Source organism: Saccopteryx leptura, chromosome 3 (assembly GCF_036850995.1).
Source record: "Saccopteryx leptura isolate mSacLep1 chromosome 3, mSacLep1_pri_phased_curated, whole genome shotgun sequence".
NCBI lineage: Eukaryota > Metazoa > Chordata > Mammalia > Chiroptera > Emballonuridae > Saccopteryx > Saccopteryx leptura.
Window position 1 is genome coordinate 211,592,234 of NC_089505.1, and position 140,637 is coordinate 211,732,870.

General features: G+C 42.5%; 3 protein-coding genes, 1 non-coding gene and 2 pseudogenes across 10 annotated transcripts; 2 read left to right on the forward strand and 4 right to left on the reverse strand.

The window, feature by feature from the left end:
* Positions 1-1,238: 1,238 nt before the first annotated feature.
* Positions 1,239-6,651, reverse strand: SF3B4 (splicing factor 3b subunit 4). Of its 2 annotated transcripts, none has more exons than XM_066377334.1 (6): positions 6,530-6,651; positions 5,950-6,078; positions 5,170-5,712; positions 4,667-4,855; positions 1,804-1,977; positions 1,239-1,629 (listed from the first exon to the last, which is right to left on the reverse strand). In XM_066377334.1, the coding sequence occupies exons 1-6, from the start codon at positions 6,561-6,563 to the stop codon at positions 1,442-1,444; spliced, it is 1,257 nt and encodes a 418-aa protein (XP_066233431.1). In that variant the 5' UTR covers positions 6,564-6,651; the 3' UTR covers positions 1,239-1,441. The 2 variants fall into 2 exon arrangements, with proteins under 2 accessions (XP_066233431.1, XP_066233430.1); XM_066377333.1 differs by having other exon boundaries at positions 4,649-4,855.
* Positions 6,652-7,424: 773 nt separating this feature from the next.
* Positions 7,425-18,479, reverse strand: MTMR11 (myotubularin related protein 11). Of its 2 annotated transcripts, XM_066377331.1 has the most exons (17): positions 18,237-18,479; positions 17,796-17,886; positions 16,884-17,005; positions 16,244-16,304; positions 15,931-16,073; positions 15,322-15,400; positions 15,065-15,200; positions 13,465-13,552; positions 13,229-13,317; positions 13,020-13,144; positions 12,506-12,572; positions 11,857-11,927; positions 10,762-10,928; positions 10,283-10,456; positions 9,825-10,007; positions 8,482-8,775; positions 7,425-8,156 (listed from the first exon to the last, which is right to left on the reverse strand). In XM_066377331.1, exons 1-17 carry the CDS (start codon positions 18,300-18,302, stop codon positions 8,019-8,021), a joined length of 2,094 nt encoding a protein of 697 aa, XP_066233428.1. In that variant the 5' UTR covers positions 18,303-18,479; the 3' UTR covers positions 7,425-8,018. The 2 variants fall into 2 exon arrangements, with proteins under 2 accessions (XP_066233428.1, XP_066233429.1); XM_066377332.1 differs by lacking the exon at positions 16,884-17,005.
* Positions 18,480-19,426: 947 nt separating this feature from the next.
* On the reverse strand, positions 19,427-82,386 carry OTUD7B (OTU deubiquitinase 7B). 5 transcript variants are annotated; one of them, XM_066377336.1, is made up of 12 exons: positions 82,099-82,386; positions 48,088-48,233; positions 42,045-42,233; positions 39,679-39,906; positions 37,745-37,846; positions 36,123-36,250; positions 31,419-31,531; positions 29,241-29,368; positions 28,800-28,949; positions 28,077-28,191; positions 26,711-26,795; positions 19,427-25,798 (listed from the first exon to the last, which is right to left on the reverse strand). In XM_066377336.1, exons 2-12 carry the CDS (start codon positions 48,170-48,172, stop codon positions 24,590-24,592), a joined length of 2,532 nt encoding a protein of 843 aa, XP_066233433.1. In that variant the 5' UTR covers positions 48,173-48,233; positions 82,099-82,386; the 3' UTR covers positions 19,427-24,589. The 5 variants fall into 5 exon arrangements, with proteins under 5 accessions (XP_066233433.1, XP_066233432.1, XP_066233434.1 ...); XM_066377335.1 differs by having other exon boundaries at positions 48,088-48,237; XM_066377337.1 differs by lacking the exon at positions 42,045-42,233 and having other exon boundaries at positions 48,088-48,237.
* LOC136401782 (U2 spliceosomal RNA) lies at positions 21,016-21,153 on the forward strand (annotated as a pseudogene).
* Positions 44,115-44,239, forward strand: LOC136401831 (U4 spliceosomal RNA; annotated as a pseudogene).
* A 3,120-nt stretch (positions 82,387-85,506) lies between the features above and the next one.
* Positions 85,507-85,582, reverse strand: TRNAS-AGA (transfer RNA serine (anticodon AGA)). The gene has a single exon. It is a non-coding gene; the product is annotated as a tRNA-Ser (tRNA).
* Positions 85,583-140,637: the final 55,055 nt, after the last annotated feature.

Here is a 140,637-nt window from a genome sequence, read left to right on the forward strand (position 1 = left end):
ATATAATGAGATTAAATACAGAAAAGAACAGGGAAAATGGCCACTGGATTTAGTCTAGTTATTGAGTCTTTGAGGACAGATTCAAATGTGATGTAAGTCACATTTAAAGGACCAAGAATGAGAAACAATAGGAAGATACAAATTCATTATCCAAGATGTCTGGTAAAGAACAGAGGACTGACATTTTACTGACTTCCTCCTGTCTCAATTCCAACTTTGTTTTGCAGTTTAAGAAAACGACATTAAGGTAGATAGTATGCTGAGAAATCTAGCTTTCCTCCATCTCTCCTCCCTCCCCCTGGATGTTATCAGTTTCCACTAGTTATTGGTTTATCCTTACATTTTTTAAATATAAACGTATACATTATGTACCACCCCTTCAATAAGTAAGGTGGCACACTATACCTTGTTCTGCATGTTACTTTCTCCACTTAACACATCAAGTAACCGTTCAAAATCCTGGGCTTACTTGGTCAAGGCACATATGGGAGTTGATACTTCCTGCTCCCCTCCCCTTCTTGCTCCCCTTTCTCCAAAATGAGTAAATTTAAAAAAAAAATTTTTTTTTTTAAATACACCCTGAGATGTCTTCACAACAGTATGTAGTTAGTGTCTTCCTCATTACTTCCTACTGTGGCTCCATACTCTATTGTGTGGATTTGCCAATTTATCCATCCAGTCCCTCCCTGGTGGGTATGAGTTGTTTTCAATCTGGTTATCACAAATAGTACTACAATGAATAGCTCTGTACACATTACTTCATGGTTTTGCAAGCATATCTCCAGGAATGTTACTTCTGTTCTCAACACTACAACAACCTCATGCCATCAGTACTAAATCTCCATCTTATAAACTAACTGTATAAGTTTGATATAAGCAAAGTCCACCAACTGCAGCAACACATTATAGATCAAGTCTTTAAAACATGAATAAACAAACAAACAAAAAAACATGAATAAACACCCTTACTTCTACACTACCATTCTTTTTATTTTTTAATGTTTATTTTATTGATTTTAGAGAGAGAAAGAAAGAGAGAGAGACAGGAGCATCAATAAGTTCCTGTATGTGCCCTGACTGGGGATCAAACTGGCAACCTCTATGCTTTGGGACAATGCTCTAACCAACTGAGCTATCCAGCCAGGACTCCTATACTACCATTCTTTTCTCAATATACAGACATCTCTTCTTACAGAAAAATAGAACTGTTACTTTGCCAAGGAAAACACCACAAAGAATAAACAAGGAATTTAGTTTTATTTTCTCCGTCCATTTACAAAACACTTAGTATCAACATAGTAAAAACAACCTCCTATGAAAAAAATTACACTTGAAAAAAAAAAGGCCTAAGGGATCAGTACCTTTACTACAGCAACTCTGATTGGTCCAAGGAACTGAAAAGATATTGGAAAGATATAACAAGAGGAAAGAGAATACGAAATTACTGAGGGAGAGGGCCTCGAAGTGGGCCACGAGGAGGAACTGGAGGCCGGGGAGTGGGTCTGGGTGGAGGGAGTGGTCCCCTCTGGTAGCCATAGGGTGGGGGTCGTGGAGGGCCAGTGTATCCATGAGGGGGCATCAGTGGAGGAGGTCCACGCATACCATGGGGAGGCAGAGGACCTGGGTGACCTATAGTAAGAGAAAGAAAAGTTAGTAAAAACAAGAAATAGGAGATGGTTTATATTAGGAACATGTAGGGAAAGAATAGGGAGACAGAAGAAAGAGCAAGGGAAAAGGGGTCTGACAAAGGAAGCTGCAAGAGTATAATATATGAGGGTAAGAAGCTGGCTAGAGCCTACTCACCCATAGGAGATCCAAACGGAGGCCCGCGGGGGGGCATGCCCATGGGAGGAGGTCCGGGATGAGGCATTCCAGGTGGTGGTCGGGGTGGTGGCTGCCCCCCAGATCCTGGGGGCCCGGCATGGGGATGTCCTAAACCATGAGGGCCGTGGTGGGCCAGCTGCATCTGAGACATCCCTATGAGAACAGACACACAAGAAAAAGGGCAAAGAAAATGAAGAAAACACAATGGAGAAAGGAGTGACATCAGTGCCCTTACCTTTGACCCCAATCCAACAATACAAACCAACCACTACCCAACCAGTCCCTCCACCACTTCACTTGCCCCTCTTATGACTTAGGCATGGCAACAGTGCTGCAGAAGTATATAACAAATGGAGTGCTTTATTCTATAGACCAGATTTGGGAAGGTAGCAGAGATACTGCCTAGGCAAAGAGCTATTTTTAAAGGATGAATAAAATTTTTTCAGGTGTATGGAGTAGAAATAGAACACTGAAGACAGAAAAGATTAGAATCATAGGTGTGTCAAGTGCATAGTATGTTTCAGGAAAGCCAGTAACATGGTAATCAGGGACCAGATCATAAAAAGCCTAGAATGCTATGGTAATGAGTTTGAGATTTATTCTGTAGATAAAAAGGAACAGAAAAATTCTGAACAAGGGTATTTTAGAAAACTTAATAATTTAGAAAAATTACTCTGTGAAAGTGGATCAAAGGTACAGAAAGCTGGAGTCTAAGTATAAGTTAGGAAGTTCCTACAATAAAATAAAGGTGTGAGAGCCTGAACTAGAGCACTTAACAGTGGGGGCTGATGCCAAAGGTACTACTAAGAGTTGGTATCAAGAGTGGGGTGAGGCCCTGGCCGGTTGGCTCAGTGGTAGAACATCGGCCTGGCGTGCAGGAGTCCCAGGTTTGATTCTCAGCCAGGGCACACAGGAGAAGCGCCCATCTGCTTCTCCACCTCTCCCCCTCTCCTTCCTCTCTGTCTCTCTCTTCCCCTCCTGCAGCCAAGGCTCCATTGGAGCAAAGTTTGCCTGGGCGCTGAGGATGGCTCTGTGGCCTCTGCCTCAGGCGCTAGAATGGCTCTGGTTGCAACAGAGCGATGCCCCAGATGGGCAGAGCATCACCCCCTGGTAGGCGTGCTGGGTGGATCTTGGCCGGGCGCATGCGGGAGTCTGTCTGACTGCCTCCCCGTTTCCAACTTCAGAAAAATACAAAAAAAAAAAAAAAGTGGGGTGATAAGAAATAGTCAAACAAAGCTCCCATATTTCTGAATTAAACACCTGAAAAAGAACACTAGAGGGAGAAGAGGGTTGAAGGGAAGGGGCAAAAAGTTGGAGTTGCCCATTCAGTAGTAGGATTAAGGGTAATGTTAATAAGCATGAATCAGATATAGATGTAGGAGGAATCAGTGTCCAAGTAATAGAACTATACAGGTACAAACAGAAAAAAAGGAGCTTATTAAGGGCTGAGATTGATGAGACAGAAAGATAAAGGGAGGATTCAGAAAAATCAAGAGATAAGATTTTCAAACACAAAAACATAGCCAAAGCCAACTCACAGAGACAGACAAGACAGACAACAGTATGGTGATTACCAGAATGAAAGAGGAGTGAAGAGAGGCAGAAGAGGGTAAAGGGGGAATAAATGTTGGCAGAATATAGTACAGAATTGTACACTTGAAACCCATATAATTTTATTTTTTTCCATATAATTTTATTAATCAATATTACTCCAACACATTCAATAAAAATTTAAAAAAAAAAATGGCTAGTTTCAAGTAAGAGCAAGGTCAAACCAGATAAGGAGTGGAAGTGTTCCCTAGATCTGGCAATTAAGTCACTGCTTTGGGGTGAAAGTCAGGTCAGGGTGGAAGTAAAAATTAAGGAAACAAAAAACAGCAAGGACAGTTATACCCTTTGGAAAAACCCCAATTAAAAGTATTTTGTGCTTGCCATGGCCGGTTGGCTCAGTGGTAGAGCGTCGGCCTGGCGTGTAGAAGTCCCGGGTTCGATTCCCGGCCAGGGCACACAGGAGAAGCACCCATTTGCTTCTCCACCCCTCCCCCTCTCCTTCCTCTCTGTCTCTCTCTTCCCCTCCTGCAGCCGAGGCTCCATTGGAGCAAAGATGGCCCGGGCGCTGGGGATGGCTCCTTGGCCTCTGCCCCAGGTGCTAGAGTGGCTCTGGTCTCGGCAGAGCGAGCCCCGGAGGGGGCAGAGCGTCGCCCCCTGGTGGGCATGCCGGGTGGATCCCGGTCGGGCGCATGCGGGAGTCTGTCTGACTGTCTCTCCCGGTTTCTAGCTTCAGAAAAATACAAAAAAAAAAAAAAAAGTATTTTGTGCTTGCCATGGCCGGTTGGCTCAGTGTTAGAGCACTGGCCTGGAGTGTGGATGTCCCAGGTTCGATTCCCAGCCAGGGCACACAGGAGAAGTGCTCATCTGTTTCTCCACCCCTCCCCCTCTCCTTCCTCTCTATCTCTCTCTTCCCCTCCCGCAGCCAAGGCTCCATTGGAGCAAAGTTGGCCCAGGCACACTGAGGATGGCTCCATCCATGGCTTCCAACTCAAGCACTAGAATGGCTCCAGTTGCAACAGAGCAATGCCCCAAATGGGCAGAGTATCGCCTCCTAATGGGCATGCCGGGTGGATCCCAATTAGGTGCATGCAGGAGTCTATCTCTCTGCCTCCCCGCTTCTCACTTCAGAAAAATACAAAAAAAAAAAAGTATTTTGTGCTTATTTTTATAAAAGAATAGCAGAAGGAAAGAACAACCCTGGAACTATCATTGCTAAGGGAAAAGAGCAGCAGCATAAGTAACAGAGGTCCCTTCCCCAGCAAAGAATACCGACCTGGATGGGGCATCCCACCTGGTGGAAATGGGTGAGGATGTGAGTGTCCATGTGCAGGATGTCCAGCCCCTGGGGTTCCTGCTGTAGGAGGACCATGTCCTCCAGCTCCAGGAGGCATAGGTGGTGGGGGCATGGCTGGAGGTATCCCAGGTGGAAGGGCTCCAGGAGGCGGCACTGGGGGTGGAAAGGAGCCAGGAGGAGGCATTCCTATAGGAAATGGAAGAATAATTAATGATAGTGAGGAGAGAATATCTTTAAAGAGACTGTTCCAATATGGCCTCTCCAAGCAGGATGAGATCTATTCTCCTCCTCCCAGCTCTTAAAAGTCAAAATAAATGTTGGCCAACACAAACAACTTCAACTTCCTGGAGAAACTTGGCAACTTTCCTCCCCACCACAACCATTACAGTTCAATCCTCTTCTCATCACCCAAGAATAACTCAACATCCTCCTATAATGGTTGTTTTTCCTGCCTTACCCCTCAAAATCAAGACAAACATAACTTGAATCAAAAGCTTTACCTGGTGGAGGAAGCCCAGACCCCAAAGATGATACAACAGGATTGGGGGCAGAGGGTGGAGGGGGTGCATCTGCAAACAGCTGATGAGGGCGATCAGCCTGGGAGAGTGGGTTCTGGGCTGCCAGAAGTCGTTCGGCTGCTGAGCCATGGCGCTCACCCTTGGAGTCCTTCTTGAAGGCATAGGACACAGTGATAGGGCGGTTACAGAGATACTGCCCATTCATAGCTTCAATTGCTGCATCCGAAGCATCAAACGAAGCAAAATTAATAAAGGCATAACCTTTGGAGTTGCCTGTGTCAGGGTCCCGCATAATCTTGGGGGTTTGCAAAATGACCCCAAAGGCGCTGAAAGTATCATAAAGCAACTTTTCATCAATCTCTGGGTCCAGGTTCCCAATGAAAATGTTGGCACCCACATCCAGGTTTTTGTTGTGAGCTGATGCCTTGTTCACCCGGATTGGCTTCCCATAGAGTTTGATCATGTTCATGATCTTAATGGCATAGTCAGCATCCTCCTCACTCAAGAATTCCACAAAGCCATAGCCTGGAGAAGTGAAAGAGTTTAACTTAAGCAAAGTGGTTTAAAATGGGGTATAACTCATCTACCTTTGAAAGCACAAAGAGTAAGAAAAACCTCAATTCAATTGAGACGGGTTCCAGAAATAAACTGTTAGCAAGAAATGTTTACGTTGCTTATTCCAAAAAAGTTACGAATACTGCTGGGATCCTGCGGGAGCTGTCTGTCCCTCAGAACATAAATGCACCTCTTCCACGTACTCACCTTGGTGCTGACCAGTGACTCTATCCTTCGGCATGTGGGTGTTAACCACTGGTCCGGCCTGGAGAAACAGCTCCCACAGCAGCGGTTCGCTAACCTTCTCGTCCAGGCCTCCCACATACACAGTGGCATCTGGATGGCGGGAGCAGGAGATTAGGGCGGAGATAAGAATGATAGAAAAGGCGATGACAAGAACAAGAATATAAAACCCAGGCGGGGAAATTGGGGGTTGAGACACGATATAGGAAAAATAAAAAGAGGCGTTAGATTAAGCCCTTACATCTCCATGTTTACAGGAACTAGAAAATATTTTTAATTATAACTTAAGAGTTCTACTGCAAATTCTCTTTACACATTTCTTTTTTGGGTGGGAAGGCAGGAGACTGGACTTGGAAAGTATCACACCTACAAGCCTTAGCTTGAACCCAGCCCTCCCCCCCCCCCCCCAGTACCCTCTCCCGCGCCCGGCCCAAGCAAGCACCGCGGGGTGGCCCGTTCTCCCATCCCTGCGGAAACACTGGTGGTCGCAGTCCAGGTCTCCCAGCCCCCCTGAGCGCATTCCTGACTCATTCCCTCCAATCACCCTGGTTCCGCTCGGAGATCGGCCCAGCCGCCATGCCGAAAGAGATCCCACCGTCTCTAGGCAGCGACTCGGGACCCTGAACCTCGGTCACTCCTTCCGCTTCCGGGTCTGTGGTCGACGTGAGGGCGGTGGGCGGGCCGTGGCGGTGGGCGGATCCGGATCCGGAAGCGGCCGCGGCCATCTTGGAAGCCACCGAGACGTTGTGGTGTGGTAGGTCGGTTCTTGTGTCGTTGGTCCTACCCCGAGGTGTCACAGCGAGCTACCGGGGCGGAGGGCTGAACGGAAACGCCCAGACTCTCTCAAGGCTGAGACGTTTCAGTGTCCCACTGTTCCCAAAACGTAAATTGAAAACTAAAGAAACAATTTTTCCTCTATTTTCTGCCCCAGAGAAGGGTATGCTAAGGAACGGAACGCCCTTCTCCCTCCGAACCCAATGACTCATCTACCGTGGCCTGCCCGGTCCGGAGTCCCAGCCTGAGCTTGAGTTAATACTTCATTTCCTTCAAGGGAAAAATTGCGAGTGTCAGAGCTGAAGTCACGTGCTAGCTTGCCTCGTGGTTATTGCTTAGGAAGTTAAGGGGAACCTGAGGTTTACAGAGGGAGTGTGACCGAAGCTGAGGGGTGGTTGACATTGAAGCCCACAGGCTTCAACCTCCAGAACATTCCTGGCCCAAGCAACCACTTCCTTGTTTGCTTTTGTCCCATCTGTCCCTAAATAGGAGAAAAGAATCCTTTTTACCAAATTGCTTATGAATTCTGTAGAGCCTCACCTGACCCATCCCCTTATTTCCTTACCAATAATGTGAATGTCACCCTCCCTCGGGTCACATCCACCCTCCACCCACTCCTCTCACCTGGGTCCTTTATTCAGACACAAGAAATAATGCCAGCAACATGTATAAATACTGTGATTTAATGAACTCCTTAAATAGAAATGTCACTACAAAAATACACAATTGGAAGAGACAAAATGTCTCCCATATCCACTTCATACCCATAAAAAGCAATAAGGGAAGAAATAGAAATTGGAATTAAAAAAGTAGCAAGAGGAGGTAAGAATAAGGTCTGTAAGCCATCTTGTTGGGACTGATGAACAGCGTCTGTGATCTCACAATTAATGGCTGGATATCCAAAAGGGATGAAATTGCCCTGATAAATGAGGTGATCATATTCTGGGTTTGTTTCTTAATCCTTCAAGTCAAAGAAACCATATATATCATAGGCATCTCTATAGATAGAGAGAGGTGTCTATGATATATATGTAATATAAAAATATAAAACCTTGAGGAACCAAACAGGACAGAGCAAGAGTTGGCAGATAGCATCACTCATCTGCAACAGAAACTCAAGTCGGGTCTTTTTTAAGGGCTGTAATGTGAAAGCTGAGACAGCCAGATCAGATAAGAAAAATGGGAAGGATTAGACAAGCCTTCCTCACCCCGGGCCACATTTTGCCATGTGCATAAGAAAGACAGCAATTTCAACCATGTTAGGAGAGAGCGGAATTTGGATCTTTTTTCTTGGAGTGATCCTCAGGAGATAATCTTGGTGTCCATTGCCTTAATAGCTCCTGAAGATGGGCTAGCTCATCCTGGAGGCCCGTGATTGTGGGAGCTGAGAGGCCCATCTAAGAACACAGTGAAGAGAGGCAAAGGAGGAGAATTACAGCTCTAGCTCTCTGCTTCCAAAATCTGTCCACACTTCTGGCCTCTTTAATTCACTTTCCCCTTCCAGCTATGCCCTAAATTCCACTTGATCTGAGCCACAAGCAGTCCCTGCCCCCATCCAAACTCCCAAACCTATCCAATTTTGATACCATGAATGGTACTTCACTTCCCAATTTCCCCAGCCCCTTGCTTTTCCAGCTCCTGGAAACATCTGGTTGCTCCTAGAACATCTGGGTCAGCAATCAAGCCTTTCTCCCACTCCCAATCCCTGTCTTCCATTCTCACCTGGACCTCGGGCCTTCCCCTTAGGTAGCAGCGTTTCCAGAGCCTGATCTGGGGTCCCAAATATCCAGGCAGCAGCAGCCCCATGGGTAAAGGGCTAGCTCCCCAATGTGGAGGGAGCCCCCACTCCTGATCAGCCAGGCTTTCCGAGGAGATAGCAGGTCGAGGAAGCCAACGAGAAGGGACTGCCAGCAGGGAGGGACTGTCCCGCCAAGGGCAGAGCTGATTCAGGGGAGTCAAGGCTCCTCTAGAGAAGAGCCACACAGAACTGGGGGGGCCAGGAACCAAGAAGCTTGGCTAAAGGGGAAAGGAAAATCAACTGGTGACCTAGAAACCTGATGACCCCAGTTTCCCCAAATTGGGTCGGGAAGGAATGTCCAGCTGCTACCCACTCACAATGCACTAGCACTGAAACTATAAGCCTCCCACTGAGAACTCTATCTTTCCTCTTCATCAGACTTCAGAGTAGTCCTCAGACAGTGGTGGGATTCAAATAATTTAACAACTGGTTCTCTGCTCTAATGACTGTTCTAAGTATAAAAAAAATGATATACTGAAAGGTAGTTCATTTATGCATTTAATAGTTAAATAAGAACAATAAAAGAGACACACAAAACAAGAATATGTTATAAGAGTTTTAAAATATTAATGAAAAAATATTAAATAATACCTGACAAAAAACAATATAAGTTGTCACCCCCTGGTTGTTTGGCACTTTTTCTCTTTATGTTTGTTTACTGAAGTAACAAACGTGAGGGAATTAAAATGTAGCATTTCATCAAAGGTATAATGAGTTTTATGAAATGAATAAAAAAATATTACAAGCATAGTTCTGTCAAATTTTTTTCACCTATAAACGAAATGAACATTACTACAGGCACTCAGAATACACTGTTGTGCTGATACAGTAAATGTTAAAAAATAGCAAGGAATGTAAATTTGTGATTTCCACATTGGGTGGCTGCCCAGGTGTCCACCATACAGAGAACCCTGATTACAAGTGCCCCTTTAACAACCGGTTCACTGAACTCAACAAAATTTAGGTATTGGTTCTGCATAACCGGTGCGAACCAGCTGAATCCCACCACTGGGCTCAGGACTGATTAAAGTCAATTTTAGGGAAAGTTGTAAAAGGTGTACATGAGACAAAAGATGAGGACCAAAAGGATGCCCACTCCTAATCTAGGGTTCCTATCTTCCCAGCGACAGGGACAATAAGTGATAGCTACATTAGAGAAGCAGGGTAGCTTTACATGGGGAACTCAAACACTATCTTTACATTACTCCCCATCTAAGGATGAGCCTGTGAGAAAGTCAAGGGAGTTTAGGGAATTCAGACACCTTACCTGCTGTCTAGGGAGCCAGGAGTCTGGGCAGTGTTCTGGGTCATAGCCAGGATTATGGAATTGTAGTATCTGTTCATTGCTGTAGCGTAAATCCCAGTCCCAGACAGACAGTTGTGAGTTAATAGAGTTCCCAACAGGGAGCTGGGAATACCCTGGGGTATAGATTTGTGTATAGGAGTTGAACTGGACAGAGGAAAAGAAGAAAAATAATGGTTAAACAAACAAAAATATATGTATAAAATCTTTCTCACAGGTCTAGAGAAAAATTATGAAAGTCTCATTTCTTACTCCAGGAATCAGATGGAGGGTGAAAGTCCAGTCCTGAGAGAGAGCACCAGCCTCCACTGTTCCCCACCCACAGACCTCAGTTTTCATAAATCAAGGCTAAATTTCAAAAAGGACTTGTCAGTAGGGATTGGAGGGGTATGGAAGACAAGTCAAAAGTGGAAGTCACTGACCTGTCCACTCTGCTTTCCACGCTCCCAGGGAGTGTCTTTCAAGAATGTAAGGGTGTCAGGAACCCTGACACTGTCATGAAGAGCAAGAAGGAAAAACTCAGAGAATTCAAACTCAGCTGGAAATTGCTGGAGGAGCTGCCAGACGCAGTCAAGGAAGAGGAGAAACACGGGGGCCTGAGAAGAGGGAAATCAAGAGGATGGAAGGGACTATGGGAACCTAAAGGGGGGTGATGACAACCTGTGTGGGGGTGGGGGGACAGGGAACAAGGGCCACTAAGGTGGTCCAGAAATAGAAATCCAAATTGAGCATAGTAGGGGGGGTGGTCACTCACTCATCTGGGTCTCCCTTCAAACTCAGCCTAACTTCAGGAGCCCTTCAGATCTGATTAATCTCCAGTGGATTATACTGTATAATTTTCTGATCCTCTTACTTCTGAATAACTGCCCCCCATCCCAATACTTTCCCAAAATGTTCTCACCTTTTCACTGACCCCAGTTCCCCCAAGTCGTGTCAGGAAGGGATGTCCAGCTGCCACCCACTCTCGTTGCACTAGTGATTGGAAGCCAAGCAGTGTTCGGGCTTCAGGGGCTGAAAGCAGCTGGACCAGTGAAGAGAGCAGGCCATTGAAATCACGATCGCCGCGCTCTGGGTAATAAAGAGGAAGAAGGGACAAAGAAGGAGGGGCCAAGAAACTAGGGCAGAAGAGAAAGAAAAGGAAACATGGCAAGAAGTGAGAAACACAGAGGGGGAAAGTTTTGAGTTGGTAAGATTGAGAGGGCACATAGAAGTGAAAAGAAAACAAAGACCTTGAATGATTCACTTCATAGACTCCACCTGGATAGAAATATCCAGCCTCACATGTAGGAGGCAGCAGTATAAATCTCAAACCAACTTCCACATTGTCCTTTCCATCCCAACCCCAATCCCCATCCACTGATGAAAGGATGGGAACAGAGGGCAGAGAACCCTTCTGTTAGCCATATCAAGCTGTGGTGAGGAGGCAGAGGTAATGCTGAAAGATGAGTTAGAGCTCACAAAGGAGGATGCCAGCTCTAGAAGGGTAAAAGAAATCTTATGGGTCTCCCTCTGAGCAGAATCCAGTCAGGTGGGTAAAGGAAAAAGTCAACTAGGCCCTGGCCGGTTGGCTCAGTGGTAGAGCGTCGGCCTGGCGTGCAGAAGCCCCGGGTTCGATTCCCGGCCAGGGCACACAGGAGAAGCGCCCATCTGCTTCTCCACCCCTCCCCCTCTCCTTCCTCTCTGTCTCTCTCTTCCCCTCCCGCAGCCGAGGCTCCATTGGAGCATAGATGGCCTGGGCACTGGGGATGGCTCCTTGGCCTCTGCCCCAGGCGCTAGAGTGGCTCTGGTCTCGGCAGAGCAACCCCTCGGAGGGGCAGAGCATTGCTCCCTGGTGGGCAGAGCGTTGCCCCCTGGTGGGCGTGCCGGGTGGATCCCGGTGGGGCGCATGCAGGAGTCTGTCTGACTGTCTCTCCCCATTTCTAGCTTCGGAAAAATACAAAAAAAAAAAAAAAAGGAAAAAGTCAACTAATGGAGTGACTTGACCCAAGAAACTCACCTTGAAGTATTACAGAGCGAACTCTAGATGTCACTAAGACTGAGATGTCACTAGCCTTTCGAAGACAAGACCTGGAGGGGCAGACAAGGAAAAAGAGGGAAGAATGATAAGTCTGGAAGAGGGGAGTGATGGGTCATGGAATAGAACAGAGGCAGCCTCCAAAATCCTGCCTCTTCTCTTCCTAAGGAGCAGAAAATAAGTCTTTTTTTTTTTTTTAACAGAGACAGAGTAAGAGAGAGGGATAGATAGGGACAGACAGGAATGGAGAGAGATGAGAAGCATCAATCATCAGTTTTTCGTTGCGACACCTTAGTTGTTCATTGATTGCTTTCTCATATGTGCCTTGACCGTGGACCTTCAGCAGACAGAGTAACCCCTTGCTCAAGCCAGCGACCTTGGGTCCAAGCTAGTGAGCCTTGCTCAAACCAGATGAGCCGCGCTCAAGCTGGCAACCTCAGGGACTCAAACCTGGGTCCTCCGCATCCCAGTTTGACGCTCTATTCACTGCGCCACTGCCTGGTCAGGCGAAAATAACAGTCTTCTTGGGAGACCAAAGAGAAGAGTTAATGGAAGGCACCTTAGGAGTGAGTCCAAGTTAACAGAAGTTTGGGGAGGGTTGAATTATAAGACATGGCTATAAAAAGAATACCTGACGTAGTCCAACCATCGTGTTCCTTCCAGGGCTGAGAGCCATTTATCCTCGGCTACAGATGAATCTGATAAAGAGTAGAGGGGTCAGAAGGGAAAAGAGATTAGGAGAACTCGAGATTTGGGACCCAGGGTCTCTAGTCTGAAGAGTTGAGAATAAGTTGGGTAGCTGTTGCCTTGAGATAGGAATAGGAATGAAAAGTAACTGTAAATGACCATGGGGTTTCTAAAGGTTAACTGTGGTGATATTTGTACAACATTATAAATTCTTTGAATTGTACACTTAAGATGGGTGAAGGAAGAATTTTATGGTATGTAAATTATATCTCAATAAAGCTGTTTTGGGGTTTTTTTTTTAAGAATACACTGGGGTCTGGAAGACAGGAAATCAGTATGTGGAAGATGGGAGAGTTGAGTAAAAAACTAAGGTTCATTGGGCTGAAGAAGCAAATGGTAAACCAGGTTGGAATCAGCAGACTTAGGGGTAGGGATAAGAGGTCAAAGGCTATTCTCACCAGGCAGGCAGAGAGCCCTCAGCCTCAAGTGGGCAAGTTGGACATCTGCAAGACTAGGCAGCTCATCCACAGTGTCTACCAGGACAACATCAGCATGCCCAGCCTGGAGCATGGACTCCACTGCTCTGCAGGGGACAGAATCGGAAGGTAAGGGAAGAAGTCTGTCCTGAACACTTAACCTTTGATTCTTCTCATCACACTTCCCTCACCTGATAGCCTCCTTGTTAGGGTCACTGGCTGTGTAGAAACCTCCACAGCGGAGAAGATCACTCCCTCCAGGGTGATGCCAGGATAGGCGCTTCAAATGGGTGAGAGGAGAATCATTGTGACAGAAACTTCTAGTCCCATCTGACCCTTGCCCCCACACTGACCTCATAAGGATCCCTTCCCTCCATAATGATCCCCGACATCCCATAACTCTCAAATCCCCAAACCTCACACTGACCGGTCCACGGCCCTGATGAAAGTGGCCAAATGCTCTCCTGACCTCACTGTCCAGAGTTCTGTTAGGGACCCAGAAGTAACGGGGGAGGCTGTGAAATTGAGAGTTATGTTACATCTTGGCTCAGTAACCTCATAATGCAAAGCTGTGATTACAATGAAGCTACTTAGGAACAGATCATTCCAAGTGACCTCAGGTTTAAAGATCTATGTCCTAGGATGCTGGAGTGTGTAGGAAGCATAGCTATAGAGCAGGAGTCCCCAAACTTTTTACACAGGGGGCCAGTTCACTGTCCCTCAGACCATTGGAGGGCTGGACTATAAAAAAAACTATGAACAAGGCCCTGGCCAGTTGGCTCAGTGATAGAGCGTCGGCCTGGCGTGCAGAAGTCCTGGGTTCGATTCCCGGCCAGGGCACACAGGAGAGGTACCCATCTGCTTCTCCACCCCTCCCCCTCTCCTTCCTCTCTGTCTCACTCTTCCCCTCCCACAGCCAGGGCTCCATTGGAGCAAAGATGGCCCAGGCGCTGGGGATGGCTCTACAGCCTCTGCCTCAGGCGCTAGAGTGGCTCTGGTCGCAACAGAGCGACGCCCTGGATGGGCAGAGCATCACCCCCTGGTGGGCATGCCGGGTGGATCCCGGTCGGGCGCATGCGGGAGTCTGTCTGACTGCCTCCCTGTTTCCAGCTTCAGAAAAATAAAAAAAATAAAAAACTATGAACAAATCCCTATGCACCTATCTTAAAGTAAAAAAAAAAACCCAAAACGGGAACAAATACAATATTTAAAATAAAGAACAAGGCCCTGGCTGGTTGGCTCAGCGGTAGAGCGTCGGCCTGGCGTGCGGGGGACCCGGGTTCGATTCCTGGCCAGGGCACATAGGAGAAGCGCCCATTTGCTTCTCCACCCCCCACCCCCCTCCTTCCTCTCTGTCTCTCTCTTCCCCTTCCACAGCCGCAGCCGAGGCTCCATTGGAGCAAGGATGGCCCGGGTGCTGGGGATGGCTCCTTGGCCTCTGCCCCAGGCGCTAGAGTGGCTCTGGTCGCGGCAGAGCGATGCCCCAGAGGGGCAGAGCATCGCCCCTGGTGGGAGTGCCGGGTGGATCCCGGTTGGGCGCATGCGGGAGTCTGTCTGACTGTCTCTCCCCGTTTCCAGCTTCAGAAAAATACAAAAAAAAAAAAATAATAAATAATAATAATAAAGAACAAGTAAATTTAAATCAACAAACTGACCAGTATTTCAATGGGAACTATGGGCCTGCTTTTGGCTAATGAGATGGTCAATGTCCGGTTCCATATTTGTCACTGCTAGCTGTAACAAGTGATATGACGCGATTCCGTAGCCCTGACGCGTGCGTCCCACGTCACCGTAGTACTGTACGTGAGCGACGCCACGCTTTGCGGCATCCGCATCCTATGCTCCTCTCACTGACCACCAATGAAAGAAGTGCCCCTTCCGGAAGTGCAGTGGGGGCCGGATAAATGGCCTCAGGGGGCCGCATGCGGCCTGCAGGCCATAGTTTGGGGACCCCTGCTGTAGAGTCAGAAAACTGTGGGAATATTGGGATGGCTGCAGGGGTTGAGGTGCGCTGGAGAATCGATCACCTGGTGGCTATGTCGAATCTCTCATTGACGAGACTGACCCGCCAGCCACTTGCCCCCTGCTTTTTCTTCTCAGTTTCCCAGTCTTCTGATGTTTCCATGAGGGAAATAGGTGGTTTTCTGGAACTAGGACTCTGGCCTGGGGCAGGAGAGAGACACAGAGGAAGAGAAAAAGGACAGCTTCTCAGCTCTTTTGCCTTCAGCAAGCCTCTGTTTTTTCAGACTCTACCCATTACTTACCTCAAAGTACCCTTACTCACCAGACTTGCTCAGAGTTATCCCTGTATATTGTTGGGCTTCACTGCTCTGAGCTCTGGCTTGGACAATGGCCATGGTCACCTGTGGAGGAAAGGACATCCCATCCCTTTGGCTCAGACTGAAGTGAAAAGAAAGAAATAGGGTGTGTTGCTTCACTGGCTTGCCACAAATAGAGAGCAGCAAAGACAGCCCATAACAAAGAGAACTTCCAAAGGTCATAGGGACTGGGGCAGGAGAATGGGGCTAGAACCACAGAATCACAGAATGTTAATTCTGGAAGGAATTAGGAATAATATCCTCTGGAGCTCCAGTGGTGCAATTGGTTAGCACGCAGTACTTAACAGGAATAATATCCTCCAAACCTCCTTGTTTTTTCAAGGAATATGCTTGCCCACAATCATGCACCTGATATCGGTAGAGGCAAGCTAGAATTCAGGCCCTTTATGCTCCTTATACTATCATTTATCCCAGCCTTTTCCCCACTCCTTGAGGAAAGAAGCAGTGAGAATGATAAGAGGGATCCTGGGAAATAAGGGAGTATATGGAATTGCCAGGGAAAGGATCACAAGGTTCTAAGGGAAGGTGGGGTCCTTGGTTTGGGAGCATCTTACCTGAAAGGCCTGAGGCTCTAGTCCTCCAGCCTCAAAACCAACTCTCAGCAGCCGGAAGTCTCGGCCGTGAATCAGGATCTCCTCAGGGATAAATTTAAGCAGGGACCCTGGATGGTGGAGTTGGACTCGGGACAGGCTACTCACTGAAGTCAAGAATTAGAGAGCAATGTAGCCATGGATCAGGGTCCCTCTAGGAAGAACTCTTCCTACCCACCCCACTGCATCCCTGGCTGTCCTCTAAACATAGAGGAAGGGTGGAGGAGGGGATCCAACAACCCCACCAATGAGCCCTTTCACCAAACCCCACGCTTACCGGCCTCTAATCGCCCAATGTTGACCAGGGAAAAATCATATTCACTGCTCAGGGGAGTCTCCTAGGGAGCACATGACATGCTAGAGACATCTGAAATCTCACATCTGCTCTCAGAAGACCTTCACCTTCCTACAGATTGATCCTATTGACTATCTCTAATACATTCAAAAGACAGCCCTTACGAACAACTCTATCTCACTTCCTATAATGTTTGTCTAAATCAGGGGTAGTCAACCTTTTTATACCTACCGCCTATTTTTGTATCTCGGTTAGTAGTAAAATTTTCTAACTGCCCACCAGTTCCACAGTAATGGTGATTTATAAAGTATGGAAGTCACTCTACTTTATAAAATTTATAAAGCAGAGCTACAGCAAGTTAAAGCATATAATAATTACTTACCAAGTACCTTATGTCAGATTTTTGCTAAGTTTGGCAGAATAAATCTTTATAAAACAACTTACTATAGTTAAATCTATCTTTTTATTTATACTTTGGTTGCTCTGCTACTGCCCACCATGAAAGCTGGAATGCCCACTAGTGGACGGTAGGGGCCAGGTTGACCAGCACTGGTCTAAATCATCCTAGACTCCCCAACCCATTTCCCACTAGCTGTTCTTACCCTTGGCCCAAACATCTCACCTGACTCCGCTGCCATCCACAGGGCTGGAAGGTGACCCTCAAGTTGGTGCAGATCAGATTTCCAGGCAATTCAGGTTCCAGCCCCTTCCGCACCCCTGGGGCCCATGCTAGGATCTGTTCCCCTACAGGAGAAGCCAGGTTATGACTATCCCCAGGGCTGATCACATAAGTACACCCATTCCTCCAAGACAGGAAGATCTACAGAGGGAATATTAACATCCTCCTCTAACTCCTAAGAATGAAAGCTTTGAAGGAGAGAATTTGTAATATTTTACTCTAGAGCAGTGGTAGTCAACCTGGTCCCTACCGCCCACTAGTGGGCGTTCTAGCTTTTATGGTGGGCAGTAGCGGAGCAACCAAAGTATAAATAAAAAGATAGATTTAACTATAGTAAGTTGTTTTATAAAGATTTATTTTGCCAAACTTAGCAAAAATCCGACATAATGTATTTGGTAAGTAATTATTATTATATGCTTTAACTTGCTGTAAATCTGCTTTATAAATTTTATAAAGTAAAGTGACTTCCCTACTTTATAAATCACCATTACTGTGGAACTGGTGGGCGGTTAGAAAATTTTACTACTAACAGAGATACAAAAGTGGGCGGTAGGTATAAAAAGGTTGACTACCCCTGCTCTAGAGCCTAGAACAGTGCCTAACATATAGCAGGCACTTAAATATTTATTGAATAAGTAAATGAGAAAAGGGGTAACAGGATCAAGAAAGCAAAGGGATCATCAAGGTCCAGGCTCCCAGACAGCTCTGGACAGGGAAGAGAACAAGTGTCAAGAAGCACTTTGAGCCAGGAAAGGGATAGGGAGGTATCATTGGTGACGGTATGAAACAAAGTTTCAGTAGGATGAAATTTGAAGGCATTTCTGAAGATCAGAAGTACTGGAAGGGCATTATCACCTGGGAGGCATCCAGAGGCCAGGAAACTGCCAAGTTGATGACTTCTGGGCTCCGGCATTGCAATCCCCTGGACAGACTTAGGTCCTGAGAGCTGTGAAGGGTATAGGGTTAGCTCAGGCCTCTCCAACCCTGAGGGTCAGGGATTCCCTCAGCAGCCACCTTTGGAGCCCTACACTCAGACTCCAGGGGAAACTGAGATCACTGGCTGTGGGAAGCTCAGGACCGGAGTTGGCAGACTGTAAAGGGAGGGGCTGGTTAATGGATAATGACACGATGAACTTGAGACTGAAAAAGACAGACCAAGCTTCATCAACCAGAGTTGATATGAGACACACCCTCCTCTTGCTCTAGGTCCTTTTCTTCTTTTATCTCCCCATCATCCCCACTCACACCCTCTTGTCGTCCAACCGCTCCCCGCAAGCCCAACTTTCTTCTCCTTACCCCCATCTCTGGTTCCTCCTTCTGGGGGGCGATGTTGAAACTCTGGCCCCTGCCCCCCCACCACATTTCTCTGGCTCCATCCGGGGATGAAGCAGTTAAGTGTGGGAAGCCTCAAGGATGCTCTAGCCCCTCAGGGAGAGGCTGGATCTGGTAGTTGAGAGGAGGGAAGTTAGGGATGGGGCAGGGGAAAGGAGTGTTTGAGGTGCAGGGAGCATGACTTGGGGTCTTTGAAAGGTGTGTCCAGTCAGCCCCGCCAGAGGAGTCTCCTCGGAAATTTTAGTCGACTCTGGAGAGGGCGGGAGAGAGGCCCAGCCCCTTAAAGGAGCATGCACACAATTTTGGGAAAGTGGAAAGGAAGTGGAGGAGTCTGGGAAAGGTGAGGGAAAAATGGGGAACTGAGGAAAAAAATACACCCAGATTCCCTACTCCCAGCTCCTATTCACTTCCTGGCCATGAGCATTGGAGACTGTTTGAGGGGAGTAGTAATACCCAGTATTAAACTAGAACAATTTGGGCCACTTCTCTAGACTCTAGAGTGACGGTTTCCCTAAGAAGCTGAGGTGTTTTCTTTTTTATATCTTTTTTTTTCTCTTTTTTATATCTTAAAAGGGGCAGGAGTGAAGGAAATGAGAGGAACACAAAAGTAGTTATGGTCTCCTTACTTCCTCCCCTGAAAGACCTAACAAAAAGGTTGAGAAGTAAATTTGACCTCAAGGGAGTTTTGCCTGGGGATACCCAAGAATTGCAGAGGGGGTCAAGTTAGTGTTTTTGTACATCCTTCTCCAGAGAGCTTGCAACATACCTTGCGTGCAGGGTGCAGTGGGAAAGGTACAGGTATGTTTATGTGCAAGTTCTGGGGTGGGGGGTGAGAGACCCAAGGAAAAGATCTCATCACTTAATCAAACACACACACACACACAATTAGAAACTGGAGCGCAGTCCTGGTATATGACCCCTCCCTCCAGCCCAGACACCAGATCTCCAAATTAATAATTCATGTTCAGGACTTTGAAAGCTGAGGGCTGGAAACCTCTGTTCAGTTCAATAATTCCATTCTTCCCCCCACGCCACTCCCTGCAACCCAAGAAGCAAAGGGGGGTGGGCACTAGGAGGAAAGAAAAGGAACTGCTAGTGAGAGGACTGAGGTAAGAATGTAAAATCTATATTTAGACAGGAAATAAAATACAAAGTAAGAGTTAATGAGCTGCTGTTTATTGATTTTGAGTCTGTACAGAGGCAGCAATCCTTAGGTCGGGGCCCCAGTTTTCCAAAGTGTCACTATTTTCTCCAAGCCCCAGCACACACACCCTTCCGGCCTCAGCTTTTAAAGTTCCCTGGCTTGGCTGCAACTGTGGAAATAGTGAAAATGCACATTGTGAGACAGGGAGTCAATCTGGAACAAAGAGGCGTACACCTACTACAAAGGTGGCCCATGAGCCAGATTCTTGAGGTCCTACTAAGCACCCCCACCTCCACCCCTACCTGCATTCCACGGGTCTCAATCTCTGGGTAAGAAAATACTTCCCAAGGTCTGTTGCCATTGGAAGAGGTGTATCAGTTTAAAAATCTCACTATCCACCTTCCTTCTCCCCACCACACTTCATTAAAGAGCCTCATTCTGTTTTTTTGGGTTTTTTTTTTAATACTTTGAGGTAAGGAACAGCAGAGGAATATAGAGAAAAACATCAGGGGATTTGGAGGAAGTCAGAGGAAGAAAAGAAATGGGTGACTTGGATTAGTACCCATCCAGGACTGCAATGGAGGCAGTAGCTGAAGGTCCTGCACCAGCAGGGCTACCGCGCACCACCCCACGCATCCCAGTGGAGGCTCGGTGTCTGAAAGGAAGAGTGGAAAGGCAAGGGCCTGTATCAGATTTTTCCATTTTCAGAATCCTGATCTGGTTGCAGGTTTGTGCCAGGAGTGAAGGCTGCCAGGAGGCGCAGCTGGAGGAGGTGGAGCAGCTGAGTGACTCACAAGATGAGTCACAGATCCAGTTATAAGCACAGGAAGAGGCTAAAGTCCTCCCCCCCACCCCACTCCCATTAGTTCCTACTGTCAGCCAGCTTTCCGCCCCATTCCTAAGGCCCTTACCTACGAGGCTGTGAAGGGGTGTCTCTACCTGGGAGACTTCATAATAAATATTCTGTTAATCAACTTAAGTACATGGGGCAAAACACCCTGTGATTTGCAGGCTGTCTGCAAAGTGAAAGAGACAGAGTGTCTGTATGACTCACTGCATCTGCAGTAGAAGGGTCTGGAGGGAAAAGGCAATTAGAAAAATTTGGGCTGCAGGATTCCAGGCCAGGAGGGGGCTTCTAATTCCGTCTCCTCACCTGTGGCTATGTGTCTAGGGCACAAACTATTGGAAAAGGAAGAGGACACAGTCCAAAGCTGTCGAGTAGCTCAGGGACAATTATCTCTGAAGCTCCTTTATTGGGAAAAGAAAAAACCATGCCTGCAACCTTGGACATGAAGCTATTTAGAAAGGAGAAAATGGTGAAAGCTAGGTTCTTAGAAGTCATTCAGAACCAGCTCCATTCTTTCTGGCTCAGTATCGCCTCCCAGATATACAATACAAAGTCATTGCTAATTTTTGTTTCATTGGTCTGTGAGCTTTAGTTTTGCCTGAGAAGAAACTGAGCCAACAGAAGAGAGTACTTCCCTCCTGGCCCTGGATAGCAGTGTTTCCCACCAACCCCAGTCCAGAAAGACTGAATCTTTAAAAAGAAATTACATATATATATAAGAGACCTTTTTATTTTGATGACAGAATCTAGTAATCACTTCTCGGCCTTTTGGCTAAGATCAAGTGTAGAATCTAGTAAGAGAGAAAAACTTTTGGTTAAATCTTGTAACCCTCAATAATACCAGCATAGATTGAGAGGATTTTGGAGGCTTATCTTACAGTATAGTTGTCCCATCAGGGCTGGGGTGAATTAGGTGGAGGGATAGCTCTGTCTTAAAAGGGGAAAATCTCTTCTCTCCCAATAAAAACCCAGTACATACCTCAACACCCTGGATTAAAGGAACTAAGTGCACTTATTTAAGCCTGAGACATTATCATCCCTCGGTAAGGGTTATGAGGTCTGCCTCCTGCCTTCATCCACAGACCTCTCCTTAACTAAGTAATTTTTGCTCATTTTGAGTGCATACCATGTACTACTCTTCCTTTCTCCCAACACAGTAATCGCAAGGGCTTGCCTCTTCCACCCCATCTTCCCAAAATACCACACACCCACCCGTTCATTTTCCAGGCATTATTAGTTCATCCCCGCATCCCACACAACCCCCTGAAAGAATAAAGCAAAATAACCCTTACTCATCCCTACAGAAAAACATCCATTGACTCAGGGTCCCTCATCCTTAGAATGGAAAGGTTTTTAATGCCTCAATAAATAGTTACCTTCCCAAATTAAGAAAAATATTAATTTATTTCTTAATAAAAAGCCAAAGGGCCTAAATGAAGCCCTATTTTACCGTACTCACCCCTAGGCCACCCCCCAGAATTTTCATCTTTTTTTATTTGAAAAGGTAAGAAAATGGAATTGGTTCATTTATAAATCAAAACAAAAACAAACATGACACAAGTTTTCCGATTTTTTTCATTTGTCCTCACTTTTTAAAAACAAAGTATCACCTAGAACTAATAACAGAGCAAATCCAAACACAGCAATCCAGTGGGAATCGAAACTTCCCTTTTATTCTCTGGGGAAACCCCTGACCTGTTTCCACGCCTATTGGTCCAGGCCTGCAGTACAAACGGATACCTATGAGAAAGCTAGGTGAGCTGTGCACATCCAGGGTGTATGAGCCAGCTGTTCAGCTGCATGGCAGTGGATGGAAGCCTATGAGGTGGTGGTCTCACTAGTTGTTGTTCTAACCCCAGAAACAGGATGAGGTGAACACGGCACTCATTTTGGGCACAAAACTTAAGTGGTACCCAACAACCCAGTAATCAAGATACTATTTTAATGCAGTATTATATATATTTTTTGAAAATCAAAACTATCCTTAAAAGAAAAACCCACAATGAACAAAGTATGAGAATTTCAAATTAAGACAGGACTCAACTTGGTACTTGCTCCTCTCTGCCTGACTTCCCCTCACCCTAATCTATCCTGGTGAATCCTGTCTTTAAAATTTTGATACTTTATTCATTATGAATTTTTTGGAATTCTTTTTAATATTGCATTAAATCTTTATCTTGATTACTGAGTTTTTTGATACCCTCTCAAGCTTTGTACCTGATTGGAGTGCCTGCCTATCTCAAACTAGCCCTGGTCCTGCCCAGAATATACATATACCCTCCTTTGGAACCTAACTCCTTTGAACTCATTGCTTCCTTAAAACTGGTTTATTTTAAAATAAAAGCCTAAGAATTCAGAGTCTCAAAAAATGAGTCAATCAACAAACTATCAGGTTTGGAAAACAAGTGACTTTCAAGTTTGTTAAGAAAGGAACCTTTCTAAAACGTGTGTAGTTCCAATAGAGGACAGTCTTGGTGGCTTTGTTACCAAGAGGGAAACAGGATGACAACTTTCCTGTTTGGATAGAAGCACATATGGCAAACGCCCAGCTCATGTCTGTCTCAGATCAAATGTGGGGATTACATTCCACGGGGTAGGTAATGAGTACATACCTCCGAAGAGAAATTCAAATACAGAAAAATAGCCCCAGTGAACACCTGGACCCTTAAGTACACTTATTCCCCTTTGTATGTGCCCAGGAGTATATACAATTGCATAGTTTATTTTTTCCCAGGGGGAAAAAAAGTAAAAAGGAAAACTGGCCCAGGATAGGTCAACTGGTTTAAAGCTCTTAAAAATGGTGCTGGCCACAGCGTTGGCTGTCCAGACTTGTGCTTTGTGCAAAATGCAAAGGAGCTCCCCCACTGTGTCCACCAGCCACTCCCACCCCCTGGGGAAAACGCTCAGGCCAGGGAAAGGGGGAATCCCAATGACAGATCAGCTCATTGGGAGTCATCTGTGATCTGTGGTTACAGTTCACTAAAACAGATTTCGGTAACTACCTTTTTATAAATTGCCCCAGCCCTTACCCCATGTTTCAACATCAGTCCTTTTATCAAAAATATCTCTTCTTACAAAGTACTTTTTATTATTTTAATAAACTAACCACAGATTAAGTTCAGCTATGGCTTAACAAAAGAAGCCGGATGTTAAGTTCATTCTCCAAAAGTAGACAGGAAGGAGAAAGAATCACTTAAATAGGAAAAAAGAAATTATTATTTTTTAATGTTTTTGCTTGCTGGGGTGTGTTTTCCTTTAAAAAATATTTTCAAAAAAATAAGTTGCTTTCTACAGAAATGCAGCAGCAGAGAATGGTAGTGCTCTATTTAGGTTTTTGGTTTTGCTTGGAAGTCTGGCCAAAGGTCTGCCCTCCCACCCCTCCCAGGCGCACTCACACCCCAACATACGGTTATTGCTAAGTAGTTTAAAAAAGATGACCTCTGCACGGATTCACCTAGAGAAAATTCAATACACACAAGCTGCTCTTCTCATCCCTTTCTTCCCTCCCTCAGAAGGGCCTTTTTTAAAAAATAAAAGTCTTTTTAAAAATCACAATCTTCTTAATTTAGCTTAGCTCAGGCCTCAAAAAGAATGAGGAAAAGATAGGGAGCAGGCCACCTCCTCTCGAACTAGAACAGATGACAGATGGTGTTTAGAAGGAAATAAAACATAAGATGAAAAGGATTCTCCTTTTAAGTTCTTCCCTTTCCCATCTCAGTAAACCGACTGAAACTACCTCCCTACTAGGCACCCATGAGCACATATTACTGCCCTGTCTTTTCAATCCTTCAGGAGGAAGAATTTACCCAACCCTAATTTCTATCTTAATTCAAATCAATAGCAAATTTACCTAATTTCCCAGCTTCTCTCCAACTCCCAACTCCACCACTATGTGCTTTTTTCCAATCTAAAAGAACTTTGGTCTGTTTTTTTCCTTTTATTGACTGAGAACCGCCTTTCCTGTTCCTTACCCAGACAGCTACACACCTCCCCACCCCCACACACCAAACCTGCTCCTACTACTCCCCCTTAGGTACTGGGGTGGACCCAAGGGTCAGGAGATAGAATCACTATCTTTCCCCCTTGAATCTCCTCAGTCCCATCAAGTCAAGATCTGCAAAGGACTAGTGCAGCCTTCGAGGCACCGTCCAGCCCTGACGTGTTCTTGCCAGCCTGGCAGTCTCATGGGCATATGTCAAGTTTCTAGCCAGGCTCCCCCCAGCATTACTGCATTTGCCCCGTCAATATGGGGGCTGGGTCTTGATGAGCCAATGAGTTGAGCTTCGCTTTCTTTGTTTAGCCCCCTTGCCCTCCAGGGCCCCCCATTCAGAACCTGTGCACCAGCAGCTCCCCACCTGGTTCCCGTTCCCGCCTCCTCAGTTCTTCCCTGTAACAGTAGGAGCAGAAGTTGTTTGTTTCAGGGTGTCCATAGAAGCTGCAGTTCGGCTGTTTACATTTGGTCTGGGTTGGGGGAAGCCCCCTGGGCCCTCCAGCCCATCCATCTGGCTCAGGGGGCTCTCGGTAGCCGTTGCTATAGGAATCAGCTACCCGGAAGTGGGGTGGTAATAATGCACCCCTGTGAACTCCATCCTTGGAGTGATTGCGGGGCTCCAGAGAAAGGCTGCTGTCCTGGTGGGGGTAGGGTCGCCCAGGAGGACACTGTCTAGGGAAGGTGGCATATGGTGGTAGGCCCCCCGCCCACGGACCCCCTGCCAACTGCCGCCGGGGTTCCTGGCAGTGAACTCCACCCCCAGAAGGCCGAGGGATTGTAAAACCCCCAGGGTAGCCAGTAGAGAACACCAGTGCCTTGGACTCTGTTTGGGGGGCAGTGAGCAGCTCCTCTCCACCATCTGGCTCTGGTTTTTTGGCAGGAGGAGGCCCGCCCCCGACCCCTCCATTCATGATCTTCCTCTCTGCCTCCTTCTGTTTCTGCTCCGCCAGGAATCTCTCCTCAGCATCAGCCATGTAGCGCTGGATCATCTCCTCCTGATACTGGTGCCGGTGACCCATCTTCAGGGTTCCAACAAAAATAAACTTCCCCTCCCCTTGCATTGCATTCCTCAGGATGCTCAGGCTCTGCATCACCTCCTGGCTATACCTGCCCCCTCCGTTACCCCCGGACTCAGGTGCGGGCTTCTCAGACACAGGCCCGTCCCCAGCGGCCTCCTCTTTGCCACCCTTCCAGCTCTTGAGAGAGTTTTTCTTCTTCCTCTCCAGTGTCTCGGTGCCACTGCTTGCCCCTGAGCCCATTCCCACCCCTCCAGGCTTAGAGCCCTTGCTGTGCATCAGGCCTCCCATGTTCTTCTTGAGCTTGCTGCCCAAGGTTTTGCCAAAACTGCCCAGTTTGTTGGCCACAGAATCTGTCCTCTTCTTATCCTTCTCCCGATCTCGTTTTGACTTCTCTTTCCACTTGCTGCCCTCATTGCTGGTAGAACTGCTGCCAACTGACTCCTTGTCTGACTCCCCAGACTCAGGGGTAGAACGGGGCTCATCTCCAGCTGAGGCTGTGGGGGACTCAGGCTGGGCCAGGGGAGCCTGGGAGAGACAAAAACACCACTGTCAGTTATCCCATTGGTCCCCAGGGACTCCTAGCTCATCCATCTGGCTAAGGTGCTCTCTATAGCCACTGCTATGGGAATTAGCAAAGTGGAGGAGGGAGTAACACCCGTGTACTCCATCCTCAGACTGACTGCCTAATTTCAGAGAAGGGCTGCTGTCATGATGGGGGAGGGTCACCTGTGAGGGCACCATCCTGCCCCAGCTCTGGTGGCTCTCCCATGGATAAGGGAAAGATGTCAATAATATCTAACTTTCATCAACCCCTGCAGTGACTTGCTTCTGTAATAAGGAGATATTACAATGAAGCCTGACTACTCTTCTAGAGCAATCGGTAACTATATAATATCTGGGTAAGAAGGGAGAATATTCTGTAGACACCAGAATGTCCTTTATTATAAATTTCTGTATGCCAAATTCTTTCCAAAATTAAAAAAAAGTTTTGACTAACCACATCCAACCAACTCCAACCTTATGTAGCCCCTCAACTTGCCCTTGCTCCTGTGTTCCTGTTCTACGGGCACTAATGACGTCTTCAGAACCTACTGGATCAGCTCTTTAAGCTGTTCTGTCTCCTCTGGTGCCAGAGGTCTATGTATGGAGAACTTGGGACAAAGTAATGACAACTTCAAGTTCACCCAAAAAGTCCAGAAAACTTTTCTTGGAGAATGTATTTAGCAGAGACAGGTTGGAGAGGAGATGTGGGAAAAGGGCACTAACAGACAGAAAGGCAGGAAAAATGTCTTTGGGAAGTTAACCAATATTTTCCACCTACTCTTAATAAGGAATCACAGCCACTACTGATGAGAGGTTCAGAAGGAGAGCACAGCAGCTCGCCTGGCTCTGTCATTGAAAACGAGGCGTGACAGGGCAAGGTGCAAATGTCCTCACCTGTGCATCAGAGGACACAGGGACCCACTGCACATTCATGTAGCTATGCAACAGGTGCAATTTGACCTCCAGGGATAGGATTACACTGTGCAAAGAAGAAAAAAGGAATTAGAAATGTACTGCTACCTTTAGAAAACAAAGCAGAATGGCCTGACCAGGCAGGCATTGACGCAGTGCATAGAGTGTTGGACTGGGACATGGAGGACCCCGGTTCGAGGCCCTGAGGTCACCAGTTTGAGTGCAGGCTCATCTGGTTTAAGCAAGGCTCACCAGCTTGAGCCCAAGGTCACTGGCTCGAGTAAGGGATCACTCGGTCTGCTGTAGCCCCCCAGTCAAGGCACATATGAGAAAGCAATCAATGAGCAACTAAGGTGCCACAACAAAGAATTGAATTGATGTTTCTCATCTCTCTTCCGTCCAGTCTGTTTGTTTCTCTCTGTCTCAAAACAAACAAACAAACAAACAAAAAAAAACCGCAGAATGATCAGTTGGGGGGGGTAGAGTGGGTAAGAACCACATGCATGGCTTGGGACTCAGACAGGGTTGGGTTTGAACCGTAGCTCCACCAATTACTAAGCTGGATGACCTTGAGCAAGTCACTCGACCTCTCTGAAACTCAGATGGGCTCAATAACGGGTACAGATAATCGTATGTCCTCTAGGGTTGTTATGAAGATGACAATGGCATTTAGAAAGGGCACAGCGCAGTGTCTAGAAAACAGCAATTTCTTACTAAACAGTAGCCATTGTTATCATGGTTGTTGTAAATATTATTTAGAAGGAGCTTTTGAAAGTTAGGTAAGAACTTATTTAAAAAACCATAAACTCTGGGTTTTTTCATCAAACCCTCTCGCTTGGGTCTCAGTTTCAGGAGCCCTAAGAAGAAAGCACTGGGTGAGAGGTAAAGGAGGAGCTTCTACATTCATACGCTCGTCATGGGAAAATGTGGTGGGAAGCACTAGGAAGCTAACCCAGCTTCCAGGAGGCAGAGCAAGGGGTGGCGGAGAACACCCAAAGCAAATTATTTTGGTCAACTATTTAAAACCCCTGTCACTTGGTCTGGGAGAAAAACTGTGAATTGAGTATCTTAATTTTCTGGTCACTGCTTTGGGGATTCTGGGAGATATCAGTGCAAGAACACCCTTCATATTGTAAGGAAAGAACAAGCTGAGAGCCCAGGATTCCCATCTTTCACAGCGAGAAAAAGCAGTTTCACTCTGTCCTCCACCTGTCTACCTTCCCAAAGACACGGAAGCTAGGATATGACTGTCTTGCCTCTGAGCTAAGGAAAATTCCCCAGGAGACAGATGCTGCATGCAGAAGAGATCACAGCTACAAAGCAGATGGAAGGGCTAGGCCGGCCTTACCTGGCCAGTCGGACATTGTCATTGTCATCTTTGCCCCACTCCCAGCTCTTTCCAGGGTCCACAGCAAAGTGCAAGGGCAGCAGCTTATGCTCTGAATCTGTAAGGGGGATCACAGCTGGAGGGGGAAAAAACATGTTATCAAGGAGTCTCTTCCAGGAGAGAGGAAGGCAGCTGAACACAGGCTGACTTCACTAGAAAGGAGCTGAATTATAGCACAGGAATAGGCTGACAACTGCAGTCACTTCTCAGCTCTTGCATGTCAATTACCCTGGCGTCAGAAACTAACAGGCTGGTTTTCCCTTACTACCCAGAATACAATTTAGGCTACTGATCTCCATGACTCCCCACCAGTCAGTCAACTAACACTCTTGATATTCTTGCCAGTAAATGTGTATTCAGGGAACTGAAAGTCATTAAGACAAATAGAGGAAAGCATCATTTGAAAGGTTCTATGACCTTAACACTTGAGTTCTTTACTTCAGAACACGGAGCAGGGAATACAGGCTTCTGTGTTTTTCCCCAAACCTTTGTTTCTTTGTTTGCTTAATTTTAAAACCCTGGTATAACTTGTAGCTTTAGTAGAACAGTATCAACATGCGCTAACTGGGCTTGCATATGACTTAATTCTTTTGTCCTATATTCTCTCTCATTTCAGTTTTTCCAAGTGAAAATAAAGCAGAACAGACCAAAAACCACCAGAGACATAGACACTGCATTCAGTACCTTGTTCCTTGCTATTCTCCTTCTGCTCCATGGACACAAGCGCAGAAAAGTGGGCCTGATCGTAGGCGAGCACCAGAGGGGAGCGGTGACATTGGCTGGCTGGGACCTCCAAAGGTAGATAGATTCCCCCAAAGGGAATAGGGGCAAATGCTGCAGGAAACCACGAAGATTACTGTTAAGGCTACGTTCTGGCCTAGTTTACAGTCCCTCTACCCCACTCTGCCATGTGAGTTCCCCTTTCATTCCAACCCTCATTAATAATCCTTTCCTAAGAAGCCCCATCGATTAACCTAAACTGCTTTACTCTGAATCTTTTTAAGAATTTTGCATCTTTCTAATTTACACCTTGTTTTTCTCCAAAAGGTCTACAATACCCCCTTTCCTGCATCCTCCCAGCGCTTAGGCCAAGGCTCTGCCAACAGTGAGGATTGACTGACTCACCTTCTCCCCCAGAGTCCCTCAGCATGGTGTCTGCCACGACAACGATGGGCCTCCTAAGCACGTGGGCAAGGACAAAGACGTGGAATTCTTCTAGACTCTCATACACAGGCTCCTCTGAACTCTCCACCCTAGAGTGCAGGAGAGGAGAGGGGTAGCAGTGCAATGCGAGGGAGAGGGAAGAAAACAAGAGACCCCTGAAGTCCAGCTCTGCAAAGAGAAAAAGGAGAAATCCCCTTCCATGGTTTTCTAATCCTGAAGCTGCCACGGACATGGATGTTTACTTATGCCACCATCGCTGTTTCTACTTCCATTTCACAGATGGAGAAATCCAAGAAGGTGCGAGGGCTAAAGTAGTGTTAGGAATCTGAAGGCAATTCCTCTCTTTTTTATATATATTTTTTTAATTTTTTTGTATTTTTCTGAAGGTAGAAACGGGGAGAGACAGTCAGACAGACTCCTGCATGCACCCGACCGGGATCCACCCGGCATGCCCACCAGGGGGCGATGCTCTGCCCATCCAGGGCATCGCTCTGTTGCGACCAGAGCCACTCTAGCGCCTGGGGCAGAGGCCAAGCAGCCATCCCCAGTGCCCGGGCCATCTTTGCTCCAATGGAGCCTCGGCTGCGGGAGGGGAAGAGAGAGAGAGGAAGGAGAGGGGGAGGGGTGGAGAAGCAGATGGGCGCTTCTCCTGTGTGCCCTGGCCAGGAATCGAACCCGGGACTTCTACACGCCAGGCCGACGCTCTACCACTGAGCCAACCAGCCAGGGCCGGCAATTCCTCTCTTAACACTTGTCTTTTTCAACAACCCTCCCCAACTCTCTTTATAAAGTAGTTAAACAGACAACTGAGTAGCCACATCTGCTGACTTCACCACCACAACCACCCAGACATCAAACTGTGTCTAACAAAAACAAAAACAAAATTTCCCCCTCCTATGTCCTCTCACTTGGAAAACAGCCTCACTACCTACCTAGTAGCCTAATCAGAAATCTGTGAAACATTTACTGTTCTTTATCTCTCCCATCCAATTAATTACCTGGCCTGGCCAATGCCATCTCCTAAGTGCCTCTTGTATTTGTCTCCTCTGGTGTATCTGCAATCCACCACTCCTCCCTGGATTACTACAGCTGCCTCTGCCCTCACCCCTGCATCATCCGCTCTGCTGTCAGTGTGTTTAAACACACAAATTTGCTCCTGTCATTTGCATACTCACAGCTCAGTGGTTTCCATTCCCTGAAGCAATGTTATTCAACAGTGGGTACTTACTACAAATGCAGATTTCTGGGCCTGACCTCAGTTCAACTCAAGGAGGGAAGTCCTGAAATCTGCATTTTAAACAAACTTCCCAGACTATTTTTATTAATTATAAAGTTTGGATCGGTTATAACATTTAACTTTTTATTATGGAAAATTCCAAAAATTTTAACATACCGAAAACTAAAAAGAACATTATACTAAACTCTCATGTGTCCATCGCCCAGCCTCAACAATTAAAAGCACATGCACAATTTTATTTCACCTATACCCTGATCTATTTCGCTATCAGCTGCCATGCCCACCCCACTTGATTATTCTGAAGCAAATCCTAGATGTAACATTTTATTCATAAATATTTCAGTTTCTATCTATCTCTAAATAAAGAACTCCTTTTAAATATACCCTCAATACCACACTTTATTAATATCACACTTAATTAATATCACACTTTAAAAAGTTAACAATAATCAAACATGTAGAACTGGTTCACATTTCCCCAACTGTCTTATCTATGTCCACACATTCCAACTAGTTGATGTGTCTCTTAAGTGCCTTTAAACATACATTCCCTCTCCCCTACTATGTTCCTTGCAATTCACTTATTGAGGAGATTGGGTCATTTGTCCTGCAGTTTCCCAAAGTCTGAACAGGATACAATTTTGTTTGCTTAGCGTAGGACAAGAGAAGCCTCAGCATGCACACCAATCTGGGCTGCCCACTTTATCATTCTGCACACATACACTATATTCCAGCAGCAGTGAATTACCTAAGGTTTCTAGAACATACCATGCTGCTGTTACACATTTCTGTGCCCTTGCCATGTCCCCTCTTTCCTCCTAACATTCTCTCAGCACAGAGCTCGTTAGACTCTGGGGATGCAGTTAAAATTATGTCCCGCTCCCCCACTTTCTCATACTCACCCACCACAGTTGGCTCCGTTGGTACCTATATGCATGCGGGGTTCACTTGAGGCCAGCTTAATCAGCTCGTTCCATTCCTTCTGCCACTCATCCTCTGTGTACACCAGCCCTGACTGTGTGAAAGACAGGCAGGGATATCAGGCAATCAGAGGGTAGGTTCAGGAGGCAACAGCCATTCCAACTCACTCACAGTAACTCACTCCCTAGTCTCTTATCACCTGTATTAGAAAGTCAAATCTCTCCTCCCTTTTAAAACCAAGATTCACAAAAGAAGTCTTTAATTTCTCTCACATTTTCTTCCATTCTTTACAACCCATTGCAATCTAGCTTCTGTTTCTGCCCTCCAGCCTATGCCCTTCACCCTCCACATACCACTTCACCTAACCAACTCTGGGCAAAGAACAGTGACCTTCTAACTGCTAAATTCAGTGGACTCTCCAGTTCTCATCTTTTCAGTCTTCATGTGGCACTTGATCGTCTCTTTAAACTCCCTTCTTCTTTAGTTTCCACACATGATTTTCTCCTATCTCTGTGAACTCTGCTACCCCAGAACTACTGTTGTTGTGTCAATGACTTTAGCCTTGGTTACTCCTAGGTGGTCCCCTCTACTGCCACAATCTCATCGACTAGCATCTATATGCCCAAGACTCTTAAATTCTCCCTCTCCAGCTGCAGGAAACCACAAAGATTACCGTTAAGGCTATGTTCTTGCCTAGTGGGCAGTCCCTTTACCCTGCTCTACTAATTAAGTCCTCCCTTTCATTCCAACCCTCATTAAATAATTCTTTCCTAAGAAGCCTCATCAATTAACCCCAATTGCTTTACTCTGAATCTTTTGAGAATTTTGCACTGTTCTAATTTACACCTTGTTTTTCCCCTAAGGGTCTAAAATCACCTTTCCTGCACTCCTCTTGGTGCTTGGCCCAAGGCTCGGCAAATAATGACTATAATTCCTATACTCACATTCAGCTGCCTACTGAAGATCACTTCCACTGTACCTCAAACCCTACACAATCAAAACTGAACTCCTACCTACCTCTTCCAAATCCACTCTTCTTTCTATATTCCTACCTTAGTGAATAGCACTAATTAGCATTCAAACACCCAAGCCAGAAGCCAAAGAGTTATCAGACTCCTCTCCTTCCACCTACCCACACCCAGATCCCTTTAGCCAACCATCTTCAAGCATGAACTACTGCAATGGACCCATAATTGGTTTTACTATTTCCAGTCATACATTCTTCTGATCCACTTTCTACAGCTTCACCAGAATGATTTTTTTAAATGAAAATCTAATGATGTTTGCTTACTGCTATAAATTACTTTAAGAATCATCATTATCTATTAGATATAGTATAAACTCCTTAAGCATAAAATACAAAGTCCACTTCCTGGACTCTACCACCTCTCTAACCTATCTCATTTAATTACCTATAGTTTCTTTTAAGATTTTATTTATTGATTTTAAAAAGAGGAAGTAGGAGAGGGGAACAGGAAGCATCAACTGGTAGTTGTTTCCCATACGTGCATTGACCAGGCAAGCCCAGGGTTTTGAACTGGCGACCTCAGCATTCCATGTCAATGCCTTATCCACTGCGCCACCATGGGTCAGACTCATTGTAGTTTCTTGAATGCACCATGTTGTTTTATATTTCTGAGGTTTTGTGTAAGTTGTTACTTCTGCCTGGAGCATCCCACTCACTATCCATCTGGAGAATGCTTTATCAACTGTCAGAGGAGACTTAAGTATACTCTGCTGTGACCCTTTCCTAAATCTCCCTGGTAAATCAACTACTCCTTCGTTTGGGCCTTCCCTCAAATGCTCTCACAAACTCCTACTGCAGAAGTCATAACCGATTTCTCTGTAATTATGTATTTACATGTCTATCTCTTACTGCTGCCCTTAAGGGCCTGGACCAAGTTTTTTACAAAATGTTTAGTGCCCACTATGTGATCAGTAATCATTAAGCACACATGCTGAGTTAAACTATTATTTTCATCAAAGGAGCAGGAGAGGTGGTAGAAACCATTTAAGAATATCATATAAGCTTTAGGATAATATATGATGATTTGGGAGATGAGTTTACCTCATTATAATTGGCTTACTCATTTGGTATTAAAATGAGCTTGTACTGCTTAAACACACACTGACAGAGTGAAAAAAGTCCCAGCGGAAATATGAGGGGCACAGGAACAAATTTAACAGGAATTAAAAGAATTTCTGTGAGCATATTCTACTTTAATTTTAAAAATGACAAAGCTATTTTCAGTGTGCAAAAAGTATATCACAATTTTTTTCAACTAAAGATAACAAGAACAATGCACAGGTTATATATGGGGTTTTCGTGTCACTGTGATATATGGTCAGTGATTCACATCCAGGAGGATCTCCCTTTCACCTAGTTCTGCTTGCTGTTCTTATACACACAGCCACTAGGTGGTGTACCCCTCTAGCCTGAAAATATCTTTTTTTTCTTTCTTTCCTTTTTTTTTTACCGAAGTAACACTGGTTACTAAAATTATACAGGGCCTGAAAATGTTCTTACTGGGTTTTACCACTAATTTCAACACAACTAGAGAAGGTCTGGGAAATCAGAACCATTTTAGTTTGTTCAATGTTTGGTACTGGTCAACAGAAGCTCCCCAACCCATTGCCACTCTCCTCCCACTCCCACTCCCAAGGTCTGAATCATCTAGTTGAGCTAAAACAATTATCTAGACCATATTGCTAGTATGTAACTTTAAATTAAATGTGTCCAGTAAAAGGGGTAAAAGAATGTTCCTTTGGTAGTGTTCTTTTGATAGCCGCTACTCTCTAGGAATGTATTTTCACTGGCGACTTTGAGGGAATATGTGGCTGACCAAAGGACAGAAATTGGGTATTTCTGGGTTTCCTCTCTAAATAACACCATAATCTAACCCCACATTTAAAATAATAACTATAATAGCTCAAAAGCTGGAATTGGGCACACCTATTCTGATTGTTACTGTCACTTCTACTTAATAATTAGCGCTCTCGTTTTGCCTTTCCTCGTCTCCGGAGGGTCAAATCTAAGGTTCAGGTTGTGTGAAGAAGGCAAACTCTGGGCTGGCTCTAGCTCAGGCAAGTGAAGGTCTCCACAAGGCCCAGGCTAGCTCACCAGGGTGCCGGGGTGGGTGGGACACAGCACTTGCTGTTTACTTGTCCTTGTCCTGTGCATCTCCTTTCCTGAGGAATCTTTGAGGGCAGATGCTGATCAAAGATAGGATTCAGATCTTAATATCATCATAAGTTAACAATGGCTTCTTTTTTTTTGAGAAAGAAATAGAACATATTCTACTTACATATTTTAAATGTTCAGGATATATAAAATTCTAATGACTAAAACCAAGAAATCTTAGTTCTATATATGGCCAGCTCTGATAGAACAAGAAAAGAAAGAAGATGGAAAGAAAAAGGTAAGTTTCTGAGAAGATATTTCCACATTAATGCCATAAACATCCAGCCACACACATGGCAAAAAATAGATACACCCAAAGAGCAGGAGATAACGCAGAAGATAGAACTAGGGGAAAAGGAAATAGGGAGACCCATTGTCTTTATATAAATGTTATTGTAAGTATTAAAGGAAAGGGATGGGTAAGCTTTTTCTATCAAGATGCAGATAGATAGTAACCCTGTTAGTCTCTGTAGGTCATACCCAGCTACTCTGTCCTGCTGCTGCAGCAGGAAAGTGCTTACATAAACATACCCATGTAAATGAATGGGCGGGGCTGTGTTCCAATAAAATTTATTTGTTGTTTGTTTGTTTGTTTTTCACAAAAACAGTTGGTGGGATTTGGCTCATGGGCCATTGTTTGCCCCACCCCTGCTATAGGGATGGAAAGTACAAGCAGTCCATTTTTACTTTCTGTAAAAAAGCAGCTATAACATTTGCTAAACCCCTGAGAAATACCATTCAAACTCAATTTAACAGGCATGCTTTTCAATTTTTAAGACAGACTAAGTATTTGAAAAATAAATGGTACATATCAGTGGTCCCCAACCTTTTTTGGGCCACGGACCAGTTTAATGTCAAAAATATTTTCACGGACCGGCCTTTAGGGTGGGATGGATAAATGTATCACATGACCGAGACAAGCGTCAAGAGTGAGTCTTAGATGGATGTAACAGAGGGAATCTGGTCATTTTTTAAAAATAAAACATCGTTCAGACAAATATAAATAAAACGGAAATAATGTAAGTTATTTATTCTTTCTCTGCAGACCGGTACCAAATGGCCCACTGACTGGTACCGGTCTGTGGCCCGGGGGTTGGGGACCACTGGTATATATGGCCAAAAATATTTTTTAAGCATTTTTTTTTCTACACAGTTTGAAAACACAGGTCCTTAAAGACTGGTCTAGTCTTATTATAAGCAATAAAATCAAAACAATACAGAAATCCTATGGACTTGTCATATCTCATTTTGCAAAAGATTGCCACTGAAGACTTATTGAGTGTTTATCAGGTAAAAACCAGTTAGACATTCCCTCGATAGGTCTCGGCTTCCCCACACCAGTACTCAGGGCTATAGTGAAAGGCATTCATACCCTATGGTGTTATCTGCATTGTCTACAATTTCCAGGAACATAGGAGGACCTAAGTAAGCACCAGGAGATACTTCCTATGGAAGGCACTGGGCATTTCCCTGCTAAACTTTGGAAAACAAGGGGCTCCCTCACCTCTTTATTCTGCTGTGTTTGCTGCCACCTCCAGCGTCGTTTTAGTGCTTCCTTCTCAGCTCCCTTTTCCATCAGCGCATACAAAGCTTTCCGCAGCATCAAGTCCCGATCATGGAAACCCCACATCCCTGCGGCAAGGAAACCTAATGGTAAGACATCTTACCATGACTCACCTACACTTATTAATATTGATACACAGACTCTGGCATGAAGGAACTCAGGGTGAAGCCCAAGTTCAAAGAAACCCATCTGTGACTTCGAGGAAAGGTTCTTTTGAAATAAAAGATGTTCCTACTCTGGAGGTTCAGAAACTTGAAAGTGGAGGATATACTACATCCTACAAATTCCTGACAGGAAGCCCTTACTCCTGATGCAAGTGTAACAAACTAAACAGGGTAGTAGCAGATAAGACAGGCCGGGCACATGACAAGCAGCATCAGAGCTTGAGGGATGGTTGAAGAATGGGGACATTTTTTTTCTTTTTTTACAGAGACAGAGAGAGAGTCAGAGAGAGGGATAGATAGGGACAGACAGGAACAGAGAGAGACGAGAAGCATCAATCATCAATTCTTTATTGTGGCACCTTAGTTGTTCATTGACTGTTCTCTGATATGTGCCTTGACCGGGGGCTACAGCAGACCGAGTAAACTCTTGCTCAAGCCAGCGACCTTGGGTCCAAGCTGGTGAGCTTTGCTCAAACCAGATGAGCCTGTACTCAAGCCAGAGACCTCGGGGTCTTGAACCTGGGTCCTCTGCATCCCAGTTCAATGCTCTATTCACTGCGCCACCGCCTGGTCAGGCGAATGGGGACATTTTTTAAGCTAAGGTAAATAATATACTGAATTATAAATTATAAAGGACTGATGAAAACATCCTTTTAATATACCAAAAAGAAAAGTAATATTAAGTAGAATTATACAACACACACACACACAACTATGTATTGCTTGCTTTCTGCTGCTTATTACTTCTGAGGGCTGTCAGAATGGGACCCATGATAATTCTGTGTTCTCCATGTGATTTTTTTTTTTAAAAGAAGAACATTTTACATCTTTTTTTATTTTTTACAGAGACAGAGAGTGAGTCAGAGAGAGGGATAGACAGGGACAGACAGACAGGAATGGAGAGATGAGAAGCATCAATCATTAGTTTTTCATTGCGCGTTACAACACCTTAGCTGTTCATTGATTGCTTTCTCATATGTGCCTTGACCGCGGGCCTCCAGCAGACCGAGTAACCCCTTGCTGGAGCCAGAGACCTTGGGTCCAAGCTGGTGAGCTTTTGCTCAAACCAGATGAGCCCGCACTCAAGCTGGCAACCTCGGGGCCTTGAACCTGGGTCCTCTGCATCCCAGTCTGACGCTCTATCCACTGCGCCACCGCCTGGTCAGGCTCCATGTGATTTCTGAGTAAGACTAAAAACCTTCTCCTCCTGTACCAACACACACATACACACACGCACACACACACACACACACACACACGCACGCACGTACACACATCCTTGCTCTGAACCATCACTTCTGCCTATGATCACAGTTAGTTGGATTAAGTCCTGCATATGACATTTACCTCTACTGATTCCTTTCTATGAGGGAGTGGACAGCCACTTCCAAGACTCACCAAGAGAGGCTGCATGCAGGAGACAGTTTCCATCTCCAGTAGTTGCCAAGGGAAGCAGCCTCTGACAAGTGGGGTCTACACTCACCCACCAGTTCAAACGCCCTATAGAAACAGGAAGAAAAGAAGAACAGATTACCCATAAGCTTTTCCCACTTCTCTATTTTTAAAACCGATTCCAAATTTGCCCTTCTCGGAAGCTTACCAGAATAAAACCATCATGTTATTACTCTTTATATCTTCTTCACTTATAACTAGTTGATTAGAATCTGGTGAGCACAACCAGTAAGATCGGTGGTTCTTAAAGTGAGGACAACTTTGTCCCCAAGGAGACATTTGGCAATATCTGAAAATATGTCTGGCTGTCACAACTGATAGAGGGATCCTACTGGCATCTAATGGGTAGAGGCTAGAGAGGCTGCTAAACACAATACAATGCACAAGGCAGCTCACACAAGAAAAAACGATCTGGTCCTAAATGTCAACAGTGCTAAGGCTGAGCAACCCTGGGTTAGATGATGAGGCCAAGGTCATTGGCTGAAATCTGTATTGGCTACTTGGTCTGATTCCTTTGCTCTGGCCAGATGTTAGTAAATATTGCAGCAACAGAACTCAGCACAAATCCATCATCAATAAAAGAAAAACAACCCCAAGCACATGTTCAAAAGTGTCATGCAAGTATCATCTGCATATATGACAGTCCACATGTCAGCATATATATGGTATGACTTTAAAGACATGAACAATAAGACAAAGTACATAGAACACCCAATTCTGTAGTTATCCTATAATTGCCAATCCATTATTTACACGAGGAACATATTTTATGAATGATGCTTAAAAGTTTTCTTTAATTACTGAAGAGTCTACAGAAAGAAACACTGGCCTATAATCTCACCAGATAACTTGTTAACTTTTAAAAAAAAGAACAATAAACCAATGCATACAATTAGTACAGAAGGGTACAAAATGAAAAAGATTTCTTTCCATGCCTGCACCCTTCACACTCAATCCTTCCATGGGAGGTTTTTAATACCTAACTAGCTTTCCCAGAACTCCAGCTATCTCACCCCATCATATGAACTAATTTTAACAATAATTTAAGATAAACACAATTGCTAAGGTAAACAAATCTAAAGCGTATATATATATAAATGCTACTTTCAGATTAATCACCATTGTGCATTGTCTACAGCACTGGTTCTTTCTGTTCACAAGGTGCCCCAGAGCAAACTACAATTCAACTATATTGTTTCCATGAATTAATTTTTTTTTTTTTTTTCCCTGAAGCCGGAAACGGAGAGAGATAGTCAGACAGACTCCCGCATGCGCCCGACCAAGATCCACCCGGCACGCCCACCAGGGGGCGACGCTCTGCCCCTCCAGGGCGTCGCTCTGTCGCGACCAGAGCCACTCTAGCGTCTAGCGCCTGGGGCAGAGGCCAAGGAGCCATCCCCAGCGCCTGGCCATCTTTTGCTCCAGTGGAGCCTCGGCTGCGGGAGGGGAAGAGAGAGACAGAGAGGAAGGAGAGGGGGAGGGGTGGAGAAGCAGACGGGCGCTTCTCCTGTGTACCCTGGCCGGGAATCGAACCGGGGACTTCTGCACGCCAGGCCGATGCTCTACCACTGAGCCAACCGGCCAGGGCCTCCATGAATTAATTTTTAAGTATTAATTCCTAGGCCTTTCATGGGTATATCTGGCTTCCCTTCCATCAAACAGGAAATTTCTACAGGACAGTATCTAACTTGTGTGTCCTTTCTTTAACCTGAAGAAGCACCTAGCTCAGTGCATGTTTATCTGACTGACTGCTGACTTTTCCTGTAATCAGACCACACACCCAGACTGGAGGCTACTTACTGGTCAAGCCCAGTCCCATGTGTGGCTGTCTGTAGGTAGAGAGCAGAGGGAAGAGCATGGAAAAGGAAGCACTCACTGACCTGCCTGTTCCAAGGCAACCAGCATGGACTGTTCAATGAGGTCTCTCTCTATGAAGCTGCGGAAGTCTTCATTGTACACAGTGAGATCAGGAAGCTGGAAGGCACAGACGGGCATTTCCAGGGGGTGCTCACTGCTCCCCCCACCCCCACCATTGGAGGAGACATGGGACCGGGCCAGAGAAACAATGCTGGAGCTGGCGTGGGAGATGCCCCTAGACAGGCGTTTTTCTGCAATGAGAAATGGAGTCACCTTAGAATATACACAGCTCACTCAGAGAACTTTCCACTCAGGGAAAAATTGAGTCTCACTGGCTAACAAATACCACAACCCTCTTTCTCAAGCCAAATACAATGGGAGAAATTCAGAAAGTGGTATTTTTGTGCACTCACATTAACACCAAGTATACATCCCTCTACCCTTTTGGAAATTTGCCTGAATTTCCTCTCCCCATGGCTCTGTCTTTTTCCACTCTCATTTCCCAACATAATAGGGACCTATGCATTTGGCAAGTTGGTCACTATCTGGTGGGAAGAAGAGGGAATAAAGGAAACAGGGCTCCATTTGGCTGGATTGACTCAAATAATCTCTCTAATAATTTGAGGGTCCTGGAGAATATAAAAAAGGACTTCCATTATAGAAAATCAGTGAAAAATCTCACACATTTAGGAACTTCCTTACCTATCATCAATAACATTTACTGACATTATTTACTACAACTTTTAATGATACTCATATTTATTAGAAATTTATAGGTACAGTCAATTCTTATTTAATATGCTACAGAGGAAGACAGTAATATAGACAGTGCCTCAAATGACTTCATTTATTTTGAATACACGGCACTTACAATTCCCCAGCAGATAGCCCATTGTGGTCATAATTTGCTCAGTGCATTATTATAATTCACTTGCATGGTTTAAGTTATATAAAGATTATAAAAAAAGCTAAAAAATGTGTTGCGTAGCAGTTTTTACTTAATCCATTTTTTGCCAAAGATGGTGTACAAAGTAAGTCAAGACTTGTCTAAAAGTTATTTTATATGATGTTAGTTTTTAAAACTCTTTTTAGGTATTTAATAATTTCTCCATGCCCATGGTAAAAAATCAAAATATTATCAAAAGGTACAAAGTATTACAAAGAAATCTCCCTCTCATTCAAAGTTCCTGTTCCCCAAAGGCAACCTTTTATATCCTTCTAGAACTTTTTATGCACAAAAAACACATAAAGCTTTTAAAAGAATTTTAAAATGTAAACAGGAACATATATCCTGCATCTTACCTTTCACAATAGATTTGAGATTTTTCCAAAACAGCACATCAAGTTCTACCTAATTCTAATGGCTGCAGAATACTCCACAATATGGATGATCACGATTTCTTTAACCACTCCTCTATTAATGGACATTAAAAGCTGTTTTCAAGCTTTACACTAAATATGTGTGTGTTTATGTATGTATGTATGTATGTATATATGTACATATGTATTTAAAGGATATATATACAGGCAATCCCCAGGCTATGAACAAGATAGGTTTGAAAATATTTAAGTATTTATACATACACACACACACACACACACACACAGACACACACGTGCCCGTGCGCACAAACATATGATAGATTTCTAGAAATGAAATTGCTGAGTCAGAGTATATAATGCATTTTTAAATTTTGGTAGATGCTGACAATATTAACAGAATGGCCTCCAAAGAAGTAGGTGGTAGTCACCCTTCAAATTCTATCTTAATGTGGACCTTATCTCAACAATTAGATTGTATCCTCCTTCCTCTTTTTTTTTTTTTTTTTTGTTGTTGTTGGTATTTTTTTGTATTTTTCTGAAGCTGGAAACGGGGAGAGACAGTCAGACAGACTCCCGCATGCGCCCACCAGGGATCCGCCCGCACGCCCACCAGGGGGCGACACTCTGCCCCTCCGGGGCATCGCTCTGTAGCGACCAGAGCCACTCTAGTGCCTGGGGCAGAGGCCAAGGAGCCATCCCCAGCACCTGGGCCATCTTTTGCTCCAGTGGAGCCTCGGCTGCAGGAGGGGAAGAGAGACAGAGAGGAAGGAGAGGGGGAGGGGTGGAGAAGCAGATGGGCGCTTCTCCTGTGTGCCCTGGCCGGGAATCGAACCTGGGACTTCTGCACGCCAGGCCGACGCTCTACCACTGAGCCAACTGGCCAGGGCCTATTTTTTCACAGCATCTGAAGAAGGGCTTTATTCGCGATAACACTCAAGATGCAGAGTGACAGTGAGGGGCTCCAGCACCTGGACAGATTGAGGCCACCTCTGACCTGACTCCACTTAGCAGTCCCGCCCTTCCCTTCTACTCCATCTACAGAAACACCCCTCAATCACTCCAGTACCTTGAACGATGTCATCCTGCCGCTGTAGGGGAGGTCGGGGAGGGCGAGCAGACTCTCTATCAGAAAACCCTTTCTCGGAAGTCCTGCAGGCACCGCTCCCTTCACTAAAGAGCTGGGGCAGGTTCCCAGCATGGACCTGGCGCAGCTGTTCAAAATCACTGAGGGCAGCACTCACATCCCAATTCTTTCCTGTCAGGAGACAATGCAGAAAGTGAACTGGGCACTCAGGGAACCGGAGGAAAGACACTACACAGTCACTCTAACCGTCCCATCAAAATACACACTCACGCACACTTCAGTCATTCTCCTTTCCTACTCTGCTTTTTCTTCATACCACTCCTATCTAAAATACAATTTGTTTACTTATTGTCTACTTCCTAGCTAAGCTCCACAAGCACAGAGACTGTCTCTCTGTACTGAAAGGGCCCTTCAGAGACCTAGTAACCTCATTTTACATATAAAGGATATGAACCCTAAAGAAATAAGAGTGACTTGCTCAAAGTCACAGGTAGTTTGCACTGGGGCCCAGCAGGACTCAAACCCAGGCTCCTAATTCTGAGACCGAGAGGGTTCTGAACCTAGGTGTCTTCAAGAGTATCCTAAGCCATCTGAAATTGTATACAAAGTTATGGAATGTGTATTTCTCTAAAGAAAGAGCTACTAGCTGTCATCAGATTATCAAAAGGAATTAACTCCCTACCAAATTTAATTATCGCTGCTCTACTGAAGACCCTAAAAGATAGATTTGTCATAAATGGATTTTCTTGCTTTCTCCAGTTAAATTACTAAGTAAGTAACACATTGCATAATTGTTCACACTTCTTCTGTTCTGTTCCGTTCCACCTGCTACCACCTTAATTCAACTCCTATCACCTAGTGTCCTACCTGTAATCCACTTTAAAGAATTTCACGAGACTACTGTTTCTAAAGTACAGTTCTGATAATTTCAATTTCATAACAATCTTTTTTAATTTTTTTTTTTTTTTTTTTGGTATTTTTCTGAAGCTGGAAATGGGGAGAGACAGTCAGACAGACTCCCGCATGCACACGACTGGGATCCACCCGGCACGCCCACCAGGTGCGACGCTCTGCCCACCAGGGGGCGATGCTCTGCCCCTCCGGGGAGTCGCTCTGCTGCGACCAGAGCCACTCTAGTGCCTGGGGCAGAGGCCAAGGAGCCATCCCCAGCGCCCGGGCCATCTTTGCTCCAATGGAGCCTTGGCTGCGGGAGGGGAAGAGAGAGACAGAGAGGAAGGGGGGGGGGTGGAGGAGCAAATGGGCGCTTCTCCTATGTGCCCTGGCTGGGAATCGAACCCGGGTCCCCCGCACGCCAGGCTGACGCTCTACCGCTGAGCCAACCGGCCAGGGCCTCATAACAATCTTTTTTAAAAAAAATATTTTATTTATTTGTGGGGGATGGAGCAAGAAGCATAAACGCATAGATGTTTCTCGTGTGTGCCTGGATAGGGCAAGTCCGGGTTTTGAACCAGTGACCTCAGGGTTCTAAGTCGATGTTCTATTCACTGCGCCACCACAGGTCAGGCCATAATGATAATGTTTTTTTTTTTCTTTGATAGACACAGAGAGAGACAGAGGGAGGGACAAATAGGAACAGACAGACAGGAAGAGAGATGAGAAGCATCAATTCTTCGTTGTGACACCTTAGTTGTTCACTGATTACTTTCTCACATGTGCCCTGATGGGGGAGGGAGGGGCACAGCAGGGCGAGCGACCCCTTGCTCAAGCCAGCAAGCTAGGGTTCAAGCTGGTGAGCCTTGCTCAAACCAGATGAGCTCATGCTCAAGCTGGCAATCTCAGGGTTTCAAACCTGGGTCCTCTGCGTCCCAGTCCGACGCTCTATCCACTGTGTCACTGCCTGGTAAGGCCATAATGATAATCTTTACTGATTTACCACTGTCTGTGGAATAAAGCCTAGGCTCTTTTGTGTGACATTCAAGGTTTTCTATAAAACCTGATCTATTTTTCTAGCCTTTTTTTTGTACTTCAATTTCCCTGGCTATGAAAGTGGAGATGATATCATATCGGGTTGTTATGAAAATTAAGTGAACTAGCTTTGCACAGTGGCAGTATCATAGCCAATGAGGTTTATCCGAGGCGGAATTATTGCTAATTGAAAATTAAGTGAACTGAAAGCACTTAGATGAGCACTTGGTATACAGAAAGCATATACATGCATTTAATGCTGTTGTTGTTATGTTTCTTTCTTGTTATAATTCTCTAGTTAAGCTGTATTAATTATCCAAGTATGCTGAATTTATTTCTGAACCGTTACATTCACCATTTGTTCCAACTCTCCCTGATCACTCTGCTTCAGTCATACTGGCCTCTTTGATGTTCCTAGAACCTGCTCAAGACTGCTCCTGCCTACAGCCTTTCTGCTCACCATTCCCACTGCTGTTCCCCAATGTACGCAGACAACTCCTCACCTCCTTCAGTTATATTTGCTCAAATGTCACAGCCTTAATAAGGCCTACCCTGACTACAGTTAAAAATCATTCCCTTTACCATTTTCTGTAACACTTATAATACACTTTATAATTTATTTGGTTATTGTGTTTATTATTTATTGACTTTTCTTCTTTTCCAAATGAAAGGAGGGGAGGAGATAGACTCCCACAAGCGCCCCGACTGGGATCCACCTAGCAACCTGCAACCCCCCCCCCCCCGTCAGGGGCCAATGCTCTTCCCATCTGGGGCCATGCTCCCAACCAAGCTATTTTTAGGACCTGAGGGAGAGGCTCCATGGAGCTATCCTCAGCCCCAGGGCCGATACACCCGAACCAATAGAGCCATGGCTGTGGGAGAAGAGAGAGCGAGATAGAAGGGGAAAAGGGGAGGTGGGAAGAGAAGCAGATGATAGCTTCTCCTGTGTGCCCTGACCAGAATCAAACCCAGGACATCCAAGTGCCTGGCCAATACTCTACCACTAAGCAGTTGGCCAGGGCTCTTTATTGACTATCTTTACCACTATAAGGATGTCTTTATCACATTCTAAGGATATTGACTTCTGTTTTGTTCAAGTATCTAGATCCTGGCAAACAGTAGGTACTCAAGAAGTATTTTCTGAAGAATGGAGAACTTTTGTCCTAAATTAATGAATGAATGAATGACATCTGTCTTGAACACTAGATCTATATTTCCAACTGTCTGCTAAACTCCTTATAATCAGGTCCTCCTAAATGACCAAAACTGAATGTCCATCATCTTCCCTCCCCAAACTCACTATTGCCCCTCCTCCTCCTGTATTCCCTAAATGAGCAATGGCACCGCAATCCCTCTAGGCAGAAACTTCAGCTACCTTCAGCTCCTCACCATTCCTCAGATCCCATTCCCCCTCCTCCCTCACTTACCTGCTCAATCCTCAGGGTGGTTTAGTACACCTGAAACATCTCTCAAATCTATCCTTTCTTGTCTATTTCTATTATCACTGTCCTAACTCAAGTCTTCATAATCTTCACCTGGTCTTTGATCTTTTGAGAGGGGCTCTCTAGTCTCTCTAATCCTAAACTCTCCTCTCTCAAATTTATTCACTGCAACCAGAGTTAACTTTTACAGAAAAAGTACAAGACAAAGAAAAATAGAGAGAAAATGACAGGTCATTTGACTCCCCTTCTAAATTATATCTAAATCCATCCACCTCTCATTCTGTTGCTCCCACTGCAGCTCAAGTCACCACCATTTGTCACCTAAACTACAGCAATATTCTTTTTTAATTATTATTGTTATATTTAATTTGTGTTAACATGGATTCAAGTGTCGTAATGAATATAACACCCTCACCCCCCTCCCTCATGTCCCTATTTACAACCCTTTTGCCCCCCTCACCCTAACTCCCTTCCCCCTCCCCTCTGGGATCTGCTGTCCTGTGATCTGTATCTCTGTGTTATGTATATATAATTTCACTAATCCCTTCACCTTCTCTGATCCCATCCCCTCATCTACGTTCCCTCTGGTCCCTGTGACCCTGCCTCTGCCTCTATTCCACTTCTCAGTTCACTTTGTTCCTTAGATTCTACATATACGTGAGATTATATGATATTTGTCTTTCTCTGCCTGGCTTATTTCACTCAGCATAATAGTCTCTAGGTCCATCCATGCCACTGCAATAGGTACGATTTCCTTCTTTTCCATGGCCGTGTAGTATTCCATTGTGTATATGTACACCAGCTTTTTAATCCACTCATCCACTGAGATACTTGGGCTGTTTCTATGTTTCTAGATCTTGACTATTATAAACAATGTACAGCACATTCTTAACTGATTTTACCCCTTCTTCTCTGACCACCTTCCCACCATCCATAGCCTTCAACCAGCACACTGTCAAAAACTCAAAACCACTGATGTCACTACCATGGTTAAAATCCTTCATCAGCTTCCCATTGAAAAAAAGAATGAAATTTAAATTCTTGACCATGGCTATATTCTGTTTCCCGCCTATCTGACCAGCTTCCTACCCTTCTTGCACCAGTCTTTCTATCTCACTCACATTTTTCCAATGTGCCAAATTCTCTTTCACCTTAGGTCCTTGTATAAGCTACTTCTTCCACATAAGCACTCTCTTCTACACCCCTTTGTCTTGCTACTCCTACACATCCTTCTAGGTTCAGCTCACATGTTATTTCCTCAGGAAGTCCTTTCTGCACTCTCTAATTTTGGTTTCTCTCTTACACTTCCAGAGCATTTCTTTCAAAGCGTGTGTGTGTGTGTGTGTGTGTGATGAAAGAAAATGCTCAAGCATTAATTTGTAATATAATTGTTAAGAGCCAAACTCTGAAACCAGATTGCCTAGGTTCAAATCCTACTTACTATCTCTGAACCTCAGTTTTAACATTGTAATACCGGGAATTTCAACTCTCATTTTCCATTTCCAAACTAAGCCTCTAATCACAGGTAGCTAAGCAAATGTCAAATTGTCACACCTTTCTAAAAGCTGATAATCTAAAAAATTACCCATGTATATTAAGAACTTGCCCCTTTCCCCATAGGCTTATCTATATATATTTTCATTATATATTTTTATTATATATATAATATTGCATCATTATATATTTTCATCATCAAGAAGCATATCTGCTAAATAATGACTCCAAAGAATCCCACACTGCATGATTCTAAGCCTTAAGGACCTTAAATCTAGAACATTTAAACGTAAGTGTAGGCCCTGGCCGGTTGGCTCAGTGGTAGAGCATCGGCCTGGTGTGCAGAAGTCCCGGGTTTGATTCCCGGCCAGGGCACACAGGAGAAGCGCCCATTTGCTTCTCCACCCCTCCCCCTCTCCTTCCTCTCTGTCTCTCTCTTCCCCTCCCGCAGCCGAGGCTCCACTTGGAGCAAAGATGGCCCGGGCGCTGGGGATGGCTCCTTGGCCTCTGCCCCAGGTGCTAGAGTGGCTCTGGTCACAACAGAGTGACGCCCCGGAGGGGCAGAGCATCGCCCCCTGGTGGACAGAGCGTCGCTCCTGGTGGGCGTGCCGGGTGGATCCCGTTCCGGCGCATGCTGACTGTCTCTCCCCGTTTCCAGCTTCAGAAAAAATACAAAAAATAAATAAATAAATAAATAAATAAATAAACATAAGTGTATGTACATATATAAATAAATGGAAGTAGCAAAATGGAAACTTTAAATTAATTCACTCTACATAGAATTACCCAAACAAAGTAGGAAAGGAAAAAAACCACAACTATGGATGAGCCTAAATATGAAAATCCAGAAGTCATTTATATGTAAAGAAGTCTTAAAGATCTAGAGTTTTGTGTTTAGGAAACTAATATTTTTATTTACACTGCCTGAGTATAAATTGGTAGTAGAGAAAGCTACCCTAAAAAAATTTAAGGTGACAGGAGGATTTTGCATTTTTAAAATTATGGTGGGTAATTTTAAAATCTACACAGAGGAGATTATTAGAAGTAACTTAAATGTTAAGGCCTACCATAACAAAAAATCTTTCTGATCACCTTAAATGTTCCAAATCGTCCGAACACAGATCACATTTTACTTTCTTTTCATTCTCCCCAGTGACTCTTACCTTCTAGGAGGTCTCGGGCCAACCCTGGCTCAGCTCCTGTGGAACGAACAAAATCCGACAGGACAGCATCCATGTCCAGGGTCATGTGCTCATTAAGTACTTTCAGGCAGCGGATGTTGGGAGAACATAGATCACAATGTAGGCCTCTACCTGGGAAGAAATAAACACATAAGGCTCACATTACACTTGAAGGGGATGATCACAGCCCCATTTCAGCAGGTTCCTAACCAAATGGGGAAACTAACCATCCCAGCTCATTCATTTCAGCTGAATTTATTATGAAGAATAACATTTAGTTTCCTAATTCCTCATTAATATTAATTTCTTCACTACATTAACCACAGAACCATAATACCACTCCAAATAATGCTTTCCCCCTTCCTTTCTACAGTCTTACATTTCTACCCATCAGTTTGCTTATGCAAACTAATGGAAGGGAGCAGGCTACCACCCTGAAGACCCCCACACCTGTATTATTCTCTAACACAGCACCTTGTTTATTTCCTTCCTAGCATTTGATACACTCTGAAATCATTTTAAATTAGTTACTATCTAGCCTCCTCTAATATTAAAGTTTCTTAAAAGCAAGGAGCTTGAGTGTCCTGTTTACTAACCTGTGGCCAGCATGCATAAATATTTGGCACTTTGCAGTACTTGGCACACTGGCCCTCAGTTAAGTATCTGCTGAATGAATGAATGAATGAACACTAAACACTAAATAACTTGACACTGATCACTCTTCTAATGCTAGCTGAGGAAATGGGAGGAGCAAACTGACAGCTAGAAAAACTCAAAATAAAACCATAAGCTATTATGCAAAGCAGAGTAGAGATCCCAAAGGTTCCTAAAAAAAAGTCAATCTTTGTCCACCAACTCCACCCAGGACAAACAATTGCCAAATAAGTTCCCCTGAAAAATAATCCCTTCTATCAGACGTGACTTTGGCAGGAACTATGTCCCTGACTGACAGCCTGGCACCAATCCACATTCCTCTGAAGTTAGCTGTCCCAGCTGAGGAAGCAATAACACAGTGAGGAACAACCCAACCAACTTGTGCCGTATCACACAGGTTGTTTACAGCTCTCTGTAGAAGAGGACTGCTCCGAAAGTGACCATTACACACCTGCCCGATCACAGCCACCAACCCCTGCCTTTTGGGGAAGGCAAAAGTAGAATTCTCAAAGGTAATGGTGACTCAGATGACTGTCTCTTCAGAAACATCTCCTCCTAAACAATCTAAATCTAGGGGTGACTCTCAGATACTTTTTCTTCATACCACCCTTGAACCAAGGACACTGCCTGTTTAGCGGTGTGATCATATCCTGATTTTCTGCATTCCTTAGAAATATTAAGGCAATCATTTGTGGGTTATAAGCCCAGTAGAGGTCACTAACTTGTAACACTGAGTTGTTCTATGAGAGAGAGGCGGCAAATAGAAAGTATTCTCATGTCCAGTCCCCATAGCACAAGAGATCCACACATGCCAGGACATATTTGCATCCTATTTGCCACTCCAACATCTAGCACAGCATCTAAATACTGCAGGCAGTCAATCGATGCCTGATGAATAAAGGATTAGGTGAACCTCCATGTCAGCCACCACCAAACCAATCAATTTGAAGCTTAACTTAGTTCAGAAATTCTAGGGTGTTTCATACTTCATATGGCTCCTCTATTTTCTAAGGGCTTTCCCTGGCCCTGGACCATCTTTCAAAATTTTAGGACCTCTCTTTCTTAAAGAGATATTACCTGTACTGTCACTACTTCTGGATCCTCCTAGCATATGATTTTTACCTACATCTATATGTATTAGCTGGTGACTTTTGTCAAATTACTTACAGGGTTTCAGTTGCCTCTTGTGTATGCTAGACTTGGATTCAATGACTTCTAAGACTGTTTCCAGATTTAAAAAATGAACTTCATCAGTTCACTACCACCTCATAAACTATAATCCTTAACTTCTCTTTCGGTCTATGAATTATCATTTCAATATCATGATTGTCAGAAAAGGCTATAAGTCCATAAAGAACTTTTGGCCTAAGATACCTCAAATTCAAAATGTTATAAAATTAATTAGTTCCTTACATTCAATACTTAAGAATTAAATTCCTTCAGAATTCACAGATGGGTGAATGCTTTCTCCCACCCCTAATACTGATAAGAATTCCTTTTCTAGGTCCATTTGAGTCACTGTCTTAGGTCATAGGAGATGGTAGCAGCCCAAACTACTTAAACACATGGAATAGTCCAAAAGCATGCTTGAAAATGAATTTCAATCTTCTAAAAAAGAAAATGCAAAGGAACTTAGTAAAGCCACTTTGATAACCTTCTGAAAGAATGTGAGAAATACACAATAAGCAGCCAGACAGATGCTTCTGAGGGAGCGAAGCCAATGAAAACCATCGCTGTCAAGCCATCATAGATCTCATATGCCAACAAAGGTCATTCTTTTCAAAAAATATAAAAAAATAATAATTTAGCAGTCCAACATTATCTAGAATGACTTGCTCAAAAATTTAAAACGCTCAGTCATACTTTTTGGCAGCAGTCTTGTATTTGATGTCTGCAGGTGTGTGCCATTGACTCCACCCTAACCCACCCAACAGGTGAGAACAGCTGCTTTTGTTACATCACCACCAATACCTGCTTGGAGCTTCTCAAATTCCAAATGGGATGATCCAAGGCAATGACTGAAACACACAGTCCTTGGCTCTGTCTCAGCACACAGGAAGGGAAAAAAGAACACAAAAGGCTGGCTTTCAAACTTTCAAATGAAACAGAAGAAGCACGCCAATAGTTGTCCACTGAATGGTATTTAGACAAATCTCAATTGGAGTCAAAACCTTCCAATCTTCTGATAGGAAAAGACTTCAGCAATTATTTAATCCAATGTCGCCCCCATGCAAGAAGCCTTCTATTGTGTCTGACAGATCAATCTATCCAGTCTCAACATGAATACGAGCTTTGATGATGAACTCATTCCTTTGCCAGCATGTCCATTTTATTGTTAGACAACTCTAATTGTTAGGAAATGCTTTTCTAAACTGAATCACCAGCCCTCCCCAACCTATAACTTCCACATAATGGTCCTTGTTCTGTTCTCTACAACAATAAAATCTACTCCTGGGAAGGATGAAATTTTCACAGAAATGATTAAACTAAGCATTCCTTTAAATAAAAATCTGTTGTGGATCCACACTGCAATGTGTTGAGCCAATGAGCTTTACAAAATCCTTCCTTATACAGGTATATCAGTTCTTGCTTTCACTTGCATTCATTTGTAAATGTTTATAGTACAAACTCAACATTGTGGAATAAATGAAATCGGGTACCTTGTTCCAAACTGACTCTGCTGCTATCTTAGCCTCTCTCCTCCCAATTTTTACTTCTGTGCCCTCTTGAACTGGTGGCAACAATAAGAATAAAAAACAAGTGAATTAATAAGCACTCTCAAAAAACACTATCTTATTCATTAATGACAAACCTCCTGCATTAGGTTTATTATTCCCAATTCACAACAGAGAAATGAGGCTTGAAAAGCCAGGTGAATTGCTCAAAGTCTGAATCCGGATATTTTGAACACATGTTCTCTCTACTACACTGCCTCCCAAGGAAGGGACTAGGGCTTTGCTGATTCCCAGAACCACACTGATTCTTACCCTTTTAATTCATTCAGCAATAGGAAAGGGATGTGCTTATCTCTCATATTTATTAAAGACATAGACACCTGACTTATATTTTCCTCATTTTAAATCCTATCATTTTCCTCAGCAATTTTAACACCCACTCAAACAATCCATTTAACAATTCTGCCTAGACTTCCACAATCTCTTCAAATGCAAAGATTTCCATCTCTACTTCAACAACTTGGTCCCAGATCCTGCCATCTCCTCAAACCATTCTACCTAAATCTTCAACTCCCAACATCTTACCCTGGCTGCAACCTCATCTCCTTCCAGCCTTTCCTCATTGCTGCTACAATGCTCTCTCACCTCAAGATATCCTCATCTTAGACTGAGGGAGCCAATTCCTTAACCACCTTATTCATTAATTCAACAAATATTCACGGAATTGCCTACTATGTGTTAGGAGTCATGGTCAGGATTAGGAACAATCTCTATTCTCACAAAGCTTCTAGTATGAAAAAATTAAAAAACCAGAAAATTTCACAAACAATAATAATGTATTAAAGAAAGAGTGAGGGGAGGAGTGTTTTCTGTTACAGGGACAGGAAAAGTTTTCCCAAGAAAGTAATATTACACCAAAGAATAGAAGAACGAGTAGAAACTACGGAGACAAACTGGGAAAGAAAGAATGCTCTGAGCAGAGGAAACATGTCTGGACATGCCGGGGCAGGGAGGAACAGAAAGATGAGGATGGTGCAAACTGAGGATGAAGAGAGGGCCTAGGGGGACCCTACTAAACATGAGATTTTAATCTAAACACAGTGAGAAGCCACTGAAGGGTTGTAAGCAGGGGAAGGACATAATCAGACTTGAATTATTTAAAAAATTACCCTACTTGCAGTGAGAAAAACAGTTTGTAGGGGTACAAGTGGATTTAGGGAGAACTGATTAGCATATTATTATAAAAGAGATGATGGTGAGCTGGACTAGGAATGACAGCAGTGAAGACTGAGAAAAATGAATAGATTCCACTTTGTCCCTTTTTGCCTAACTGAACGTGAACCCAATGACTGATCACTTTTTTACCTATAAAAACCTAGCTCCTCATCCTTCTATTTCATCTGCCCATGTGGACAGATCCCACATTCAACTTCTCTGCTACTAAATAGGGCTATTGAGCAAGACAAGCTCACATAACCTTGTAGAGCAATACAACTATGTCAATGGTATTCAGTCCCATTCCCTTCAATGAAACACTGCTCTCTTTTGCTTGACTTTAGTACCTCAACCAGATTTCTCAGTACTATCCCATACCTTCACCATTCTCCTTGAACCTCCTGCTTATCACCTCTCTTACTCCCAGGAGATGACTCTGCCTCCAACTTCACCGAAGAAATTAAAAAACAAAGCATGAGAGTTCCTTTACGTTATCTCCCCCGCCCTTACCTGCTGGCTGCTGGTCTCCTCTTCCCTGCAGAACTCCCTAAAACAGAAACACACTGATGCTACTTTCTCACCTTATATTGAGTCCTCAACCTACCAAAATGATCTTCTAGAGAAAGAGAATGGAGGTTTCTCAAAAAATTAAAAATCTAACTACCACATGACCCAGCAATTCCACTCCTGGAATATTTATCCAAAGAAATCCAAAACACTAATTTGAAATGATATATGCACCCCTATGTTCACTGTAGCATTATCTACAATAGCCAAGATATGGAAGCAACCTAGGTGTCCATCAATGGATGAATAAATAAAGAAGATGTGATACATATGTACAATAGAATATTACTTGGCCATGAAAAAAACGAAATCTTGCCATTGCCACAACATGATGGGCCTACAGGTATTATGTTAAGTGAAATAAACCAGACAGAGAAAGAGAAATACCATATGAATTCACTTATATATAGACTCTAAAAAACAAAATACACAAACAAAGCAGAAACAAACTCACAGAACAAACTGATGGTTACCAGGTGGGAAGGGGTTTAGGAGATGGGTAAAAAAGATGAGAGGGATTAAGTACAAATTTCTAGTTATAAAGATAGTCACAAGGATATAAAGTACAGTATAGAGAATAATATTGTAATTGTAATAACTATGTATGATGCAAAAGGTACTAGACTTATTGGGGTGATCAATTTGTAAGATATATAAATTTCTAACCATGTTGTTTACCTGAAACTAACATAATACTGTATGTTAACTATAATGGAAAAAATAAAGTTAAAAAAAGAGAGAAAATGACACTGACATTGATAAGATCATCACAGTCCTCTTTATTGCTTATCTAAGTGATCTCTTTGTAGCATTTGATACTTACCACTCTTCCTGCCCCTCTGGCTCTGCACCTTGGTCACCATTGTGGGCTCCTCCTCCTCTGCCATCACCAAAGGTTACAGTACATCCACAGTTCTAACCTCAGGCCTTCCATCCTCTCATTTTATATCTTCCCCATGAGAAATTTCATGCATGCCCCTGAGCACCCAGATGCTGATGACTCCAAATGTATTTGCAGCCCCAAACTCTTTACACTTCACCTGGGGATCCCACACACACTTCACACTCAGCACATAAAACATGAGCTCATCCTCTCATCTCTGTCCCCCACCCTTTCAAACTATTTCTCTTCCAGTACTGCCTCTTCTAGCAAATGGTATCATTACCCCCACAATCACCTAAGTCACAAGCCTGGGAGCCACCCTGGATTTCTCTATGTCATCCTCACTCACTAATAGTCTTTTACTAAGTTTTACTAATTTTATCTTTAAAAGTTCTCAAAGCCATCCAGCACCTTCCACTTACTACATCGCTTTTATTCTCTCTTGGGTTATCATAACCTGGACCCCAGGAAATAGTTCCCGTTAGCTATTTCTCCCTCTTCCTCTATCCATTATTCACAGTAGTTACTTGTGGAGACTGATCAATCCAAAATGCAAACATGATAGCATCATATCCCACTGTTCCACATTCTGCAATGGGTCCCCATTGACTAAAGTTTAGGATTCAAATTTCTATATATGAGAAATAAGATCCTTCAGGCTCGACTCTACCTAACTCTCCAGCCTTATTCACTCTTTATCATTCCACTTCTCATACTGGTAGGCAGGTCCCAAGTACACTATGTACTTCAAATTTCAGTTCTTTTGCACATGCTGTTCTCTCTACCTGGAATGAGTCCTGATCTAGCGCATGAATTCTTTATCTCTTCTTTCAGTCTAACTTGAGTACTACCTTATTTGCAAAACCTTCTCTTGCCTCCCAAGTTAAATTGCCCACTTCCTCTTTGGTGCTATACCTTGTACTCTATCTACCGCTATCACATTATTTATCACACTGTACAGTATTTGCGTTTATTTATATGTTCGTCTCCCCACAAAGTCATGAGCAATTTGAGGGCAGCAAATCCGTCTTGTTCACCCACTATCTCTAGCAACAAAGTACCCAGTAGGTACTCAGTTTCTGTTCAGATGAACTGAACTGTATTTGTACTGGTATCCCCCAACACACACACACACACACAGCATTTGCTGATAATCAGATAATCAATGTCGTAAATAGCCAAGTCCAAAATAGTGGCTCATCTCAAAGATATTTGCTTAAGATTGTTATATTTTATTTGCAATATATTTCTCTTCCTAAACATCGTTTAGCTGAGACTAATGTTAAAATCAGTCTGCATGCTCTGAGTGACCAACTATTTAGTAAAAAAGAGAGAAATGACCCAAAATTAAATATTGATTGTAGATAACAGAGCTATGTTAAATGCCTGAGAAACTACTGACCCTACATTCTCTCATCAACAATATTTCCCAAAGCATCCACATTCTCCCTCCATACCCACTCCCCTGGCTCCACTGATGCATTTCAGCTGTGTCCGAGTCCTCTCCAATTCCTCCCAAAACGCACTGGAAAACCACAACATTCAAGACTGTGAAGAATTTTCGAAGGTCAGAAACTCCTCCATGTCTATGATGTCAGTCCAGAGGAATACAGACAGGGAGAAAGAGGAAGGACAAAAACCCTTAAAATTTCACACAATTCTTGATTAGGTGGAAGGGAGAGATGAAAGACTGTCTTGACAGATTGTTTTTAGTTAATATGGGTCCTTCCAAGTGAAAAAACAAAAGACAATCTTCTTAGAATAAAGAAAATATGACCAAATTCCATATTTAAAGAGACCTATATATCACTAAATGGTACAACCCAGGAATAACATGGGTCTAAAAGAAAGAAAAGTGAAATGAAGTAATGTGTTAAATAAAGGCTTTAGACATCATTTCATTGGAATGTCCAAACAACTGTAAGAGGTGTGTTTGTATTATTAACCCCACATTATAGCTGAAGACACTAAAGCTCACAAAGGTAAGGTAATCTACCCAAGGTTACAGAGGTAAAAAGGTGGTAGGGCCAGAATTTTTCTGAACCCAGCATACCCGACCCCCAAGACTGGACTCTGGCACTGTACCACACCTGGTCCAGGGAGCTGGACCAAGAGAGGACGGGCAGCCCTCCTGTGTAGGAATCCACTCTCACTGCTCAATTCTTTCAGCTCACACTGAGAGAGACCTGGCTCTGAGTTTAGACAGTCTAGGTTCAAATCCCCAACCTACTACTACTTACCCATGTGCAAATCATGGGTAATAATATAGCCATTTGTGCCTATGTTTCTTTGCATGAAATGGGAAAAATATCTGCATTTCCAGTTTCTTGTTAGGATTATAACTCAAGATATGTAGTGCCTTTGGGGCAGTGCCCAGCACACAGTAAGTCCTCAATGTCAGCTGCCTTCTTTCTACCTAATTCCCTCCCACACACTCTGTGCTTCACCTCACTGGTGCCAACACAATCCTGCCACCTCTCCTTCGAAAGCTCCCTCTACTCCTCCCAAACTCTGACTCTTACAACCATTTCCAAGGCATATCTTCATACATACAGACAGCATCCAGTCTCCATCATTCCCTTTCCAGTGTCCTTCAACTCTTTTGAGCCCTAAAGAAAAATGTTGTAAATAAGGGGTCCCTTGGTTGCAACTTCTGCCAGAAGGTCCCTCAAAAATAAACAGCATGAGAAAAATGTCTGTCATCTCCTAGATGAACAGACACAAGCTAAATAGCTCATTCATTCCCAAATCTCCAGGAACAGCATTTCACACATACTTACTAAAATTCTAATGTCTTAATCTACCAGTCTTACTTCCCTACCTTTTACCCCTTACTACTCTACTCATTCCAGATTCAAAGATTTTATAATATTCTCTTTATCTCAGACATGTTGTCTATTCTTTTTGGATTGCTGGAAAGAAATGATTACATCTTCTCCTACTCACCCTGCACAACACCGGATGCTTTCTACTTCCACTACAGTACATGCTCAGGGAATGTCTACCTTCTCCCTAATCGTATACTCTAACACTCTCAAAACAACTTATGAGTTTACCATATGCTATTGTGGACACATACTAGTACAAAATCAAGAGTTGGCCCCATGGCTTCATCACTGTCACTGGTATGTGTATATGTCAGAACAAGATTTAACTTTTTTTTTCCAAGAGTTTCTCTTTTTTTTTTTGGTCTGGCTTATAACAGCAAAATGAATCGCTAAGAGACAAGTGCTATTAATAGCCAAACGCTGCCTTACCTGTGGTGACGCAGTGGATAAAGCATTGACCTGGAATGCTGAGGTCGCCGGTTTGAAACCCTGGGTTTGCCTGGTCAAGGCACATATGGGAGTTGATGCTTCCTGCTCCTACCCCTGTTCTCTCTATCTCTTTTTTCTCTCTCTCTCCTCTCTTTCTAATAAAAATGAATAAATAAAATCTAAAAAACCAATTTTTTAAAAAATAAATAAATAGCCAAATGCTAATATAAAGATCACGGAGCCCTGGCCAGTTGGCTCAGTGGTAGAGTGTTGGCCCCGCGTGTGGAAGTCCCAAGTTCGATTCCAGGTCAGGGCACACAAGAGGAGCGTCCATCTGCTTCTCCACCCCCTCCCCCTCTACTTTCTCTCTCTCTCTCCTCCGCCTCCCGCAGCCAAGGCTCCATTGGAGCAAAGTTGGCCCGGGCACTGAGGATGGCTCCATGGCTTCCGCCTCAGGTGCTAGAATGGCTCTGGCTGCAACAGAGCAATGGCCCAGATGGGCAGAGCCCCCTGGTGGGCTTGCCAGGTGGATCCCGGTCTGGTGCATTCAGGAGTCTTTCTCTCTGCCTATTTCTCACTTCAGAAAAATTTAAAAAAAAACAAAAACAAAAACCATTACAGAGAAGTTCACAGAGAACTCCTTATGAACTAGCATTTGTCTTTTCAGTACTACTGATAAAAGGTTCCTTGCATTACAGTTATTTGGGAAATTTAATAATTTAGAAGGCTTATACAATGGAAGTTAACCTTTGGGGAAAAAAGGGCAGTGTCAGTCATAGAGAAAGTCTGTTATTATAATATTGGCACAACAACAGTAACTTGACTAGAAACAGCAATCATGTTAATGCTTATTTTTTTAGATCCAGACCAGTATGTCTGTTTGCCACGCACAATGAATTTTTTATTTTTCCTTTCAGATAGAGCCAAGGATAGTCCAAGGTTTGGTTATAAATAAATTAAACTTTTAAAAGAATAGCTTGTAAAAACAAAAATTCTACTTGATCCCTTCAAGATTCTGATTACTGAACTTTTGACATGAGAGAAAAAATAAATACTATAAATCAACAGAGGTTATTCCAATAGCAATACACACTATTTGTCTAGACTCAACTTTCAAACATTCAGTAGCTAACAATCCTGTCTCCCCTTTTTGATTCCTAGTTATAGGGTACTTCACCATCAGTTTTATAGAACTTCCATTTAAGGAGAGAAAAAGAAAAAAAATTCTATTAGCTCTTTCTTTTCAATGAGGCGGCAGAGGCAGAGAGATGCAGAGCTTCATGAAGACCCTGAGTGGCAAGACCACTGCCCTTGAGGTCAAGGCCAGTGACATGTCAGTGACATTGCGAATGTCAAAGCTAAAATTTAAGACAAGGCGACACCCACCTGACCAGCTGTCTGATTGTACAGGCACACAGCTGGAGGACAGCCGCACTCGCTCAGGCTACACTGCTCAGAAGGAGCCCATCTGCACTTGGGAGTTTCATCTGCAGGGTGGCGTTATCGAGCCCTCCCCTCTCTGCTGGCTCACTCAGAAGTACATCACAACAAGATGAGCTGCACAAGTGTTATGCCCGCCTGTACCCATCAACTGCTGCAAGAAGTGTGGCCACACCAACAACCTGCACCCCAAGAAAGAGGTAAATAAGGCCCCTTCACTACATCCTCCACCCATAGGGTGGCCTCTTTCCTGAAACCCATGGCCCTGGAGCATCAATAAAGTTTCCCTTTCACTGACTAGAAAAAAAGAAAAAGAAAAAATTCCAATTACTGTACTATCTACAAGTAGTTATCCATAAGAAATAAATTCACTTTGTACATTTCTTCTAGTAAATTAACTTCCACATATAACTACTAATTTTTTTCAATATTTTATTTATTCATTTCATAGAGGTGGGGAGCAAGAAGTATCAACTCATAGTTGCTTCACTTTAGTTGTTCATTGCTTGCTTGTCATATGTGCCTTGACCAGACAAGCCCAGGGTTTTGAATCGGTGACCTCAGCATTCCAGGTCGACGCTCTAGCCACTGCGCCACCACAGGTCAGGCATACTACTAATTTTTTAAAGCCTCAATTTTTAAAAACTTGCCTTTTATAAAATTACATAATTCAGTTTTAAAAAGATACTTGTTACTACTTTTTTTTAATTCTCCATCTGCAAGTTCCATAGGTCCATCTTTCCTGTCCATATCTAAACCTCAATGCCTACAGGCCAGTATGTAAAACATTCACTGGCACTTGCTGTTATCATAAAATACTTATAATATCAGTTAGCCCTCCTGACACTCACATCTTATCTCTCCAATTTGTTAGTCATTCATTCAAAATTTACCAAACTGGGTCCACCATGGACCAAGTGCTGCCCTAGGTTCTGGGGATACAAATGAAGAAGAGAAGCCACAGTCCTACCTTCAAGGCACTCCAGTCTGAAGACAGATACCTAAATATGTTATTAGTGCCCAATGGGGTAGGACCAGGAACAAGGGGCAACAAGTTTAGCTAGATGGGTTAGGGAAGGTTCTCAAATTGAGTCTTTAGGATATGTAATAGTTTACCAGGCTGGTGAACATGAAACATTCTAGATAGAATTAAGATCCTTGAGGATGACACCTTTCTTCTACACTTTTAGAATCTTTAAACAGGCTGAACAAACTGCTTGGCACATACTAGATGCCTACCAAACCTCTGATTCTAAATTATTCATCAATATGTATAGATAATTGAGAGCTAATCTATACCTAAAATAGATGTGCGAATTATTTACTGGTTTCAAATGTCATCATTTACCCCACAGATAGGTATTATATAATCAAGGTCTACACGAACTAAAATACTTGTACAGCTGTCCACTAAGAGAATAATTTCTCGTCTGTTGTAAATTTCTGCTTTTAAAGCAGTTTAGCAAATTTCTTCATTTTTTTTTAAGTGAGAGGTGGAAGGGTGGGAGGCAGGGAGGCAGAGACAGACTCATGAATGTGCCCCAACCGGGATCCACCTGGCAAGCTCCCTACAGGGCAATGCTCAGACCATCTGGGGCCACTGCTCTGCTGCTCAGCAACTGAGCTATTTCAGTGCTTGAGGTGAGGCCACACAGCCATCCTTAGCGCCTGGGGCCAATGTGCTCGAACCATTTGAGCCATGGCTACAAGAGGGGAGGGGGGAGAGAGAGAGAGAGAGAGAGAGAGAGAGAGAGAGAGAGAGAGAAGGAGAAAGAAGGGGAAGGGTAGGGATGGAAAAGCAGATGGTCACTTCTGTGTGTCCTGACTGGGAACCAAACCTGGAACTTCCACACGCTGGGCCAACATTCTACCACTAAGTCAATGGGCAAGAGCCAAATGTCTTCGTTTAATAAAAATTTTCAAAATTAAATAGTTTTTGAGATTTCTAATCCTCTCTTTTCTGATGGAAAACCCATACACACAGAGAAGCTAACAAAGCTTAAATGAAACCCAGAAAACAAGGAGCTTGTATCTAAGTTCTCTGAATCTGAATATAGGGTTCATCAGTTCTCCAGGATGTAGAGCAAAATCAAACCAGTCTAGTCATACAAATTCCACAGGCTAAAAAAAATACTTTAATATTTTGCTTTTAAAAATACCATCCACATTCATCCACACTGTCTACTAGCCGTCACCATCCTCTCCACACCCTACCAACCCCTCCAACACACATACATTCTATTTTCAGGTTAAAGTTAAGAAGCAGAAACTCTAACCCAGATACTCTATCCTGAGTATCATTTAGGGCTCTTTCACTTATTCATATCAGCTATACTTTTTGTGATAATAATTTTTTTTAAAAAAACAACCAAGCCTCTTATATTTATGTACATAAACATACAAGCATATAACACAATCTGACAATTCTGTTCTACCTGGGAATACAAACTATACACTTCCATTCTTTATGTAATTAACACTTCACATTTGGATCTCATGTGGAATAAGCCTGGTGGTGAGGTACAGAAACTCAGTCTATTTTCCTTGTTCAGCACTTTAGAATTATGGATTTTAGAATTAGGACATCAGAGATCATTTCACTTCATACACTCAAGTTACAGGTGACAACACTGAGAAACAGGTGAGTAAGATTTAGTGCCTTGTCCATAGTCATACAGCTAACTAGTGATAAAAATTCTTTTGACTCTCATTCCAACAATCTTTACTTGACTTCACATATATCGATAACTTTTGATTCTCTATGTGATCCATTTTGTGGATTTACCTATGAAAACTTCCTTTCCTCCTGCCACCCACCTAAATGCCTTATTTCTAAGAAAAAAGATGAATATTTAGGAAATTTACTTAAGCAAACCACATTAATAAAGGGAAATCGCCCTGGCCAGTTGGCTCAGTGGTAGAGCGTTGGCCTGGTGTGCAGAAGTCCCGGGTTCGATTCCCGGCCAGGGCACACAGGAGAAGCGCCCATCTGCTTCTCCACCCCTCCCCCTCTCCTTCCTCTCTCTCTCTTCCCCTCCCGCAGCCGAGGCTCCACTGGAGCAAAGATGGCCCGGGCGCTGGGATGGCTCCTTGGCCTCTGCCCCAGGCGCTAGAGTGGCTCTGGTCGTGGCAGAGTGACCCCCCGGAGGGGCAGAGCATCGCCCCCTTGGTGGGCGTGCCGGGTGGATCCCGGTCTGTCTGACTGTCTCTCCCCGTTTCCAGCTTCAGAAAAATACAAAAACAAACAAACAAACAAAAAAAAAATCATCTTTGTTTTGCTCATCATCACCTCTGAAAATATAAATGGTGTTCTAGTACTGTATCCCTGAGGTCTAAAGCGTGTAGTAAGATGGTAGGATGAAATTATGTCTGACGTTGGAATAGATTTTTTTTCTTTTCCATTGATAGTTTGAAGTTATAATACACTTATCATATGCTATTAAAAAATCACAGGCCCATGTCAGTTGGCTCAATGGATAGAGTGTCTGACCCAGCATGTGGAAGTCCCGGGTTCAAGTCCCAGTCAGAGCACACAGGAAAAGCAACCATCTACTTCTCCTCCCCTCCCTCTCTCTCTTCCTCTTTCTCCCTCTCTCTGTTCCACTCCTGCAGCCATGGCTTGATTGATTTGAGTCTGTTGGGCCCAAGTACCAAGGATGGCTCCCTGGAGCCTCTGCCTCAGGCACTAAAAAGAGCTCGGTTGACAGCATTGTACCCAGATGGGGTTTGCCAGGTGGATCCCGGTCTATGCAGGAGTCTATCTCCCCTCTTCTCACTTAAATTTAAAAAAGAAAAGAAAGAAAACGAAATCACAGAAAGAACTAAATTTTATTTTTTTTTAATTTTTTTACCAACACTATAAAATTTTAATTATTAAAAAATAAATGTCAATTAAAACTAAATATGATTACTTTTCCATGATATAGAATCAAATTCCAAGAAAACACTTTTAATACAATACGGCACAATGTTTGATAAAGCAAAATTCATATAGAGGGTCAGTTAATATAAGATCACATTCTTTAGTATGCCCTGGGAGAACAAAGGAGGTATAGAATTGAAGTGGCTTAAATATTCTTTTTTTTTTTTCTTCTGAAGTTGGAAACGGGGAGGCAGTCAGACAGACTCCCGCATGCGCCCGACTGGGATCCACCCGGCATGCACATCAAGAGGCTATGCTCTGCCCATCTGGGGCATTGCTCTGTTGTAATCAGAGCCACTCTAGCACCTGAGGCAGAGGCCATGGAGCCATTCTCAGCACCCGGGCCATCTTTGCTCCAATGGAACCCTGGCTGCGGGAGGGGAAGAGAGAGACAGAGAGGAAGGAGAGGGGGAGGGGTAGAGAAGCAGATGGGCACTTCTCCTGTGTGCCCTGGCCGGGAATCGAACCCGGGACTCCTGCACACCAGGCCGATGCTCTACCACTGAGCCAACCGGCCAGGGCCTAAGAACTAAATTTTTAAACACGAGAAAACATGAAATAAAAACCAAGAAAGCAATAAAACACCAACTTTTAATAAATTACTCCTTCTTGTCCAAAGGGCAAAATGCCTAGAAGCATTAAAGCATTCATCTTTCTCACAGTCTCATTTATTCATGCTTATTTGCAGGAAAGCAACATTTCTTACTCCTTTTCGGAAGGGCCACCATTGGCACAGCAGTACCTAAGGTCACTGCAATCTTCCCCTAATGAAAACCTTAACCTCCTGACTCAGTCGTTCAGTAAGCACTTAGTGAAGATCTACTCTGTGCCAGGCAGTCTGCAAACTGAAGGGAACACATCAACCAATAAGTCATCATCCCTGCTTTCTATAAGTTCTGGAAAATCCCAAGATAGGTGTTACCTAACTTCCTTTATTCAACAAAGATTTACTGAGTGCCAGACACCAGAGAGAAAAAAATAAGAAGAAATTTTAAAAAGACCTTCTTTTTTACTAAACAACTTGCTCTTTTGAATTATTAAAATAGCATGTTCTTCTCCAAAAATGCCAATCGTCAGAAGTTGACTGTAAAGGTTTTGGATGATAACACCTAACCAAATACTTGGGTCAAAGATACTGTTTCCTTGATCTTACTACTTAGTGAAGCCAGGCAAATACTGTCCTGGACTGATACATTTTTGTTATTCATTATAAGATCCATATTATGGGATGTGATTGCGCTTACCAACAAACTGAGATAAGTTGTTTCCTACATAGACAGTTGCTCCCAGTAGAATGCATCTAAGTTAAACATGTGACAAACCATGTTACACTTTCTTGCCACCACACAGTACATCAAAGTGGTAAAGGCAACCTTTACGATGACACAGCAGCAGGCCAAATTTTCAGGGTAACAGGTCTCTGCTTTTCCTTCTCCCTTCCACAAAAAGTACAAAAGGTATCAATTAATACAGAAGTCACGTGTCAAATATCCCATTTTCCTCTGACATTTTTTTCTCGAAACTAATCCAAGAAATCAACCCTTCTAAGAATGAGTCCTATCCCATTAATATTTTTATATTATTATTGGTAGTGGAGGTGATAGCAACTGCTAGCTTTGCAATACACAAAATACTGTCAAATACATTACCTCATTCACTGAAAAAAAAAATGGAGAGGAGATAAGAACATCACAGGCAACTACCTCAAATACTGAAAATTAAACCCAATTTAAGTAGAATTGAAAAGTAAGCATTTTCAATCCTACTAAAGGGTCAAGAAGTTACTTCTATCAAAAAAGCAGAGGATTCGCCTGACTAGGCGGTGGCGCAGTGGATAGAGCGTCGGACTGGGATGAGGAGGATCCAGGTTCGAGACCCTGAGCTCACCAGCTTGAGTGCGGGCTCATCTGGTTTGAGCAAAGCTCACCAGCTTGGACCCAAGGTCACTGGCTTGAGCAAAGGGTGGTCTGCTGAAGGTCCAAGGTCAAGGCACATATGAGAAAGCAATCAATGAACAACTAAGGTATCGCAAGGAAAAACTGATGATTGATGCTTCTCATCTTTCTCCGTTCCTATCTGTCTGTACCTATCTATCCCTCTCTCTGACTCTCTGTCTCTGTAAAAAAAACCCAAAAAAACAACAAAAAAAGGGGAGGATTAACTCTAGCAATGCAAAAATCACAAATTTCTCCTTAACTGTGCCCTTAAATGCTAGGCCTAATTGATTCAATTTGTAAACATTAAGACCATAGTCTCAGCAAAAATCTGATACTATAAATCTTTGTTACCCCAACTCCTTTCTCGAATGCTTTACACACAGTTTAAGGCTCAATAAATATTCTTTGGAAGAAGAAATACTTAACAATGAGGAAGCTACCCAAGAAAGAAACTGACAGAACTGAGCATTCAAATACCTTTTTAAGATTTAACTAACATTCACTGTGCGCCAATAAAAGTACCAAGCACTAGGTTAGACAGCCACATAAATCATCTCATTAACCTCATGAGCCATGCACTGATACTCCTGAATCCCCCAAACTACAGTGACTAGATCACCAATACTAAATAGTTCTAACATTTGCAATCTTGATTCCACCTAATTATTCCCTAAAACTCAACTGGAATACAATTCCTGCAGAAACTCAGCTCCTCACTCTCCTAGACAGAAGTTATGTTGTTAATGCTTTCTACTAAGTAATAATGCTCACAGAAAAATCCTTCTGTCTATTTTTAAGCTCTTGACTCCAAAATAAACACCATTCATCCCAGATATGGCACATCATAACAATGGCCATAATCTAAAACAAGTATTCTCTTGGATACACTAAAGAATAAACCCAGAATGCTAACAAAACTGAATTTCAGCTGGGGAGAAGACACTGGATTTTAAATAGTCTTCTCAACCTCAAGACTATTTCCTCGTCCTCTGAATACAGAAAGCCTTCTCTATTTGAGTGAATTGAAGGCAAATTTGACCCAAGGTTCATCAGAGAGAAGCGGGGGAAGGAGAGAAAAAATATTCCAACTGGCATGACTACAATACAATGTTAACAACACATTACTCACCATTGTACTACAAGAAAGAACTTGCAAGTGGGCAAGGAATATTCAGGAAGCCAAGGAAACAAACAAAATTCTCCCAGTCCTCAAAGCACCAACACATTCAAATACCAAAACAGGTCACACTATCCAGTTTCTACCCAGGTATGAGTGGGTGAAGAGGGAGTGCGGACAGGGAGGGGAAGAGGAAAAAGCACTATAGGGTAGGTGTGCCTGTCCGCACCCAGGCAAATTTCTTTCTTGGATTCATCAAAAGACTTTTTAACAAAGAAATACTGGGGGGCCCCACCTGTTTTTATCATGTTATTTATATAATACAGAGAACCTGCAATATATGTAAATGGCAGCTTAATGTGCTAATAGTTGTAGACATTCCCTTTGAAAGCCATCTGGTTTATGGCTAAATCCTAGCTCTGTCACTTTTCTAGCTGTGTGACCTTGGCCAGTTATTTAACTTCTCTGTGCCTTAGCAGGAACCTCATCTCATATTCACTGTGGTATCCTCAGCATCTTTTTTTTTTTTTTTTTTTACAGAGACAGAGAGAGAGAGTCAGAGAGAGGGATAGATAGGGACACACAGATGGGAACGGAGAGAAATGAAAAGCATCAATCATCAGTTTTTTGTTGTGACATCTTAGTTGTTCATTGATTGCTTTTTCGTATGTGCCTTGACCACGGGCCTTCAGCAGACTGAGTAACCCCTTGCTCAAGCCAGCGACCTTGGGCTCAAGCTGGTGAGCTTTTGCTCAAACCAGATGAGCCCGCGCTCAAGCTGGTGACCTCGAGGTCTCAAACCTGAGTCTTCCGCATCCTAGTCTGACGCTCTATCCACTGCGCCACCGCCTGGTCAGGCTCCTCAGCATCTTACATAGTGCTTGACTATTTTGGATAAGTATTTCATTAACACAGTAATAAATATTCTAGATGAATTAACCTATAAATAGGTTTAAAAATATCTATCTTATGGCATTATTATGAGTATTAAATGAGGTAATATATAAAGCACTTAGTGTAGGGTCTCACTATTAAATAAAAAAAGTTTTCTTCTCTTTAATCACCAGCCAGGTCAGAAGTTAGAACAGATGAGTCATGGCAAGGATTAAGATGGGATAAGAATTATATAGAAGCCAAGCATTGGAAGATGTGCATTACTAGGGACCTAGTTATAAAATCCAGAGGAGTATTTGATCTTGGCAGATGAAATTAAATAACAGTGCCAAACCTTTGCAGTACCTACATAATAAATATTAGTTGATCCAGAAAATGCTATTTTGAGTCTTTAGGTATTTGTTCTCAGACAGCTTAAAAGCCTGGTTGAGAAGAGAAGACAAGAGACGAGGTGAGGATGAGTTGCATCTTAAATATACCTGTCTACCCATTTAAAAAACAAATATAAAGAGTTTTTCAGAAGACTATGAAAGTCTCTAAAAATTTCCCATTAGCAAAAATACTCTATTGATTCATAGTATTTACTGGCCTTTTAACGTAGTAAGATCTGTGTAAGTAAATTGTGCTTAACTGCTGACAGGGTAGATAAAATGAGAAAGATTTGGGTCCAAAATTCTTCTCCCTTTATTCCAAACTTAATGCGGCCTTTGAGGATACTTCATGACAGCTTGTAACCAAAGCAACTTATCTACATACAGGGGGAAGAACTATCTCATCTTCAAAACTGAAGTTCAGAGAATATACGCAATTAAACCCAAACTTTGAAGGCATCTTTTTCCTTGACTATGAAGACCTGAACCTCAGAAGAAGACAGCTCTAAGAAACCTGAGTCACTATTGCATAATGAGCCTGACAGAAATACGTATACACATTTAATGTCTAAATATGAGGAAAACCTTTGTAGAACTGAAACAGCTTGTGGTTAAACCTCATCATAATGTGGTCTTCAACTTCCCATTTCACTTCCCAGGCATCTGCTCTTTTTAACCACTAAACCCACCTCCTAAGCAGTATAATACAGTAGAAAGAGCAACAAACGACATTCAAAGGAATAGGCTCTACACCAAGTTCTACCACTTAAACAGTTGTTTAGCTCTCTGTATTCAGTATTAAGCAAGAATGTGGAACTAGACTTGGTCTCTTCAAAGGCTTCCAGCCAGGTGTCCCTTTGGAGAGTAGACATATCAGAAACCAACCAAACCCAGCTCCCCTATTGCTAAAACCCAGATTAAAAACATATACGTTGTTCTGGCCTGACCAGTGATGGCACAGTGAATATGGCATCAACCTGGGACGCTGAAGTCCTGGGTTCAAAAACCCTGAGGTCACCGGCTTGAGTGCAGGCTCATTTAGCTTGAGCATGGGATCATCAACATGATCCCATGGTCGCTGGCTTGAATAAGGGGTAACTTGCTCAGCTGTAGCCCCCCCTGCCCCCAACCCTGTCAAGGCACATATGAGAAGCAATCAACGAACAATAAAGTGCTGCAACTACAGGCTGATGCTTCTTATCTCTCTCCCTTCCTGTTTCTCTTCCTCTCCCCATCTCTCTAACAAAACAAAACCCATACACGTTGTTCTTATCTATCCCTTTCCCACAAAAAGTTACCAAATTCTATTTATTTTCTTCAAATCACTTGAATCCTCCTGTTTCTCCATTACCATCCCCCCTGTAGAGACCCCTTCCCCAGGATGATTACAACAGTCCTCTTACTGGTCTTGCTTCCTCCATTGTATACTAGAAACATACAATGGAGGAATCAACTTTCCAAACATACTAATTTACACATAAAATTCCCTGCTCATGGATTTTTCACTGTAAGGATAAACCAAACTTCTCTGCCTGAGATGTAAGGCCCTCTCCAACTTGACCAGTCTCACTGCTCTCCTAGGTGAAACACTATGTAACAAATTGTCTACTGGGTCTTCCCCTAGACTGATGTAGGCTCAACTTGCTGTGCTCCTGCCTTCAACGTTTCCCCTCTATACTTATTCAGTCTTCTCTCTTCTCCATACAACCCTATAACTGTACTCCTCACTTGACACTTAGTACCATGACTTAGTATCACATTTATCTTTTTATACAAACACTCAGTCTTCACAACTAATTTTAAGTCCTTGATAACTAATTCTTTCTATACCTGAGGCCTAACTTTTCAGAAGGCAGATGGCCAATAAAATGTTGATGATAACTATAACCTTGAATAATCATTTAAGTTGTCTGGGTCTCATTTTCCTCACCTAGAATATGATGTCAATATGTAGATTTCCTTTCAGTGCCAAAACGCTGTATGATGGTGTACATACTACTGATAGCCTATATTTAGTTCTCACATATCTTATTTTCTACATATGTATTTATATATATGCAACTATGTCCTGTTTAATCCAGAATATAAATCCCCAAGGGGTCAATTCTCCCACTACTTGTTTATTTACTAACAGTTCCTTGACATCTTTCAAGCATCTTATCCAAATTCTAGTACACAGGCGTTCAGTAGAAAGGAATTTATAGTCTCAACTAGGCAGCAAACATCAGAGAGATTTACATAGATAATCTTTTAAAATCTTAATTTCTTTTTTTTTATATCTTTTTTTTCTTTTTTTTACAGAGACAGTGAGTCAGAAAGAGGGATAAACAGGGACAGACAGACAGGAGCAGAGAGAGATGAGAAGCATCAATCATTAGTTTTTCATTGCGCGTTGCAACACCTTAGTTGTTCATTGATTGCTTTTTCATATGTGCCTTAACCGCGGGCCTTCAGCAGACCGAGTACCCCTTGCTGGAGCCAGCAACCTTGGGTTCAAGCTGGTGGGATTTTGCTCAAACCAGATGAGCCTGTGCTCAAGCTGGAGACCTCGGGATCTCAAACCTGGGTCCTCTGCATCCCAGTCCGACACTCTATCCACTGCACCACCGCCTGGTCAGGCTAAAATCTTAATTTCTATAATGAAAGTGTATAACTACTAAAAATTACAAAGATAACGTGAAAGAGCCTGACCTGTGGTGGCGCAGTAGATAAAGCGTCGACCTGGAAATGCTGAGGTCGCCGGTTCGAAACCCTGGGCTTGCCTGGTCAAGGCACATATGGGAGTTGATGCTTCCAGCTCCTCCCCCCTGTCTCTCTCTCCTCTCTCTCCCCCTCTCTCTCCCCCTCTCTCTCCTCTCTAAAATGAATAAATAAAATAAAATAAATAAAAAAAAAACATGAAAGAAAAGTAATTTAATGTTTTAAAAATGATAGGTCACCTTGTGCCAAACAGCTAAACTTTATTTTAGGCATTCAAAGAAGCTAGGATACAACATATCTCAAATCTAAATCTCAAATTCTATTTTCAGAATTCTGAGAAGTATTGTCAGTCAACAGGAACCAAGTATCCTTCACGTTAAGTAATCCTGTCCTTAGTACTTAGAGAAAATTTCAGAAAATGAATAGTTTAGGCAGGTGAGCTCCCAGTTCAAAGACAAAGGCAAATGCTCACAGAAGAACTCATAAGAGCAGGTAAAATTTTAAAACAAATGAAAACCTACTAAAATATTTTTGTTAGCAGCATTGTACATTCCTACTGTCTTGCCTCAATTCCACATACGCAATCATCTTCATATAAATATCAAAACTTACTAATACAAAAACCTCAAAGGAATTTTCTTCTTTTCCTTTCATGTCAGTTATTAGTGATTCAAAGGCACCAACTCTTTTTAACTAACCCTGATTTTTCAAAGAACTATTTTAGAACGCAAAATTGTACCTTCAAAGCTGAATTCCGTTTTCCAAGTATAGTATGTATGAATACAACTTTGATACAGTTAAGGTACAAGGTTTATAAAGATTTCCAAGCCAGGTTTTAAAGGATAAAAGGAAACAGAAGCTCTTTAAATGTTTATACCTATCCCCTTTTTCTTTTCCTGTTCTTCAACCTACTCCATGATATCTACTAACTCCTACTATCTACTCTGTTCCTTAGCTCCTTTCCCCGCCTTCTGCATCCCACTAATTCTAAGAACTGTGTGGGGATCTACAAGGTAAGAGTCTGGGGCCAGGAGCTGGGTGGGGCTCTTGCCCTCTACCCTGTTAAGTCTCCAAATAAAATGAAGGGCCACAGACAATTTTCCCTTCTATGGTTTTTGCCACCACCATATCTCCTTTATCAAGACTAGGCTTGAGACACAGGGATAGCAGGAAAGAGTGTGGGGGAGTCACTTACTCAAAGGAACTAACTATAAGCTTATTGAAACCAACTCGTACATTTCTAGGTTGTTATTTACAGCAAGTTTCATCTCAGGCTTATTTCCCAGAGCCTATCCTGGCCTACAATCCTCACACATTCCCCCCAAAACCTTCCCAACTATCATATTTTTCACTCCATAAGACACACCTGCCCATAAGACACACCTAGGGTTTTAAGGAGGAAAATAAGAAAAAAATATTCTGAACCAAATGGTGCGTTAAAATATTTAATAAAATACCATATTTTTCACTCCATAAGACTCACAGGCATATTCCCCTCCACTTTTATGCACTTTCCCCCCTAAAGACAGTATACTAAATGCATGCTAGGAAACAAAAACTTCTGACCAAAAATGTGAGCTCAACGCAACTACCAAAGGTCAGCTGCAAATTAAAACTTCAGAAATGCACTTCAGAATTACAGAAGGATTTGGCATTATCCACTTCAAAAAGGTTCATGATGTTCTTCAGAACCCCAAGAGGAAACCCAGGCCTTAACGTGTTAGGTTGAGCCATATACATACAACTGCTGGTATTTGACTGCTTTCACCTACAAAATTGTGGTTTTGTATATTTCAACTAAATATTTAATTTCTGCTTGGCAGAGAAGGGAAAAGCTTCTGTGAGGCCAAAATCATGTTATTTTGGGACTCAATAAAATCATGTTATTTTATTCATTAACCATCCATTGGAGAATTAATAGCTTCAAATTACTCTGCTCAGTTACAATCTGGTCTTGTTAATAAAAAAGGAATGTGTCATTAAAATATATGTATGTAGTATATTCATACATATGTGTATACTAGGCTTTCTTCTTTAGAGGCCAACCCCTGGTTCTCAGCAGTGTTCATTAGGTGAACAGACAGGCTGTTTTTTCTCAACACCAACATCCCATCTCCAGGGAAGGTGTCAAGACCTTGATGACAACAGCAGAATTTGATAGCCAGTGAAATGAGTCTGGCCATAAGAGCACATTGCCTCAAATGCCATCAGGAGCAATTCCCAGGAGCTTCCTTGTTGGGATGAAATCAGCGATCAATTCCCACTTCATTTCGCAGGGAATGTTTGCTGTCATCTCCTTCTGGAAGTTAGGCTTGACTGCTCTCACCATTTATATGCATTTTTATATAATTCTCAGCATGAAAGTTTCTTTTTAAGCTTTATTTTTCTTGGGGACCACTACAATGCTCATAATTAAACTAACAGTTAACCATCACAAAGGACTGTCTTAATTTTTTTATTCATTAACCATTTAGTTGCTAATGAGTACAAAATGTCTTTTATGTGTAAATTATTGTGGCAAGCCTCATGAGAGATATAAAGATAAAAGAGATCATTTATCTGCTTTCCAGGGAGTATAGTGGAATAGGCACAAGAAAGGCACAAATAAACTAAAATACAGGAATACTGTATACAACTATCACCAGACAAGCACCAATAAAATGACAGAATTCAGAAAAGGGAAAGATCATACCATTAAGAGAAAAAAAACTCAGGAAAGTTTCCATGGAAGATATGATTTAAATTGGAACTTTGATGGGTAGGATTTTTTAAAAGGCCAAGCAGGGAGAGCAATGGAGGAAACAGGTTTAAAGATTAGTAGAGAAAATAAACCAGAACTACATGTAGACACATATGAAAAACAATGGAGAAAAGATACAAAAGGATATACTGTATTTCCCCATGTATAAGAAGCACCTTAATTTGGGGACCCAAAATTTGAAGAAAAAAAAAATTACATAAAGTTATTGAACTCAAGTTTTATTCATCACAAAATTCATACAACTCATCACTGTCAAAACTCCCATCCATTAGCTTGTCATTAACTGTGTCTGATGACGAATCACTGTCTTCATATATTGCCTTGTCCTCAGTTCCATCTATGGCATTTGAAATACCACACTTCTACAACCGCTGTATAAGACGCACCCAGTTTTTAGACCCCAAATTGGGGGGGGAGGGGGAGGTGTATCTTATACATGGGGAAATACAGTATACGGTATTTGAGTCTATTATTGTAAGATTTCAAAACAAAACTATATGTTTTGTGTGTGTATATATATATATATTTAAAAAAATAAAGAAAGGGGCCCTGGCCAGTTGGCTCAGCGGTAAGAGCATCGGCCTGGCGTGCTGGGGACCGGGGTTCGATTCCCGGTCAGGGCACATAGGAGAAGCGCCCATTTGCTTCTCCACCCCCCACCCCCTCCTTCCTCTCTGTCTCTCTCTTCCCCTCCCGCAGCCGAGGCTCCATTGGAGCAAAGATGGCCCGGGTGCTGGGGATGGCTCCTTGGCCTCTGCCCCAGGCGCTAGAGTGGCTCTGGTCACGGCAGAGCGACCCCCACCCCAGGGGCAGAGCATCGCCCCCTGGTGGGCAGAGCGTCACCCCTGGTGGGCGTGCCGGGTGGATCCCAGTCAGGCGCATGCGGGAGTCTGTCTGACTGTCTCTCCCCGTTTCCAGCTTCAGATAAATACAAAAAAAATAATAATAATAAATAAAAAAAAATAAAGAAAGGTATATAACACGAAATGGAACGATACATAGCAAATCAGGACAGTAGGCATTTCCTGAAAAAGAGGAAGGAAGAAAGGATGCAGAACAGGGCTTTAGCTATACCTACCATTTTATATCTTAAAGTGAGCAAGGCATTTAAATATGACAAAATGTCAATATCCATTAAATTTGGGTTGTTGGCTCAAAATTGTGTTAGGGATTTTTCCCTGAACTTTTCTAAATAGTATTTAAAATATTTCATTATCCAAAATGTTTGAATTAAGAAAGTGACTGGAATGGTGGAGTGATTAACATAAAATAATAATGAGCAGCAGGATGGTTTGCTTAAGCGTTTAAGGGAACACTTGATTAGTTCAGTTTTAGACTGAGGGAGGACCCTTCCTCTCCCTCCCACATCGTGCACAAAGGCACCTATCACAGAGTGGGGCGGAGCTGACAATGCACAAGAGGTTGTCATTGCCATCCTACATCAGACATCTGAGGGCACTGAGAACCACCTTCCCACATAACATAAATGCCACGTAACCAAGTCACATGTCCCCAAAACAAAGCCAAGGAAACTTCCAGTTACATAGGAATTCAGACAAAGACTCACTGTGAGTAGCTATTCTGTGCCTCCTATCTCTCCTCCTCTCCTCCAAACGCAAACAAAAACAAAATGTACCCTTGCCCACTTGAGAAAGAATTAAGAATTGGCAGCTCCGCTAAAGTGGACAGTTTCCAACCAAGGCCCTCTTCTAAGATGCTGACAGAGCCCAGAAAAAAAGAGTAAAGAAATCATGACAGAGTTAAGTTTTGAGAAAAACTTATCAATGGAACATATCCATCCTTACACATCCCCTTGTATCCCATCTTTCCCCAGGGGAACTGAAGGACCTCAGAGATGTCCTCTGTCCTGTTTTGGGGCACTTCTCCAGCAAAAATGACTAAAACACAAAATCCAAACTTAGCACTTTAAACCCAATCACTTTCCCTAACAAAAATCCAATGGAATTAAAAATATAGGAAAGATTTAGAATCCAAATATGACATATCTTGTTTTTCTTAGATATTGTTTTTGTCAGTGCCCAATTTATATCTTTTACCAATTTCACCAGCACAATTTAAAGCTAAATTTAAAAGAAAACAACTTGAAAGGAACTTAATGGGAGAAATAAATATCTGCACACTCAAGAAAACAAATACCTTAATTATCCTACATCTGAACCATTACAGCTGAATAATCCTAACATCCTCATCATTCCCCTCCAGGGCACCCAACTGCCTGAGGTCAAAAGCCCCTAATCCCTGAGGCATTCTCACAGCAGCTCTTCCTCAGCCAGACCTGGGGAAATACCATTGTTCACTTTGAACTGGTAAAATGGAATGGAATGACATAAATCTCTGTCTTCTGACACAATGCAGTGTGGCAGAATGTAACAAACACTAGAATGGGACTGTGAAGGAATTAAGAGAGGTGACCTAATATTTATTAATCACCGCATTACAGGCACTAAAGATTGAATTCCAGATCAAACTATCACTAAACTAGTTCTGTGATCCTGAGTAAACCTCAGACATTGCATTTGAATATGAACAAGGGAGACTACAAAAGCTTAACAGTCTCTCCAGTTCTCTTGTTCCACAATTCACTCAACAACAAATATGGAACTGTTGAGCATAATAAAGTCATTTTAAAAGCCTTCATCTTGTTCCTCTGCAATCCACCCTAGACACCACTGACAAAATAATCTTTCTAGAACATGAAATTTACTTTAGCACCCAATGTGGTTCATCATTTACTCCAGCACAAGATAAAGTTGTCCATGATCAGCATTACCTACATTCCCAGCCTCATCCCCTGCCTTCCTATCCTGCCCTCCAGCCATAAGAATTACTTAAAAAAATTACTTGAAGAAGTCTGGCTGTTTTGCTTCTTTAAGCTTTTGTTCATGCTGTTTTCTCAGCCTGTAGTCTACTTCTCCCTGTCGCCTGTAGGGTATATCCTTAACTCATCTTGCAAGACTCAGCTCAAATGTCATCCCCTCCGGGAGACACTTCCCAACTTCTGCATGCCCAACTGCAGGCCCCTCTGTCTCCACTACATACTTTTAGTACAGTATCTATAACCCTTCAATCCACCCAGATAATTACACATCTGTCTCCTCCCACTAGATCCATACTCTCCTTATAGGCAGAGACCTAGTCTGATTCATCTGTTTCCTCAGTGCCTAAGACAGTGCTTGCAAGAAGACACTCATTTAAGGGGTATTTGATGGAGCAGGGAGTAGAGGAACAGAAAACAGAAAAGAAGAAATAATCTGGCCTGAAGACTAGAGAATAGTTATTTATCAGCACCACCATCTTTGGCCTTCTGTTCTTTCCTTAAACTCTAGTCTTCGGAGAGCTCATTCATTTCCTTGGCTACAGGTACATCTTTGTGCTAAAGTGCACACCCACACTCCCAATGTAGCAACCCCACCTCTAGCCAGCTTTAGACTCTTCTCTAACAACTGGAACAGCTTTCACATGGACGTTTCATTGTCACTTTAAATAAATCCGACACACCTCAGATTGAACTCTTCATAGTCTTCTAAAACTTCCTAACTTTATTTCAGTCAATGTCTCAGAAACTCTTAAAATGTTTTAGTCTTACTTGACTTATCACTCTCCTTCATCTTCCACACCCCATCTTCATGATTTCAGTTTTTCTTCACACTTTTTCCCCTCTCCACACAACGCTAGCGCATCACTTCACACTCCCGAGGTGCCAATCTCCCTTCCCTCCAAGCCAGCCCTGTTCCCCACTATCATCATATTACTATCCTAATCAAAAACTCTCAGTGGTTCACAATTTTCTATCATTTAAAATCTGAACTTATAAGCCTGGCTTTTAAGACCCTTTATAAACACAGCCCCAAGCCAGCCTCAAAACCCGTGTCACTGGTCTGCACTGCTGCTCCTCAGTCTCATCACTGCCCTGAGAGTACCCCACCTACATCCCTACTCCAGGCTTTACTTAATCCCTCTCAGCTGCAAAATCAGTACTTTTGTTGTTATTTTCTTCATCCATCCCTTGTACCTAATATAATTTTATTTATTTTTTAATATCTGGAATCAGTTACAATTCCTGTGACATCACTCAACTACCCGAGTATTCTTCTCCCAAAATACCTATGATATGAGGTGTGTACTATGCAATAGATAATATAATTTCACATTTTAAAATTTTATTTGTGTGGCATAACAGAGGCTCAATAGGTTCATTCCTTCCTATTCTCCTTACTCCCAACTACACTGTAAATTCTTCAAGAGCACAAACCTTTTAACCTAATCCTCCACAGCAATGAGCATAAACCTAAACTCAGAGCAGGTCACTAAAAATAATGGTTTAGTAATTTCACTTACCCAGAAATATTTCTTCAGGCAAATAAAAGGATAAACCACAATCCTAAAAAATACAGCTGAAAATAATCCTGAACTATACTGTACAAATTAAGATTGCTGAAATTTCCACCTCTGATTTCCAGCTCAGAGATACTACAATCTCCTGACTCAAAGAGGTAAATAATAATACTTTGTTCATGACATCACAAGCATCTAGTTTAGTAATGATGGGGGGGGCAGGAATGAAGGAAAGTCAACTGACTGAAAGAACAAGGTTGAAAGAACTGTGTGATTGTTTATTCTTAAATGTGGACACTACTTATTCCTTTTATTAAATTGGCCATATTTTCAAACTAGTTTGCTTCTAGAGAAATCTGACAGATTTTCAGAGGAACTGACATCTGGAAGAGCCTCTACAAAGCCCAAGTCTTTTGAAAAGGCCACCTTAATCTTTAACTATGCAACATATCACAATAAGATTCCTCCAAATGCTGTGAGTGGAGACTCACTCTGGCTACAACATAGCATCACCTATCAATCGCTCTTAGACATAAGGCAAAGAGCCTTAGAAGCCACATTGGACCCACACAGATTTTGGAAAAAAACTGTTCTTCATTAACACATGCAGTCTAGTCTTAATTATCCACAAATGAGTTGTTCATTTTATGGATTGCTGAGGCAAAAGATTTGACTGTTCTTCACCATCAGTGCATTTTCTTCACCATCAGGTGAAGGGTGAGAAATGCAAATTCATTTCAACATCAACGATTCCCCAAAATATGAACATAAATCTGGTTTAAAAATAATGCTTTTCAGCCTGACCTGTGGTGACGCAGTGGATAAAGTATCAACCTAGAAACACTGAAGTCGCCAGTTCGAAACCCAGGACCTGCCTGGTCAAGGCACATATGGGAATTGATGCTTCCTGCTCCTCCCCCCTTCTCTCTCTCTCTATCCTTCTCTCTAAAGTGAATAAAGAAAAATTTTTTTAAAGTTCTAAAAATAATGCTTTTCAAACCAAGAAATTTCTTTATTACCTACTATTGCTCCCTACCATAGCAGGGGAAGTTAAATATACTTAAAACATGATACTGTCCTTACCATAAGTTCCTGAGGAGAATTCAGCCATAGTCTTGAGACTTTCCCACAGGTCAGTACAATGTGAAACAGACAGAAGCAGACCTCAGCATAGTGAGTAAGGTGTATGAATACAAGAACTTCTACAAGGAACCTTATGTCTCCTGGCTAATCACTTTAAGCTAGGATCATCCAGAAAAGAAGCAGAGGAGTCACAATGTACCGATGCCTGCCTGAGTCTTTGTCCCTGAGTTCCTGGACCAGAGGGCTCAATACTTCTTATTAAATCCATCCTTTGTTCAAGGAGCTACAATGACTCTATTGACCCTTCCATCAACACACCACAGAGTCGAGCCATTGAGTCCCCTCCACCCTCCTGCTTGCTCTACCCATGACTTGACCAACCCACACTGTCCAGTCACTCTCACTTATTCCCTGGACAAACACAACTTAGTTATTCATCCCATCAGTGCACTCTGCACATTCTATATTTTCTGCCTGAAGACCTTTTCTTTTACTCCTAACACTTTCTTGAATGCTCACATATTTTATAGGTAAAAATAGAGCATCCATGTCAGAGAACATAATAAACCTTAACCAAGATCTGAACCAAGTTTCATCTAACTCTATATAGCCCATGCCTCTTTATGACTCTAATCCATTGTCTCCCAAGTCCATTTCAAATCTTACTGATTCAGAAACATTGCCTAATTCATCTCATGCTTACATTGTTACTTCAAGTTTTCTAGACTTTACATACTGCATTTGAAGCACATTAAATTTCGTTTTGTTTCTGTAGTTTCCTAAATGTTAAAGCTTATAACAATCTGCCTTCTCATTTATTATATATCACATTCCCCAACCCTGCCCTGTCCTATTTTTGTCCCAAGAGCAAAAATATCTGTCTTTTCACCTTTTCTGTCTTCCCAAAGCCTGTCACTGGAGCATGAAAACTCTACTTTACCCACCCGAATGTCCAATCATTATCCAGTAAGGACTTCTAGAAAAGGAAAGAAAAATGGAAGGAAGGAAGGAAGGAAGGGAGGAAGGGAGGGAGGGAGGGAGAGAGGAGAAGAAGGAGGGGAGGGAGGGAGAGAGGAAGGAAGGAAAGTAAGAAGGAAAGGGAAGGGAAGGGGAGGGAAGGGAAGGAAAGGGAAGGGAAGGAAAGGGAAGGGAGGGAAAAGGAAGGGAGGGAAAGGAAAGGGAGGGAAAGGAAAGGGAAGGAAAGGAGAGGGAAGGAGGGAGGGAGGAGGGAGGGGAGAAAGAGAAAGAAGAAAGAAAGAAAGAAAGAAAGAAAGAAAGAAAGAAAGAAAGAAAGAAAGAAAGAAAGAAAGAAAGAAAGAAAGAAAGAAAGAAAGAAAGAAAGAAAGAAAAGAAAAGAAAAGAAAAGAAAAGAAAGAAGAGAAGGGAAAGAAAGAAAGAAAGAAAGAAAGAAAGAAAGAAAGAAAGAAAGAAAGAAAGAAAGAAAGAAGAAAATCAACTCCTTCCTTCTATCATATTATAAAATTAACTGAGTTCAGCATTTATGATAAAACTGCCCCGCAATTTCATTCCAGTTACACCAATTTTAATTATCTAAATTTATCAGGGGCTATTGGGAAGATTGCAGTCTGCCATTCCACAGTGCCCACATTCCCATAGGAAAGATACCACTGAAGTCACACATCAAAGCATTGTTCCGGGTTTTCCCCTTGATGGGGTGAATGTTTACAGTAAGAAGGGGTGTTCCCTTATGATGTCCTCTGCCAGCATCCTTAGCATACTTAAGGCATTCAGGAGTTCTAAAACTTTAACAAGTGTTATTCAGTGTCCCCCATAATAACCTGAGAATTTATTTTTAATACTGAGTTATTCCATCTTAATTCACTTGTTTATATACATTGAATCTCAAAATTCCAAACAAAGCTGTCTGAGAACTGGGAATAGTGGTGGGCTACTGGGCTATCCAACACTTAATCCTAGGTTTATTAAATCCCTTCAATCCTTACCTCCAGTCCCACAGAATATATGTAGTTCAACTAAAGTTGCTAAATACAGATATAAATAGAATTTGCCAGATATCATCACTAATATTGACACTAAACCAGCTCACAAATTGGAAGAATGATTGTCAGCAGACACTGAGACGGTGTGTGCGATTTTTAAAAATTACCTTTTACCCTCCAAATTAAAGTTTTTTTAATAGGTGTCCCAAAAGAATGAGACTAAATAAAGGTATAGGAAAATGTCTAAGCTGTTGGTGACATAACTCCACCAAGTCCAACTAACAATCAGCATTCATACTGGTTAGCCTGTCTTATACAAATCAGCAGACAGTCCTCCATTTGGCAAAGGGTTACTTTTTCCTTTTTTTTTTTTTCTTCCACAAGGGAGTCTTTGGCATTAAATGAAGGGGGCAAGTAAAATCAGGCAACAAAAAATAAGTAAAAGTTTGGAAACTGTCTTCCTTCCATCTTTCCTTCCTGCTTGAATGCGTAATGTCCAAAGTGGATATCTATCTGCTCAATTCTAAATTATTCATGTTAATGGATAATTATCAGCAGAAAGGTGGTAATCCAAAATGGGGGAAAAAATTTTTTTTAATAGCCTATTTCAGTTTTGGAATATCTTTTCAGCATATTTACCTTCTCAATTATTTCTAGCATGAGCTAATATTTGTATTCATTTCCAAACCCTAAGTACATAGTAACCAGCCACTTACTCAGGGAGGTGCTCTGAGGCATGCAGGGTAGCTAGTGGAAATTATAACAGACCAGTATTCAGATTCCAGATCAACAATATCAACTTCATTTATTTCACAGTTCGGTGCAGCCTTCAAAATATCAATAGTCTATCACAGCAGCATGATTACTAAACTTTCAATGAACTGCTCCAAAAACAATGAGAACAATTGTTTGCTTATAAAGTATTCATTTGTAAATTATGCAGAGCAAATGTTTAATTACAAGTCTGATTCTCCTTAGCCACCTGACTTAAGTCCCTGTAGTCTTCTCCACCCCATCAGGAATGCAATCTCACTAGCAAGGAAATTTTTTAAGTTATATAATACAGATTTGGGATTAGTTGGCTACCTTTTTGGACTAGCTTTACTACTACCTCTTCTGCTTTGTCCTTTCCTACCTTAGAAATAGGTTCTGAAAGACAAAGGAGTCCAACCTGCTCAAAGATCTCCTAAATAAACAGTATGATTAGACAAAGACTGAAAAATTACCAGCTTCTGATTTTCTAAAAAGCATTTTAAACACGTACTTATAAGAAGATTAGGAAAATATGGGTCAAAGTCCCACTAATTCCTGCTTTTGCATTCATGAGAATTCCTTAAGTAAACTTTCACCAGTCACGTTCTTTCAGTATTTGTATCTGTATTGTGCCCAGAGGAGCCACCTATGTTAGAAAGACTACCTAGACAGAGAGGGAGAGGATGAGAAAGAGAGTGGAAAAGATAGGGGGAGGGAGGGAGGGAGAGTCTGAAAGCGTTGGTCCTTGTGAGCCGAGAAGCTAAAAATATGCCAGCCCAGTAAACAAATCCCATTTCATCCCAACCGGAGTCACACCGTTAACCTAGTAATTAAGAGAAGAGGAGTGAGATCACGCAGCCCGCGGCTTACTCCTCATCAGCTTCTAAAGTTTCCATCGGTTCATGGCAACTTTGCTTTTTTCTGAAGTTCATAGGCCTGCCCTAGAATCTCTTTCTAAACTCTCGCACACACTCAAATTTTCTCGCTCCCTTCCTCCATTACTGGACGCACATCAGTTTGGCTATCGATAGGGGAAAACAAGCTTGTTGTCTGTTCATTTTACTTTTATATTGAGACTTTACAATGAACTTTATCCTACTGTGGGGCAGTAGTATACACTCCTAACTACCTTAAACCTCCACCATCCCTCCCCGAAAGTCTAGGGGGATGATCCAAACTGCCCAGCACACTCTGGAGGCCAGGAACGGGGGAGGGGGCCGGCACCGCGGGACGCAGGTGAAAGGGAGGAGAAACAGGGATGAGGCCGGGACGAAGCAAGGGGCCGTCAGGGCGAGGAGGGGTGCCGAGAGGCGCTGGCTCCGGGTAAAACAGAATCGGAAAGGAGAAGGGGGTCAGTGGAGATCAGAGGGTCAGAGTTTGGGAGACTGAAGAGGCGAGAGGGGCGGGGGCGGACGGGGGAGGGTGCCAGGGCGGGGGGCTCCGTTACCCTCTCGGCTCCCCGGGCAAGGCCCTAGGCCGGGGCGGAGCGCGGGGCCCGGCCGCCTCTCCTCATTCCTCCGCTGTGACCCGGGGTCCGGCCGCCCCTCCCCCGACGGCGGCGGAGGCGGAGATTGTGCCCGCGGCTGTTGCTCAGCACGGGATCAGGAGCTGGAGTAGGGCGGGTCCGATCCGGACTGGACTCCCACAGTGGCTTTTTGCCTACTCCACAACCGGTCGCCGCTCCGACTCCGGAGGTTGGTTCAGGATCGGTGGTTCTCGGCCGTCCGGCCGGAAACAAGCGCTAGTTTCCAGCCGGAGCGGGTTGGTAGTAGCACCCAGGCCGCCCACGAGCCTCTTCCAGCCCCTCCCCGCCCCCCCGTCAGCACAGCACCGCCCCGCCCCACCTTCAGCACCGCTTTCCTCCGCTGCGGCCAGTTTGACTCTTCCCCTGCGCGTGACCCGGGGTTTTCCTGGCCAGTGTTCTGAAAGTCTCGGGGTTGAGAGTTCCTGAACCGCAGCTGGAAGGGTCAGGGTGGACTCCTGCGACTTTGCAATGGACTCAGCTGGCTACAGAACTTTGGGAAGAAGCAGAAAGTAGCAGAGTAATTCTTAAAAAGTAAGAGGGATGAAAAGACTCGAACGAGAAGACTGAAATGCTAGGTAGAGTCTCTAGAATGAGAAGTCCCAATCATTCTAGAGTGGCCAGAGAAAAATTAACAACGCTTCTACCAGAACAGTCTCCCCCCAGTTGTACACTCCTTAACTCAAAAGTAAACACACCCTTCAGTATAAACACCCAATACCTGTTAATTTGCATAATGACGATACTTTATTGACAACTGATTAGCTTGTTAGCACAATTAAGAGAAGTTACAGTAGAACTTTTTTAGTAATGTCTTTTAACAGCATTACAGCATAATTCAATTGAACAAATATTTATTGAGTCCCTACTATGTGCAAGGTACTCTGCTTATTAATATTGGGGACACAGAAATGAACAAGACGTAATTTCACATGTCAATGATCTTACACCTAAGTAAAATGCATGAAACTATTATAAGGCAGAACTCACATATGTAGTATGTGAGTTACAATGAGCTATGGCTATGAGAACATAAGCTTCCCTGGCACATAGCAGACCTTCCATATTTGTTGAATGAATAAATAAATATTAGGAGAATGTGGACTTTCAAGTAAGAAGTGCCATTTAATGAATACCTTTTATGACAAACACAAAATGGGGCCAGTCCCTGCCATAACTGACCAAGAAAATACTTCATTCAGATTCCTAATATTGTGGCACCTGGTCTGCATATTCAAAATGTTTGTCTAAATTGTGCCTGTTAGAACTTTTTCTTTTTTAATTAGTCAAACTTTCTGTCCCCTCACTACTTTCTGAAGTCTTCAGTTTCTAAACCAGTAGAGAATAGACATTTTAGAATTATCCAGCTCAAGACTGAGAAAATCGACACCTGAAATTGGAAACTTCTCAGATAGCTATACCACTTGGGGATACTCTGGGTTTAGAGTTGAAGATTTAGGCCTCGGCCTAGGGCCATATCAAGGCCAAACAGGTTAAGTGCCTTGCTTCAGGACCAACAACACAGGTTGACAAGCAGAGCCATTTGGCCTGGGCTTCAAGTCTGTGGGTACTATAAATTTTGGCTACAATTCAGTGGCAAAGTTGAGGAGAGTATGATGAGACTTGATCATTTAAGTTGTTTCAAGTTGAACTCCATTGATCACAACCACTTCTTGCTAGATAAGCCTGAGGTAGGAGGACAAATGCACAGATGAGGAGCCTCAAAAATCTAAAGTTGTCTTGGCATTTTCCCTTCCAGGAGTATGCCTGCGCCTTCCTTCCTTTCCTTCTCCTCTTCTTTCCCCCAAGTGTGTTTTCTTATCTCTCTGTTTCTCCTAAGCTCTAAGGCACCCCAGAAGACTTGCAACCAGGGGAGCAGTGGGCAGCAGCCGCTCCTCCTTGTAGGGTGGTGGGCAAGGGGAAAGGTCACGTGAAACACCAGACCCGGGAACTTCGCTAGAACCGCCCACATCCAGGTGCGCCAAAAGAAACTTCCCAGGAGCCCTTTGGAAAAAAGCAACTGTCCATCAGCCAGTGAGATTTCACCACGTCATATTAGCTCAACCACCCTAGAGACCTTTAAATATCCCCTACGCGGGTCACCCTATGCGATTTCCCTAGCCTCTGTGTCCCTGGGACCAGGGAACTTAATGCGCTCTGTACTCAATAATGCCTTTTATTATTCCACCCTTTGTGGCTACACCCCTTCCTTCTTCCTCAGCAGGAAAAATATCTTACATTTGGTGTCGAAAATGCGGGAGGAGTTAGAAGCCCACTGGGGCCGCTCCTCTTCCCTTCCCCTCCGAGAAAGAACCAGGACCTCCAACCTTCCATGCACTTCGGCACAGGGTGCGGTAAGTCCCCTGCCTCCAGCCTCCCTTCAGTTCTTTCCACCAAGACTCCTGTCCAAAGCCACAGCTGCATCAGGGACCTCTTTCCATTCCAAGTGCGTGTGTGCCCATGGAGACATCCAAGCACATCCACTTTACTTATCTGTCTGGTGGCCAGAGCTTGAGCTGCAGGACGCCAATGGTCAACTCTGACCACTCCGAGAACCAAGGACAGCTGTGGGGGCACAGGAATCTAAACCTAATCCAAAAACACTCCTGGAATTGCCTTATCCGAAATCTCTCCCTCCCTGAAGAAGAAGAAACTGTTCTTCTCTGCTGTGGCCAGGCCACAGAACCCACTGGATAATCAAACCAGGTGGCCTCCTGAAGGGACTTTTGGTTTTCACATCCTCATTAATTTAACTATCACCAAAAGAGCTTGGAACTGGTTGGAGATCCCTTACATTCAGGGCTTCTAGTTATTAGCACTCCCATCCTAATCTCTGTGCAGCCTGTTCTATGCACAGGCCCATTTTTGGCCAGAGAAACCTCACCTGAAACCTCCGCTCCTAATCTTTCCTTCTCCACCAAACCCCAACTCTCTCCCCCTCCTGCCTGACCCCTAGGGGTGCCCCTCTCTCAGGACCCCTCTCTGGTCCCTCTACGGACCTCTTTCTTTCTTTCTTTTTTTTTTTTTTCATTTTTCTGAAGCTGGAAACGGGGAGAGACAGTCAGACAGACTCCCGCATGCGCCCGACCGGGATCCACCTGGCACGTCCACCAGGGGCGACGCTCTGCCCACCAGGGGCGATGCTCTGCCCCTCCGGGGTGTCGCTCTGCCGAGACCAGAGCCACTCTAGCGCCTGGGGCAGAGGCCAAGGAGCCATCCCCAGCGCCTGGGCCATCTTTGCTCCAATGGAGCCTTGGCTGCGGGAGGGGAAGAGAGAGACAGAGAGGAAAGCGCGGCGGAGGGGTGGAGAAGCAAATGGGCGCTTCTCCTGTGTGCCCTGGCCGGGAATCGAACCCGGGTCCTCCGCACTCTAGGCCGATGCTCTACCGCTGAGCCAACCAGCCAGGGCTTACGGACCTCTTTCAATCTGGTCTCTTCCCTCCAAGAGCACCCTTCCCTTCTTTCACTGGATCCTATTTCTCATTCACCTGCAAATACCAGTTGCTCTTTCTCCTCCCCTGCTGGCCCGGGGCCCCTCCCTTCTCCACTGTTCTTAAGCCCCTCGTCCATCAGGCCATTCTCAGCCTGCCATTAGACCTTACACTGGTTTGCAGGATGCCCAACCCCAATGTTCTTGCAGGAAGTTCTGGCCCTGTCCTGCCTCTGGCTCCGGCGTTTCCTGCCGGATCTGGGTGCTGGGCTCCCCAGAAGCCCATCTCCTCTTATTCTAACCCCCAAACCCCTATCCGAAACCTGTGAACATGGCATTTAAAGTTTTTAATGGACCCAACTAGTAAAAACAGGCCAAAGCTGTTCACCAGGCCCACATGCAGCAGAAGGTAACTCTCTAAACCCAGACTCTTGTGGTAGACCTGAGGCCAGCAGAGCAACAGGGGCAAGGCACAGGAAGTGCCCGACCCAAATCCAGGCCACAAAGAGGAACCTTATCACTTCCCGGCAGGGCCCCTGCCCACGGCTGCCCACTGAGCCCTGCCCTGACAACAAGCAGTCCGATCACTGGTGGCGTGATTGCCCCTTTGGGCAACAGGCTTTTCCTCAGCATCTCTACGTGGAGGACAAGCTGCCTGAATGGGTGGCCAATCCAGCCAGACGGGCCCACCGCTTGAACTCCTAGACATCATGGATGACTGACATGGCCTGGATTTGGAGACCCCCATCATCCTCACCCACGCTGAACCCAGGGTAATGCTGCAGGAACGGGTAAGTCCATCTCATTTCTTATGGACACGGGAACTGCCTTCTCTGTTTTGCCACCACACTCTGGACCTCTAGTTCCCTCACAGGTCTCGGTTATGGGAATGGATGGGACCCCTTCCTTTCCCCTTCATACGCCACTCCTGGCATACAGTTTTGCCTCAAGTTTGCTGGACCCTAGTCATCTCTGGCTCACCAAAAGGTTGGGTCCTGCAGACCCTCCTGTTGCTCCTGTCTCTCCCACCAGGAACCTGCTGACTGGCCTGATAAAAGAAGCTTCAATCTCAACCGTCTGCGAGAAAAATTAAGCAAGAATCTCTCCTCCTACAACCCGCTTAACTCCTAATGGCAGCCACCCACTCTTACCTGGGCTGCCCCTATCCTAAATCTTCTTCTAATTATCAGCATATAACACATATTTGCTCCTCTTTTTAAAATTCTTACAGAAGCACATCCACGAAATTTCTCAACTCATGACCAGATAAATGTTCCTCCCAATTGCCCTCAAAACCACCACCTTTCAATCTCCCCTCCCCACAATGCCCCTAATCAGCAGGAAGTAGCCAGACAAATAAGTGGCGCCCTAATTAACACCAAAGGTCAGAATGTAGGGTGGTGGGCAAGGATAAAGGTCATGTGAGACACCAGGCCCGGGACCTTGGCTAGAACCGCCCACATCCATGCGCACCAAAAGAAACTTCCCAGGAGCCCTTTGGAAAAAAGCGACTGTTTGTCAGCCAGTGAGATTTCACCACATCATATTCGACCACCCTAGAGACCCTTTAAATGTCTCCCACGTGGTCACCCCATGCGATTTCTCTGGCCTCTGTCCCCAGGACCAGGGAACCTCGTCAGACGGGATGTGCTCTGTACTCAATAAAGCCTTTTATTATTCCACACTGCATGGCTCTGGCCCCTTCCTTCTTCCTCGGCAGGGAAAAATACCTTATACCCCTGGGCTAACCCTCTGAACCCGTCTCCAAGGTCCCTTTTTCTCTGACTAATCCTGTACGGCCAATAAATTCTTCCTTTACTTTCTCAGGGGGAAAATGTAAAACTGTCTCAAAAAAAAAAAAAAAATCTAAAGCTGTCTCATTTCACCAAGGCCCTCCCAGGATCAGGTTATGCCCATCTGTTAACTGTCTTTCTAGTCTTAATTCCCATAGACATATTAGGACCAGGTACGGAGTTCAAAGGCACTCTCTACCCTCAGTACAGGCAGACTTTTACTTTTGGCAGTGACCACAGAATTTTCCAATTTTGAAAGCTGGGCCAAGGTGTTGGTCAAACTCATTTAAGTGACCACACTTTACACAGGCTTGCCTGGAAATTTAGGGGCCAGGAAGTGATGGGATTGCAGTTGTTTTGTGCCTGTTCCTTGCTCTGACCATCCATCACTCATTGTTGTTTGTGCAATTGCTCAATGGACTGCTTGTTTGGGGTCAGCCCAGGCTGTGTGGCTAGCAGTGTGGTCAGCTGGGCTGGGAGCCAGGCCACCTGGGTTTTGGTCCCAGCTCAGCCAGCCCCTAATCCATTGACTCCCTTCCTATTCCTTTGTGTTATTATCTCTGCCTAGAAAGTGGGGACCTTTTCTGTAGTGATGTGCAGTCAGTAGGATTGTCACTATGCTAAATACTCAGAAACAGCTTTGATGTCATTATCAGCAGCCAGAACACAGCTGATTATATTTTTTTGCTGCCAGGTAGAAGCAGAGTGAGAAAAAAAGTAAAAGCAGCAGAGAAAATTCTGCAGTGTACTCAGGGCTACACACCCTCATCTGCCATTCCATACAAAGTTCTCTTCCACCTAGAGGCCTATTTTTTGTTTACTACTCATTTTAGCAATTCTAAGGGCTGCCACAGAGAGCTCACAGAGCTTTCACTTCACCTGAAGCAAGAGCAGAAAAAATAGCTTTTCACATCATGGGAGAAACTATTCAATAAAAGGATAGATTATTTCAATACTAGGGCTAATGGATAGAGTAGGGGAAATGTTCAGCAAAAACTATTTTTGCAGCTAACTAGGGGAAAAAACGGCAATCATTTGTGTTTATATGCTTTTGTGATGGAAAAGAAAATCAACCCAAAATAACTTCCTTTCTACCACCACCACTATAATTTAGACCAGTGGTTCTGTGGAATTTCCAAAACTACGTACTGTATGTGCCTAGGAACCTCAGACTCACTAACTTAAAATTCTTGGGATTGAGGACCATGAATCTCTCTATTTTTTAAATACCCACAGCTCTTTTATTAATATTATTATTATCATTCAGTGAGAGAAGGGGAGGCAGAGGCAGACTCCCACATGTGTCCAGACCAGAATCCACCAGCAAACCCACTAGGTGGCGATGCTCTGCCCATCTGAGGCTGTTACTCCATTGCTCCACAACCAAGCTCTTCATAGTGCCTGAGGCAGAAGCCATGGAGCCATCCTCAGTGCCCAGGGCAACTCACTCCAGTCAAGCCATGGCTGCAATAGGGGAAGAGAGAGAAAGAGAGAGGCAAGAGGGGAGAAGTGGAGAAGCAGATGGATGCTTCTCTAGTGTGACCTGACCTGGAATTGAACCCAGGACATTCACACACCAGGCCGATGCTCTACCACTAAGCCAACTGGCCAGGGCAAGTTCTTTTTTTAATTATTATTGAGGTATAACTGACAAATAACTTTATATTAATTTCAGGTGAACAACATAGTGATTCAATAGTTGTATACACTGTAAAATGATCACTACAAAAAGTCCAGTTACCATCCACCACTATATAGTTACAAAAATTTTTATTTCTGTGATGAGAACTTTTAGATTTACTCTCTTAGCAACTTTCATTATCTCCTTTCTTTGGCTGGTTTTGGGCTGTCTTTGTTCTTCTTTTTCTAGTTCCTTAAGGTATGAAGTTAAGTGGTTCACTTGGGCTCTCTCTTGTTTGTTCATATATGCCTGAAGTGATATGAACTTCCCTCTTATCACTGCTTTTGCTGCATCCCATAGATTCTGATATGTCGTATTGTCATTTTTATTTGTCTGTATATATCTTTTTTTTTTTTTTTTTTTGTATTTTTCCGAAGCTGGAAACCGGGAGGCAGTCAGACAGACTCCCGCATGTGCCCGACCGGGATCCACCCGGCACGCCCACCAGGGGGCGATGCTCTGCCCATCCGGGGCGTCGCTCTGTCGCTGCGACCAGAGCCACTCTAGTGCCTGGGGCAGAGGCCAAGGAGCCATCCCCAGCGCCCGGGCCATCTTTTGCTCCAATGGAGCCTTGGCTGTGGGAGGGGAAGAGAGAGAGAGAGGAAGGAGAGGGGGAGGGGTGGAGAAGCAGATGGGCGCCTCTCCTCTGTGCCCTGGCCGGGAATCGAACCCGGGACTTCCGCACGCCAGGCCGATGCTCTACCACTGAGCCAACCAGCCAGGGCCTGTATATATCTTTTGATCTCTGCACTTATTTCTTCTTTTTTTTTTTTTTCATTTTTCTGAAGCTGGAAACAGGGAGAGACAGTCAGAGACAGTCAGACACACTCCCGCATGTGCCCGACCGGGATCCACCCGGCACGCCCACCATGGGGCAACGCTCTGCCCACCAGGGGGCGATGCTCTGCCCCTCTGGGGCGTCGCCATGTTGCGACCAGAGCCACTCTAGCGCCTGAGGCAGAGGCCACAGAGCCATCCCCAGCGCCCGGGCCATCTTTGCTCCAATGGAGCCTTGGCTGCAGGAGGGGAAGAGAGAGACAGAGAGGAAAGCGCGGCGGAGGGGTGGAGAAGCAAATGGGCGCTTCTCCTGTGTGCCCTGGCCGGGAATCGAACCCGGGTCCTCCGCACGCTAGGCCGACGCTCTACCGCTGAGCCAACCGGCCAGGGCTTATTTCTTCTTTGACCCATTCATTTTTTAAAAGTATGTTGTTTAGTTTCCACATTTTTGTGGGATTTTTTTCCTCTTTTTTGCAGTTGTATTCTAGTTTCAAGGCTTTATGATCAGTAAATATGCTTGGTACAACTTTGATTTTTCTGAATTTGCTGATGTTGTTTTTGTGGCCCAACATATGGTCAATTCTTGAGAATGATCCATGTACATTGGAGAAAAATGGGCACATGTATACTCAGTCACTTTGGGATGAAATGTCCTGTAGATGTCTATCATATCCAGGTGCTCTAGTGTTTTGTTTAAGGCCACTATATCTTTGTGATTCTCTGTTTGGATGACCAATCTAGAGCCGTCAGCGGTGTATTGAGGTCTCCAAGTATGATTGTATTTTTGTCAGTTTTTGTTTTAAGGTCAATAAGTAGCTGTCTTATATATTTTGGTGCTCCTTGGTTTGGTGCATATATATTAAGAATTGTTATGTCTTCTTGATTCAGTGTCCCCTTAGCCATTATGAAATGGCCATTTTTGTCTCTGAGTACTTTTGCTGTCTTGTAGTCAGCATTATCAGATATGAGTATTGCTACGCCTGCTTTTTTTTGGATGTTATTTGCTTGGAGTATTGTTTTCCAGCCTTTCACTTTGAATTTGTTTTTATCCTTGTTACTTAGATGAGTTTCCTGTAGGCAGCATACAGTTGGATTTTCTTTTTTAATCCATTCTGCTACTCTGTGTCTTTTTATTGGTGAGTTTAATCCATTTACATTTAGTGTAATTATTGACACTTGTGAGTTCCCTATTGCCATTTTATAGATTGCTTTCTGTTAGTTTTGTGTCTTGTTTGATCCTTCTCTTTCGTTTTTCTATCTTTTGTTTTTATTTGATTTCAAATTTTATTTGATTGTATTCCATACATCTTTCCTCTGTTGCTATCTTTTTTTATCTCATGTGCTTCTGTGGTGGTTTTTTCAATGGTGGTTACCTTTAAGTAATGAAAAGGGTTCCTACCCTGTTCATTGTAGCGCACTATTTTGTGAGTACTTTTGCACTCCATCGTCCTTTGCTACTGTTAATCTCCATCCTCTCCCCCCCCCCCCTTTTTTTTGTTGTTGTCACAGTTTAAATTTGGTTTTATTGTGTTCTTCTTGGAGCTTTTACTTGTGGCTTTGTTTTTTTTTTTTTTTTCTTTGTATCTTACTGGAGAACCCCCTTTAGTAATTCCTGGAGTGGGGGTTTTATGATGATAAATTCCCTCATCTTTTCTGTATCTGTGAATGTTTTTATTTCTCCTTCATATTTGAAGGATAGCTTTGATGGGTATAGTATTTGTGGCTGAAAGTTCCTCTCTTTCAGGACTTTAAATATTGGGGTCCACTCTCTTCTAGCTTGTAGAGTTTCTGCTGAGAAATCTGATGATAATCTAATGGGCCTTCCTTTATATGTTGTATTCTTCTTTTCCCTGGCTGCCTTGAGAATTTTTTCTTTGCCATTGGTTTGTGCCAATTTCATTATGATGTGCCTTGGAGTAGGTTTGTTGGGGTTAAGAAAACTCGGAGTTCTGTTTGCTTCTTGAATTTGAGGCTTTAGTTCTTTCCACAGGCTTGGGAAGTTCTCATCTATTATTTGTTTGAGTATGTTCTCCATTCCATTTTCTCTCTCTTCTCCCTCTGATATACCTATTATTCTTATGTTATTCTTTTTGATGGAGTCAGATAATTCTTGTAGGGTTATCTCATTTTTTTAAATTTTTGAGTCTCTTTCTTCTTCTCTCTGTTGTGCCTCAAGTTGCTTGTCTTCTATTTCACTAATCCTCTCTTCTATCTGGCCTGTTCTATTAGCTAAGCTTGTTACCTTGTTTTTCAGCTCGTGAATTGAGTTTTTCATCTCTGTTTGATTTGTTTTTATAGTTTCAATTTCCTTGGAAATATATTCTTTGTGTTCATTGAGTTGTTTTCTGAGCTCCCTAAATTGCCTTTCTGTGTTTTCTTGTATATCTCGGAGGATTTTTAGGATTTCTATCTTGAATTCTCTGTCATTTAGCTCCAAGGTTTCCAATATATTAAATTTTTTCTCCATAGATTTTTCCTCATCTAGCTGTGTTACCTCTCTTTCTTTTGTATCCATGATATTCGATTTTCTCTTCCTTAATGGCATCTGAGGGTGGTTTTGTTGATAGTGTTAATGAGATTTAATAAAGAATAAAAAGTTAAAAAAAATAAAAAATCGAAAAAAGTTGTTTTTTAAAAAAAATTAATAATGAAATAAAGAAAAATAAAATAAAATAAAGATTTTTAAAAAAGGAAATTACTTCCCCCCTCCTTTTTTCCTCTCCTCTCCTCTCCCCTCTTTCTTGAGAAAATCTTGTGGTGAACTGTGAATTATATTGTATTAAATAGAACAAACAATGCTTGTAATGGAGGGCCTGAATTGGGGAAAAGTAATAAAGGGGCAAAAAAAGAAAAGAAAAAAGAAAAAAAAGGAGGGGTATGGACCCACAAAAAGCAAATAAGGAAAAAATTTGGGTCAAGAATAAAATGATTTGCTTTTAGGTGTTGGTTGACTAAGAGTTATGATGGGAGGAATAAGAGGGAAACAGGAAAATGGGGGGACAAATTAAAAAATTACTATTGTATTTAGTGGAACAAGAACTAGATAAAATGGAGAGCCAGGGATGGGAGCACTGCTAGTGAGTTAAAAAGGTGAAGTAAAAAACCCCAAAATGCCACAAACATAAGTTTGAGTCCCAGATAAGATAATTTGTTCATTATTGAGGTTTGAATGAGAGGAGACATAAAGGAGAAAGGAAGAAACTAATATAGAGGGAGAAAAGAAAGAGAGAAAAAAAAGAGGGAACCACTAAAAGAAGAAAAAAGAGGAGAGAGAGAGAGAGAGAGAGAGAGAGAGAGAGAGTTAAGGGTTTTGGAGTGCAACCCTCATAGAGAGAAAGGAAGAGGAAAGAAAAGATAATGGGAGATGTTACACTTATCGGTAGTGTAGTTCAAGGAGAGGAGAGAGTAAGACCGGCAGAGAGTTAAACGATCAAATTGGAGGAGGAAAAAAATATATCAAGAATGAAGATAAGAGAAATGAACGAACAAATATAATAAAATGGGATAGGTTATAAAGTCTGCGGATTATTCTTGATTTTGAGAGGTTATCTTCTTGCTTTTTCTTTTCTCTCCCTCTTCCTGGTCGGTGACTCTGTACCCCGAGTTCTTCCCCTTTGGCACGCTCAGGTAGAGGTTTGCAGTTGATAAGTCTCTATGGCAATGTCATGTATTGTGCTTTAGTCTCGTTGGCAGTCGAGGCTCATTAGCATTTATAGTCTCTGACAGTGTGAGAGTCCGTGTTCCTGGAGCCTTTCTCCTAGTCTTTCCTTCCTCAATTAGTAGCCTGATAATCCAGCTATGGGGTTGCTGCTGCCTCTGCCTTGATAGTAAGAGGCTCAAAGAGCTGGCAACTCCCCACTCTATTCCCACTCAGCACAGGGCTCTGGGTAAGGCTCAGTCAGTCAGAGCCGCTAGCATAATCAGGCGGGGCTTCCGCCCACTCAAAGACCTCTGGCTCTGCCACTCTGTCCGGTAACACGGGCGGGCACGTACTCCCGGGGTGCTTGGAGGAAACTCTCGCTCACTATCTGCGCGTGCAGACCAGGATATCAGGCCGGCAGGCTCACACTCTGAGTGAAACCCCCACCCGCACGGAAAAGTTCCAGCGTTGAAATTGGCTCTCGCTCCGTCCCCGTGCGCGGCTTTTTCAAGGCACTGGGGCGGCCCGAGATTCCGCTTTTGGCTCACACAAAGGCCCCTGACTCTGCTCCTCTGTGGGATAACACGGGCGCACACTGCCGAGGCACTTGGAGGAATCTCTCGCTCACTATCTGCACGTGCAGACCAGGATATCAGGCCAGCCGCCTCACCCTCTGAGTGAAACCCCCACCCGCACGGAAAAGTTTCAGCATTGGAATTAGTTCTTGCTCCCTCCCCATGTGCAGCTTTCCCAGGGTGCTGGGGTGGTCCAGAGATTCCACTTTCGGCCCACACAAAGGCCTCTGACTCTGCCTCTCTGTGGGATAACACGGGCGCCCACTCCCGGGGCTTTGGAAGGAATCTCTCGCCCACTATCTGCACGCGCCAACCAGGAGATCGGGGAAAATGGCTGCCCCCCTTGTCTTTCTTTGTTTGGGTTTGGCACGAGTGTTAGCTTGTATTGCCCGGGTTGCCACAGGAACAGTTTTTCCTCGGCTTGGATCTAAGTGCCACAGCCTGGTTTGGCCGTTTGTGCCGCCGCCTGGATCTGTTCACCCCCTTTGCCCGCCTTAGTTTCTATATTCTCAGTTCCCAGTGAAAGCCACCCTGCTTAGGTTAGTGAGGAAGGTGGAGCATTTCTTACTTCCTATTTCCTTCGGGGTTTGGTTATATATTTAGCCAATTTTTCGCTCGACCATACCTTCGGGTGTATTGCAAAACATATGGAGGCTTCAAGGATAGGTTTTTCTGTTTCTGGTTGAAGATCTTGTTGAGTTTTGGGGGAGATTTATTGGTATCGCTTCCTACCCCGCCATTACTCTGTCATCTCCTCTAAGCAACTTTCAAATACAATATTATTAGCTATAGCCACTTACATTACACCCCCATGACTTATTTATAACTGCAGTTTATACCTTTTGACTCCCTTCACCCATTTTATGCCCCCACCTCACCCTTTTCTCTGGAAACTACCAATCTGTATCAATGAGCTTTTTTGTTTGTTTCATTTTTTAGATTCCACATGTAAGTGAAATCACACAATATTTGTCTTTCTCTCTCTGACTGAGCATAATACCTTCTAGGTCTATCGATGTTATCACAAATGGCAAGATTCCATTCTTTTTCATGGCTGAGAAATATTTCATTATATTTATATTATATATATATCTTTTTTATCCATTCATCCATCTATGGACACTTAGGTTGTTTCCATATCTTGGCTACTGTAAATAATGCTGCAGTGAACATGGAGTACACATCTTTTTAAATTAGTGTTTTTATTTTCATCAGATAAATACTCAGAAGTGGAATTGCTGGATAATATGGTACTTTTATTTTTAATTTTTTTGAGGAAACTTCATGCTATTTTTCATAGTAACTTCACCAATTTACATTTCTTTTCTTTTTTTTTAAATAAGGCTGGGAGATTATTTATTTATTTTTAGATTTTATTTATTCATTTTAGAGAAAAGAGAGAGACAGAGAGAGAGAAGGAGGAGGAAGAGGAAGCATCAACTCCCATATCTGCCTTGACCAGGCAAGCCCAAGGTTTCAAACTGGTGATCTCAGCATTCCAGGTCGATGCTTTATCCACTGCACCACCACAGGTCAGGCCCAATTTACTTTTCTACCAATGGTGTACGAAGTTCCCCTTTTCTCCAAATCATCACCAACACGTGTTATTTCTTGTCTTTTTGGCGATAACCATTCTAACAGGTGTTATTTCTCTGATAACACTGGGGAACAAAATTTTTGTTGCATCCACAAAAACACTTGTTCTTACCTAATTCGAGTATGCTGATCTCAAATCTGACATTAGTTTTTCTCTGTAAGCTACAATTTTTTTGCAATTCAAGATTTTAGGTTTTCATCTAAAATTGTAAAATTTTCAACATTTAGTTTAACATAATGAAGCAGAATGTCTTCTTGGGCATCATCTTTGTGAAATATAATAATTTATATAATGCAGTAAATACACTAATACACTAAAAGATATAATTGCATCAGAATTTGTCTACAATTTTGAAACAGAACATATTAAAACACTTATTTTAATTATAAACTTTGCACAAAGCTTATTTAAATTCTATTCAGGCAAAAGTTTGCATTTGTAGCTCTTGTTAGTACTTGTACTTGTTGAGGACAATCTCCAGCAGTAGTCTGTTCATCAATAACAGCTCCAAGATTTTCGGGAAACTTTCAAGGTGACTGTTCAGGAAGTGAATCTTTTTTTGTTTGTTAGTTTGTTTGTTATGTATTTTTCTGAAGTTGGAAACGGGGAGGCAGTCAGACAGACTCCCGCATGCGCCTGACTGGGATCCGCCCAGCATGCCCACCAGGGGCGATGCTCTGCCCATCTGGGGCGTTGCTCTGTTGCGACCAGAGCCATAATAGCGCCTGAGGCAGAGGCCACAGAGCCATCCTCAGCGCCTGGGCCATCTTTGCTCCAATGGAACCTCGGCTGCAGGAGGGGAAGAGAGAGACAGAGAGGAAGGAAAGGGGGAAGGGTGGAGAAACAGATGGGTGCTTCTCCTGTGTGCCCTGGCTGGGAATCAAACCCGGGACTCCTGCACGCCAGGCCGACGCTCTACCACTGAGCCAACCAGCCACGGCAAGGAAGTGAATCTTAACACTCATGTTACATCCAATGTTGTGGAAAGCTAACAGTACCTTTGAACCAGAAGTTCAGTTTTCTGCTTTTTTTGTTGCCAAGGAAGTTCTTTGTAACTGCCACAAAAGACTGCCATGCTGCTTTCTCCTCCTTATTCATCTTCCTGGCAAATTCTTTATCACATATGAGGGTTCGAATTTGAGGTCCATCAAATACATCTGCTTTTATCTTCTCGAAAGACAAGGCAGGAAAAGCAGAAATAATATGTTGAAAGAATTCACTTTCTCTATTCAAAGCCTGAACAAACTGCTTCATTAAGCCAAGTTTGATGTGAAGTGGAGGGAAAATGATCCTGTCTCGATTAACTACAGGTTTATTCACAATATTTTGCATCTCTACTTCCAGAGCTTCACATTTTGGCCACTCCTTCTGTGTCCAGTGTTTCTCCCGAGCTCGGCTGTCCCACAAACACAGAAAGCAAGGATATTTCATGAAAGCTCTCTGTTTTCCTAGCAGGAAATTTACCATTTTAAGATCCACACAAATGATCCAGTTATGGTCCTCATACTTCAGTAAGTTGAGGACAATTTTTATGTCATTATAATCTTCTCACAGATGAATTGAATAATCAGTTGGAACTGCTGCATAAACATTACTGTTGTGTCGGAGAACACATTTCAGACTCCATTTAGAGCTGTCAAGAAATAGCCGCCATTCTGTTGGACTGTAAGTAGTAACACCTAGCTGGCTGAGAAGACTACTGATACCATGACAGTAAACAAAGTGTTTGTCTTCAGAAAAAAAGTCCACAAAAATTTGTTCACGCTTCCTGAAATGGGATACTTTAGCTGACCAGTGAAGTACATTCTTTTCTTGAAGGCTGGAGGCTAATAACTCAGCTGCTTTCTTTGATAGGCCCAAATCTCTTACTAAGTCATTCAATTCGGGTTGGCTAAACTGCTGAGGGGTTAATGACTGCTTGGCATCAGAAGAAGATCCTTCAGATTCTACAACCATTTCCTCATGCATCTTATCAAAATACACTTGATTACCATGTTCACTTTCTTCATCCTTAGAAGAAATAAAACCATTGAAGACTGGAACCAGGAGTGTCTCAGAGTGTGGGATAGGTCATATTACTGATGAAATATTAGGATATGCAATCATATGCCGTTTTTTCTTGCCGATGCCCTTTGTATGGATCAGACAGAAATAACAGTCACTGCTGTGGTCCTTAGGTTCACGCCAAACCATGGGAATACCAAAAGGCATTCCTTTGCGTTTTCCTTTTGTCCAGTCACGAAGCATTTCCTCACAATTATGACACACAAGATGAGGAGCCAATTCTTGTCTTGATCACCTAGGGGAACTTGAAATAGGCAATATATGCACGTGTTACAAATGATGAAATATTGCGCCTTTGACATTGAAGTGTGTAACAGCCACATATATAACAGAAGGTGTCAGGACTATTCTTACATTTACACCTACTCAAAGAAGCCATGATTCAATCTTAAAACAAAATAAGAGGGTGTTTTTATTAGATAATAATTTTTTACATTTAAAAACAACTACAATTATGTAAAAGTGATGTTTGTAAAACATTAATTGCCTTGTGGTTATGTTCAATCCAAGAGTCATTGCCCTTTAACTCCAATTTAAAACCCAATGCATGCCATTAACTGTAACAAAAAGAAATTAAAATTGCATAAAAACTAAAGCATGCACCAAAAAACGGATTTCAGATTTGGAATCAGTGATGGAGAAATATATTAAAAAAAAATTGTGCCCTGGCCAGTTGGCTCAGTGGTAGAGCGTCGGCCTAGCGTGCGGAGGACCCGGGTTCGATTCCCGGCCAGGGCACACAGGAGAAGCGCCCATTTGCTTCTCCACCCCTCCGCCGCGCTTTCCTCTCTGTCTCTCTCTTCCCCTCCCGCAGCCAAGGCTCCATTGGAGCAAAGATGGCCCGGGCGCTGGGGATGGCTCTGTGGCCTATGCCTCAGGCGCTAGAGTGGCTCTGGTCGCAACATGGCGACGCCCAGGATGGGCAGAGCATCGCCCCCTGGTGGGCAGAGCGTAGCCCCTGGTGGGCGTGCCGGGTGGATCCCGGTCGGGCGCATGCGGGAGTCTGTCTGACTGTCTCTCCCTGTTTCCAAACTTCAGAAAAATGAAAAAAAAAAAAAAAAATTGTTCCCCAGTGTAATTAGTGGTATTGAGCATCCTATCATATGCCTGTTGGCCATCTGTATGTCTTCTTTGGAAAAATGTCTATTCAGGTCCTCTGCCCTTTTTTTTTTTTTTTTTTTTTTTTTTTTTTTAGCGAGAGAGAGCCCTGGCCAGTTGGCTCAGTGGTAGAGTGTCGGCCCAGCATGTGGAAGTCCCAGGTTTGATTCCTGGACAGGGCACACAGAAGAAGCATCCATCTGCTTCTCCACCCTTCCACCTCTCCTCTCTCTCTGTCTCTCTTTTCCCTTCCCACAGCTAAAGCTCCATTGTGGCAAAATTGGCCGGGCGCTGAGGACAGCTCCATGGCCTCTGCCTCGGGTGCTAGAATGGCTCCCGTTGCAGCAGAGCAATGCCCCAGAGGAGCTGAGCATCACCCCCTGGTGGGCATACTGGGTGGATCCTGGGCAAGCACATGCCGGAGTCTGTCTGCCTCACCCCCTTACCTCACTTCTTACTTTAGAAAAATACAAAAAAAAAAAAAAGTAAATAGTGAGAGAGAAAAACAGACAGACAGGAAGAAAGAGAGAGATGAGAAGCATCAACTCATAGTTGCGATCCCTTACTTGTTCATTGATTGCTTTCAAATCCTTGCCTTGATCAGGCTGAGCCAGTGACCCCTTGCTCAAGCCAGCAACCTTGGGCTCAAGCCAGTGACCTTGAGCTTCAAGCCAGCAACAACGGGGTTATGTCTATGATCCCACACTCAAGGCTGAGACATCGCACTCAAGCTGGTGAGCCTGTGCTCAAGCCAGCAACCTCGGGTTTTCGAACCTGGGTCCTTAGCATCCTAGGCCAATGCTCTATCTACTGGGCTACTACCTGGTCAGGCTAGGTCCTCCACCCATTTTTAAACCAGACAGTTTGGGTTCTTTTGCTATTAAATTGTGTGAGTTTTTTATATATTTTGGATATTAACTCCTTATCAGACATGTGATTTGAAAATTTTTTTTCTACTCAGCATATTGCCTTTATATTTTGTTGACCATTTTCTTTGCTATGCAGAAGCTTTTTAGTGTGATGTGGTCTTACTTGTTTTCTTTTTCTTTTGTTACCTTTGCTTTTGGTCTGAGATCCAAAAAATCATTGCCAAGACTAATGTCAAGGAGTCTTGTTTTCTTCTATGAGTTTTATGTTTCAGTTCTTACACTCAAGTCTTTAATCCATTTTGAGTTAATTTTTGTATATAATGTAAGATAGTACTCTAGTTTTACATTTTTGCATATGGCTATCCAGTTTTCCTAATACCATTTATGAAGAAACTCTTTTTTCACCATTGTATATTCTTGCTTTCTCTGTCATAGGTTAATTGATCATATATGCATGGGTTTATTTCTGGTCTCTCTGTTCTCTTCCATTAATGTGTGTCATGCTGTTTGTTTGCGTTTTCTTTTTTAATTTTTATTTAATGAATTTAGTGGGAGAGTAAGAAAGGGAGAGAGAGAGATAGACAGACAGGAACATTGACCTGTTCCTGCATGTGCCCTGACCAGAGAATTGAACTGGCAACATCTGTGCTTCAGGATGATGCCCCAACCAACTAAGCTATCTGGCCAGGGCAATACCATGCTGTTTTGATTACTATAAGCTTTGTAATATAGTTTGAAATCAGGGAGCATGATGTCTCCAACTTTATTCTCCTTTCTCAAGATTTCCTTGGCTATTTAGCATCTTCTGTGATCCCATAAAAATGTGAGGATTGGTTGTTCTATTTCTGTGAAATATGGCATTAGAATTTTGATAAAGATTGTCTTGAATCTTTACATTGCTTTGGGTAATATATACATTTATTAATCCTTTCAATCTGTAAGTATAAAATATCTTTTCATTTGTGTCTTCTTCAATTTTATTTACTAGTATCATAGTTTTCAATGTACATATTTTTCACCTGCTAGGTTAAATTTATACCTAGGTATTTTATTCTTTATGATGCAATTGTTATTGGGATTGTTTTATTAGTTTCTCTTTCTGATAGTTTTTTGTTATTGTTAGTGTATAGAAAAAAATGCAACAGATCTTTGTATATTGATTTTTTTATCTTGCAACTTTACTAAATTTATTTATTAGTTTAGTTTTAACATCCATAGTTCTTATAAAGTTAAACACATTTCTAACCGATAACCCAGCAATTTCTCTCCTAGGTATTTATCCAACAGAAATGAAAAGATATATCCAGAGAAAGCTTATATTTGAATGTTCATAACAGCTTTATTCATAACAGGCCAAACCTGGAAATATCTCAGATGTCTATCAATAGAAAAATAGACAAATACATTGATCAAACAATGTAATACAAATTTTAAAAATAAACTCCCTTTAAACACAACAATATGGGATAAATCTCAAAATCACGTACTGAGAAAAAGAAGCCATTAATATAAAATTTGAGAATAGACAAAAGTAATCTCAATAGAAATCAAACCATGGTTGCTTATTGTACAAAGGTAGGGACTGAATATAAAAAGGAGCATAAGGAAACTTTCTGGGGTGATGGAATGTTCTATATCTTGATAGGCGAGAGGTTGTATACTTATGTTGTATACTTAAGATCTGTACATTTCACTGTGTGAATTTTATTTTACCTCAAAAAAACAGAAAACAAATATTCTGGATTCCTTCCTAACAGTAACCTAAGTTATAAATATACACTTACTTATAGATTATTATATTGATATTTGCTTCATCTACTGTATCACCATGACATAAGTACCTAGCATTGACCCATGGCAGTCATTCATTAAATAAATTTTGAGTGAATGCATAAATGAATGAATTGGCAGTTGATAACTATGCTTTGGTAGCCCATATTAGACTTATATTAGAGTCACATCCATACTCTTATAACAGTATAACTGGTCTCTGTATTACCAAGCCTTCTACAGGCTTGCACATCATTACTAAATTCTGCTCCCTAAAATATATCATTGATAGTTTCTCTTTAAAAGCTGTATCAGCATGTTGGTTACTTAATCCATGCCCATCCCTCTTCTTCCTTCTTGCTTATAGAACCCTAATTATGTTCATGTTGCCATCCTTCTCTGCATGACCATGGGCTTCAGGGAAGATTGGATCAAGTGGATGAGTAACGGCAAAGTGAGAGGGATATGGGTGAAACAGTGATGTATCTAAGCCAATCACAGGGCTCCATTCCGCTTGCTCATGTTTGGTGTAGGCATATGATAAAGTTCTGACCAATATGAGATTGGATGAATCTCCTGGACTTCTTTGCTCTCACAAAGAGACAAAGAGAAATAAGAAATGATTTCTGCTGCTGAATGTTGTTAGATTTAGAACAGATGTTCTAGCTGGAGGACAAGCTGACGTAGTAAGAATGGCAAAACAAAAACATGAAAAAAGTTTGCTTTTTAGTGAACTGCTAAATTAACCAACCCTGTGTGGTCCTCCTTGACATTCTTTTTTGTTTTTAATTGTAATACTGAACTTTTATTGAAGTAAAGCACACTAAATAAAACCAATTACAAAGGTACATGTCTCACACCAGAAAACTTTTTCAGTTATGCTGACAGCCCAGAATCTTTCAATTTTTCAAAGACAGTTTTAATGCCATGGGGAAAATACACATGTTAAAGTAAAAAAGCAAGATATAGTACCATATATGCAGTGTGACCTCAACTAAGAAATAATTATAATATTTATACATTGAAAAAAAGACTGGAAGGAAATGCACTAAACATTTAGCTGCAATTATCTTTGTATAGTTGTTTGCAATTCTTATTATATGAGATAATATATCTTCCTTATTGTTTAAACCATTTTGAATTTAGTTTTTCTATTACTTACAATCAAAAGCAGCTCAATAAAGCCATGAACAATTTCTTGGTACCTGTGGCATAAAGTCAAAATGGCTTAGTCTGCCCTATAAAATCCTATATAATCTGATCCAAGCCTAGTCCTAACTCCAAAAGTTCCACCTCTACGTTTGTGTTCTACTTCTCTTACCATCAGTGGCGTGCTGGTGAATATTAACAACCAGCTCTCCAGGAGGAAAAGGCCTGGATTTATAGCACTAACCAATTTCCATGGTGTAAGTATTCTTACCCCTGACAATTTCATGTTACTAATGTGATGTCGCTGAACACAGAATTTGGAAGAATGCAAGTGGCACTAGCAAGCCAGTAAGAGCACACCACCATACTACTACCCAAATCCCTCTCCTCTGTCTCTAAGTTTTCTCCCTAGAGTTCAAGGCCCAACTTGTATTATCTCCTTTGAAAAACTTCCTTTAAAATCCTCAACTACAAATGTCTTTATCAATCTATTAGCACCTATCCATTGCCTTGAAATTGTTAGTTTTCACAAGTATTTGCTCTTATGTCACCTGTTTAATCAATTAATAAAAAAATCTAGGAATTATAAAACAGCAAGAAAGGAGAGTTAAGCAACACATTTATATTCCTGTGTCTGATAAAGGGTTCCTAGGGTTAGGCATTAGGGGAACTCCTAAACAGAAAATCCCTGCCTCCAAGCCTGAAAGCACCACAGTTCACTGGTGCTTTGTTGTAAATAGGACTTATCGGCTCTCAGATATTGCAAGTACTGGTTCCCAGGATAGCTATGTTAGGACATTAACTAAAGGGCTCTTGGCAAGATTGGGTGTGTTCCTACCCAAGTCCTGACAAATCCCCTGAGGCTATAAGAATGGGCTTCTACAGCCATCAGAGGCCTAGCAACAGTCAGGTAAGGAAGAGAAGCTGGGCCTTGAGGCCTCAAAGAGAACAAATGCTGCCTTACCTGATTGGAATGCCAGCCAGGTAGGTTGCTTCATCTCTACCTCACAGGTGGCACACCCTCAGGTTTGGAGGAAACACAAATAATTAGACTGCCAATACATTGGCTGGGACAATGAAGAGAGGCCAGGGGAATGGAGTAACTAAGTCACTCTGTTCCCTGACTATGTCAGCACTGGGAAGCAGGCCGGATTCAGCCTACTAGAAACACACAGAGCATTCAGGGAACAGAAGATGTGAGATTACATCAAAGTCCCCCTTTTTATGTGACTAATGGCCCATTTGGGCTCTATTACTGCACACTAAGAATATTCTCTAAATTATAAATATAGTTTCTTCTCCTGTAGTAGAAAGCTCTGGAGTTGAGTGACTATATCTAATTGGCCTCTACTGGAATCTCTCCCAGTGATGTGCCCTCTGATGATTGCTTTCTGGGTTACTAAACTGACCAGCATTAGGGCTGTTCCCATGTGATTTATAGTCCATGGACAAGCCTGCAGATCATAGCAATTCCTCATAGAAAAGTAAATGAATGACAGTTTATTCAGCTGAAAAATAAGCTGGAAAGTGTTGCCATTACTTAGGTTAGCTTAGGTTACACTTACCCTAATGTGTTAGGTAACGTTCCTGGTTCAAGAAGAAATGGAATCCTGAGGTCAGAAAAAATCCATGAAGAAGACCAAGAACTAAGGAGGGCTCCATGGATGAGTAAAGCACTCTAGGAACGCACAAAAGAAAAGTGCAAGACCTAGGGGACACTTAAAAAGAAAGCATTGACTATGGGAAGAAAGAGGAAAACTGAGGGGCTGAATAGTGAGAAGTTATAGAAGAATGTCACAAGTGCTAACCAGAGATACTGCCCTGCAACAGTTTTTAAGTGGGTAGTCCCTCCAGGTGCCCATCTCTTCTCCTGAGCCAGAGAGCACACATTAGTGGCAGCTCTGCTCTTAACTATCAGTAAATGATACTTAATATAGGACTGGACTGTTTGCCTCCTTGTCTAGATCCTCTACAGGGGCAACAAGAGCTCATCAAAATGGGAACTGAACCTGACCTGTGGTGGTGCAGTGGATAAAACATCGACCTGAAACACTGAGGTCGCAGGTTTGAAACCCCAGGCTTGCCTGCTCAAGGCACATATGGGAGTTGATGCTTCCTGCTCCTCCACTCTCTTCTCTCTCTCACTCTCCTCTCTCTCTAATAAAAAAATGAATAAATAAAAATTTTCTTAAATGGGAATTGATACAAGTCAGTGAATTCTGATTTGTAAGCACCTACCCTATATAAAGCATGCAAAGATACAATCATTACCCTTAAGAAGCTTCCATGAGCAAGTCTAGGCATTAAAAGTCCAAATGCTTCTGAGCTTGACATATAGCCTTCACCTTACCCAGGAAAAAAAGATGGAAGGTGGTGCGGACTATAAAAGGACAATGTGGCCTTTGACTATGGGCATTCATTCCTGGAAGAAACTGAAAGGGCTGATTCTTACTGCCCATACAGTACATTCTGCCATTGATTTCTTGCTTCCTATAACACTTTTCTTTTGATCCTTAGTTTCCACCTCCCTTCCTCTAGATGAATAGTATTTATAGGCCATTATGCAGCAAACAGCGTCTAACACTCAGAGAGCATAGTGGTTACTTTTAACACTGAAGCACAGCACAGTCAGTCAGTGTTACTGTGGGCAATTCCTGTGGGATCCCCTCACCACTGGACATACATACATCAAGTTAGATTACATTGCAGACTCAGTTTGTTACGAGTGACCCTGCTTAAACCTAGTGATTGTTATTTTGTGTGTCTGAATACATTGTTAATACCTCTATGCTGAATCATTATATCTCTGTCTCCTAATTCCCACTGTCACAATCCTGGCTCATTACCTCTGACCTGAACTACTGTAAAATAACTCTACAACTGGTCTCTTGCCTTTGATCTCTCTCTTCTGCTGCTACCCTTCATGTCTGCCTAAAACAAAGATCTAGTCACATTATTTCCCTATTCAAAAGCCTGCAATTGTCGCCTGACCAGGCGGTGGCACAGTGGATAGAGCGTCGGACTGGGATGCAGAGGACCCAGGTTCGAGACTCCAAGGTCACCAGCTTGAGCGCGGGCTCATCTGGCTTGAGCAAAGCTCACCAGCTTGGACCCAAGGTCACTGGCTCGAGCAAGGGGTTACTCGATCTGCTGAAGGCCCATGGTCAAGGCACATATGAGAAAGCAATCAATGAACAACTAAGGTGTCGCAATGCGCAATGAAAAACTAATGATGGATGCTTCTCATCTCTCTGTTTCTGTCTGTCTATCCCTCTCTCTGTCTCAGTAAAAAAAAAAAAAAGCCTTCAATTGTCTTTAAGAGAAAATTTACTGCCAATAATAGTAACTATCATGATAAGTATATAACATTAAATAAAACATGTATATTATTTATAATATATAATATGCTATAATGTGTTGTTATAAACTATTATATTATAATACATACCATTATTATATCATAACATATTTTGAATAATGAGTATTATTATTATTTTTTGATTAATTTTAATGGGGTGACATTGATAAATCAGAGTACATATGTTCAGAGAAAACAGCTCTAGGTTATTTTGCCATTTGCTTATGCTGCATTCCCATCACCCAAAGTCCAATTGTCTTTCATCACCTTCTAACTAATTTTCTTTGTGCCCCTCCCCTCCCCCATCCCACTCCCTCTCCTCCCCCCCACCCCGTAACCCCCACACTCTTGTCCATGTCTCTGAGTCTCATTTTTATGTCCCACCTATGTATGGAATCATATAGTTCTTAGTTTTTTCTGATTTACTTCTTTCACTCAGTATAATGTTATCAAGGTTCATCCATGTTGTTGTAAATGATCCGATGTCATCATTTCTTACGGCTGAGTAGTATTCCATAGTATATATGTACCAAAGCTTTTTAATCCACTCATCCTCTGATGGACAATTGGGCTGTTTCCAGATCTTCGCTATTGTGAACAATGTTGCCATAAACATGGGGGTGCATTTCTTCTTTTGAAACAGTGCTATGGTGTTCTTGGGTTATATTCCTAACAGTGGGATAACTGCGTCAAAAAGCAGTTTGATTTTTAATTTTTTAAGGAATCTCCATACTGTTTTCCACAGTGGCTGCACCAGTCTGCATTCCCACCAGCAGTGCAGGAGGGTTCCCTTTTCTCCACATCCTCACCAGCACTTATTCTGTGTTGTTTTGTTGATGAGCGCCATTCTGACTGGTGTGAGGTGATATCTCATTGTGGTTTTAATTTGCATTTCTCTAATGATTAGTGATGTTGAGCATTTTTTCATATGCCTATTGGCTATCTGTATGTCCTCTTTGGAGAAGTGTCTATTCATTTCTTTTGCCCATTTTTGGATTGGATTGTTTGTCTTCCTGGTATTAAGTTTTACAGGTTCTTTATAAATTTTGGTTATTAACCCCTTATCAGACACATTGTCAAATATGTTCTCCCATTGTGTAGTTTGTCTTTTTATTCTGTTCCTATTGTCTTTAGCTGTGCAGAAGTTTTTCAGTTTGATATAGTCCCATTTGTTTATCCTGTCTTTTATTTCACTTGCCTGTGGAGACAAATCGGCAAATATATTGCTGCGAGAAATGTCAGAGAGCTTACTGCCTGTGTTTTCTTCTAAGATGCTTATGGTTTCACGGCTTACATTTAAGTCTTTTATCCATTTTGACTTTATTTTTGTGAATGATGTAAGTTGGTGGTCTAGTTTCATTTTTTTGCAGGTAGCTGTCAAATTTTCCCAACACCATTTGCTGAAGAGGCTTTCTTTACTCCAATGTATGCTCTTACCTCCTTTGTCAAATATCAGTTGTCCATAAAGGTGTGGGTTTATTTCTGGGTTCTCAGTTCTGTTCCATTCATCTAAATGCCTGTTCTTATGCCAGTACCAGGCTGTTTTGAATACAATGGCCTTATAGTATAACTTGATATCCAGAACTGTAATACCTCCCACTCTAGTCTTCCTTTTCAAGATTGCTGAGGTTATTCATGTTCTCTTTTGGTTCCATATAAATTTTTGGAATATGTGTTCTATATCTTTGAAGTAAGTCATTGGTATTTTAATCGGTATTGCATTGAATTTATAAATTGCTTTGGGTAATATGGACATTTTAAAGATTTTTATTCTTCCTAACCATGAGCACGATATATGCTTCCACTTGTTTGTATCTTCCCTGATTTCTTTTATCAATGTTTTATAATTTTCTGAGTACAAGTCTTTAATCTCCCTGGTTAAATTTATTCCTAGGTACTTTATTTTTTTGGTTGCAATGGTAAAGGGGATTGATTCCTTAATTTCTCTTTCTGACAGTTCATTGTTGGTGTATAAAAATGCCTCTAATTTCTGAGTATTAATTTTATATCCTGCCACCTTGCCGAATTCATTTATCAGGTTGAGTAGTTTTTTGACGGAGACTTTAGGGTTTTCTATATACAATATCATAGCATCTGCAAATAATGATAGTTTTACTTCTTCTTTTCCAATTTGGATGCCTTTTATTTCTTTTTCTTGTCTGATTGCTGTGGCTAGGACTTCCAGAACTATGTAGAATAAGAGTGGTGGAAGGGGGCACCCCTGCCTTGTTCCTGATCTTAAGGGGATTGCTTTTAATTTTTGCCCATTGTGTATGATATTGGCTGTGGGTTTGTCATAGATGGCCTTTATCATGTTGAGGTATGTTCCCTGTATTCCCAGTTTGCTGAGAGTTTTGATCATGAATGGGTGCTGGATTTTATCAAATACTTTTTCTGAATCTATTGAAATTATCATGTGGTTTTTCTCCTTCTTTTTGTTTATGTGATGAATCACATTGATTGATTTGCGAATATTGTACCAGCCTTGCCTTCCAAGAATAAATCACACTTGATCATGGTGTATGATTTTTTTCATATATTGCTGGATCCAGTTTGCTAATATTTTATTGAGGATTTTAGCATCTAAATTCATCAGGGATATTGGCCTATAATTTTCTTTCTTTGTGTTGTCTTTGCCTGGTTTTGGAATCAGAATTATGCTCACCTCATAAAAGGAGCTTGGAAGTCTTTCTTCCTCTTGAATTTTCTGAAATAGCTTGAGAAAGATAGGAATTAGTTCTTCTTTGAACTAGGCCCAGGACTTTTCTTTTTTGGGAGCTTTTTGATAACTGTTTCAATCTTATTTGTTGTAATTGGTCTGTTTAGGTTTTCTGATTCTTCCAGATTAATTTTTGGAAGATTATATGTTTCAAGGAATTTGTTCATTTTATCTAGGTTGTCTAGTTTTTTGGTGTACAGTTCTTCATAGTATTTTCTTACAATATTTTGTATTTCTATTGTGTCAGTTGTTATTTCTCCACTCTCGTTTCTAATTTTATTTACTTGAGTCCTCTCTCTTTTTTTCTTGGTGAGTCTGGTTAAAGGTTCATCGATCTTGTTTACCTTTTCAAAGAACCAGCTCCTGGTTTCATTGATCCCCTGTATTGTTTCTTTAGCCTCTATGTCATTTATTTCTGCTCTGATCTTTATTATTTCCTTCCTTCTACTAGCTCCGGGCTTTACTTGCTGTTCTTTTTCTAGTTCTTTTAGATGTAGGGTCAAGTTGTTTATTTGAGCTTTTTCTAGCTTCTTGAGGTATGTCTGTAATGCTATAAACTTCCCTCTCAAGACTGCTTTTGCTATGTCCCATAAATTTTGAGTTGATGTATGCTCATTATCATTTGTTTCTAGGAATTTTTTAATTTCTTCTTTGATCTCATTGTTTACCCATTTGTTATTTAATAATGTGCTATTTAGTTTCCAAGTGTTTGAGTATTTTTCAGTTTTTCTGTTGTGGTTGATTTCTAGTTTCATGCCTTTGTGATCAGAGAAAGTGCTCGATATGATTTCAATCTTCTTAAATTTGTTGAGACCGCTTTTGTGCCCTAACATGTGGCCTATTCTAGAGAATGTACCATAAGTGCTTGAAAGAATGTATATTCTGCTGCTTTAGGGTGAAAGGTTCTGAAGATATCTATTAAATTGAGTTGATCTAGTATGTTCTTTAAGTCTGCTGTTTCTTTGTTAATTTTCTTTCTTGAGGATCTATCTAGTGATGTTAGTAGGGTATTAAAATTCCCTACTATTATAGTATTGCTGTTGATCTCTCCCTTTAAATTTATCAAATTCTGCTTTATATATTTAGGTGCTCCTATATTAGGTGCATAGATATTTATAATGGTTATATCTTCCTGTTGGATTGCTCCCTTTATTATTATGTAGTGACCTTCTTTATCTCTTACTATAGTCTTTGTTTTAAAGTCTATTTTGTCTGATATAAGTATTGCTACCCCAGCTTTTTTTTCATTTCCATTTGCGTGAAATATTTTTTTCCATCCATTTATCTTCAGTCTATGTGCATCTTTTTTTTTTCGTTGCAACACTTTAGTTGTTCATTGATTGCTCTCACATGTGCCTTGATCATGGGCCTTCAGCAGACCGAGTAACCCAGCGGTTCTCAACCTGTGGGTTGCGACCCCAGCGGGGGTCGAACGACCAAAACACAGGGTCGCCAAAAGCCATCGGAAAATACATATTTATTATACAATACGTTTTTAAATAAAATATGTATTCCCAATGGCTTTAGGCGACCCCTGCCAGGGTCGCGACCCACAGGTTGAGAACCGCTGGAGTAACCCCTTCCTTGAGGTGAGCCTTGCTCAAACCAGATGAGCCCGCGCTCAAGCTAGTGACCTCGGGTCCTGAACCTGGGTCCGCTGCATCCCAGTCCGATGCTCTATCCACTGCGCCACCACCTGGTCAGGCTGTGCATCTTTTTTTAAGGTGTGTCTCTTGTAGGCCCTGGCCGGTTGGCTCAGCGGTAGAGCGTCGGCCTGGCGTGTAGGAGTCCAGGTTCGATTCCCGGCCAGGGCACACAGGAGAAGCGCCCATCTGCTTCTCCACCCCTCCTCCTCTGCCTCCTCTCTGTCTCTCTCTTCCCCTCCTGCAGCCGAGGCTCTACTGAAGCGTGGATGGCCCGGGCGCTGGGGGTGGCTCTGTGGCCTCTGCCTCAGGTGCTAGAATGGCTCTGGATGCAACAGAGCGACGCCCCAGAGGGGTGAAGTGTTGCCCCCTGGTGGGCATGCCGGGTGGATCTCGGTCGGGCGCATGCAGGAGTTTGTCTGATTGCCTCCCCCATTTCCAGCTTCGGAAAAATGAAAAAAAAAAAGGTGTGTCTCTTGTAGACAGCATATGTATGGGTCCTGTTTTCTTATTCACTCAGCTACCCTATGTCTTTTGATCAGATCATTTAATCCATTTACATTTAAGGTTATTATTGATATGTAATTGTTTATTGCCATTTTATTCTTTAAAATTGTATTCTTCTTTTGCTGTATTCTTTTTCTCCTTTGATCTGCTTACAACAGGTCCCTTAGCATTTCTTGCAGCCTTGGTTTGGTTGTAGTGAATTCCTTGAGGTTTTTTTTGTCTGGAAAGCTTTTTATTTCTCCTTCAATTTTAAACAATAGCCTTGCTGGATAAAGTAGTTTTGGTTGCAGACTCAGTTCTGTATTACTTTGAGTATTTCTTGCCATTCCCTTCTGGCCTCAAGTGTTTCTGTTGAGAATTCAGAAGTCATCCTTATGGGGGCTCCTTTGTAGATGATAATGTTTTTTTCTCTAGCAGCTTTTAATATTTTCTCTTTATCACTTAGCTTTGGTATTTTAATTATTATGTGTCTTGGTGTTGATTTCTTTGGGTTTCTCTTTAATGGAGTTCTCTGTGCTTCCTGAACATGTGAGATGTTTTCCTGCCTTAATTGAGGGAAGTTTTCAGCTATGATATGCTTGAACAAAGTCTCTATCCCTTGTTCTTTCTCTTCTTCAGGAACCCCTATGATGCGGATGTTATTTCTCTTCATGTTGTCACAGAGCTCTCTTAGAGTTTCCTCAGACTTTTTTGAGTCTCTTTTCTTTTTTCTGCTCTGCTTCCGTGCCTTTATTTATCATGTCCTGTAACTTGCTGATTTGATTCTCAGCTTCATCCATCCTGCTTTTAATTCCTTCCATTGTGTTCTTCATTTCTGATATTGTGTTTGTCGTTTCTGACTGATTCTTTTTTATTATTTCAATGTTCGTTTTTATATCTGCTATCTCTTTATTTAGGTGTTTGTAATGACCATCTATTGTTGTTCTAATATCTTTGAGCATCCTAATAATTGTTATTTTAAACTCTGCATCTGGTAATTTGGTTAAATCTGATTCATGCAGGTCCTTTTCTGGGGATTTCTCTTGACTCATTTGTGTTGCATTTCTCTGCCTTCTCATCTTCTCTGTGTAAAAGAAGGTCTTGGCCATTGGAGTCCACTGGGTGTGGCCTCTGTTCCCTAGGTGTGGTCTGTCTACAGGCCCACCACCCCCTCTACTGTTGCTGCATAGGGCGTTTGGGTATGCTGGTGCCTTCCCACTGGGGCTGTTGCTGTGGTTTCTGCCTCTCCTTCACAGGGTGGCTGTGATCACGTGCTTGGGTATATGAGCCTTGGTGGCCTTGGCCTTCACCCTGCCCCAGGGGGTGGCGTTATGCTTGACCCTGAGGACAGGGGCAAGCACCTTTGCTCAACTGCGGGTCTCCGCCTGTTTCTGTGCTTTCGCCCTGCCCTTGCAGGAGGAGCCTGCTCGTGGGACGGCTGCTAGCCTTGGCTCCACAGGCTGGGCAGGACTGCGTGTCCACGCTCAGTAGCAGGACTACCCTGTTCTGGGCTTTGGCTCCTTCCCCGCGGGAAGAGCCGGCTCCCAAGTCAGGCCACAAGCCTCGGTTCCCCCGGCGGGGCAAGGCTGTGCTCCTGCGCCCTTGCTCAAGGGCCTGTCTCCACCCCTTCCAGGGTTCCTGCCCTTCTCCCGCAGGCTGTATTACAGGCGACCTACAGCTGGGCTTGACCACTTTTGTACGCACCCTCCTCCCCAGCCAGGCAAGACTGAGCTCACACCTGGGCCCAGTGGTGGCCACCCAGCTTCCACCCTTGCCGATAGAACCACACTTCCACATCCCGCCGCCGCCCGCCCTCCGGTGAGCCCTCAGCCGTGTGGGTGCGGGCGCTGCAGCTCAGACCCTAACACTCACTACTGTCTTTCTGCTACTCTGGTCCTCTCCTCTCTCCCCATTCCCTGGATCCCTGGGTGAGTGGTTGTGAGATAGGTTTTCTGCGCGGTCCCTTTAAGAAGAATCCTGGGTCTGAGAAATCATTCTCTTTCTCACAAACAGTATCCTGACTTGTTTCCAGCTAAATACTGTCCTTACGCCTCTTCTGGGCTCTGGGGTTGCAGGCTGGGGCTTTGTTCCTGGGACTCAGGACCCTCCCCTCTCTGCTAAACTCACTTCCCGCCACGTGAATCTCTCCCGGCTGCCGTTTGCTCCGGGGAGCTGGGCAGCCCTCTCCGCATTTCCGCTTTTCCTACCAGTCTCGGTGTGGCTTCTTCAGTGTTCCTTGGTTGAAGTGTCCTCTTAGTTTAGTTCAAAGTTGGTTTTTCCAGATGATAGTTCTTAAAATTAGTTTGTAATCCACTTTGGTTCTGGGAGGTGGATGTTGGTACGTCCACCTACTCCATCACCATCTTGTCTTCCTATTATTTTCTTTTTTTTTTTTTTTTTTGTATTTTTTCCGAAGCTGGAAACGGGGAGAGACAGTCAGACAGACTCCCGCATGCGCCCGACTGGGATCCACCCGGCACGCCCACCAGGGGCGACGCTCTGCCCACCAGGGGGCGATGCTCTGCCCCTCCGGGGCATCGCTCTGCGGCGACCAGAGCCACTCTAGCGCCTGGGGCAGAGGCCAAGGAGCCATCCCTAGCGCCCGGGCCATCCTTGCTCCAATGGAGCCTTGGCTGCAGGAGGGGAAGAGAGAGACAGAGAGGAAGGAGGGGGTGGGGGGTGGAGAAGCAAATGGGCGCTTCCCCTATGTGCCCTGGCCGGGAATCGAACCCGGGTCCCCCGCACACCAGGCCGACGCTCTACCGCTGAGCCAACCGGCCAGGGCCTTTCTATTATTTTCTAAATGTGGGTATCACTATACATCCCTGAGATCCCACAGATTGCTTTGAGATCATTGCACAAACTGGGAAAGACAATACTATCATTTAAAACCCAAACTGAGTATAGTAGTTGCCTTTTAAAGGAGATAATGTAATTTCTATAGTAAAAAAAAAAAAAAAAAATTCTTCACACTGCCCCCTCCACTCACAGAACTAGAAGAAGAGAGTGGTGGCTCTCAGAAGCCTTTGTTGGTTCTTCTGAGGATGGGAACTAAAACAGATGGTTCATATTTTAGCAGGACATATTAATGACTCCTTGGAGATAATAAGAAAAATCAAATAGTAAAAGGGGAGCCCTATAGATGGGGTTAGGAAAATGAGGAATATTTAAAGGAAGAGAAAGGACCAAGCAACATGGCAATATAAAACTTCTCCACTGCCTCTAGAGCAGGCATGGCCAACAGTTTTTGCCCCAGATTAGAAAGAAAATTTTTTTTCATGGGCCAGACAAAATATTAAAATTTAAAGATGTTAAATACAAAAACGGTTCATTTAAGTAAACAAAATTTTATTATGTAATTTGTTTATGAATAAATGTGAGTGAAAAAAATTTTAATAGACAATATTTTTTAATAAAAATATATTTTAATAAAAATATAATTACATATCATATAAATATCCAAACTGTATCGCAATCAATTGAAACAATATTTAATTAATAGAATGAGCTTGAAGGGGTTATATCAAAAATAAAACAATTATTTTGTTTTACAAACAGCCTGGACTCGTTTTCAGTTATCAACTGCAGCTATTGTCTATGCTACAATGTCACTTGATTCAGCACACTTGACCACAAAAATAACAAATTGTTTGACCTTGGGTGCGCACTGGCAAACTCTGCCTAAAAAAATGTGGGTTTCATATTGCCGCTAAATGTCCAACAGTTCATATCGAGCACAGACGAGTACAAAAGTTGTAAATCTTTATAATGGAATTTTTTAAAAAAATAAATAAGTGGCCCTGGCCGGTTTGCTCAGTGGTAGAGCGTCAGCCTGGTGTGCAGGAGTCCTGGGTTCAATTCCTGGCCAGGGCACACAGAAGAAGCGCCCATCTGCTTCTCCACCCCTCCCCCTCTCCTTCCTCTCTGTCTCTCTCTTCCCCTCCCACAGCCAAGGCTCCATTGGAGCAAAGTTGGCCTGGGCGCTGAGGATGGCTCTGTGACCTCTGCCTCAGGCACTAGAATGGCTCTGTTTGCAACAGAGCAACTCCCCAGATGGACAGAGCATCGCCCCCTGGTGGGCATGCTGGGTGGATCCTGTTCGGGCGCATGCGGGAGTCTGTCTGACTGCTTCCCCGTTTCCAACTTCAGAAAAATACAAAAAATAAATAAATAAATAAATAAATAAATAAATAAATAAATAAAAATAAAGAAGTATCACGAATCTGTTTGGCCAATTATTGGAAGTTAACCCTGGATTAGTCACATGCAGAATTCTTTTCCGTGTATCACTATCTTCTTAAATGTCTTGATTTCCAATAATCAAAGACGCTTCCGCTTCTGAGTAGCTGAGATTTTAAAGTCGCAGAGAATATTAAAAATTTAGGCCCTGGCCGGTTGGCTCAGTGGTAGAGCGTCGGCCTGGTGTGCAGGAGTCCCTGGTTCGATTCCCGGCCAGGGCACATAGGAGAAGCGCCCATCTGCTTCTCCCCCCCTCCCCCCCTCCTTCCTCTCTGTCTCTCTCTTCCCCTCCCGCAGCCAAGGCTCCATTGGAGCAAAGTTGGCCCAGGTGCTGAGGATGGCTCTGTGGCCTCTGCCTCAGGCGCTAGAGTGGCTCTGGTCGCAACAGAGCGATGCCCCGGATGGGCAGAGCATCTCCCCCTGGTGGGCATGCCGGGTGGATCCCGGTCGGGCGCATGCAGGAGTCTGTCTGACTGCCTCCCTGTTTCTGGCTTCGGAAAAATACAAAAAAAAGGAAAAAAAATTTAATCGCGGGCCACATAAACTCATTACGTGGGCCGCATCTGGCCCGTGGGCTGTATGTTGGCCATGCCTGCTCTAGATGGTCAGCAAATCCCAACATATACACAAATATCCTGTGTAAGAAATGTTTTCTGGGGTAAATGAAAGTAGTGGTTTCACATCTTGAGGTAATGTGGTGCAAAACAGCCACAGCACACTAGAGTTGGTGAAATAATCCATCCATTAAACCAATCAACAACAAGAACAAGTATGAGGCACACCCCTACCTCCTGAATTCCTGGAGTGACTGGGGGGTGAAGGGTGGCTCTTACTGTGCAGGAGAATGGGCTTAAAGCAGTTTCATTTGAATCTCACTGGTATCTTCACAGAAACATGGATTACAATTTGATGGAGGTATGTATTCGCCCTTTTACTCTCTTTCCCTGTGAGTCCTGTGTGGCACTCCATACTAAATAAACACTTATGTGATGATGGTGTTGACCTTCATTTTTCATTTTCCTTTCCTTTACGTGGTTTGCTCAGAGGCCTGGTCCATCATGTATTTACTGCTCCTTCAGTGTGAACAGCAAACTATGTCCCCTCCATACCAGTGCGAGCACTGCTGGGGCCACTGCCCTGCCCTCCACCTAGGAGTTGATCTGCCACAATCCTGAGAACAGTAGTATTCTGAAGGCCTCTTCAGTGAAAAACAAAACAACAACAAAAAAAACCCCACCATATTTCTTCCCACAGGCCTCCCAGGGGTAAACTTTGCTAATAAGAAAGGTCTCGAATAATTAGTAGAGGAAATTGGAATCAAAGAGAGAAATAATGGAAGACACCATCCTTGTGTCCTATTTAGTAAAACTAGGATCTGAGCAGAACCATAGGGAGCCTCTGTGTGTTCTGAGGGGAGACAATAGACAAGAAAAGAGGCAAAAGGAGACAGAGGATTAGTAGAAGAGAAGGAGTTATGAGTTATAAAGAGTGATCGCCTGGTGACAAATTATACCACCCTCAAGCCCAGCAAGGGGCCTCTACACTCTGAGCCTCAACTTTGAAAGCATCATTCTGACTTTCCTCTGACCAGATCTCTCCCCATAACATGAGGAGGGTATAGAATCAGGAGGCATGGACATCTGGAGCCTCCCCTTCCAGAGTATTCTCTTGGTGCCTAGGATTCTGGAATTCCCAGCCCAGATGTACTGAGCCAACTTCCAGGGCCTGTGTGGGCCTCTTCACAGGGTCCAGATTCCTGAGGGTGAACACCACCACCAGTGGGCCAGCTCATCTCACTCGGCCACATTCCAGACCACAACCCCAGGAGTCCAATAACTCTAAGTTTGAACCTGGCCTTACAAGTTGTTATGAAAATATACTTGTCGCCTGACCTGTGGTGGCGCAGTAGATAAAGCATTGACCTGGAACACTGAGGTTGCCAGTTTGAAACCTTAGGCTTGCCTGGTCAAGACACATATGGGAGTTAATGTTTCCTGCTCCTCCCCCCTTTTCTCTCTCTCTTTCCTCTCTAAAATGAATAAATAATTTTTAAAAAAGAAAGAAAATATATTGATACTTGTCAAGGTAGATAGATAAAACATTTTATCTAACAACTTGTTAACTTTATGTATAACTCTAATTATTTAGACTTATGATGTATGGGCCTTTATTTGTACTCTTGCCATAAGCCCCACAAATGTTAGGTGTGGGTCTATTTAAAATAAAAAGTGCTTGGTACTAGAGAATTATGTATTTAAGAGAAAGTATGTTTCTCTGCTATTAAGAGCCTCAACTACAAACCTAGATTTTTATTTACAGATAGTGACTTATCTAGAAATTTTCCTCTAAAGCCAAGTAGACCCCTACCAAATAATTATGTGTCTAAAAATCACGCTTCTCATTACAATATCATTATTGGTACTTGTTGATTTCTTAGTTTCCAAACAAGGGTATAGATCCTCGCCTCTAGCCTGCTATACCTGGCCCCAACCCATCCTTGCTGAGGCTGCCTGCTCACCTCTTTTCTGCTTGGCTTCTGTTCTTCCTCCCACTTCCATTAACCATTCTTTTAATAAAGCAAAAATAATATAATTTTTCAGTATGTAATTTTAAAGATATCAAATGGACTCATATTTCTTCCCCTCAAAAGGAAAAAACTAAGTTTTTTTTAAATGACTCAGCTTTTTCCCCCTTTCAGTCATATACTTTTTAATACAAAACTTGTTCTATTTTGCTATATCAAAAAATGCATCGTCTTTAACATGTTTTTGATGTATGATTATTTTTTTCCAGTGGGGGTGAAGAGGGAGGCAGACCAGGCTTGGGTGGGTTCTGGAGACTGGGAGGACTTGAGTAAGATATTTACTCACAGCAGCTGGGAGGAAATGGAGCCAGATGGTGAGTGTAAAAACTACCCTTATTTCCCCATGTATAAGACACACCTCCCTCCCAGGAAAAATTTGGGGTCTAAAAACTAGGTGCGTCTTATACAGTGGTTGTAGTTTTTTTACTTGTATTTTCCACTTTTTTGCGAGGATGAGGAGTTGTATGAATTTTATGATTAATAAAACTTGAGTTCAATAACTTTATGTAATACATTTTTTTTTCACATTTCAGGTCCCAAAATTAAGGTGCATCTTATACATGGGAGTGTCTTATACATGGGGAAATATGGTATATTTGGGGGAGGTGTGGCAGGGGTTAAGTATTAATCTGGAGAAGCAAAATCTTGTCATTAAGTTCAAGAGGCAAATTCAGAGCCCAAAATAGGAGATGAAGTCAGAGATCAGGAACTCAGTAAATTCAAGTGCAATGAGTAAGACAGGTATGAGGTGAAAGGATCCATCCAGGGCTACAGGAGGGAGGGATGGGGGGGCACTGAGTTCCAGAGCTCACTGCTCCGGGATGAACAGACAGAGGCTAAGCCCAAGTCAGGTTTAGTGAGAGAAGACATGGCAGCCTCAGCCCAAGAACCCAGACTCTAGTGCTCAATGAATACCTTTCAGATAATGAAATAGATTTGTTAATTAGGCAACAATGTTTATGAGGAATAAATAAAAATTTATTACACTATGTATATTGCCAACAAACTCAGCCGCTTTTCTGAAGAGAGGCAGAAGGGAGAAAAAGGTGTGAATGTGGACATTTAAAATTCACTAACATTGCAGACATAGTGGTTACACTAGACTTTCCTCTTGCTAACAAATAGACCATCTAACTTTCTCATGCTGAAATTAAAAATACTCCAGCCCCCTCCTTCCCTTCCCCGGCCCCTCCCATTTCTCTCTCTCTCTCTCTCTCTCTCTCTCTCTCTCTCTCTCTCTCTCTCTCTCTCATTATTCTGCTTTCCAACCCCAGAGTCTGGAAATCAGAATGAAAGTAATGAGTCAGAGTGAAATGAGTCAGAGTTCGTTCCACAGTTTTCACCTGTGATAAACACTGTAAAACCGTATGCCAGCGTCTAAAGCAGCTGATTGGCAGAGGGAGATGCTCCAGCCCTTTGCAACTGGGATTATGTATTGTAGAAGAGCTACATCCACCTGTTGTCAGATGAGCGGAGCAGGTACTGCATGTGGTTCTCAGATGAGCAACAGGACATTACCTGGAAACTCACTGGAAAAGCAGACAGCAGACTTGTGGGGGTAAAGAGAAAAGACACCGCAGGCCATATAATATTTTATCACCATATCTCTTTAAAAGAGCTCTGCAAACCACTAACAACATATGGGAGTCTATTCTCTGGGCAAGTCAATCAGGAGTCACAGTCCATTTACCCAGTTTTAGTCAACTCTCTAATGTCTCACTGGACTCATCTTATGTCCAATGGTATATATTTTTAAGAACCCAAGAGAAAAAAAATACATGTCTAAATGCCCTATTACTAAAGGTATGAGGAGTCTCTTTATTGAAAGACCAGAACATTATCAGCAGCAGCTAAGAACATTAGCATCCAGAAAGGTTTTATTGTTGTGGCAAGACGTTTATCACAATTAAATAGTAGCTGGCAGTGGGGGACCAGGCACTAAAAAAGACAAGGAAACTCCTCTTATCTGATAAATGTCCTGAAAGTAGAATCGGGATACTGACTTGAAATACAAAGAGATATAGTAACCTGACTGAGTGACATCAACACTTCCTGCTTCTTCCTACATGTGTTGGTAATTAATGACAGATTTTAATTACTTTAGCCAAGTGCAATACTATTTCCTAGTTTTGACACATCAGTTAGTGGTCAGTGCTGGGAGAAGTGGAAGGCAACTATTTCTCAATGGAGCGCCATTACTTAGCATATAAACGAAAGCACTTCTCAAACATTTAGCTGCACAAGGCAATAAAATGATATTCCATCCCACAAATTAAATCTAGTAGTCCCTGCTTAGCTTTTCTAAGTGCTTCTGATCTATTATAAATTACAAACTCTAAGTCCCCCAAATAGAGCCATTTTCATTTTTGTTGTTTAGAATGAAACCAGAGCAAATAATAATTGCTGAGGTAACAGTTTTTCTGGCAGACGCTTGTCCCTGATTATTGATTGCTTCTGCTCTCTGTGGAATAAAGGATCTCACAGGCTTATGAGGGCACATTAGCTTAAATGAGAAGAGGGCAATAAAGAGGACCAGGGATTTGAGTACAAGGTGATAAAGCCTAAGGACAGATGGCTTGATGAGCACCAATGAGGGTTCAAAATAGTGATCTGTATGCTTTTTAAAAAAAATGTTCTTCACAAAAGCTAGAAAAATTCTTCTTGACATTATATGACAAGAATTGTAAAAACAGAAATATAAACTAAAAAATAGATATTTGAGAAAAATATCTCAATAAATAGCAGTAATTGCAGCTACTAATTTTTTTTAATTTTAATGGGGTAACATTGATAAATTAGGGTACATATGTTCAGAGAAAACATCTCTAGGTTATTTTGACATTTGATTATGCTGCATTCCCTCGCCCAAAGTCCAATTATCTTCCATCACCTTCTAACAGCTACTTTTTTTTTTTTTTTTTTTTTTTTTTTAGGTAAGAGGAGGGGAGATTGTGAATCAGACTCCTACATGGGCCCAAAACAGGATCCACCCAGCAACCCAGTCTGGGGCCAATGCTCCAGTACTGAGTTACTTTTAGCACCTGGGATTGATGCACCAGGCCAACCAAATTATCCTCAGCACCTAGGGCCACACTCAAACCAGTCAAGCCACTGGCTGTGGCAGGGGAAGAGGGAGAGTAAGGAGGAGATCAATGGGAGAGAAGCAGATGGTCACTTCTCCTGTGTGCCCTGACCTGAAATCATACCTGAATGTACGCCGAGCCAAAGCTTTATTTACCAAGTCACTGGCCAGGGCCACTGCTACCAATTTAGGGTATACTATTTGCCAGGTACAGAAAACTACAGGATTGGTGATGTTTTTGTCACTTAATCCTCTCAACAACTCTTCTTTTAACCCTAAATCTTCAGTGAAGTTTTCTAAAACACCACAACCTGATCTGAGCTGAGTAACAAAAGGTACATGTACGATGGACCTCAGGAAGGACTGGCTGAAACCAAGAACTCCAGTGTTTCTAGGGTTATTTACAGCATTTATCACAGCTTCTTTCTACATCTGAGCTATATTCTCCCCCAGTACAGACTGGCTTCTTTCTCACAAGTGGAAATAACAACTCCAGAACCTCACACCTCATAGTGATCACCACAAGAGAGGACCTGAGAGCAGCTTTCTCTGTCCAAGTTAAAAAAAAAATCTGGAGGAACGGCTCAGATTGGGCCAAATCAGGTCAGTTGCCTATCATCAGACCAATGAATAATATCTACTCTGGGGGATGGGGAGATACTGTATTTGGGTTGGGTGTCCAGCCCTAGGCCAATGCTTGTGGCCAGGAAATAGAGTCATATAAGAACATGGAAGCCTCCATAATAATTACGTGATTGACAAAAGAGAAGTAAGTGGTCAGGGTTATGCTCACACTTGGGCCAAAACAGTATAGGGAAAGCAGAGCTGGGAGCCTGCTTGCAGGGCTGCAAGGGGCTCTGGAGAGCTGCGGAGCAAGAGTGGACTTGAGTGAGGCCTGGCGTGAGCACCTTCAGTGTTCTTCAAAAGAATGAGGAAGGAATGAAGAAGTACCGTTTCCTCTTTTTAGAACATTTTCTAGAAGTTACATACAATATCTCTGCTTACATCCTTGCCAGAACTTGGCGACATGATTATACCCAGCTGCAAAGAAAGCTCATAAATGTATTATTTATTCTGAGTGGCTACCTATCAAGTTTAAAATGAGAGATTGGCCCTGGCTGGGTAGCTCAGTTGATTAGAGCATTGTCTAGATAAGCCAAGGTTGCAGGTTTGATCACCAGTTGAGGCACATGTGGGAATCAACCAGGGAATGCATGGGTTGGTGGAGGAACAAATCGATGTTTCTCTCTGTGTGTCTCTGTCTCTCTCTATCTCTCTTCTTCTCTCTCTAAAATAAATATTAAGAATAAAAAATAAAATAAGAGATTATTTTACTGAGGAAGATCAGAAGGAGTATTAGGAGAAAACTAGCAATAAATGTCATAAGCCATACAATGAATATGTATTATTTTGTCGGACTATAACTGGGCTTATAGTCTTTGGGGAAATATTTCTCTCCTACTGCAACCATGTGATTTTGGAGGGACTTAGCCAATGACAGCATTCCACTTCCCTGGCCACAGAGATGAACTCCTGACACAGGTTGTTTCAAATATAACATTTCTATCCACCTTGACCTCAGTGATTAGTGCAAAGATAACACATAACCCAAATTTGACCTATCAGAGCCACTCACTGGGATTTTCTAACTGAATTTTTCCAAGGTTATGAGGTAGGTCATAAGGATATAAACTCAGGGCTACTTAAGGCTGTCATTGAAATACAGTGATAGACACTTAAAATATTAAAACCAACATGGAGAAAGAAGCAGAGGTAAGAAGTGAAGAGAAAAAATGAGGAGATTCTGGATGGTATCTAAGCTCTTGGAGCCAGTCATCTCTGAGAACTCTACTCCTTCCCTTTCTGCAGTTTGACAATGAGCCATACATCCCCATTCTTGCTTAAGTTTGTTCCATTTGAGTTTCTGTAATTTGTAATCAAAAGTATATTTATATTTTAAATTTATAAATTTATTTTAGAGAAAGATAGGAAGGGAGAGAGAGAGAGAGAGAGAGACTTGTTCCACTTATTCATTCACTGGTTGACTCTTGTATATGCTCTGACTGCTGATCAAACCTGCTACCTTGGCATATCAGGACAACACTCTAACCAACTGAGCTACACGGCCAGGGCATATTTTATTTTATTTTATTTTTGTGACAGAGATTGAGAGAGGGACAGCTAGGGACAGAAAGACCAGATAGGAGAGAGAGATGAGAAGCATCAATTCTTCATTGCATCACCTTAGTTATTCACCGATTGCTTTCTCATATGTGCCTTGACAGGGGGGCTACAGCAGACTGAGTGACCCCTCACTCAAGCCAGTGACCTTGGGTTCAAGCTGGTGAGCCTTGCTCAAACCAGATGAGCCTGCACTCAAGCTAGTGACCTTGGGGTTTTGAATCTGGGTCCTCCATGTCCTAGTCTGATGCTCTATTCACTGTGCCACTGCCTGGTCAGGCAGCCAGGGCATATTTTAAATTTATATAAGTATACTTTTAGACTTTAAATTTATATAAATATACTTTAATATTTTGCAGTTATATAAATATACTTTTATATTGTGAATTTATATAAATATGCTTTTGATTACAAATTATAGAAATCCAAAAGGAAAAAAGTTCCACTTAAACAAGAAGTAGGATGTATGGCTCATATTTATATTTTAAATTTAAATAATTTTAAATTAAAAATTATTTAAATTTTTAGACCAAGCTATATATTATATGCATATCCAATGTATGCTATTAGTTATGTAATATGCTCCTACTTACATACTCTTTAAGGCTTCAGATAGTGTTAATCAAATATATTGTATTATATTGAGTGACTTCTCTATGTGATAGGCACCCTCTTAGATTGGTCCTGGGGATACAGACTGTGTCATTGTTCCTAACTTCAAAGTGCTCATCCTCTGTTGGGAATGCAGAAAGAAAATAATCATTATGATGCCATAAAGAGTAAAAGATAAGCAGAGGTACACAGGGTAGGGTGATCAGCTCAATATTTCCAACTTTATTTACCAAAGAAGATTTCTTTTTATTTTAATTTTATGTTGTTGTTTTTTTTATTGATTTTAAAGAGAGAGGAAGAGAGAGAGAAAGGCAGTAGTTCCTGTATGTGCCTTGACTGGGGATCAAACCAGAAACCTCTGCACTTTGGGTCGATGCTTTAACCAACCAAGCTATCTGGCCAGGGCCCAAAGAAGATTTCTTCAGACAGAATTGGAGAGAGATGAGAAGCATCAAACATCAGTTTCTCGTTGTGGCACTTTAGTTGTTCATTGATTGCTTTCTCATATGTGCCTTGACCAGGGGGCTACAGCAGACTGAGTAACCTCTTGCTCGAGCCAGCGATCTTGGGCTCAAGGTGGTGAGCTTTCCTCAAACCAGATGAGCCCGCGCTCAAGCTGGCGACCTCCGGGTCTCAAACCTGGGTCTTCCGTGTCCCAGTCAATGCTCTATCCACTGTGCCACCACCTGGTCAGGCCCAAAGAAGATTTCTTAGAATCAACTGGTTATTCCACTACTATTTTTCAGTGCTAAAAAGGTAACTGCTAAGAAAAGTGCATTTTCTTAAAATTCCAAATTAAAATATTTATTTTCTTTATTATTACACTATAAAAAATACAAATTCTGCCCTATTCTACTTGAGAGAGATTTCAAGTAGAAAAGTAAAGAAACTTCCTCAACTAATTTGGTGCATTCAAAATATTAAGATGATTAATTATCCAAGACTAGAGAATTTCTCAGACATTTTTAATGCAGGGAGAAAAAAAATAAACTAGAAATAAAACCTTTCTGAAGTAGCCAAAATATATCAATATCCAATTTACAAAACCATAATTTTAGGTTAGATTCCTTTAGAAAAGAAAATTAATTTATTAAATAGTAGGTAATATTTAATAATATTCATGTTTTCCCTAGTTTATCTGTACATTATTACATAACCACTCTGCTCAAAAAAATTGTTTGCTTAAATCAAACAGGAGGCAATTATCAAGGGTATCCCTAATACAACAGACACCATGAAACCAAGCACTTAGACACAAGCTCACACTAGTAAGCTCTTCTGCCCTACTTAAACTATAGTAGCCAGTAGATTAAGTCCTATCAAGATAATTTGGCTTAATAAGAAGTTTTGTGATTCCTAGGAGAACCTGAGAAAAGCTAGATTAGGAAGAAGTCCAGATGAAAGAAAAATTTAATGACTTGCTAGTTATGTATTAGTAATCTCTAGTATCATCTATATTTAACAATTATAATAGAAAAATAATTTAATAGATGATGAGTTAGGAAATTCACTTTCCAAGTCTCATAAAGATATAAGAGGGAATGTATTTCTTTTTTTTTTTTTCCATTGATTTGAGAGAGAGAAAGAGAAGCATCAACTCGTTGTTCCACCTAGTTGTTCCTTTTAGTTGTGCACTCATTGCTTCTTGTACATTCCCTGACTGGGGAATCAAACCCATAGCCTTCTGCATTGATGCTTTATCCCCTGAGCCATATGGCCAGGCCGGAGTATATTTCTTTATGCAGATCATTAGATTGATTATTTTTGTCCAAACTGTAACAAGTTTAACAAAACATTTTCTGTGATAAAACAACTTCTATAATAAGTGAGAGTATGGCCATCCATTCACAAACTGTTGGTTGATGAAACCCATTGCCCAGAGTTCTGACACCAGCAGGCTATGGAGTGACAACAATGTCTATATTTGAATTATAACTCAAATGAGGTCATTCTTAATGCCTCAAAGACTTATTTCCAGCAGATAAATAACTGCAATAAATGACTGCAGTTCTAACTCCATCTTTTACGGTTGCATTGCACTACCAATAGTTTAGGAATGCTCTCTCTTACCCTTAATTTACACATAATCCATATACTCCTAACCTTGGATAATTTACTCCTAAAGGCTAGTTTCTCTACTACTCCATTCTAAGCACAATGAGAGAAATCATACCTGTGAACTGAAGCCAATAGAAAATAGTAAATATCAAATTAAAGTTTAGACACACTTCTCTAATCCTTTAGTTACTATGCCAAATTTTCACCACCATCTTCTCTTTATAACCATCACCTTGCTCCTTCTCCAAAGATGACCCAACTCCCCACTTCTCAGAGAAAATTGAGGACTTGGTATGAGTGGAGAGGCATTTTACTAACCTCCACAACCTACGTTTACAAACCTATGTATAGCTTATCTTACACAAGTTTCTGAATAAAAGCCCTTCCCTCTCAAAATGCTCCTTCTACTCAAGGTTAGTCCCCATCCCTAGCCCCTGCCTTCCTTATTGTGCATAGTCCCATGCCTTTCTGCCATTAATATTCCATTTCTCTTCTATCCTCTATACTATTTTCCACTTCTCTTTCTCTCCTGGATCCCTCCATGCAACCCCATTGCCCTCATCTTTTATTATTATTATTATTAATTTTTAGAGAAAGAGAGAGAGAAAGAGGTGGGGAGGGGAAGAAAGCATCAACTCTCATATGTGCCTTGACCAGGCAAGCCTAGGGTTTAGAACCGGCGACCTCAGCATTCCAGGTCAACACTTTATCCGCTGGGCCCCCACAGGTCAGGCCCGCCCTCATCTTAAAGCAAACAAAACCAAAACTAGCCTCATAAAGCATTCACTGGACCATGCATCCTCTTTATTTCTTTATTTTTTAAATTTTATTTATTGATTTTAGCCAGAGAGGAGAAGAGAGAGAGAGAGAAACAGGAACATTGATTTGTATGTGCCCTGACTGGGGAACAAACTGGCAACCTCTGTGCTTCAGGCTGATGCTCCAAAGAACAGAGCTATCTGGCCAGGGCCATGCATCCTCTTTAAACAACTGGGATCCCTCGCAGCCAAGCCACTTGAAGTGGCTTCACTGAAACTCTTGTCTCTACTTTCTCAACACCTATTCACCCTTCAATCCACTTAAATTTGGCTTCCATTCCCATCAGTTTAGGGAAACCATTCTAGCAAAGTCACCAGGGTCTGCAGCATCTGTGATTGTCGCCTTGTTAATGCTTACTATTATTTATATATGCATTCTTTCATTGAATATATCGATAGTTTAATAATTTTCTTCATGTGGTTACTGCACATTTTTCTTAATTACTAAATAATTTAGATTTTTTTTCTTTTTTCTTTTTTTTTTTCTTTTTTCATTTTTCCGAAGCTGGAAACAGGGAGGCAGTCAGACAGACTCCCGCATGCGCCCGACCGGGATCCACCCAGCATGCCCACCAGGGGGCGATGCTTTGCCCCTCTGGGGTGTCGCTCTGTTGCGTCCAGAGCCATTTTAGCGCCTGAGGCAGAGGCCACAGAGCCATCCCCAGCGCCCGGGCCATCTTTGCTCCAATGGAGCCTCGCTGCGGGAGGGGAAGGGAGAGACAGAGAGGAAGGAGAGGGGGAGGGGTGGAGAAGCAAATGGACGCCTCTCCTGTGTGCCCTGGCTGGGAATCGAACCTGGGACTCCTGCACGCCGGGCCGACGCTCTACCGCTGAGCCAATAGGCCAGAGCCTAAATAATTTAGATTTTATATTAGAGTATTAGATTATACTTTTCTTTCTGGTATGAAAGAAATGTTTTTTCTATTTAATTTTCAAAGTGGTTGCTAATGATATAGAGAAACACCTATTATTTTTGTATTTGAACTTGTCAGCTTGCTTTGATTGGTTTTAATAGTTTGACCATTTATTTTCTTTTCTCTGTAGATTATCATGTCATCTTCAAACAGACAATTTTCCTTTTCTTTCCCATATGTTTCCAGATGGGGACCAGGCCCAGAGTGGGTTTGCCCATATGTTTCCAGATGGGGACCAGGCCCGGAGTGGGTCTGCCTCAGGCTGGCCAGTAGTATGTGGGTTCTTTACTTCATGCAGGAAAGATTTCACAACATGAGTCCAGGTGATTTTGAGAGTACATTTATTACAGCTGGGGACAGTGTAACAGAAGGAGGACTTAGAATAGAAAAGGCAACTGGAGCCCTGGCCAGTTTTCTCAGTGGTAGAGCATCAGCCAGGTGTGTGGATGTCCCAGGTTCGATTCCCAGTCAGGGCACATAAGAGAAAAGCCCATCTGCTTCTCTACCCCTCCTCCTCTTGCTTCTTTTTTCCTCTCTCTCTCTCTCTCTCTCTTTCTCTCTCTTTCTCTCCCTTACTTCCCCTTTTTGCAGCCATGGCTCAATTGGAGCAAGTTGGCCCCTGGGGCTGAGGATGGCTCCATGGCCTCCACCTCAGGTGCTAAGAAGAGCTCAGTTGCTGAGCAACAGAGCCACACCTCAGAAGGTCAGAGTATCACCTCCTAGTGGGCTTGCTGGGTGGACTTCATTAGGGACGCATGCAGGAGTCTGTCTCTGCCGCCCCTCTTAATAAAAAAAAGAAAGAAAGAAAAAGCAACTGGAGAGAGCCTAGATGAGGAGGCTATCTGGCTTTATAGAAACATTATAAGAAAGAAGTAGGCCATGCTGGATTTACCTGCTATTTCAAGGGTCACCCGAGGTTTCTCTGATATGACGGTAAGGGCAGTGGGAGGCCTCAGGCACTGTCAATTCTCAGGTGTTCTGATGATCATTGGTTTAGAAGCACTAGGTTCCCTTTGGAGCCTAAAACACTTTTCCAATGGCCTTCCCTCCTGCAAAAGGAACATGGACCTAGAGGCAGTCGATCCAATTCAGTTGTGGGCACTTCCTATTGTTCTCACATTAACACAGTGGTTTGGTTTGCAATAGATGTTGAATAGTAGTGATGAATTCCCTTGTCTGGAAATTCTTTTAAAGTTGCACCATTAAGTATAATGTCTGTTTATATATTAAGAACTCTTATCTCTCCCTGGCCGATTGGCTCAGTGGTAGAGTGTCAACCTGGCATGTGGATGTCTTGGGTTTGATTCCCAGTCAGGAGAAGCCACCATCTGCTTCTCCACCCCTCCTCTTGCCCCTTCTCTCTCTCTCTCTCTTTTTCCCCTCCCACTTAATTGGTTCAACCAATTGGACTTATGTTGTGGCTTGATTGGTTCAACCACATTGGCCTCCGGCACTGAGGATGGCTCACTGGAGCCTCTGCCTCAGGCACTAAAAATAGCTTGGTTGCAAGCATGGCCCCCAGATGGGCAGAGATCAACCTCAGAGGGGGTTGCCATGTGGATCCTGATTGGTCCAGGTGCATGTGGGAGTCTATCTCCCCTCCTCTCATTTTGAGAAAGAAGGAAAAAAAGAAAAAATAACTCTTTATCAAGTTAAGAATTTTTTTCTATATTCCTTTCTTTGCCAAGTATTTTTTCATTTATTCAGGAATGGGTATTGAATTTTATTAAATCCTTTTTATCCATCTATTGAAATAATCTTTCCCTCTTTAGTATATTAATCTAGTGAATTATATTCATAGGCTTTCTAATATTGAACTATTCTTTTTTTTTTTTTAATTCAGTGAGAGGAGGGGATGCAGAGAGACAGATTCTCACCTGACCAGGACCCACCCTGCAAGCCCACTAGGGAGTGATACTCTGCCCATCTGAGGCTTCACTCCATTGCTCAGCAACCAAGCTCTTCTTAGCACCTGAGGCCATGGAGCCATCCTCAGGGCCTGGGCAAACTCCAGTTGAGCCATGGCTACAGGAGGGGTGAAGGAAGAGAAAGCGAAAGAGAGAAAAGCAAGAGAAGCAGATGGCGCTTCTCCTGTGTGCCCTGATCAGGAATCAAACCTGGGACATCCACACGCCTGGCCAACACTCTACCACTGAGCCAACCAGCCAGGGCCTGACCTATTCTGTAAACCTGAAATAAATTGTACTTGATCATGATGGGTTATACTTTTATCACACTACTAATTTGATTTGCTTATATTTAAGACTTTTTACATTTGTGTTCATAAATAAGAATGGCCTGTAATACTTCTTTGTGATGCTAATTCGTATGTTTTTAGGATCCTGGCTTTGCTAGCTTATAAACTAAGCTGGAACATTTTCCTTCCTTTCTTTGCCTTTACACGAGGCTAAGTTTATCATGTTTCTCTGTCTTCAGAGATGGAACATAAGCTTGCAGAGTGCAGGAACTGTGTTTTGTTTCATCATTTGCTGCCATCTTTCAGTACCTACAACAAGTTCTTAACACCTGGGGAGGGGCAAAAACTTTTGGATAAATGAAGCTCTCCCTGAGGATCTAATTTATAGCATGGTAACTATAGTGAACAAAACTATTATATACTTGAAAATTGCTAAGAGAGTAGTCTTAAATGTTTTCACCACATACACTCACAAAATGGAAATTATGTTAGGTGATAGAAGTGTCAACCTTACTGTGTTATACATTTTGTAATATATACATGTATCAAATCCCCAACTTATACAATGTTTTTATTTTATTTTATTTGAGAGAGGAAAGGGGAAAGAGAAAGAAACGTGGATTTATTATTGTTTATAATAAATTAAAAAATAATATAATTTATTATTATTCATTCATTGGTTGGTTCTTGTATGTGCCCTGGCCGGCAAGCAAACCCACAACCTTGATGTGTTGGGATTAACTGGCCAGGGCCTCAATTTACACAATGTTTTATGTCAATTATATTTCAGTAAAGCTGTAAAAAGTAATAAATCTTTCCCATTTTAACATAGTATCTTTTTACTGGAAATGATCATATTCTAGTACTCCCTATGCTCCCTCACTAAGTTATAGGCTCTTTATGTAATTTTTCATTGTGCTTAGCAAGGAAAAATCTAATGAATATTTGTTATATAAATGAAAGAAAATTTTAAGTGATACAAAAGAGCACTGTACCTCCATATTTTAGATGAGGTATAAGGCTGGACCCAAACAAAACTTTTTGCCAGTGGCAGCCACCCACATTACAGTCCTCATTAACCTAGTCTGCTGTCCCTGGCTCATTGCTCCTCTGTAGTCCCACAGAGCCTGTTACTGACATGTTCTCCCTTCCACCTCCATAAACTTTACCTGCCCTACATTTTATTTCCTCAGGGCCTAGGTTTCAGCCAGCAAACCACACAGACTAATTTTCATTAATAGAGAGCAATAATTGGAGAAGTCAAAAGGAGCAGATGCCTAGGCAATAAATGTGCACTGTTAACAAAACATTGTGCTTTTTCTGTTTAAAAAGTACATCTGTATTATAGAAAAAAAATTAACCATCAAAAAAGGAAAATAGGCCCCGGCCGGTTGGCTCAGTGGTAGAGTGTTGGCCTGGTGTGCAGGAGTCCTGGGTTCAATTCCCGGCCAGGGCACACAGGAGAAGCACCCATCTGCTTCTCCACCCCTCCCCCTCTCCTTCCTCTCTGTCTTTCTCTTCCCCTCCCACAGCCAAGGCTTCATTGGAGCAAAGTTGGCCCCGGGCGCTGAGGATGGCTCTATGGCCTCTGCCTCAGGTGCTAGAATGACTCTGGTTGCAACGAAGCAGCACCCCAGATGGGCAGAGCATCGCCCCCTGGTGGGCATGCTGGGTGGATCCCGGTCAGGCGCATGCGGGAGTCTGTCTGACTGCCTCCCCATTTCCAACTTCAGAAAAATACAAAAAAAAAAAAAAAAAGGAAAAGAAAAGAAAATCCATACTAGTCATAACATTTTGGATTTAACATAGCATGGTAGTTAAGAGCCCAGACTACTGCCTAAGCTGGAATCCCACCTCTACTTACTTACTTACTTACTTATTTATTTCCTTCTTTCCTTCCTTCCTTCCTCCCTTCCTCCCTCCCTCTCCCTCCCTCCCTCCCTCCCTCCCTCCCTCCCTCCCTCCTCCCTTTCTTTCTTTCTTTCTTTCTTTCTTTCTTTCTTTCTTTCTTTCTTTCTTTCTTTCTTCTTTCTTTCTTTCTTTCTTTCTTTCTTTCTTTCTTTCTTTCTTTCTTTCTTTCTTTCTCTCTTTTCCACCTCTACTACTTTCTAGTTGTGTGACCTAGGGAAAATTACCTAACCTCTCTGTGTCTTAGCTTTATCATCTGTAAAATATTATCTATTATTGCTCTGAGGAGTAAATGAGTTAACATACATAAGGTACTTAAAACAATTCTTGGCACATAGTCAGATCTATGTGTTTGCTATTGTTGTTTTGGCAAAACAAGAGAGACCAACTGACAGACAGGGAAAGAAAACATCTATAAACAGACATATTTTAAAAATATGTATATTGTGCCTGACCAGGCAGCGGTGCAGTGGATAGAACATCAGACTGGGACATGGAGGACCCAGGTTTGAAACCCCAACCAAGGTCACCAGCTTAAGCACAGGCTCATCTGGTTTGAGCAAGGCTCACCAACTTGAGCCCAAGGTCACTGGCTTGAGCAAGGGGTCACTCGATCTACTGTAGCCTTCCGGTCAAAGCACATATAAGAAAGCAATCAATGAACAACTAAGGTGCTGAACCAAGAATTCTTTCCCTTCCTGTCTGTCTGTCCCTATCTGTCCCTCTCTCTGTCTCTGTCACACACAAAAAATGTATATTGCAATTATTTTTTACCTATACTTTTTATTTATTTATAAATTTTAACTATACTTTTCTTAGAGTACACCATGAATATTTTCCCCACATTTTAATGTTCTTTAACAGCAAACATTTCAAACTGGTAAATCTGGGCAGAATTCAGACTTTGCCTTTTGTCAGCGGAATGGTATTCGTTTTATGATTTGAACTGTAATGCTTCAGTGGAGCATGAACTCTCCACTGCTCCCGTCCTCACCACTCACTAGTGTCTTATATTCAGATGCTTTACACATTTAGTTTACTTGCTAAGCACCTGAAGGCATTTGCACTTTTTACCCCCAGCATGAGTATTAGTAGTTGCATATTCTTTCATTCTGAGACAAGGCCATACTTTACATAAGCAATTTCTACCGTTAGGCATTTATCTGTTGTTTCTAACTCACTATTATAAATAATGCTATAAGGAACATCCATAAACACAAAACTTTTTTATACAGCTCTGTCTTTTCCTTAGAACAACTTTCTAAAAGTAAAAATGCTAGGTCAAAGTCTGACTTTTTTTTTTTTAAAGTCTGACTATTTTTAAGATTTTTTTTTTTTTTTAATTCATTTTAGAGAGGAGAGAGAGAGACAGAGGAGAGACAGAAGGGGGGGAGGAGCTGGAAGCATCAACTCCCATATGTGCCTTGACCAGGCAAGCCCAGGGTTTCGAACCGGTGACCTCAGCATTTCTAGGTCAACGCTTTATCCACTGCGCCACCACAGGTCAGGCTATTTTTAAGATCTTTTAATACACATTGCTAAACTGCCTGACCAGAAAAAAATTGTGCTATTTTACATTCTTACCAGCTCATTTCTTTGGACAGCTTCTGATACTGGCATTATTACCTTTAAACTTTTGCCGGGAAAGGTCTACTAATCAGTAATGCGCATCTTTTAAATATGGCCTTTTGAGGACAAAATGTTTATTCTTCCAACCTCCCAAACTCACTCTTTTTTTTTTTGCTTTCCAGAAAACTAAGTGAAATGTTTGGGGGGAAGATAAGAATCTTAGCTATAGCTCTGGCCAGATAGTTCAGTTGGGATAACTGTCCTGAAGTACAGAGGTTGCCAGCTCGATCCCTGGTGAGGACACATACAAGAACAGATCAATGTTCCTGTCTCTGTCTCTCTCTCTTCCTTCCTCTCAGTCCAAAATCAATAAAATAAACATTAAAAAAAAAGAATCTTAGCTATGGCCTTATGTGATATTCTAAGATTACATGACTGTCTCTAAGCCTCAAAAAACTTGCCAGTGTAAATAACAGGAGTAAGCTATCTGATATCTTTAGTCTCTCCTAATCTCTATCATTAAGGTATAAAATTAACATTAGTGTAAATTATTATTGTAACTGGTAATAACAGCAGCAGCTATCATCCACTGCACACTTTATTGTGTTCAGGCACTGTAACAAGCACTTTTCTTTAATTAATCTTCACTGTAACCCATGTGATTGTGGTAAGTATTATTTATTGTATTATAACAGACAAAACTGAGGGTCACACAGGTTAAAGAAGCTTGTTTCAAGTTATATGATAATCAGTGGCAAAGCCAGAATTTAAATCTTGACGACTTATCTAACTCCAAAACCACAATACTAAAATGTCTCTAAGCATATTATTATAAATAATTTATCTCCTTCATTTAACACTTTTAATTTCTCAGAAGGCTTTCATATACATAGTTTGGTGTTGATAATAATAAATCTGGGGTACAATGAAGAGATACTGAACTGAGGCAGTCTGTCACAGTATAATAATAAACACAAAATCTCACATGTCCATTGCTCTCCATTAAGGTCATAACCAGTACCATGCTTGCAGTTAGAATTTAAAAATTACCCACATAAGCACTTTGAGTCAGATGTAGATGAGAGCCCTATAGATCGCCCACACCCTTAGGCTTCTCCTAACTTCAGCAGGAATGCCAATCACAGAATAATGACAAGAGTTTTGGCCCACTAGAACCCATCCTCATTCAGCAAGTTTGTTCTTTTTCTGTTCCCCAGCTGACAGGGCTACTTTAAAAAAAGAAATCATTTCTGCAAACATTTGAAGCAGCTCATTCCTCTGGCTTCTAGCATAAGAAGCCTCTGTCAGAATAATCTGTTTTCCAATGCTTGAATAAAAGTTCTTGATTTATTAGTATACTTTTTTTTTGGGGGGGGGGTGTTGTTTGGCATTAGATTAGGCCAAAAATATAAATATAAATGTTGACTTTGACTTGTCCAAAATAGCATGTTTTGAATACTGCAGTTTATTTTGTATTTACTTATGAGACTAACTGCAACTTTGAACAAACATAATCAGTCAGGGCGGGGGGGAGGGGAGCGGGGGGGGGGCGGGGAGGGCGGTGTATGAGAGGAGTTAGGGCTTCTGGGAGGTCTTGCACTCTGCGTAATTCTGAGAACCCAACACAGGAGAACCCTACAGGAAGAACTCTATGTTTACAATAAAGCTCTATGCTTCCAAATTCCCCTTCCCTTAAATTCCTTTCCCCTTCAGTAAGTACTCCTTCATCTTGGCATGCAGGCCATCTTGTGCCCATGGATTGCTATGCCTGCATGCACTAGATTGCAACCCTTTTTCCCCAAAATAAATCCTTTATGGTGACAAAATCCCTAGTTGATATTATTTGTCAGTCAACAGGCCTTTAAAAATTGTTAATATGATTCAGAATACTAATCAGATTCATTGCATAATTAATTTTAGCAGCTTTCTCTATAAGATCAACACACAACCAAATATCATATTATGCCTCTATTTTAATGGTTCTCAGTCTTTTGGGCTTCAGGAACTCTTTACATTAAAAAATTATTGAGAACCCTAAAGAATTTTGATTATGAGGTTTATAGCTATTGATATTTACCATATTAAAATTAAGACTGAGATTTTTGAGCTATTTTTAATTCATTTAAAAACAAACCCATTGTAACATGTTTTAAGAAAAATAACTATATTTTCTTGGTAGAGTTGGCCCGGCATGTAGATGTCCTGGGTTTGATTCCCAATGACAGCACACAGAAGAGGTAACCATCTACTTCTCCTCCTCCCCCTCCTCCTCCTTCTCTCTCTCTCTCTCTTCTTCCACAGCCATGGCTCAATTGGTTCGAGAGCATCAGCCTGGATGCTAAGGATGGCTCTGTGGAGCTTCCACTTCATGTGCTAAAAATAGCTCAGTTGCAAGCATGGCCCCAGAAGGGCAGAGCATCCACCTCAGATGGGGGTTGCCGGGTGGATCCTGGTTCAGGCACATGTGGGAGTCTATCTCTCTATCTCCCCTCTCCTACTTTGGAAAAAAAAAAAAGAAAGACAGAAAAGTAAAATAACTATATTTTTCAAAATAAAAAATTTTTACATTTTTTAATTAAATTTATAGGGGTGAAATTGGTTAATAATATTATATAGGTTTCAGGTATACAATTCTATAGTACTTTATCTGTACATTGCACTGTGTTAACCATCCCAAGTCAAGTCTCCTTCCATCACTATTTATCCTTTGCTTCTATTTCCCCATCCTCCCTTCCATTCTGTAATCACCATACTGTTGTCTATGTCTGTGAGTTTCTTTTTCTTTATTTAATCCTATCCCCATTCTTTTTGAAACTCTGTTTACTAGAAAACATCTGAATTCTCTCATCTCTGCTTCTGCATTCAATTTGCTGTTATATATTATTTCAAAAGGTTGAAATAGTTGAAGAAAATTCAGCCTCACACAGATATGGAGTTAGAAAAAGGAGGAATATTTTAATAGCCTTTTCAAATAATCATGGCTATTCTTCTTTGATACTACACCAAAACTCAACAAATCATAGTTTCTAAAAGGTTAATTACAAAGTAGAATCTGAAAGCATATCAATGAACTTTTCATACTTTATTACATTAAAGCCTGTTAGTTTATCTTGTACTTTGTTTTTTGTTTGTTTGTTTTGTTTTTATTTTTGGGTTTTTTTTTACAGAGACAGAGAGTGAGTCAGAGAGAGAGATAGACAGGGACAGACAGACAGGAACAGAGAGAGATGAGAAGCATCAATCATTAGTTTTTCATTGTGCATTGCAACACCTTAGTTATTCATTGATTGCTTTCTCATATGTGCCTTGACCGTGGGCCTTCAGCAGACCGAGTAACCCCTGGCTCCAGGGTCCTTGGGTTCAAGCTGGTGGGCTTTTTGCTCAAACCAAATGAGCCTGCGCTCAAGCTGGTGACCTCGGGGTCTCAAACCTGGGTCCTTTGCATCCCAGTCCGACGCTCTATCCACTGTGCCACCGCCTGGTCAGGCTATCTTGTACTTTGAATAGATCTTTTATCCATGTTTATTTTGTAACATCATGTGTTGATCATTTGAAAAGTATGGAGTCACTGAATTATGCAGATATTCCTCATGTAAACACATTTTATTGTATGATATCAAAATATTACATTTATGAATATGATCTCATTAGGAAATCTTTAAGCATCGGGAAGCTATTAAGAACACAATGGTAGATACAATTGTTTCAAAATTCCTAATTTGTTTGAAAGTGCAGATTTTATCATTGGTAATGAATTTATTTATTCATTTATTTATTTATTTATTTTTTTTTAACAGAGAAAGTCAGAGAGAGGGATAGATAGGGACAGACAGGAATGAAGAGAGATGAGAAGCATCAATCATTAGTTTTTTGTTGCAACACCTTAGTTGTTCATTGATTGCTTTGTCATATGTGCCTTGACCGTGGGGCTACAGCAGACCAAGTAACCCCTTGCTTAAGCCAGCGACTTTGGGTCCAATCTGGTGAGTGTTGCTCAAACCAGATGAGCCTGTGCTCAAGCTGGTGGCCTCGGGGTCTCGAACCTGGATCTTCCGCATCCCAGTCCAACATTCTATCCACGGCGCCACTGCCTGGTCAAGCATTGGTAACGAATTTAACCAATTGTTTTCCTTGAAGCGATAGGCTCACTTTGTCGATTTTTGAGAAAATGTCTGCCATATACCCAGTGGTGGAACTCAAATAATTTAACAGCCACTTCTCTGCCCTAATGACCATTTTAAGTATAAAAAAAGATATACCAAAAGGTAGCTTATTCTTTCATACTTAAATAAGAACAATAAAAGAGGTACACAAAACTAGATTATGTTATGAGAGTTATAAAATATTAATTAAAAAATATTAAATAATACCTGACCAAAAAACCCCAATAAAACTGTTATTTAAGATATTTCCATACTGCTTCTTGATTGGCATCCTCACTTGCAATTTTTTTCACCTATGGAGGAATAAATATTACTACAGGTGCTTAGAATATGCTGTTGCACAGATGAATGTTAGAAAAGAGTAAAAGGATGTAAATTTGTGACCTCCATGTTAGAAGGCTGCCCAGTCACCCACCTTAGAGAGAACTCCTATTTACCTGTGCTACTTTAACAACCAGTTTGCCAAGCTCAACAAAATTAGGTATAGGTTCTGCCAAAACAGAGCAAACTGGCTGAGTCCCACCATTGCGTATACCCATATCTCAATATTCAGAGTTTGTCTGTCAATGGTTCTTTCAAGTAAACATGGCACTCCCTGACCCAAAATGTGGCTAGTTCAGTTCACATTTCCAACAATTGCACAAATCCTTTTCCACAAGACAACCATCATACTTTGGAATACAGTAGATGTGCTTTTGTGTGTTTATTTCATCACCCAGAATATCCAAAACACATGTACTCAGGGTGAGATAGTATAGCAACCTGGGCCCAGGACACCAAGGGTACTAGATGGCCAGAAGAAAAACCAGATAAACTGAGGGCAAAAATGTCACCACTGGCCCTGGCCGGTTGGCTCAGTGGTAGAGCGTCGGCCTGGCGTGCAGAAGTCCCAGGTTCGATTCCAGGCCAGGGCACACAGGAGAAGCGCCCATCTGCTTCTCCACCCCTCCCCCTCTCCTTCCTCTCTGTCTCTCTCTTCCCCTCCTGCAGCCGAGGCTCCACTGGAGCAAAGATGGCCCAGGCGCTGGGGATGGCTCCTTGGCCTCTGCCCCAGGCGCTAGAGTGGCTGCGACAGAGCGACGCCCCCTGGTGGGCAGAGCGTCGCCCCCTGGTGGGTGTGCCGGGTGGATCCCGGTCGGGCGCATGCGGGAGTCTGTCTGACTGTCTCTCCCCATTTCCGGCTTCAGAAAAATACAGGAAAAAAAAAAAAAGTCACCACTCTTTCACTCTCTACTTAAAAACACAACAATAGCTACCTTAGCCCTTTCTAACTGCCTGCTTCCTTGCAGATGTTGAAACTCCTGATTGCAGGCACAGTTAATCAAGTTTTGATAGTTATCTGATCTTCCTGGAGTGGCAGTTGTCCACCATCTTGGCCCTCACAGGGCAGGGGCAATAGTTACTAAGCAACCTGACAGAATGAGGAAGTAGCTAGACCTTGACCCTCCACAAGCCCACCTGGTCCCTAGCTTAGAAAAGCAGCCCAACAGAGCCTCTCCCTGAACCAGGTCAGAGCACCTTCCTTTCCTTTGTGCTGTCCTCCTTGTGCTCTAGCATAAGCTTAATAAAACCTGTCTGGAAATTTCTGATGGTATTTCCTCTCAATTTCTATCTTGGGGAACCCAAGAATTCCAAGGTCCATTAGAAGGGGTCAACATTTAATAAAGTTAATTTTTTTGCTTCATCAAGAACAGTCTCAAATGAAACTCGCTCTTCTTTTTCTTTCTGCAAGTGTCTGGCAGTGAAGAATACAATGACTACAAATAGTATAATTTGATGACATTGTTTAATTTGTGCTAAGGGACTAGCAATTTTGCCTACCATTGTTTTTCTATCATCAGTGTAATGTCAATGTAGGGAAATAAAAAGGCTGATCATGTCTACAATTTTTTTTAAAAATAGTTTTAGCCTGACCAGGCGGTGGCGCAGTGGATAGAGCATTGGATTGGGATGCAGAGGACCCAGGTTCGAGACCCCGAGGTTGCCAGTTTGAACGCGGGATCATCTGGTTTGAGCAAAAGCTCACCAGCTTCAACCCAAGGTCCCTGGCTCCAGCCAGGGGTTACTCAGTCTGCTGAAGACCCACGGTCAAGGCACATATGAGAGGGCAATCAATGAACAACTAAGGTGCTGCAACACGCAACGAAAAACTAATGATTGATGCTTCTCATCTCTCTCTGTTCCTGTCTGTCTGTCCCTGTCTATCCCTCTCTCTGACTGTCTCTCTGTCTCTGTAAAAAAATAAAATAAAATAAATAAATAAAAAGAAGAACTTAAAAAAAAAAGGAAAATAGTTTTAACCTTGCAACTCCCTTTAAAAAATCTCAGGGACTATCACTCTGTTTATTTCTTGGTTCAAAAGCATTTTGCTTAAGAAATCACATACTAATTCATTTTTGGTTATTTTATCAGAAGTAGTACATCAGGATAAGTCACTTCTAAAATATTTTCTAATATCTAAAATTTTTTAACCACTTTTTTTATGTATAGGAATATTGTTTTAAGCATCTCTGATCTACTTCCATCATCATATCTTTCTATGACCCGCTCTTCCACCTCCTTTATGCACTTGTGATTACATGGAGCCAACCTGGATAATCTGGGAAATATCCTTGCTATCTTTTTTTAACTATGAAAAGTTTACTTTTTTCCAGTTTTATTGAGATATAATTGACATACAATATTTGTATTAGTTTAAGGTACGCAACATAATGAAATATGTATATATCGTGAAAATGATTACAATAGGTTTAGTTAGCATCCATCACAGTTACTTTTTTCACCCTGTGAGGAGAACTTTAAGATTTACTCTCTTAGCAACTTTCAAATATACAATATAATATTGTTGACTATAGTCACCAATACTGTTGCTAATGTAACATCTTCTGATTAGCAACCTTAATTTCACTGCAAACTTAATTTCCCTTTGCCATTTTAACATGACAGGAATCACAGGTTCCAAGAATCCTAATCCTAATGTGGGCATCTTTGGGGAAGGGAGACTTATTCTGCCAACCACAGTGAGCTCCACCCTTGAGTTACCATCTCAAAGAGAGGTAGGCACCATAACCCCAAGGCCACTACAATAAGACCTTCATGTGCTTTGTCATTTCTTCATGATGCTCCCCAAAGTGGCTTGTAATAATATTCTTAAAATAAAAAAGACCTGGGAAGAGTGATAAATTGAGGATACAATATTCAAACCCAGAGCTAGGTCTGGGAGAGAAAAGGGCAGCATGAATCCCTGAGGACTGAGTCTCAGATAAAAGGACACAGGGTGCAGGTGTCAGTGGCATGGGCGCCCTCACTTACAAATTATAGTGACATTTAGAATTACTAATGTTCTCTAACCAGAATTGTCAACTGCCTGGGTTCTACTCTCTATAAAAGAGAAAAGCATTGTGCCAACTATCCCCTTAGTACAGGGGTTCCTATCTGTGTACGGTATGTTTCTACATCTTCTTTTTATGGTTGCAATAGTAGTAGATGC

Excerpts from the sequence above, each read along its gene's own strand:
- MTMR11 (XM_066377331.1), bottom strand. The coding sequence starts at position 18,302 with ATGTGGTGGGGGGGCAGGGGCCAGAGTTTCAACATCGCCCCCCAGAAG. Across the intron at positions 17,006-17,795 it reads GGCCTCTGGATGCCTCCCAG|GGGAACAGATCCTAGCATGG; the intron begins GTGATAATGCCC and ends CTTCTCCTGTAG. Across the intron at positions 10,929-11,856 it reads TCGCTCTGTAATACTTCAAG|AGCGCGGCGATCGTGATTTC; the intron begins GTGAGTTTCTTG and ends TTTATTACCCAG.
- OTUD7B (XM_066377336.1), bottom strand. The coding sequence starts at position 48,172 with ATGACCCTGGACATGGATGCTGTCCTGTCGGATTTTGTTCGTTCCACA. Across the intron at positions 42,234-48,087 it reads GGCCCGAGACCTCCTAGAAG|GAAAGAATTGGGATGTGAGT; the intron begins GTAAGAGTCACT and ends GTCTCCTGACAG. Across the intron at positions 37,847-39,678 it reads GGTTGCCTTGGAACAGGCAG|GGCGTTTGAACTGGTGGGTG; the intron begins GTCAGTGAGTGC and ends CTGTTTCTATAG.
- SF3B4 (XM_066377333.1), bottom strand. The coding sequence starts at position 6,563 with ATGGCGGCTGGGCCGATCTCCGAGCGGAACCAGG. Across the intron at positions 4,856-5,169 it reads GTCTGGGCTTCCTCCACCAG|GAATGCCTCCTCCTGGCTCC; the intron begins GTAAAGCTTTTG and ends CATTTCCTATAG. Across the intron at positions 1,630-1,803 it reads TCCGTTTGGATCTCCTATGG|GTCACCCAGGTCCTCTGCCT; the intron begins GTGAGTAGGCTC and ends CTCTTACTATAG.